Genomic DNA, 112,043 nt, shown 5'->3' with positions numbered 1-112,043 from the left:
TTGGGACAAAATGGGGTCTTCAAAATTTTTCAATTTTTATTAACATACAAGACCATGAGAAGAATTCATTATTTATTTCACCTTTTAAAACTCAGTTAATCCATATTATTTATTATAATTATTTACCTTGTGAAATAAGTTACATTATATGTGGTCTAATCTTTTTCCTGCAAAAAGAAAATATAATTATTGTATAAATTTTGGTGGCATTTTAATTATACCACCAAGCTATTTTTTGTTCATTTTGGGTGTACTAGTTGTGGTAACTAGTTCATTCATTCTGGTATAAATTGTTGTTGTTTAGTTTCTAAGTCGTGTCCAGTTCTTTGTGACCCCCATGGACTGCAGCCTGCCAGTCTCCTCTGTCCATGGGATTTCCCAAGTAATAATATTGGAGTGGGTTGCCATTTCCTTCTGCAGGGTATCTTCCCTACCCGGGAGTCAAACTCACGTCTCCTACATTGGTAGGAGGATTCTCATTACAGATTATTTAATTAAAATTAATAGCTATTCAAGAATTATAATTTTTAAATATTGCGAAAAATAAACCATAACTCTGATTTTCCATCTTTTAAAGTAAACAAGTAAAAGAAAAAAATTCCTATCTCTCCAATTCTTAATTGTACTCCTAGAATTAACTGGCATTGTACATTGTAGAAAAATATTATGTGCTAAAAATAAATCTATACAAGTGAGAGCTTTAAAAACTTGTTGATTGCAACTCATTGTTTATAAGAAAGGAATCATATTATATACTTTAAAAAATCTATAGTGATATTTTCAGTGTATTCACAGTTGTATGACAGGAACATTATTTTGTATTAAAAGAAATTTCAAAACTATTCAGGCTGTCCACTTTGAAGATAGAAAAGACTATAATTTCCCATATTGAAGTTTTCTTTAGATATTATCTTCCTTACTATCTGTTTCACATCAATTTCAACAAGATACTAATGTTTTCTATTCACTATAATTTATTCAAGGAGCTGAGAACAAAAATCCTTGCTGCATTGTAATACTCTACTTTTGTCTTTCCCAGGAGTGTATCCGGACTTTCCAGGTGGCACTAGTGGTAAAGAACCTGCCTGCCAATGCAGGAAACATTAGAGATGCAGGTTCAATATCTGGATTGGGAAGATCCCCTGGTGGAGGAAATGACAACCCACTCCGTTGCTCTTGCCTGGAGAATCCCATGGACAGAGGAACCTGGCAGACGACAGTCCACTGGGTTGCAAAGAGTTGGACATGACTGAAATGACTTAGCACGCATGCAAAGGAGTGTATCCACCACAATTTGAAAACATCAGTCCTTTGACACTCATCCTTCTTCATAGTCCAATTCTCACATCTGTACATGGCTACTGGAAAAACCATAGCTTTGACTATAAAGACACTTATCAGTAAAGTGATGTCACTGCTTTTTAATATGTTGTCTAGGTTTTTCAGAACTTTCTTTTCAAGGAGTAAGCGTCATTTAATTTCATGGCTATAATCACTGTCTGCAGTGATTTTGAGTCCAAGAAAATAAAATCTGACACTACTTCCACCTTCTCCCCCTCCCCCACTATTTTCCATGAAGTGATGGGGCAGTATGCTATGAACTTAGTTTTTTGAACATTGAGTTTTAAGCTGTAGATGAGAGACTACACAACTGTGGCTATCTGGGTCATTAAGATCTTTTAAATACAGTTCTTCTGTAATACTATTCTTGCCACCTCTTCTTAATTTCTTCTGCTTCTGTTAAGTCCTTTTTATTTCTCTCCTTTTTCATGCCCATCTGGGTTGGGAAGATCCCTGGTGGAAGGTCTTGGGAAGTGGGAAATATTCCCTTGTGAAATATTCCCACGACAGCTGTAGTTTTCTTGAAGAGATCTCTAGTCTTTCTCATTCTATTGTTTTCCTCTACTTCTTTGCATTGTTCATTTAAGAAGGCCTTCTCATTCTCTCTTGCTATTTTCTGGAACTCTGCATTCAGTTGGGTATAGCTTCCCCTTTCTCCTTTGTCTTTGTCTTTTGCTTCTCTTTCTTTTCTTTTCTTTTTCTATTTTCTTTCTTCTTTTCTCAACTATTTGTAAAGCCTTCTCAGATAACCACTTTAACTTCTGGATTTCCGCCCACCCCCACTTTGGAATAGTGTTGGTCACTGCCTCCTGTACAATGTAATAGCCAGATCTAATCCTTTGAATCTATTCATCACCTCTACTGTATAATCATAAGGGATTTGATTTAGGTCATAGTTGAATTGTCCATTCAATTTTCAATGTCCATTCAATGGTTTTCTTCATTTTCTTTTTAAGCCTGAATTTTGCAATAAGGAGCTCAAGATCTTAGCCACAGTCAGCTCCAGGTCTTATTTTTTACTGACTATATACAGTCTCTCCATCTTTGGCTGCAAAGAATATAATCTATCCAATTTCAGTGTTGATCATCTGCTGATGTCCATGTACAGAGTCATCTCGTGTTGGTGGAAGAGGGTATTCACTATGACCAATGTGTTCTCTTGACACAACTGTTAGCCTTTGACTTGCTTCATTTTTAACTCCAAAGCAAAATTTCCTGTTACTCCAAGTATTTCTTGACTTTCTACTTTTGCATTCCAATCCCCTATGATGAAAAGGATATTGATTTATTTATTCGGTGTCAGTTCTAGAAGGTCTTGTAGGTCTTTGTAGACCAGGTCATCTTCAGCATCATCAGCGTTAGTGGTTGGGGCACAGACTTGGATTACTGTGATGTTGAATGGTTTGCCTTGGAAACAAATGGAGATCATTCTATTGTTTTTGAGATTGCATCCAAGCACTGCATTTCAGATTCTTTTCTTGACTATGAGGACTACTCTATTTCTTCTAAGGGATTCTTGCCCACAGTAATAGATATAATGGTAATCTGAATTAAATTGCCCATTCCTGTCCAATTTTAGTTCACTGATTTCTTTCCTGCTTGACCATATCCAACTTGCCTTAATTCATGAACCTAACATTCTAAGTTCCTAATCAATACTGTTCTTTACAGCATTGGACTTTACTTTTATCACCAGACACAACCAGTCATTTCTGCTTTGGCCCACCTGCTCCATCCTTTCTGGAGCTATTAGTAACTGCCCTCTGCTCTTCCCTAGTAGCATATTGGACATCTTCTGACTTGGGGAGCTCATCTTCTGGTGTCGTATCTTTTTGCCTTTTCATACTATTCATGGGATTCTCATGGTAAGAATATTGCAGTGGTTTGCCATTCCCTCCTCCAGTGGACCACATTTTGTCAGAACTCTTCAGTATGACTTGACCATTTTGGGGAGCTTTGTATGACATGACTCATAGCTTCATTGAGTTACTCAAGGCCCTTCACCACAACAAGTTTGTGATCCGTGAAAAGGATTGTAGATTTATATAATGCCAAATCATGCAAAATGTTAGCCTACATTTATTTGATTTATATTGATATTTTCAATTTGCTTTATCACTTAAAATTCTTCACTTCCAACTACTAAACAAGGCTTAAATTTGAGACACATATTTAGACTATTTGTAGTCAAATGGGCCTTTGCCTTGTAAATAAATAAAAATATTAATTTTCTGATGTAACAGTCATACATGGGGTGACCATAAAGTTGGTCATCTAACATTGATCATTTATCATAGTAAAAGGGTCTACTCTTAATAATTATAACAAAACAATAGATATAGATTGGACTAATTTAAGAGCTCAAGGGCATAGATACTCTAGTGATATCACAACCTGTTTTGAAAATCCAACAAAATCCCTAAAGAAATGAAACCAGAAATAGACTGGGTAAGGGAGAACTAAGCTTTCTTGACTTTCAAATTTCAATAATGAAAAAAAAATTAAACTTATTAGAAAAATTAGCACACACACAAAAAACATTATTAGTAATAAACATAGATTTTTGAAAAAAAAAACTATGAGTTAAGAGACACACTATCCCCTGCAAGATTATGTACATTGTTGCTAAATATTCTAGTCCAGATTCAAACCTCTTTGGAGGACTGACTTTGTTTGAGACAGTGAAAAATTCAGAATTTGAAGTTTCAAACTGGTTTGTCAAAGTTCTCCCAGGAACATTTGACTGATTAGTCTTCTAGGAAAGTGTTGCTTAATTATATAACAAACAGTCAACCTTCCAGAAGGAAAGTTACTGAGAAATGTGAAAGATATTTCTGTTTTTCTCTAGAAATCCATATGCCATTTGGAATCTAAGAAAAGATACACAATAAGATCATTAATGATTACTCTTAGATATTGTATAAATAGAATTTTAGTATCCAGAACTAAAACAGAGCTCTTTTCAGGAAGTTTTATATTCTGAATATATGATAGTACTGGAAATGTGGAACCTATGATAGATTTTATATTTGGATTTAAAACAGTGTCCTTTTTAACTTGATACTCTGTCAATTGGTCTTTGGAAATCTTAAGTGAGCATTGTTTAAGTAAAGAGATAGAATGTAGTGGTTGCAAGACAATGCTTCAAGGTCAAATTGTAAGTTTAATTTCTGGCTTTCAATGACCAGCAGTGTAATTTTGCAACCTCATTTTGTCTCAATGTTCCCATCTGTTTAGTAATATCCACTTCCTATGTGGTTGAGAGGGAAAAGGTCACACACTTAGAAGAGTGCCTGAAATTAAAAAAAAAAAAAAGGCTTCAGCAATACGTGAACCGTGAACCTCCAGATGTTCCAGCTGGTTTTAGAAAAGGCAGAGGAACCAGAGATCAAATTGCCAATACCCACTGGATCATCGAAAAAGCAAAAGAGTTCCAGAAAAACATCTATTTCTGCTTTATTGACTATGCCAAAACCTTTCACTGTGTGGATCACAATAAACTATGGAAAATTCTGAAAGAGATGGGAATACCAGGCCACCTGCCCTGCCTCTTGAAAAAACTGTATGCAGGTCAGGAAGCAACAGTTAGAACTGGACATGGAACAACAGACTGGTTCCAAATAGGAAAAGGAGTACGTCAAGGCTGTATATTGTCACCCTGCTTATTTAACTTCTATGTAGAGTACATCATGAGAAACGCTGGGCTGGAAGAAGCACAAGCTGGAATCAAGATTGCTGGCAGAAATATCAATAACCTCAGATATGCAGATGGTACCACCCTTATGGCAGAAAGTGAAGAAGAACTAAAGAGCCTCTTGAGGAAAGTGAAAGAAGAGAGTGAAAAAGTTGGCTTAAAGCTCAACATTCAGAAAACTAAGATCATGGCATCTGGTCCCATCACTTCATGGGAAATAGATGGGGAAACAGTGGACACAGTGGCTGACTTAATTTTTCTGGGCTCCAAATTCACTGCAGATGGTGATTGCAGCCATAAAATTAAGATGCTTACTCCTTGTAAGGAAAGTTATGACCAACCTAGACAGCATATTAAAAAGCAGAGACATTACTTTGTCAAGAAAGGTCCGTCTAGTCAAGGCTATGGTTTTTCCAGTAGTCACGTATGGATGTGAGAGTTGGACTATAAAGAAGGCTGAGCACGAAGAATTGATGCTTTTGAACTGTGGTGTTGGAGAAGACTCTTGAGAGTCCCTTGGACTGCAAGGAGATCCAACCAGTCTATCCTAAAGCAGATCAGTCCTGGGTGTTCATTGGAAGGACTGATGTTGAAGCTGAAACTACAATACTTTGGCTACCTGATGCGAAGAGTTGACTCATTGGAAAAGACCCTGATGCTGGGAAAGACTGAGGGCAGGAGAAGAAGGGGACGACAGAGGATGAGATGGTTGGATGGCATCATCGACTCGATGAACATGGGTTTAGGTGGACTCCGGGAGTTGGTGATGGACAGGGAGGCCTGGCTTGCTGTGGTTCATGGTGTCGCAAAGAGTCAGACAGGACTGAGTGACTGAACTGAACTGAAATAAAATAAGTACTCATTTAAAATTATCCATTATTAGAACACGATCTTTGAAGAATTCCATCTAACTATTTTGTGCCCAAATTATTTTCCTACTTCATGGACTTGCTAACTTTTAAGAATTTATGAATTATATTTTTACATTTATATATGCTTGAAAATGTACAGAAGGGTAAAGACAAAATTTCTAATAGTGATCACAATTGAAGAAAACCTGGAATGGAATATGAAAGGGGAATTGAAAGGAGAACTTTTTAGTTTTATTAATGAGATTTTTTGTTAATGACATCTTACACAATTTGATATTTACACAGAATAGTGAACTAAAACAGTGCTTATTAAACTTTAATGTGTTTATGAATCGCTAAGATATCATGTTAAAAATCAGATTCAGATCTAGTAGATCTGAGGTATATCCTCTGTTTCTGCATTTTTAACAAATTCTCAAGTGATATCACTGCTGGGAATCTATGTGACACACTTTGAGTAGCTAGGAACTGAGAGATTTGAATATGTAAGGTGTAGTCCTCTCTTTTAAACTTACTCAATAATGAAAGTTTGTACACAAAATACCACTGAGAAATACCTAAAAGCTTGAAAATTGTAAAAATGTATAGAAATAATATTTACATTAAAAATATTGAGTTGTGTTTCCATGAAAGTATTCACCTTTATATCAATGTCTAAAATAAAGCATTTCCTTATCCAACCCTAGATTCTTTCTGTAAGTAGGATATCACTCTAGTAACAGTTTATCTGTCTATGTTGTACTAACATCACCACTCTCCTTTTACCTCCAGCCAAAAGTTCATTCACTTTGCACTAACAAGGCATCTACCTACCTAAGAGACTTGGGAAAAAATGGACTAAAATTTAACTGTGTTAACTAAATGCTACCTAATGAGTTCTTTCTGAAAGACTGTATTTTGGTGGGTAAAGAGATTTTACCTATCATGAATATCTCTTCTGACTTGACAAAATGTGGTTTTCATGATTGATAAATCTTCCTAGCTCTAGTCATTGGTTGTCCATGTTTAACAGTGTTAATATGAAGATATAATGTATTTAACATGCCTTACTAACTCCAGGAGATCAGCCCTGGGATTTCTTTGGAAGGAATGATGCTAAAGCTGAAACTCCAGTACTTTGGCCACCTCATGCGAAGAGTTGACTCATTGGAAAAGAGTCTGATGCTGGGAGGGATTGGGGGCAGGAGGAGAAGGGGACGGCAGAGGATGAGATGGCTGGATAGCATCACTGACTCGATGGATGTGAGTCTGAGTGAACTCCAGGAGTTGGTGATGGACAGGGAGGCCTGGTGTGCTGCGATTCATGGGGTCACAAAGAGTTGGACACGACTGAGCGACTGAACTGAACTGAACTGAACTAACTCCAGGAGATAGTAAAGGACAGGGAAGCCTGAAGTGCTTCAGTTCACGAGGTCACAAAGTGTGAGACATGAATTAACAACTGAACAACAGTAACAACTAGCTATCAAAACTAGCTATCTTATCCTATCAGATGGGATAATAAACCATCCTTCTGTAGAATGGAATATATGCATTTATTAATCAATTTTTATAGTTCTTTGCATTGTCTAAAATCTTCTTTTAATTATGAATCCATTTACTCTTCATAAGAATTGTGTAGTGAGGGGAAAGCAGAAGTTATACTTTCTTTTGTAGATAAGGAAACCAAACCATCTGTAAGTTAAGTGAATTAACTTCTGTACAAGGTCTTGCATCTGCTAACAAGGAAAGGATGACTCAGATCTTCCAAAACCAAAACCTATGCTCTTTCTAATATACCCTGATGCTCATTCTTTTACTCAACAAAAATGCTTAATATATGCAAGATGTTTTATCTTTAGATAAATAATGAAGAATGCAACATTCTAGCAAGTGGAGAATGCCTAAAACGAGTAAAAGGTGAACATCAGGGGTACTGTTAGAGTAAGAGGAACTAGTGGTATAAAAAGGACTCACATTGTTAAAGACAAACTTTACAATAATTCTGCAGAAGTCTGCAGACTTTCAGACATGTCTTTCCCTAAATCCAATATGATCCAACAACAATCTTCTAATGCTTTTGTCTTTCACTAACTACAGCAATATCAATAACAATGTTTCTTCATTCACTAACTAATCTTTAATAGTGGGTAAGTGTTTGCGCTCTTATGGAAGTGCTGAAGTGTCTAAAAGTCAGTGTTAGAGCAGAGAGAGAAAGACACTGGGAATTTGGGCCATTTGAGTGGGCACCGATATTTTCTAGGGTCATTGCAGTTTCAAGATGGAACAAAGAACAAACTGCAGGATCAGGATTGTCTTAGGGATTCCTGAAGGACAGTAAATGGTAGCTGTGAGAGGAGAAAAAGGCCAGACTCTAGAATAACAGAGATTTTAAAGTAGGGAGGCCATTTGAATAAAACTAGTAGAAAAAGTGAACAGGAAGTGGAAAGAGAAGCAGAATGACCATTCCTTCCCCTCCTGGAGGTCCTTCTGACCTCCAGATACAGGTGACAGCACAGAGGGGACAACTTCTTCTCCCTATCCCCTGTGAGAAGGTTATAAAATGAGATATTTTTACCTGGGAGATTCAAATTCAAATGTCTGTCTTTCTTGGAAGTAAAGGAGATGAAAGGAGTTACTGGCAATGTGAATAAATTTTTGCAGACACAGTGAAAAGGATTATTGAGGGACTGTGGAGCTGGTATGGAGAAGGCAATGGCAACCCACTCCAGTACTCTTGCCTGGAAAATCCCATGGACGGAGCAGCCTGGTAGGCTGCATTCCATGGGGTTGCTAAGAATAGGACACGAATGAGCAACTTCACTTTGACTTTTCACTTTCATGCATTGGAGAAGGAAATGGCAACCCACTCCAGTGTTCTTGCCTGGAGAATCCCAGGGATGGGGGAGCCTGGTGGGCTGCTGTCTATGGGGTCCCACAGAGTCGGACACGACTGAAGCGACTTAGCAGCAGCAGCAGCTGTGTAGCTGTTATGCTTTAGGCTGGAGATTCTTTGAACATGGTTGTTGATTAAAATTACAGTGATGAAGATGTAGTATAGTAGGGAAGATTTCACAGAGATACATGAAAAGTCCTGTAAAATCTAACAGGTAGAAGTAATTTCAAGATTTATTTCTAAATGGCTGATATAAAAAGCAAAGGACAATGAAAGTCCAAAAGACAGACAGCATATAATGGAATGATGTGGCTTGAAATTTGAAATGACTATTAATATTTGGGTAAGCCTTGGAAAGTTGAGAAGTGAAAGGGAGATTTACAGATTAGGGAAGTGTTAATGGCAAGTATGTAGAAGCATCAAAATAAAACTAAAATAATTCTGTTGGGGGAACAAACCTATATATTAATAAATTTTATATATTGACAGGTACTATAATTGTTGAGGAACACAAGAACGCTGAAGGTGCAAAAAGGGAAGTATTAATCTCAGCATGAAAAGATTAGGAAAGGAGTCCTGAAAGATGAGTACAAGTGTATGAACTAAAGTGAGAAAAAAGGGAAGGGGGTTAAACGTGGAGGTGGAAGGGAGGTCTTGGTTTGAAGTGTACCATAATCACCAGGGAAGTGATGACTGGCACAGGTGAAAAGGAAGGCAGCAAGCAGAACATGGAAGACCAGGCAGTACAAGGAAGAATTTGAACTTGATTCTGAGAATTAGAAATTTTCCTTCGAGGAAGGCAGATGCCTGAAAGGCTGGCACTCTCTCCTTAGGTGGTGAGGTGAAGTTCTACAGTGCTCTTCAACTCTGCCTCACCTCTCCCCACCCCAGCTCTTCCTGGGTGTCATAGCTTCCTCTTGCTGTTTCAAGTCAGGATGGTCATGGATTGTTTCAGTCCAGGTATCTCCAAGACCTTCCTCTTCCTGTCTGGAAGCCCTCTGAGAAGGTTAAAGAAGTATTAATAGAGCCCTCCCTGTTCCAACAATTCACAGCTGTGTTCCTGGCCTCCAGGGTCCTTTGTTTCTGAGCGGTCACCTAAGGAGACAAGGAAGGTCATCCCTTCAATGTACTGATTATTGTAGTGCCAACGCTCAAATGGAGCCATAGTCTTTTAAAAGCAGTGCAAGCTGTCATTTATCTAGCACATTTAAAAAAATTTTCTTTATTTATTTGGCTGTGCCAGGTCTTACTTGTGACACTTAAGGTCTTTAGTTTGTGACATGTGGGATCCAGTTCCCTGACCAGGGATTGAACCCAAGCCCCCTGCAGTGGGAGCACAAAGTCTTAGCCACTGGACCCACAGGAAAGTCCCTGATCAAGCACTTTTTTTTTTTTTTTTTCCCCTTTGTTATAAAGGACTTTATTGGGACAACTGGAGAAACCTGAATGCAGCCTGAGGATTTGGCAGGGAAGTATCACAGCTGACATGGCTGATAGTGATGTGGATGGCTGGTTATGTAGGGGACTATCCTGCTGTGCAGGAAATATAAAGTATTTACGGGTAATCAGGCATCAGGTTGGGAAGCACCCCCAGATGGTTTTGGGGGGGAAGTTCTTTTTACTGTAATTACAACTTTTCTGTAGTACAGTCGAGGTTGTTTCCAAATAAACGTTTTTATTTTAAAAAGGTTATCTGTTACTTTACTTTGACAATTAATTTTTTTTTTCCCTTAAATAGGAGGTAGGGTGTTTCCATATGAGGTTGTCCAGATGGGAAGAATCTTCAGCTTTGACTTGGCCTCATTAATTTGAGGATAAAACGCTTATGTGAGACCACATGTGTCAAGTTGAAAGTGGGCAGCTCAGAGCACGTGGGCGGGCATCTCTGGCATCTCGAGGCACTGGACTCTCGGAAGGCTCGCTGCTGGAGAAGTCACTGGCTGAGGGACCACTGGAGAGCCTCATACATTGCTCGCCTCTTTTGATATAGATGATTTTACTTTCTTGAAAGCTTCTTCAAAGTGCTTCTGACCAATCTTCAGTTCACCTTTTTCACTTCCACTCTTCTGTCTTGCCATTTCCTGCTTCAAGGCACAGATAGAAGCCTCCCGTACCAAAGCAGAGAGATCTGCACCCGTGTAACAATCACAGCGAAGGTCACCAGCAATTGCTTCCAAGTTTACATCTGCGTCCAGGGTGGGTTTTGTACCATTTTTTGTGATAGTTTTTAAGATGGCGAGACGATCTGCTGGGGGTGGTAAACCCACAAAGAGTGTTTTGTCCAGGCGGCCTGGGCGCAGGATTGCAGGGTCAATGATATCTGGTCTGTTAGTGGCTGCCATAATAAAAACTTGCTGACGTGTTTCCAGACCATCCATCTCTGTAAGCAGCTGATTCACCACTCGGACACTTGCCCCTGTCTCCCGGGCTGATCTTCGAGGGCATAAGGCATCCACTTCATCAAAGAATATCACACAGGGTGCTGAGTTCTTGGCTCGTTGAAAAACCTGTCGCACAGCACGCTCACTCTCACCAACATACATGTTTAGTAATTCAGGGCCCTTGACAGATATAAAATTTAACCCCGACTCATTTGCAACAGCCTTTGCGAGCAGAGTTTTCCCACAGCCAGGAGGACCAGCCAGGAGGACTCCAGCTGGAGTCACCAAGCCAAGAGCTCTGAACTGATCTGGGTTACGTACCAGTACGTAACCCTGATCAAGTACTTTTAACAAGCCAGACATTCAGGTACTGTGTTAGTACCTTTAAAAGATTTTCTCATCAATATGATTTTTCTAATGGTAACCCAAAAAAGTAAATACTATTGTTATTTAGATTTTAGAGATGAAGAAACTAAGGCTTCCAATAGTTAAACAATTTTTCCAGGCTAATACATAAATGATTAACTGGACTTTGAACTGGGCCATTTTATTCCAGAGGCCCTACTCTTATGCACTGTGGCTCTTTTTTTGGCCCCACTGAGCAGCACATGGGATTTTAGTTACCTGATTAGGGATCAAACCCATGTTCCCTGCCTTGGGAGCTTGGAGTCTTAACCACTGGACTGCCAGGGAGGTCCCTGTGCTTTATTTTTAAAATGTACCCCCAAAGACTTTCTGTGTCCTTGATAAGAGTACAAACACATGGTTTTATCATATTTATTTGTTTTATTATTTAAATGTATAATCAAGTAGATTACTGAAACATTAAATTCAATTTTAGAGTTTCTGACATTTAACTTATAAAATGAGGCAAAAGGTTTGAGTCACAAGCTTTACTTATTGTAGAAGAGTTGTAGTTTTGGGTTTAGTGACTAAATATGTACACAATTTTTAAAAATCAATAAGAGAAAAAAAAGATAATTCATTAACCTTCAGCTCAAAGATAAGAAGCCATTGGTAAAAATGTGTTGTATATTTTTTTATCTATACACATACATACATACACATACATATATATGTGTGTGTGTGTAAGTAAAGTATATTATATTGATTTCATAAACTACTTGTTCCTCTACTTTTTGCTATGTCATTGTCACATTTTCCCAGTGGCATTTTTTTTTTTTTTTAAAGTGGAGTGCAGTTTATTGCACTGGTGGCCCCAAGGCAGAGTCTCCTCTTAGCCAAGGACCCTGACCAGTTTTTGTGAAAACCTTATATACCCTAAGTGTACGTGCCCAAACCCACCCCCCCAAATTCCCTGAAACTAGTCTGAACAAAGAAAAAGAAAGATACAATCAAAGTTAACCCATGATTCATATGCCTTAAGCCTAGGTTGTTAACAGTGGACAATTATCAATAGGCCTATGGACATACCCCAATAAGCATAATAGAATTTATGATTCTATTCGGTTACACAGATAATTAGGGTATTCTTTTAGGCAACAGAGAGTCTAAGTATGAGCCCTGGGGCTCTTCCATCCAGGGGGCCTGGTTTTCCAGTTGGTATATCGTTTCCATAGATATTGGGCATATAGCTCAAAGTCCACAGTCCGGCCCAAGATGGAGTCCTGCTTTCAAGATTGAGCCTGTTCTGTCTGTTTCCTCCTTCATTCCCCCATTTTGATGCTCTTAACTCAGAGTATGAGCATCATTCATAGGGATATATTGCACCCTGACTCTCTGACCTCCAATTTGGGAGAACAACATCAACCTTTGGGTTACAAAGTTCACAATACATTGTAAAATAAAGGGTCCACAAAGCAGAGCTATCAAGGCAACTATAGCAATGGGAGGAGGAAATGGCAACACACTCCAGTGTTCTTGCCTAGAGAATCCCAGGGACGGTGGGGCCTGGTGGGCTGCCATCTATGGGGTCGCACAGAGTCAGACACGACTGAAGCGACTTAGCAGCAGCAGCAGCATAGCAATGGTAAATATAGTTTTCCACCAATCACCCTTCACCCAGATAGGACCAAAGTCCAAAAAGGAAGTTTATCATCAGACATAACTTTTACCTGACCTTTCATGTCATCTAGGGTGGCTGATATATAGCCAGATAAATCAGGAATATATACACAACATTCAACTTTAATTATAGCACAGGTCCCTCTTTGTACTGAAACTATGGTTAGTCTCAAGATGATACCAGCAAGTCCTTGTAGCTGCAGTTGATTGTAGAGCTTCACCTATTTCATCTTTAAGATTTTGGTTTCACGGGGATCAGAGGGGTCCTTTTGTGTAGTCTGCTTGGCATCCTCCAGATCTCGTGGTATGCTCTCTTCACTCTCATGTGGAGGATCCAGGGAGTGACACCTGCATCTTTAACTGCAGTAGGGCTGGTTAGAACAACAGTATATGGACCCTTCCAATGTCCTTGACCACACCTGATCCCTGGGCACAAATTCGTGAATCTGTTCCCCAAGGGGGAATGGCACCCTTTCTTGTACAAACTTAGTTACCTGATTTATTACCTTACCCAGTTGTTCCATCTGCTGTGAAATCTCATCTCCCCTTCGTGAAGTCGTCGTGAAGTCGCTCAATCGTGTCCGACTCTTTGTGACCCCATGGACTGTAGCCCTCCAGGCTCCTCCATCATGGAATTTTCTAGGCAAGAGTACTGAAGTATGTTGCCATTTCCTTCTCCAGGGGATCTTCCCAACCCAGGGATTGAACCCGAGTCTCTGGCATTGCCGGCAGATGCTTTACTGTCTGAGCCACCAGGGAATCTGATCTTCATCTCCCCTTACCTGAGGCAAATTTGTTGACACCTGTTTTATTATGGGAGGGGGCCTCCCATACACAATTTTGTACGGAGAAGAACCTTGGGACTGTGGGGTCATCCTGAGTCTGAACAGAGCTCTCGGAAACAAGTCTACCTATGAACAGTCAGTCTCTAAGATCCACTTGGAGAGTGTCTATTTAAGTGTCCGGTTGGTTCCTTCCACCATCCCAGAACTCTGGGGCCTATATGCTGTATGTAATTTCCACTTGATGTTTAAAGTTTTGCTTACTTGTACTAAATCAGCTACAAAAGCCGGGCCATTGTCTGATCCAATGCTGGTAGGAAATCCAAATCTGGGAACTATCTCCCTAAGCAGGCACCAGGCTACTTCTGATGTTCTTTCATTACCGGTAGGAAAAGCTTCTACCCATCCCGAGAACGTACATACCATGACCAGCAGGTAATGGTAGTGTTGGTGAGGTTTCATTTCAGTGAAGTCCACTTCCAAGTGTTCAAAGGGCAGTGTGCCTTTTACCTGAATCCCTGGAGGCTTCTGTCTGTGCCGAGAGGCAGCATTGACCTGTGAGCAGGCAGTGCAGTTCTGAGATTTTGTCTTGCATAGGGAAGAGAGGTGGGGAACAAAGAAATATTTTCAAATTAACTTTTCCAGTTTATCATGGCCTAGATGGGTCGCTTGGTGTGTTTGGCTTGCCAGAGTGGATGCCAGCTCCTTTGGTACCAATAATTTGCCAGTTTGCCATTCCCACCATCCCTTTTCAGTCTTGATGGCCCCTTCTGCTTTGGCTAGTTGGTTTTGGGCTTCGGTGTATTTTGGAGAGTCTACATTAGCTCAGGTAGCTCCACCAATATGAGAGCTTTAAAAGGGGCTTCACTTGTCACCCCAAGTCCTCAGCTGCTTGTTTAGTGGTCTTATCTTGCCAGTCTGTTCCCTGAGCCTGGAGGGTATCCTCTTTTTGATGTCCTCAGCAGTGTATGACTGCAACCCTTTCTGGTTCCCAGGCAGCATCTAATAGGGTCTTAATTTCTTCCTTATTTTTAATACCTTTTTCACTAGCTGTCAAAGGCCTCTCTCCTTATACAGAGCCCTGTAGTGTGGCAAAAGCATACCTGGAGTCTGGGTAAATGTTCATCTTCTTACCTTTTGACAGCTGGAGGGCCTGGGTTAGAGCATATAGTTTGGCCATTGAGCGGAGCTAGCCTCAACGATGGTTTCTTCCGTGACTACTGCATATCCCGACAGTCATTGTCCTTATTTCACCAGGCTGGTGCCATTGGTGTACAGGACCAATTCTGGGTCTGGGATTGGCAGGTCTCTCAAGTCAGGTCTGCTGGCATATTTCCTTGCAACCATGTGAGGGCCCACCTTCTCCCACAAGAAAGAGAGTGGCCAGATTCAGGGCTTGACAAGGCTCAGTAGTATAATGGGGGTTCTCACATAACAGTCCCTGGTATTGAGTAATCCGGGATGTTGACCCCCATTTATGGGGGTCCCCTCTCAGGAAAGTGTTGACCTCATGCGAGACTTTTACAGACAACTCTTGGCCCAAAGTCAGCTTGGTTGCCTCCCGGACCAGTAAGGCAACCACAGCAACTGCCCGTAAGCATCCCAGCCACCCAGTGGCAACATTGTCCAGCTGATTAGAGATAAGTCACTGGTCTGCCCCGTGTCCCCATAGTCTGGGACAACACTCCCATAGCCACCTTGTCCTTTCAGTCACATGAAGAGTCAACGGCTTAGCAAGGTCTGGCAGGCCCAAGGCGCGTGCTGATGTCATTGTGCCGGGTTTGAGTTCTGTTACCAGTGGGACTTGTTTTGCAGCCTGGGGGAGGGTTGTCTTCCGCCCAGACCTCAGGAAATTGTTGAGTTAACTCTCTCTCTTGACTGTTTAGCCCATCCGGTTTCCTTTCCGGGAGGTTGTGCAACCTCCACTCATCTTGAGGGGTTACTGAGAGGAAGAGTAAATAGGTGGTTGAGCCCAATCGAACAATGAGTCTTTCATGAGGGGAAAGGTCACTTGTGCCCCCAATTTAGGCAGGAAGTCTCTTCCTAACAAAGGTACTGGGCATTCAGGGATGTATACAAATTCATGAGTCACTTGGTGTCCCCCCATCTGACATTTTCAGGGTAGGCTAGAGACACAAAGGCTGCATTTATCACCATCTGAGACCCAGCAGCCTCTTTCTGCACAGTCTTTCATAGAACTCAGAGGGTGATTCGCTTTCCCTTTGAATCACTTCAACGGGTCTTGTGATACTCATAGCTTTTTGGGCCCCCATCTTGAGACCTTGTAAAATAGCCGCTCGATATCTCTCCAGGTGGCCCCTCCCTTCCTCTGTGTTACAGTCCCAGTTGGGCGTCTCATCGGGGATGGCTATTTCTGCCCAACACTGTGGGTTTGCAGTACCCTCAGGTGCCATTTCTCTTAGCCATTTTCTGGCCTCAGTTAGGATCCTGTGTCTTTCCTCAGTGCTGAAAAGGGAGACTAGTAGTTGGATTATGTCATCCTATGTAGGGCGGTGGGTTCGAAAATAGTCTTCATTAGCCTAATCGTGGCTTGTGGCTCCCCTGAGTACGGTGGAGCGTGTCTCTGCCAGTTTAATATATCCATAGAGGAAAATGGCTGGTAATAATAGGCTACAGGGGGCTGATGGTAGTGCCCCAGGTGTCCTGAACTGGAGGCTGTTGTAGCTCTCTGAGGGGCATCTGTAGTGGGGTTCTTCCCCTTGTTCCTTGGCAGAGCGCAGCCTCTGGCTAATTGCTGTGTTTTCTTCCCCCTTCCCATCGGTACTCACTGGGAGAGGTGGATACAATCTAGGAGGTCCAGCTGAGGTGGAATCCTGGGGGCGCTGACCAGAGGTCTCCATTGTTGGGATTGGAGCCTACCAAAATGGCAGCTCTACGAACTCCAGGAGAGCTGGTGGAAGAGCAGTGGCTGCTGCAGGAACTTGGCCCTGGATTAGGCATTAAGGCGACTTCCGGTCCTGGTGGAGCACTGGGAGGCAGGCGAGTCATTATCCAGTATGGGGGAGGTGTCAGGTCATCCCCCTCCAAATCCTGTAGAATTTCCTTTTTTATCATCAGTCAATTTTTGTGCCATTAATATTTTTCCCTTTCCCTTCTGGATACAGAACCTTGTCCAAGTAGGCAGGTCTTGAGCTAACCCTAGCCATGAGTCAATATATGGATATTGATCCAGGTGTCCTGGCTCTCCTGTGACTACTGTATAGACTGCTTCCACTATTTGTAAGTTCATGGTGTTCTCTGATGGCCATCCTACTCCCATAGGGGGCCATTCGACCTCACAGAGTATGTGGAGGTGGTTAGGCTTCATCTTCACCCCAAAGTCTCCTCCAAACCCCTTCTTTAAATTTTTAATCATGCACTCCAATACATGCCTTAGATTCACTTCCCCCATCTTGCTTACCTTCTTGTACCTTCTTCTGCTTTTCCTTTTCATTCTGCCTATGAAGTTTTCAGTACCTTATATACTTCTGATATTTCCACTCAATGACACTTAAATTGCCATTCTGCCTCCTTCCTAATTGGGGTGAGAAGAGCCTTACCTGCCAGATCCCGGAGGGAGGAATGGGGCTTGGCGTGTCTTCACCTGCCGGTGAGCACAGCCAAACCAGAACACCACATGATCCAAGACTGTTTCTCCCTTAACTTTTAAAGTCCATTTTGCCTTGGTGGGCTTGATCAGGTGCGGATGAAAATACAGATGGGTTAAATATCCCACGTCCCAGGCCATCTCCGGAAAAGCCAATTCGTACTCACTTATGTATCCCTGTCCTTCTAGCCTGACAATTCCGAGGGGGTCAAGAATTTCATAGCAGATGGGACACCTCCATGGGGAGGGAAGAATATAAGCACACAAAAACCGTTTCTTCTCCTAAAAATGCACTGGCAATTTCTTGGTAATTATTTTCCCCAAGATGGTGTGGAAACCATCTCCTAAATGACCTTCACAAATTTCTTTCCTAAGCCCTAACACGCTCGTCAACCTGTGTACCAAGTAATCATTGCCACCTGCCTATTCCAGGCTCCTGTGGGTCCCCATCCTTCTAGTCTCTCCCAGCGGGGTGATCAGGCCCCCTCTTCCACCCTGCTGGGTGGGTTCCTCCTCACCTGAGCGCTCAGTTCCCCTGATGCGTCCACTACCTGCTAACATGAAAGGTCTGGGCATTGAGAAGCAGAATCCTTCCAGAAGGGCGAGGTGCCTTCCCCCCTCTAGAAGATTCGAGCCACAAGGCCTCGGAGTAGTCCCAAATGGGACTTGTCTCCTCAAAGTGAGGAGTTTCCCGGCCCATGCACCAAATGTTGTAGCCACGAGTTCCGGGAAACAAACTCACTCAGAAGGACAATGCAGATAGTGGAGTGCAGTTTATTGCACCGGTGGGCCCAAGGCAGAGTCTCCTCTTAGCCAAGGACCTCCCAGTGGCATTTTTATAGATTAGTAATATTTAAGAAAATTTAAGCAATGGATCCTGTTCTTTAAAATTTTAAATGTAAAAGAGGTAAATGTATATTCCTTCAGTTGAAATATATACTGATAGAATATGGTCTTTTTTATTCCCAGGGGCTCTTTTCAGTTTCTATGAGCCACAATTTTCCATATTTTAGATACATAACAATGTATTTAGTCACCATTTAAAAGTAATTTTTTATTTTCAGAGTTTGGTTTTGTTTTATGCCTTTTACATATGGCTATAACATGTACATGGATTATTTTGCATACCATCTAGCAATGTCTTTTGCATGCAATTGTGAAGAGCAATTTCAAATTCATGAAAGAATGTATAAACATTTCTGATCTTTGGTTCAGATTTCCAAATACCTTTCACAACTGGTATTTTCAATTTATAAAGGCATAATTAATGTTTGAAAGTACTTGTTTGACCATTAGCTTTATGTCAAATACTCTTTATCTGACTTGGGAGTTTTATATCTTTGTTAATTTCATTAAATAATGAACAAAGATTTTTATTATTTAATATTAAGTTGCATCTTGATTCTGTATCTTTTGCCTTTTTCTTGAGAAATGCTTTTCAGTTCTGTTCAGTTCAGTCTCTCAGTCGTGTCCAACTCTTTGTGACCCCATGAATCGCAGCATGCCAGGTCTCCCTGTCTATCACCAACTCCTGGAGTTCACCCAGACTCATGTCCATCGAGTCAGTGATGCCATCCAGCCATCTCATCCTCTGTCATCCCCTTCTCCTCCCACCCCCAATTTCCCGCAGCATCTGAGTCTTTTCCAATGAGTCAACTCTTCGCATGAGGTGGCCAAAGTACTGGAGTTTCAGCTTTAGCATCATTCCTTCCAAAGAAATCCCAGGGCTGATCTCCTTCAGAATGGACTGATTGGATGTCACTGAAGTCCAAGGGACTCTCAAGAGTCTTCTCCAACACCACAGTTCAAAAGCATCAATTCTTCGACACTCAGCTTTCTTCACAGTCCAACTCTCACATCCATACATGACCACAGGAAAAACCATAGCCTTGACTAGACGAACCTTTGTTGGCAAAGTAATGTCTCTGCTTTTGAATATGCTATCTAGGTTGGTCATAACTTTCCTTCCAAAGAGTAAGTGTCTTTTAATTTCATGGCTGCAATCACCATCTGCAGTGATTTTGGAGCCCCCGAAAACAAAGTCTGACACTGTTTCCACTGTTTCCCCATCTATTTCCCATGAAGTGATGGGACTGGATGCCATGATCTTCGTTTTCTGAATGTTGAGCTTTAAGCCAACTTTTTCACTCTCCACTTTCACTTTCATCAAGAGGCTTTTTAGTTCCTCTTCACTTTCTGCCATAAGGGTGGTGTCATCTGCATATCTGAGGTTACTGACATTTCTCCCGGCAATCTTGATTCCAGCTTGTGCTTCTTCCAGCCCAGCGTTTCTCATGATGTATTCTGCATATAAGTTAAATAAGCAGGGTGACAATATACAGCCTTGACGTACTCCTTTTCCTATTTGGAACCAGTCTGTTGTTCCATGTCCAGTTCTAACTGTTGCTTCCTGACCTGCATACAAATTTCTCAAGAGGCAGGTCAGGTGGTCTGGTATTCCCATCTCTTTCAGAATTTTCCACAGTTTATTGTGATCCACACAGTGAAAGGCTTTGGCATAGTCAATAAAGCAGAAATAGATGTTTTTCTGGAACTCTCCTGCTTTTTCCATGAAATGCTTTTATCTTTTTGCAAATTTTATTCAATCATAAATATATTTATCTGCCAGTCATTACTTTTGTGGACATATTTTCACAAATGTTATTTTCCTTTTAATGTTATGATGGGTTTGATATTGAGAAGTATTCAACCTCTAGATAATCAAATAAATCAAATTTTTACTGTATGGATTTTCTTTTTTCTATATTTATTATCACTGAGAGTAAAATAGTTATCATAGTTTTATATCCTTTTATTCACTGTGTTGATATAATAAATGGAATTTGTTGTAATGCATTGAAAAACTCGTATTTCTGCAGTGTTATTGTTTTCCAAAATCCAAGGAGAAAATCCTCACCATCAAAACCTTCAAAAGGAATATCACTAGCCTCACACCCAGTTTTGATCCTGGCTTTCCTATTTTTAAGTTTCAAATTATTATATAAATTATTTTCTCTGGTTTCAGTCTTTTTACTTCTGAATTATTAACTTTTAAGACAAAATAGGGAGTCAAAATAGTCAGCTCGATCTTTGTTTAAGGAGACATTAGAGACAGAGGGCAAGGACATTTAATTGACCTTAAAGCTATTGCATCATCTTGGACAATACTGACAGGTCACTCAAGGTAAGGAAGCATCCATCGTCTAGAAAACAATGGCTCTTCTGTGGTATGTCAAATGCAGGTTCTTAAAAATGTCCTTGTCTCAGTCAGGTAGGTTGTACAATTTACTAGAGTTCTTCAAAACAATGAAATAATCAGTCTAAACATTATCTATTTTATTTAATTTAATTAGAATATTGGTGTTTTTTTTAACTTATAAAGTTATAAACTTTGTTGACAAGCAACAAATGTCTGTAGTACAGTATTTAAATTCAATAAAGTGTCACATAATTTTTGGCAAGGTGTAATTTAAATTGTTAATTTGTAATTTATGTTATACATACATCTTTATCTTAAATTGTACTATATATATGATTTAAACTTTGATTTTATCGGTTTCTTTTAAGCATAATATTTGCTTTATAAAGGCTTATTTTAATATCATGCTCCCATTTTGGAAAGAGAGTAATGCAGGATATAATCTTTACCTTATATCTTCTACAGATATAAGGGCAATGGTTTTTCCATGCTTCCATTTCTCTTCTTTTCAAACAAACAAGAAGCATTACTGTTGCTTTACAACAACTTTTATTTCTTTTACCAGTTTATATTGGAAAAGAAATGTTGGGAACCTGTGTTATATGCCTAACAAGCAACTTTTTATATAAATTTCTTACAAATCAATATTAAAATCCAGAATTAATTTTGAAAGAGAATATATGAAGTTAAAAATAAAAACTAGTTTAAAAATGAGGGACCATTAGAAATGCCCTGATGCTGGGAAAGATTGAAGGTAGGAGGAGAAGGGGATGACAGGGGATGAGATGGTTGGGTGGCATCACTGCCTCAGTGCACATGAGTTTGGGCAAACTCCAAGAGATGGTGAAGGATGGGGAAGCCTGGTGTCCTGGAGTCCATGGAGTCACAAAGAGTCAGACACAACTGAGAAGCTGAACAACAATAGAATCTGTCTTCACAGAGGCATTTGGATACCCATGCTGGGCCTTCACTGAATATTGAGAAACAGTCCTCCAATCTTGCTTTTCCTCATGTCCTGCAGGTAGAATCATTGACTGTCTTTGTTTTGGACCATTTTTCCAAAGTTTTTTTTTTTTTTTTTCGTAAGCATACTAGATAGAGATAGTGTCGCTATTAAGAGCAAAGGATATGTTTTCTGTCCATTTATAATAAAGATCATGGTTCTTTGCAGGGTAAAACTCAGGTAAGCTGGCTGTTCATTATAAAAAACTGAATTCCTTACATTTAGAATCCTTCCGCATAGTACAACCCACTGTGTATACAGATTATCACCTGGCCATCTTCAGATAGCACTGTAAGAATTGGGGAAACTAGTGCAAATGCTGATACTCTCCTGTGGTTGTCTGTGTCCAATAAATCTTTTGTCCTATGTTCAGTATTTGCAGTCTTCTGCTGTTATCTTTGAAACTGTGGCAGGCTATTTCTTTACCTTAAATCACAGTCCCTTAAAAATTTCTGAAACTTAGGTCCAGACATTTTACAATATTTCAGTGTTCATTTACAGAAATATTTTAATCAAGCTTGTTTGGCAGATTTTGTTTGGAGATGTTGATTTTGGGAAAGAAGGAAATGAAGAAGGAGATGAATATCAAGGAAACCATCAAAAAAGAAGTCAAGCTTTTCTCTGGTGAATGATTCTGGAAAAAAAAAGAGAAAAACAATGAACAAGAAAGCCAAACACAAGAATGAAGGCATTGACTGATGGAAAGTCAATGCTCTTTTTCACTGATTAAAGTATATTTACATTGCAGAATGAAAATGATCATAAACATAATTTCCTTAAGTGTTTTAGAGTATTATTGACATTACAGCCTTAAATCAGTAACTTTTGTAAAGGGGTTTTAAAATAATAAGAAATTGTCACTCTCTTGGCATCTTGCAACCAATATGGTAAGTATGACAATTTAATAAGATTTTTAAATATGAAAGTACTTTATATCAAACAAGTTATCAAAACTTTCCAAAAAGTAGTAAATCAAGGCTTTCAGTTTCACTGATAATTATGTCATATTTCAGTCAGTTAAAGGTTTTGAGACCATGTACCCATTAGGTTTGATCATTTTGAAGACCAAAATTAACAGTAATAAGAAAAGAAAATTTCTAAAGTGAAGGGTAGAAAGAAGCAATGAAAGAAAAGAAGGGGAGAAATACACAAAAGGGAATAAAAAGAAATGAAATGAATTATGAATGTACATTTGTGAAAAGAAATTCTATTTTTTTTTCTTCCTTAGTTGTGGATTTTACTCTTACTCTACCGTAAGTTTCAGAACTCAAAGTCCTTAGTTTTTTCATCACTTTCAGTTACTTTACTTAATTTTGTGATATTATTCTCTTTCTTCCAATATTCTAAATGAAAAGGCCTACAAATATATATACTTTTACTATTACTGAAGGTATCTAAGACTCCAAAACTTATGAAACAAACAAAATACATATAACAGAGAATTCCTATGTAGATATTATTAGGGGATATAATAATGGGTGTTTTACCAAAAATCATAACTTCATCATTTTTAAATCCTCAATTTTGGTAAAGACAGTTTGTTTCACCTAATTACCACTATGTTAGTCCCTAAGTCATGTCTGACTCTTCGTGACCCCATGGACTGTAGCCCTCCAGGCTCCTCTATCCATGGGATTCTTCAGACAAGAATACTGTAGTGGGTAGCCATTCCTTTCTCCAAGAGATCTTCCCAACCCAGAGATCGAACCAGGGTCTCTCAAATTGCACACAGATTCTTCACCATCTGGATGAAGAGCCACCAGGGAAGCCTCTAATTACCCCTATCAAGATATAAATTGATTTTCCATACTCAATAAACTTTGCTTTTGTTTCAGACTCAGTAGCTTAGAAGATTTTAGAATTATGCAAGGAAGAGACAAGACAGATAGAATTTGGTGGACAGGAGGAAAGGGATTGGATTGTGTGCATTTGTAGGGGGTGTAGTGCCATGGGAGGGCCTGAGCAACATAACGTTATTCAGTTCTTGGTGGCATTGGTAAATATCAACTATGTGGTCAGAGAAAATATAGATAAGTGCCTAATCTGAAATTTCACGATTTCCAGGCTCATGGTCATCCTTTCTTTCTTTCCACCTAAATTCTCTATTTTTGTACTAGAACTAAGGAGTCAGGGACTTTTCAAACACCGCATGTTTTTGGTTCTTGATTACAAACCCTTGAAACAAGCTCTATCTTAAGCAAAAGGTTATTGGAAAGGAGGATTCAGAAGGAGAATTTGAAAGATAGCTCTGAATGGTATAGAACAAAATAGCAAGGGAAACTAGCTAGAATAGTCTGAACCTACACAATAGCTGGGCTATAATATCTATCTTGTCTTCACTTGGAATTACTCAATAAAGATTTATGATTCCATTGTCAAGTTTGGGTCATGTTGCCCATAACAAAGCACAGAGAACTAAGATCTGGTTCTTTGCATTTCCATTGTGAGAAATCAGGTGTGTGCACACACCCTCACATGAAGACTACATACAGTAGAGAAAAATCACTATCTCAAAAGGAATTCAGAGAGCTACTTAAAAGTAGAAATTTGAAGATGTTCATAATATAAACCCTACTCAAACATGGATAGAAATTATCTCAATTAACTTTCCTAATAAACCAAATAATCAGTAGCTTTATGATCTGTCAATCATTAATATTTGATGCATAGTAGCAAATCAGGATGCATAGGCTATGGATAGATTTCCATTTATTGGTAAAGGGGATGCCTAGCATCTGAGACAGTTCTAATGTAGATAATACACATCTACATGTTACTTATAGTCTGGTGTTCCCAGGTGGCACTAGTGGTAAAGAACCCACCTGTCAATGCAGGAGATGTGAGACATGGGTTTGATCCCTGGGTTGGGAAGATCCCTGGAGGAGGACATGGCATCCCACTCTAGTATTCTTGCCTGGAGAATCTCATGGACATGGAAACCTGGTGGGCTACAGTCCATAGGGTTGAAAAAGTTGGACATGACTGAAGTGACTTCCTGGAGAAGGCAATGGCATCCCATTCCAGTACTGTTGCCCGGAAAATCCCATGGATGGAGGAGCCTGGTAGGCTGAAGTCCATGGGGTCACTAAGAGTCAGACACGACTGAGCGATTTCACTTTCACTTTCCACTTTCATGCATTGCAGAAGGAAATGGCAACCCACTCCAGTGTTCTTGTCTGGAGAATCCCTTGGACAGAGAAGCCTGGTAGGCTGCAGTCCATGGGGTCACACAGAGTTGGACACGACTGAAGCGACTTAGCAGCAGCAGCAGAAGTGACTTCCACACATGCAGTCAGAGCACATTTTTATTTACTTGTTTATTTTCTGACTTTTCCATTATAACGTGAGCAAGAATCTTTTTTGGTCTTAATCTTAATTCCTAGCACCATGCTTGGAGGTCTGTTTATCAGATACAGAAGTTAATGTATCCCCCATAGGAAATGAATAATATGTCCTGTGAATTTTATTTTTTGAGTTTGCTTCATATTATACAATAATAATGCTCATATAATTAATTATTTTGAGACTTGAAGTGCTCTGGAATCATACCTGTTTTTAAGATTCTCTGGCTTTTGATCACATAAGAAACATTACTCAGGAAGTGTTTAATCTGAAAAAAAAAAAAGGAAAAAGACTTCTCAAATCTATGAAAAGAACTCACTAAAAGAAGTATTTATATATTGCATTCACCATGGAAGGTGTTCTTATCCTTATAACTATGAAAGTTAATAGCGTTAGATGGGGTTTTCTTCATATTCCAAGAAGACTGAATTAGAAATTGTAACTTCTGGAGACTTACACATTTTAACACAAGAAGGACCTCCTTTCTTGGCACTGAAGGTTATTCCACTTTAAGAATCCTAAATAAAACAAATTTGAAAAATTGTGTGACAATCAGTGGTTTTCCAACAGTCCTGAGATTATTACCTACATTTTCCCTTGCAGTACTCAACTGATAAATCTGAATCTGCATTTTTGCAAACTAAATACCACTGTGCAAAATGTTACCAGGTAAAGAGAGAAAAAAGAACTATGATCAAATACATATGGAAAGTGTTGGTTAAAGACCATTAAAGCCTTCTTTTAAACAGTAGGAGTTTTCAGAGCCTTTAAGTCACGAAGGTGTTTATAAATTACTAGAGAAAGATTATAGAATGTAGTATTTCAAAAGCATATTTGATAAAGGAACCCTTTCTTTTTTGACCTAATTATGGCTCCTTGAAAATTTTGGAAAATATTAGAGCAAATAATTAGAAAGAGGCCTTGTTGGTGCAACTCATATTTTTAAAAAATTTATTATTATCATATACTCTCACCTTCTGCTGCTATAAGTTCCACACAATCTTCATTTTTTATAGTGACTTTTGGCTCTCTAGTGGTATATATTGTCCATATCTAGGTCCATGAACGATTTTCCACTGGCTATTCTGAAGTAAAATGTCTCCCCAGTGAAGAGAGGGGTAATTTTTATTAGTAAGCTGAGAATTACCAAAAGAGAATATTCTTTGGTCATATTATAATGCAAATGTGTATAAACCACACAGCAAGAGTTTTTATAATTTGTAAGGCATGATATAGAGCTCTACCTTTTCAGGATCTAGTGCAGTTTATTGGCTATATTATCTCATAGCTGAAAAAAGTATAATTTGGATGATAATAAAAAATAAATTAGCAATTGATCAATAGATATCTATTACTACACAGAGAGATTGAACTAAGATGATATTTTTAATGAATGAACAAACACATTCATAGTTCCTAAGAACAGAAGTCAAAAATGCTTTGATAAAATTTATAGCTTGTAGAGATTTAATGTTCCCATACTTATATTGTGTCCCTTAAGTTGAATATTCAGAAGAATATTCTGGCTGTAATAGCATAATAGCCCAAAGTTTTGTATAATATCATTAGAGTAATAGAATTATTTATGTAATATAGCAATAAAATAATGTTGTTCAGGCAGAGTAGATTAGAGGTTGTTAATCCATATAGAATCTTCTTTAACACTTAAAACACATCTGACTAGTATCTGGCAAATATTGCAGAGATGATGTTGATTCAGTACACAGAAATAATATCCATAAACTCACACAATACAAAGCATTGTACATTGATCATACTTTTCTTAGAAAAAACTCTGTGACCTACCAGATGCACCTGGATTGCCAATAGAAGTTTAGGAAATTCAGACTCTCCACAAATTATGAGTTAGCTAATTTAAAAAATGTGGAATTTAGTTTATAATTTAAATTGGGAAATCTTACAAAAACCAAGAGACCAAAAACATATGTGTCTTGGTTGACTAGTAGGCCCATATTACTGCCCTCTTCATGTAGGAAATAAAGAAAAAATATATATCCTCTCTTAGAAAAATAATTTAGCAATACCTGAATAGATGTGTCTAATCTAATCCTGATATTTTCATTCTATTGGAAGTTTTTTTTTATCAAAGTAGCTATGGCAGAGGCTTCCTGAACATTTTGGATGGTGAGAAGATAAAAGCCATATTGTTGACATAAACCCTGGGAAGGAAAAAGTAGAAAATGTAATCCCAATTATTTGTATGATTGTGCACATTTTGCTGAAATAAAATAAAACAATTCCATCTCCAATTTTTGGTGTTATAAATGTACTGAAAGAACCAGAGCATGAAGAGGAGGACTTAAAAGTATAAGCAAAATCATATATACATACCTCTGCCTGAACCCAGTTCAATCTATGGTTAAAATAGGTAAAGCAACTGGACAAGTAATATGATGAACCTGTAGGGCACACAGAGCCATTCTTAGGAAAACTAGAAGTCCTCCTGAGAAGACATAAGAGAAAAGCCAAAGACACTGTCATCTTGGATGCCTTCCTGAAAACCTGTGGGAAAAAGGAGAGCACATGGTCAGAAATTTAACAAATAAATTGACTAAACACTTAAACACAATAATTTAATGAAACTTTTCTAAAGATAAGGCACACTGTTTTGTTTGTTATTTGATTTTCTATCCAAGGCATTTGGGGCAGCTGGTCAGGGTAAATATTGGGAAGTTAAGGGCAATCTGAATCCTCTGGTCCACTAGGACAAACAGTGAAAAAGTGTTAGCCGCACAGTTGTATCCGACTCTGAGACTCGTGGACTGTAGCCCACCAGGCTCCTCTGTCCATGTTCTCTAGGCAAGAATATTGGATTGGATAGCCATTCCCTTCTCCAGGGGATGTTCCTGATCCAGGGATCGAACGCAGGTCTCCTGCATTGTAGGCAGATTCTTTATCATCTGAGCCACCAGGAAAGCCCCAAAACAAAGCTAGAATGGATATTAAACTCAAATGTGAATACTGAAGTCGTGTCTAGACAACATATAGAATAGAAAATGCAAAAGTTGGAACTAACACTCAGGGGGAAATGATGAAGGGAAGGGATTGTTAGGGAATTTGGAATCAACATGTACACACTGCTATATTTAAAATGAACAAACAAAGACCTAATGTGTAGCACAGGGAACTCTGCTTAATATTATGTGCCAGCCTGGATGGGAGGAGAGTTTGAGGGAGAATGGATACATGCTTAAGTATGGCTGAGTCTCTTTTTTGTCTGTGAAAGTGAAAAGTGAATGTTGCTCAGTTGCCTCTGACTCTTTGCAACCCCATGGTTGCAAAGCCTACCTCTAGCCTACCTGATTCTTCTGTCCATGGAATTCTCCAAGCCAGAAAACTGGAGTGGGTAGCCATTCCCTTCTCCAGGGGATCTGCCCAACCTAGGGATTGAACCCAGGCCTCCTGCATTGCAGGCAGATTCTTTTCCAGCTGAGCCACCCAGGAAGCCCTTTTCTGTCTACCTGCAACTGTAACAGCATTGTTAATCTTCTATACTCCAATATAAAGTAAAAAGTTAAAAGCAAAAAGAGTTAGAACTAAGACAATGGGATGGATAGGCAGTTATATAGGAGACTGCAGATGAATAAGTAATTGTTTCAGGTTAGTTATATGGACATGACTGATACAATTCCATCTTCTATATGAGGCTGTGGAACTTGTACGTACTTCTTTTATCTTCTTAAGTCTTCACTTTGTCAGTCATATGGTACCTGATGAATTGTGTCTAAACATCTTACTATTAATTATTCATATTTGGAGTGAAACTGAATTAGCTGTCTAATCAATCTTATAACACTCTCCTTAACATAATCTGCACTTCATTCAATAGCTGATTGCTTCTTCTCAAACTTACCTTCAGTTTACTCACCTCTCTGATTTTGCGACCCTCTTTTCAAAACTACTGAGATATACTAATCTTTATGTGAAAGAAATATAATGAAAAAATGAGGTATGGAATAAAACAGATCTCAGTTTAGCCTCAAGCTCCTTATACTGACATTCCCAGGCAAGATGGAAAATTTGTCTCTGATATAAAATAAAATGTAGACATTTCTTAATTCTTTTGTCACTCCTAAAAACGTGTTTAGCCTTGTTTATTTTTATAAAATCTTAGCAAAATCTTGACTAGCAAAGTTTAGGTTGAAGAGGTGTTGAACTGTAAAAGAATATCCTTTACATGTGGAAATAGTTTACCTAATAGTTGATTTTTGGCTTCCAAAAGTTGGGAACCTCAAAAGAAGGATATGGGGAACTTGAATATAGCTAGATATGACAGAGTACGGGTAGCTCTGATTTTAAAGGTGGCAAATTACAGAATACAACAGCAGGTTGAGGTCAAGAAAAATAATGTCTTGTAAGATTCTGTTGGAGTTTGACTGATAGAATTTAGGGGTAGTTATAATAATTTTCACATTTAATGCTTTTATTTTTTCTTTCCCCCTACACTGAAGTCCTCTTCTTAAATCAATAAGTGGTGATGAAATTCTCACAAATTCAACAACCTTGTGTAAATGATCTCAGGGAGGACAGAAGAAGACAATATATTAATAAGAATTTAAGATGAAGAAGTTTAGCTACAATTGCCAGAGTTGATGCCAGGAGCAATTGTTTAGAATGAGGACTAAAAATGTTTAGAAAAGCCATCACCAGTAATCTAGAGAGGTCTCAATTTTCTATTGTCACACAGGCTGTGATTTTATGATGTCTCATTAAGATATTCTCATAGAATAGTAGTCCCTGAAGAAGAGAATACACACTGCGTGATTCAGGAGAGTTATATTTTGTGAATTTTATTTACTAAAAGGTGGAGATGAAGGTAATGATGACTCCTAGGGTTGTTATAAAGGGGAGTAAAATTTGAAAAAAAATGACCCAGAAATATATCTGAAATGTGGAAGTGCTGAAAAACTTCAAATTCACTGTTCCATGGTATGTCCTCATCCACAAAACTCTTCCTGCTTGGTTCACTTTAAAGTGATTTATACTCTTTCTAAATACTCATAGTCTATGGGGTCTCACAGAGTTGGATACGACTGAAGCGACTTAGCAGCAGCAGCAGCAGCAGCAAACACTCACAGTACATTGGACTTCTGTTAAGGTGTTGAAGGTATTATAAGGTTGTAATGTCTATAACAACGAATTTTGTGCGGCCTGTCTCCCTTGATATGTATCTCTTCTTCCCTTCCTTCCTTCCTTCTCCTTCCTTCTTTCCCTCCTTCCTCCCTTTGACAAGTTAAGCATTAATATTCATTCTTATAAAACTCAGGGTGTGCTATGCCTAATAGGGATGCAATATTTTTAATAGATATGGAAATAAATATATATATTTAAAACATGAAAATATTCTCTTGGATTGACATATATATATACATATATATATATATATATATATATATATACCATTATTATTTTTTACATCAGAGATAGCAACTTTCAATTTATATTATGGATGAGCTTATAGGTCTAAAATTAAAGTGCTAATACTGTACAAATAATAGTTATTTGTATATATTTGTCCTTCCAGTGCATATTATTCCTATCAACCAGAATCCTTTAATGATTCTATCATTCAGTGATGAACAACCTGAAGCTTGGTATGTATGTTAACCAATAAAGAGCGTATAGGAAAATAAAATAAGAAGATATGCAAAGAAAAATAGGAAAAGAGGAGAAACAATTTATATTATACTATAGTCTATAATAATCTTTTGAAGTTCTAGGCAGCTTTCTGTGGAAAACATTTAACTGTTTTGTTGTAGCTGAACTGCATAGATAAACCCAGCTGATATCATAATTAAAATGTGACTTGGAAGGAAAGTTATGACCAACCTAGATAGCATATTCAAAAGCAGAGACATTACTTTGCCAACAAAGGTCCATCTAGTCAAGGCTATGGTTTTTCCAGTGGTCATGTATGGATGTAAGAGTTGGACTGTAAAGAAAGCTGAGTGCCGAAGAATTGATGCTTTTGAACTGTGGTGTTGGAGAAGACTCTTGAGAGTTCCTTGGACTGCAAGGAGATCCAACCAGTCCATTCTAAAGGAGATCAGTCCTGGATGTTCTTTGGAAGGACTGATCTTGAAGCTGAAACTCTAATACTTTGGCCACCTCATGAGAAGAGTTGACTCATTGGAAAAGACTCTGATGGTGGGAGGGATTGGGGGCAAGAGGAGAAGGGGACGACAGAGGATGAGATGGCTGGATGGCATCACTGACTCGATGGACAGGAGTTTGGGTGAACTCCGGGAGTTTGTGATGGGCAGGGAGGCCTGGCGTGCTGCGATTCATGGGATCGCAAAGAGTTGGACATGACTGAGTGACTGAACTGAACTGAACTGAGGTCTTGGCCCAAAATATGCCATTCAATATTACATTCAAACTGTGTTAGGATGGTATGTAAACAGGAATAACTTTTTAGTATTTTTCTAAAACCAAACAAACTCTATTCCGTATGCATGTGTTACAATATTTCTTGGAACTTGGAAATAACAAAATAAAAATGATAAACTTTGAAATGTGTCCAAATGATCAAATCTATTGTTTTAGTAAATATTATTTACACTGGTGTTAGACATAATTTTACAAAAATACTTTGTTTCTTGAAATCACAAATAAATTGATAGCAAAGATGTACCATTTAGCAAATGCCTTCTGTGTGTCCTATACCTTCTCACAATGAGGCCTCCTCAGCTTTATTTTTTCCTGAACATCTCAATATACTGATCACATTAAGCCTTCTTTTTTTCCCTTTCTTTTCTTTTTTTGTGTTTTGATGGCTTGTACCACTTCTAACCTAATGTGTAATTTAAATATGTCTATCAAAAGTTTACAGTCTGCCCACATTTGCCTGGAATGAAAGTACCAGAAAACAAGCATCTTTGTCAGTGTTCATCATTGAATGCATCCTAGGAAAAGGCAATGGCAACCCACTCCAGTGTTCTTGCCTGGAGAATCCCAGGGACGGTGGGGCCTGGTGGGCTGCCGTGGCCTGGTGGGCTGCCGTCTATGGAGTTGCACAGAGTCGGACACGACTGAAGCGACTTAGCAGCAGCAGCATGTATCTAGAAGCCTGAAGTTTTGGTCTGATAGTTAAAAGAAATAAAATATGATTACCCAGAGTAATTTAGAGATTCCTAAATAATAAAAAGGCATGCATTACACCAAGATGCTGAACTTCTTAGGGCTATTTTTAAGAAGTCCAACCTATTTTTCTCATTTTGATTTCTACTACCTCTACTAATATAAAGTTAGTATTTGGATGCATGAAGTTCAAAGTATACTAATGGCTTTATGATCTCTAAACATGTAAAGCTAATGGCTATTTCTTTATAAAATGATGTTAATTTTATTAAAAAGGGTTAAAATATAGATAAATGGTGGCAAAAACAGTTTATGCTTTTGGCATAAAATCATAAATTTGAGGGTTAAAATGACACATTAGGAAATCAAGATGTCACAGATAAAATGTTTGGAAAATGGACACAATGCACTTCCTAGAAATGTTCTGAATGCACTGGCAATTATTTAAAGATAGATTTAGAACAAGGAAATTATTTGTTAGGTGTATTTCAGTGACATGAAGTCTCCAATATCAGTATCTTTATTCAGCCAAAATTAAATGGATAAATGTGAAAAAAATGCAAACTGTTGACTGATTCTATAACATAGATCAAATACATTTTAATCTAAAGGGGAAATGTAATTATTTCACTTGTGTTGATTACGCTTGAAATCTTACAACATTGAAGAGAAAAGAGATAGAAAATTACCTAATTAAATTACATAGCCTAAAAATCTTACATAGTCTAATAGAATACAATTCTACTGCTGAGCTCCTAATATTGATACAGCTAGTTCAATACAGTTAAAAACATATTAATACTTAGTCTTCTCAGAATTTGAGGACAAAATAAGCTCATAAAAATTGTATTTAATTCTTTAAAATTTTGGAAAAAAACAAAGACAGTAAAATTATTATCGTAACAGATAGTAATACTATCATGTCCCTTTTTATGAATAAGGACATGGATTGATTGTTGTAGATAATGAGAAAAAAAAATTACACTTTCATTCCAAACATTTAATTCTAAATGTGATAGTTGCAATTATATTTACATAACAATTACAGTTGTTAAATATGGTTGACATTTCTATTAGCAACCATAGATCATACCACACACATAAATGACTGACAAGGAACCCAGCAGCTGTTGAGGACCATAGGAATCTTAACTGGAAATCAGTTTCACCAAGATTTTCTCTTGAGGTTAGTTTTTCCATCTCAAAATGTATTTTTGTCTTGATTTCATGATGTGGCCCATGGGGTTCAAATCCATTCTTTCCTTTCACTAACCAGATGACATTGGTACTATGCTTTGTCCCCCAAATTCCAAAATCTTCATTGATCCCTTAGGCTTCATCCTCAAATTCCCCTTCTATAACTACCTGTTTACAGATCAGTTATTTAGTTTGGTGAGTAGCTAAATTGTGATGACATCCTGAAATAAGCTTACCTTTCCTTTTGGGCCCAAACCTGAAAATATGGGAAATGGTAATAGAAGGAAAGGAAATTCAATATGTAAGAGGATGTAGGAGTTTTGGGGAAGAAAGCAAAGGTTGAGGAACAGGAAGGTACAGTTTGGAGTATCTGCCTTACTCAGCACATGTTGCAACATCTGAGATGCCTAATACTGACAGTTTTCAAGAATTCTAATAAGATGTACAAGAATCCTGTGCATACAACTAGTTGGTTTAGAAGCCCTTTGTAATTCCTCCTGAGCCTGACATTTTTTAATTCAGCCTTTCTAAATAATCTTTTGGGAAGGCTGAATAGTAATTTCTCTCCAAATCATCTGTATGGTAGCAAATTCCTATATCTTGTTCTGTTGATCAAAGTAATTCTTTTTCAAATGAAAATTCTAATCTAGATGCATAACATTTCCTCCTTACACAATTTCCTTTTGCTTAGTTTTTGTTATATTTACAAAGAAAACTTTAATCAATTTAGAGATGTTTCTATAGTAGTATCATCCCCATAAGTCTTCCTATTTTACAATTAATAATTACAATCAAGGTTGCTCACCTTTGTGTAGGATGTGGTCTTATGGCTCAGAATCTTAATCTGTCTTATATCAGACTATAGTGTGATGAAGTGGAATAAAAAACATAGGTTTAAGTGATATATAAAGTGTTATAATCAAATGGTTTCCTATTTTGTATACTTCTTCCAAATAGGAAAAGGAGTACGTCAAGGCTGTATATTGTCACCCTGCTTATTTAACTTATATGCAGAGTACATCATGAGAAATGCTGGACTGGAAGAAACACAAGCTGGAATCAAGATTGCTGGGAGAAATATCAAGAACCTCAGATATGCAGATGACATCACCCTTATGGCAGAAAGTGAAGAGGAACTAAAAAGCCTCTTGATAAAAGTGAAAGTGGAGAGTGAAAAAGTTGGCTTAAAGCTCAACATTCAGAAAACGAAGATCATGGCATCCGGCCCCATCACTTCATGGGAAATAGATGGGGAAACAGTGGAAACAGTGTCAGACTTTATTTTTTTGAGCTCCAAAATCACTGCAGATGGTGATTGCAGCCATGAAATTAAAAGATGCTTACTCCTTGGAAGGAAAGTTATGACCCACCTAGATAGCATATTCAAAAGCAGAGACATTACTTTGCCAACAAAGGTCTGTCTAGTCAAGGCTATGGTTTTTCCTGTGGTCATGTATGGATGTGAGAGTTGGACTGTGAAGAAGGCTGAGCACCGAAGATTTGATGTTTTTGAACTGTGGTGTTGGAGAAGACTCTTGAGAGTCCCTTGGACTGCAAGGAGATCCAACCAGTCCATTCTGAAGGAGATCAGCCCTGGGATTTCTTTGGAAGGAATGATGCTAAAGCTGAAACTCCAGTACTTTGGCCACCTCATGCGAAGAGTTGACTCATTGCAAAAGACTCTGATGGTGGGAGGGATTGGGGGCAAGAGGAGAAGGGGACGACAGAGGATGAGATGGTTGAATGGCATCAGTGACTCAATGGACGTGAGTCTGAGTGAACTCCGGGAGTTGGTGATGGACAGGGAGGCCTGGTATGCTGCGATTCATGGGGTCACAAAGAGTCAGACACAACTGAGCGACTGATCTGATCTGATCTCTAAAGGAAGATTCCCTTATTTAAAACATGCACTGTTTAATATGTGGCATGTCCTGTAAAATATGAGAGAACAAATAATTGCTCTAAGAAAATTGTCTGTGGACAAGGATGTCTATGCACGTGAGGAGAATGAACCTTGGGAAACCACAGATCTGGTGCATGGGACCTGCCATTCGGAGCAGGACTCATTCTGATACAAATCTCAGAGAATGTACCCCTGAAATGAATATACTATTGTAAATCAGCTATATTTCATTAAAAATTCTCAGAGTGATCAAATTCTAAGACAACTCTAAATAAGCAATTTATTGGTCTGAGTATATGTCTATGATAGATTGATTGAAACAGAAGACCAATTTAGTTGTGAAAATGATCAAGACAGAAAAAAAAATTACATTTAAGCATCAACTAGGAAGGATTGGATTATTTATAAGGAAATATGTCTTCCAAATAAAGAATATTAAAATTCTAAATATAGACATTAAAATTGTAAAATTAGATTTCATTTATCCATGTAATTTCATTTTGAGAATGTTTCTATAATAGTTAATTCATTTAATTGTAAAGATATAAACTTTATCTGAATGGAAGATGTTATCTTTTGCTACTAATTTTGTTTCCTTTTCTCTCTCTAGTTTCTATGAAATTCTCCAAGGAAAACACTATAAATTCAGAAAAATTTTCCCGTGGTTTCATTGGATTTTCATTTCTTCTCTCACATGGATATAAACTTGTCTATATAGGATAAGAGCAATTTGCCTTATAACTTTCTTAGAGTATGAGAGGAATATATTAATATTTTGAAATTGTTTTTTATTTTTTATTTATTTTTTGAAATTGTTTTTTAAATTTTTCAATGATCATAAATGCCTTTCTAAGTATTAAAATACAGTTATTTTTGCATACTTGATCAAAAGTATATTTTTACTTATTATGTCAGTAGTTATAAGAAAAAGATGAAATTGTATTGAAAATGCTTCTTTTAATGATAAGCATTGTGTGGTCTATGATCCCTTGATTAAAAGAGGCTTTGCTGACACCTACAGCCTGAATTGATTCTTTATGTGCCTCAAAGTTGTTTTTTTTTTTTTTTTTCCTCCATTTTGGAGAAATGTTCCATGGTTAGATTTGGATTTGATGTAAGGATGCTTTATTTTCCTTTAACTAGAAAAAATGCTACTGTAAAAGAGTAGATAAGAAAGGAAGACTAGCATGATAGGTACCTCCACTGTGTGTTCTGAATGCAACAGTTTAAGGAAGTGTACATTTGAAAACTGAATATCTAAAATACATTGATTTCTTAAATGTGCCTATGTCTCATGGCCCTCAGAACATGTTCATGAACCCCTAGAGATGCACCTATCAATTTGAAGACTGCTGCTTCATACAGTTTCATGCTAAATATAAATAACTTTCCTTTGCTGTCCACCTTTTAAATGAATGCCCCCAAATAGTTAAAAAGAAATCTGATTTTCACTAGAAGGATACATGTTTCTCTTATATTCCACCTAAGGCAGTATAACTATTCTTTTCATGCATACTCCAGAAGTGGGTTAGCATTTTCCTCACTTTTTAGTATGCTTACAAACTTCTAATTTTTCATTTGATGTCAAACATCTGATTCTTTGGAACTTACACCATATGATAAGTGACTGTTTCACTTTTGTTATCTACTAAACTCATAACTCTCCTAATATCTTAAACTAAACTAAATGAGACTGATGACCTCTTTATAAAAATCCTCCTCTTGCCTCCAAGTTCTATCAAGAGTTAATTCAATATTCCTACACGACTCATCCAAAATCCAAGGCACTGATTCTCTATGAGAGTCCTATTGGCATTACGAAACCAAACTTTTTATACTTGAGTCTGTTTTGGTTATCTCAAGGTACTGGGAATTTTTGACTTGCCCTTAAAATGCAAGTAGCAACCCCTCCCTAGTCCTGTAAATAATCAAAACCAATTCAACATGCTCCTAGCTCTCAACAGGGAGAGTTGCCCAGTCCAGACAAGAGCCACAACTTCAATTCTTCCACCTCTTCATTACCATTTCCACTTCACTTTTTTTCTAAATTTTATGTTATTGAAGTATAGTTGGCTTACAATGTTGTGCTAGTTTCAAGAGTACAACAAAATGATTCAGTTACATAGATAGATAGATATTCTTCGTCAGATTCTTTACCCATATAAGTGTTTTTACAAAATATTGAGTGGAGTTCCCTGTACTACACAGTAGTCCTTGTTGGTTATCTATTTTATACATGGTAGTATGTGTATGTAAATCTAAGCTTCCAGTTTATCCCCACACTACATTTCCCTTTTCACTTCACTTCTATAACATATTTGTAAGGTTTACCTCTGCTTTAAGACAATAAACATTAATTACCTAGAATTCCTCCACTTTTAAAAGGCTAACTTTCAATAGGTTAGCTTTTTATCTTAACCTCCTCAGCTTCTACATAGCCCTTTTACTCAGTTCTCTCTACAGCTGCAGTTGTATGCCAAGGGGTCTCTTCTGTAACACCAATGTTTCTCCTTCTTCCCACTAACTGCTTTCTATGTCACCTAGAATCCATTATCCATTCAGCCATTCTATCACCAACATTCTGAACTTCCTAGCTCCACTGTCCTTTCAAGCCATACTGCAAAAATTCCAGCTCTCAATCTACACAGCGTAATAAACTAGCCCCTAGCTGTGTGTGGTTATTTAAATCTTAAATTTTAAGCAGTTAAAATGAAGATATGAAAAATGTACCTCCTCTGTCAGTCTAGCTACATTTCAAGTACCAAATGCCACGTGTGGCTGGTGGCTGCTGTATAAGGCACAGAAAAGAACACTTTCATCTCTACAGGAAGTCCTGTTAGACTCCCCTAGGCTGAATGTTTTATACCAACAACTAGACTACTGAACCCTACAGAAGAGAACCATAAAACCATGCAGCTGATGACCCTGTACATTTCTGTGCTCCAAACTTACCTGCATTGTGGGTGTTGCCCATTGAAATAAATATGCTTGCTACTCTCCAATCCTCTATTTCCAACACTCTCCACCTTCTGCTTAACAAAAGCCTACTGTACCAAACCTGCTCTCACTGTTCCTGCCAGCAAACCTGCAAATCCATTCACCCATAGTTTTCTTTGTTCCTTCCCTGCCTTTTTGGTAGAACGTGTATCCCTCCTCCTCCTTGAAGTCGGGTCTTCAACCTCTGCTGAGCATCACAACAGAGACTTTCCCCCACTAATATCTTTCTCTCTGGACATTTTCAACCTTTCTGCTTTAATGGGTCCATTTAACATGTTGAGATCTCTCCCCTTGGGAGAGGTGATCATAGCAAAGCCTTTTTAATTCCATAATATATTGCTAGTTCTTCAACAATCTTTTAAAATAACATCCTACATTTTCTTTGTATTCTTACTTCCCACTCATTCACTAATATACTACAATTTGCCTTCTACATCATTATTCCCAGAAACTGGCCCCTCCACGGTGACTAATGACCTCCTGGCTGGTCCTCAATGGATACTTCTCAGTCTGTTCCCTATTAAATATCTCTGTAGCATTTGATATACTGATACTCCTATTTAAGAACACTCTTCTCTGGGACTTCCCTGGTGGTCCAGTGGCTGAGAATCTGCCTGTAATGCAAGGGATGCAGGTCCAGTCCCTTGTTGTGGAACTGAGATCCCACATGTTACAGAGCAACTAAAGCTGCAGGCCACAACTACAGAGTCCATGCCTGCAGCAAATGGATCCTGCACGCCCCGACTAAGACCTGGCACAGCTAAATAAGCAAATATTTCAAAAAAGAACACTCTTTCCAGGTTTTGTCTCTAGTGACACATCTTCCTGGTTATCCCCTTGGTCCCTCTGGTTATTTAGATAGTTCTGCTTCCTTAACCATATATATTGATATTCTCAGCAATTCCTTCTGAGCCATCATAGCTTGTATTTATTTGTGGGAGGGGGGTACTTATTTTTCTTTGGATTGATATCTCTATATTTTTATAATGTCTTATATTGCAACTCGGAGAAGGCAATGGCACCCCACTCCAGTACTCTTGCCTGGAAAATCCCATGGATGGAGGAGCCTGGAAGGCTGCAGTCCATGGGGTCGCTGAGGGTCAGACACGACTGAGCGACTTCACTTTCACTTTTCACTTTCATGCATTGGAGAAGGAAATGGCAGCCCACTCCAGTGTTCTTGCCTAGAGAATCCCAGGGACGGGGGAGCCTGGTGGGCTGCCGTTTATGGGGTTGCACAGAGTCGGACATGACTCAAGTGACTTAGCAGTAGCAGCAGCATATTGCAACTTATCAAGATAGAGGCCTGAACATTTATTTTCTGTTTTCCTTGCTACTGCAGTGAGGCATGTCAGTTAGGTGAGGTTATGCCTATCAGAAACACTTTCGAGGTGCTAGAATCGTAAATTCAGTGAAGATGAGGAAGCAGGTGTGTAGGGCATTAACCTCCTGATGAGCTCTGTGCCAATTGGAGTGGCAAAATTCTGGTGTTTATTTTGGTGTTTATTGTCTATATGAACCATGAGTCATAGTGGAGTGGCAGAATCTGTGTGAACCTCATTATTTCCCTAGAAATCCCTCACTGTAGTCTTTAGTGCTGTTCCCATCTATTTCCAGGCCTGGATCTCTGAATTAGATTCTCTAAAACACATTAGAAATTTCTAAAATAAATTTCTTTCCTGCTTAAACACAGATTATGTTTCTATAACAACCAGAATAGTGATCAACACAGCCTTGATTTTCTTTCTTCCTTCCTTCTCTCCCTTTCTTTGTTTTTCATTCTGTGTGCATTTCGTAAGTGATCTGATTCACTCCCATAACAGCAATTATTATTTTTATTCTAAAGATACCTGAATCATATGACCCACTCAGGCTTGTTTCTTAAGCTTTATATCCACACATAAAGTGTACTATTCTGCTTATATTTATTCTTTCAGGAAGTTAGAAGCATCTGTGCTCCCAATTTGCCACAATCAGACAAACTTCTGGAAACCCAAAGATGAGTTAAATCAGAACTAGTCTTTAGTCTTGAAACCTGAAGCTTGGTAGATCAGGAGATGTGATTGTAATTGCATAAACGTGGAAAAGGGCAACTTTGACAACTGCAGGAAAAGAGGGGTGTAGTGCCATGGGGACCTGTGAAAGTGTTTGATCTAAATAAGTTAGGAAGAGCTTTTTTCATAAGGAACTGGCTTGTAAAGCTGTGGTCAACAGAATGAGAAAGAGCTGAAACAGCTACTGAATAGAATTTTTGGCGAAACAAAGCACGATGTTCAGAGCCTATTGAAGGAGAATGAGGATGCCATTGCTGGGCTAAAAGAAGCCAGTGTTTGTTGGAGTGGAGGAGAAAGGGGAAGGAGTAGAGAAAGATGATACCTGACACTAGAAAGGCAGAAATGAGGTCATTCAGGGATTTGCAGACTAATTCAGGGATTTGGTCTTAATCTTGATAACAGTGAGAAGCTATTGAAAGGTTTTAAGTAGTAGGACTATGATGGGAGGTGACAAGATCAGATTTATATACTAAAAACTCACTCTTGCTTCAGAGTAGAGAAGAGATTGCAGTGAAGGGAGAATGAAATCGGGTACACTAGTTCAGAGCCTTTTGGAGTTATCCAAATAAAAGAAGAAGGCTTCCCAGTGGCTCAGCAGTAAATGAAAAATCTCCCTGCAATTCAGGAAAAGCAGGTTTGATCCCTGAGTCAGGAAGATACCCTGGAGAAGCAAATGGCAGCTTGCTCCAGTATTCTTGCCTGGAAAATCCCATAGACAGAGGAGGCTGGAAGGCTACACTCCATGGGATTGCAAAGAATTGGATACGACTGAGTGAGTGACTGAAAGTCAAAGTTGCTCAGTAGTGTTTGACTCTTTACGACCCCATCCACTATACAGTCCATAGAATTCTCCAGGCCAGAATACTGGAGTGGGTAGCCTTTCCCTTCTCCAGGGGATCTTCCCAACCCAGGGATAGAACCTAGGTCTCCCGCATTTCAGGATTCTTTACCAGCTGAGTCACAAGGGAAGACCAAGAATACTGGTGTCTGTAGCCTATCCCTTCACCAGCAGATCTTCCAGACCCAGGAATCAAACTGGGGTCCCCTGAATTGCAGATGGATTCTTTACCAACTGAGCTATCAGGGAAGCACTGAGTGTCTAAAGAACAACAAATAAGAGATGATAATGTTTAAGGAGGGTTGGTGGGGATGAAAAGAGCTGAGTAGTTTCAAGAGGATTTAAAAAGGAATTTACATGTTGAGCTTTGTAATCATTTGGATATGGAGAGTAAGGCAAATAACACATGCATGACTGTTAGTGCCTTTCACTGAGATGGAGAAATCTGAGGTGAGGATCAGGAAAGCCATAGAGGCATCTCACATTTACTAGGTCTAAAAGGAACATCTTGCCTTCTGCTTGAGCCTAGCCTTGTTTACCTAGATCATTCTCTCCATTGCTTAGTCCATCTGCATATCATATCATCTCCTTCCTCAACAGCCAATCTAGCATTAACTATTTTTGAGTCTACCTATCAAATATCCCTGGTGGCTCAGACGGTAAACGCGTCTGCCTCCAATGCAGGAGACACAGGTTCAATCCCTGGGTCAGGAAGATCCCCTGGAGAAGGAAAAAGCAACCCACTCCAGTAATCTTGCCTGGAAAATCCCGTGGATGGAGGAGCCTGGTAGGCTACAGTGCATGGGGTCGCAAAGAGTCGAACACAACTGAGTAACTTCACTTCACCAAATGTGCCATTCCTAGGTGAGACACCATCAATTTACTGGAATAGTCCAGTCTCTTCACTCTTCTCACAGTTTCTGATATTGTTCCTATCCAATCTGTGTTCCACACTTTAGCCCAAGAAATCACATCAAAACTAATTATAATATCTATCTTAGTGAAACGAGGAGCCAATGGTGTGAGGGAAAAATAGCCTGCTATGTTGCAGTCCGTGGAGTCACAAAGAATTGGATATGACTTAGCAACTGAACAACTTATTGAAATCCTTTTTTTCATTGGCTCCTCATTGCTTATATGATACTAGTCAATCATCTAAACTCACCTACGAATCCCCGCACGATTTGAGCCTCATCTCTCACCACTTTCCACACCCATCCTTTTCTCAAGGATACAGACACAGCACATGTCTTTTGATTTCAAGAATGTACGAGACTCTTATTCCTGCATCCCGATGTGTGTTATTTCCTTCAACTAGAATATTCTCATTTTATATTACTCCACTCCATCCCAGCTCTGCTGGCCTATCCCTGCTTTGGCATCACTTCTCCTCTGCTATTTGTCAGGTTATCCTTTTCTGAGGTCTTCTGGAAAGTGTTAAATTTTCATGAGATCAGGGTTGTATTTTTTCAGCAGCATATTTTAATTGCCTATTTACACTTTTGTCTTCCCTCTCAATTTTGAATTCTTTGACAGCAAGGATAGCTATCACTGCATAGTCAGTGTCTTGCAGTGCTTGAAATATACTCGCCCGTAAATTGATAACATTTAATTGATTGAAATTAAATTAGCTACTCATCCTTAACCGCATGGCCTCGACCTAAATTTACAAAACAGAGACATGCATGTAGATAGCAAATTTATTTATGCATTCTTGTGTCTAGTATCTAATGATTTTAAATATCCAGGACCTTATCCATTGATGATACAAATGTCTGAACAAATGAAATTAACAATGCTATTTTTCAACAAAGATAAACTAGTTCACATGATAAAGTCATATATTTAATTATAGAATTTATAATTGAAGCATTTTGCTATGCTCTTTAACGATTAACAAGTTATTCTTAAAGAAGGTTAAAAGATCTATGTAATATTATTTCAATTCAGATGCAGAATCCTCATCTCCTTAACTAAGGAAAGATAATGTGTTGCACGACCTTTTTGAGTTTTTCTCTGACTTTGCAGTCATCTAAGCGTATTTCATCAGAGAAGGCAATGGCACCCCACTCCAGTACTCTTGCCTGGAAAACCCCATGGACGGAGGAGCCTGGAAAGCTGCAGTCTATGGGGTTGCACAGAGTCAGACACGACTGAAGCGACTTAGCAGCAGCAGCAGCAGCAGCAGCAGCAAGCATATTTCATAGCTATTTGATGCCACCTACTGGTAAGAGGTGATATTTTTCCTGAAAAGAAAAAGATTGAAATTAAAATACGTCTATCAGTTCATGGGAAATAGATGCGGAAACAGTGGAAACAGTGTCAGACTTTATTTTTTTGAGCTCCAAAATCACTGCAGATGGTGACTGCAGCCATGAAATTAAAAGACGCTTACTTTTTGGAAGGAAAGTTATGACCAACCTAGATAGCGTATTCAAAAGCAGAGACATTACTTTGCCAACAAAGGTCTGTCTAATCAAGGCTATGGTTTTTCCAGTAGTCATGTATGGATGTGAGAGTTGGACTGTAAAGAAAGCTGATGCTTTTGAACTGTGGTGTTGGAGAAGACTCTTGAGAGTCCCTTGGACTGCAAGGAGATCCAACCAGTCCATTCTGAAGGAGATCAGCCCTGGGTGTTCTTTTGAAGGAATGATGCTAAAGCTGAAACTCCAATACTTTGGCCACCTCATGTGAAGAGTTGACTCATTGGAAAAGTTGACTCTGATGGTGGGAGGGATTGGGGGCAGGAGGAGAAGGGGACGACAGAGGATGAGATGGTTGGATGGCATCACCGACTCGATGAACATGAGTTCGAGTGAACTCCGGGAGTTGGTGATGGACAGGGAGGCCTGCTGCTGCTGCTAAGTCGCTTCAGTCGTGTCCGACTCTGTGCGACCCCATAGACGGCAGCCCGCCAGGCTCCCCCGCCCCAGGATTCTCCAGGCAAGAACACTGGAGTGGGTTGCCATTTCCTTCTCCAATGCATGAAAGTGAAGAGTGAAAGTGAAGTCGCTCAGTTGTGTCTGGCTCTTAGTGACCCCATGGACTGCAGTTTACCAGGCTCCTCCGTCCATAGGATTTTCCAGCCAAAATACTGGAGTGGGGTGCCATTGCCTTCTCCGGACAGGGAGGCCTCGCGTGCTGCAATTCATGGGGTTGCAAGGAGTTGGACACGACTGAGCGACTGAACTAAATTGAACTGATTCAAACTGATTGTCCCTTTTTAAATCTATAAGGTAGAGAGGGGATTGAATCTCTCTTGGTTATGTGTGTGCGAGTGAGTATATGTATATGTGTGTGAGTAAGTGAGTGTGTGTGAGAGAAAGAGAAGAGAAGAAGGACGAGGAGGATGTGGGGAGGAGGGGTGGAGGAGAAAGACAAGAGGAGAGGAGGAGGTAGAATGATCCTCTGAGGTTGCCCCCAGTCCATATGAGGACTTTTTCCTACACACAAAATTCAAATACTTAACCTAGAAAGAAAACTTTGAATTTCCTTAACACTTTGAATATGTTTCACAAAGGTGTTCAGAGTTATAATAAATCTTGAAGTCTAGTTTTCCTTTTAGTTTTCAATGTTACTTCTCTGCTGCTCTGCTGCTTGCTTTAAAAATCCTTATAGGTTTTAGCTCTGCTAACTGGAATCAAAGAGAACATAACTTTTAACATCATTATAAATTTTAAACAATATCAACAAATATTTTTTCTTTGAATGTTTAATAGATATTCCCTGTAAAATAATTAAATCTGATATTTGTTTTTTGTAAAGTCTTAAATTGTTTATTAAACTTATTTAATGGCTATAGCATTATGTAAATGCTTATTAAATTTCTTTACATTGTAATAGCATAGTATTTAATAATCATTAAAGAAATTTAATTAAAACCTAATGCTTCAGTATTTTTCTTTGTACTTATTGATTAAAATTATATTTGAAAATTATATTTTCAAAACTGTCTCAATTTAATCTATTTTAAAATCTATTGGCAAAGAAGATATTCATAGATGTCTCATCTCTTCATAAATCACTTGTTCTCATTTTCAGTACTGTTTGTATGTGTGATATTTTTCTTAATTTATTTTGCTTGTCTTCCTCAATTTTAATCTGTATCTCAAAGACAAAATTAAAGGCCTTTTCTTTTCTCTAAGAATTCTTCCATTTTCTTTTGTTTGTAATATTGAATTTTATACACTTTGAGCTTATTCTGACATATTATTCTTTTTTTCCCCTAACTTTTAAGTTAAATTCTTATTTTATTGCTTACTTCACTAGTCTTTTAATTTTAGAACATTTTAAAATGTATTTATTTATTTGTTTGTTTTTGGCTGTGCTGGGTCCTTGTTGCTGCACAGGCTTTTCTCTAGTTGAGGAGAAGGGGGGCTACTCTCCAGTCGAGGTGTGCAGGCTTCTCATTGCGTTGGCTTTTGCTGTGGAGCACAGGTTCCAGGGCACATGGGTTTCTGTAGTTGCAGCACATGGGCTCAATAGTTGTGGCTCCTGGGCTCCAGATCACAGGCTCAATAGTTGTGGCATACAGGCTTAGCTGGTCTGAGGCATGTGGGATCTTCCTGGACCGGGAATTGAACCTGCATTGACAGGTGGTTTCTTTACCTTTGGGCCACCAAGGAAGCCCTAGAACAGTTTTATATTTACAGAAAGATTGTGAAGACAGTTCCCATATACCCCACACCTAATTTTTTCTGATATCTTTGTTAGGGAAACGAAAATGGAGGCAGTCTTGTTCAGTCTTCAGAGGCAAGAAAGCAAAATAGGCCTCTGATCTGATTCTGATCTGTCTGAACATGTCCCTGATGACTTGCTAGCTTCTTGCCGGCTTGTGAGTGCATAGATTTTTACCAGGGAGCTGAGTGTCATTTTAGATAAGATAGAGAATGACTCTTGGAATTTTCTTCAGCCCCTGAGGGTTGGGTCTGGAAGTTCTCTTAACTCACAAGATGAAACATAAAAATGTTAAAGTAAAGCCAGAGCTGTATTTTTGCACTCAAACTGATGATGATATCAGTTTGTGGTCTGGACTTAAAAGCACAAGCTCCTGACACTGCAGTTTGAAGCCTCACCTGTGGAGGGGAAGCACTGTTTGGGACTCTTTCCTGATTGGAACTCCAGACTGCTATTAACAAAGGACTTCTCAGCACCGTTTGAGTCTCGATATTGGTCAGCCCAATTTGGTGATGTATGTACTTTCACTTTTCTCTATTTCTATTTTTCCTTTCTTCTAATGATTGTATATTGAAATTAAGTTAAATAATCCTCTATGACATATTGAAATTTTTTATAGTGTTTAACAGGCAGTTTAGCTGGTTAGTGAATCCTTTGAACTTAAAACAAAAGTGAAACTTTTGGCAAAACAATCTTATATTACCAGAGTGCATTTGCTACAGTGAATGAACCAGTATTAACACATTGTTGTCATTAGGTCACTAAGTCGTATCCGACTCTTTGTGACCTCATAAACTGCAGCAACACAGGCTTCCCTGTCCTTCACTGTCTCCCAGAGTTTGCTCAAACTCATGTCCATTCAGCTGCTGATATATTCAGTCGTTCAGTCGTGTCTGACTGTTTGCAATCCCGTGAATCGCAGCACGCCAGGCCTCCCTGCCCATCACCAACTCCCGGAGTTCACTCAGACTCACGTCCATCGAGTCAGTGATGCCATCCAACCATCTCATCCTCTGTCGTCCCCTTCTCCTCCTGCCCCCAATCCCTCCCACCATCACTCTTTTCCAATGAGTCAGCTCTTCGAATGAGGTGGCCAAAGTACTGGAGTTTCAGCTGCACCATCATTCCCTCCAAAGAAATCCCATGGCTGATCTCCTTCAGAATGACTGGTTGGATCTCCTTGCAGTCCAAGGGGCTCTCAAGAGTCTTCTCCAACACTACAGTTCAAAAGCATCAATTCTTTGGCGCTCAGCCTTCTTCACAGTCCAACTCTCACATCCATACATGACCACAGGAAAAACCATAGCCTTGACTAGATGGACCTTTGTTGGCAAAGTAATGTCTCTGCTTTTGAATATGCTATCTAGGTTGGGTCATAACTTTCCTTCCAAGAAGTAAGCATCTTTTAATTTCATGGCTGCAGTCACCATCTGCAGTGATTTTGGAGCTCAAAAAAATAAAGTCTGACACTGTTTCCACTGTTTCCCCATCTATTTCCCATGAAGTGATGGGACCAGATGCCATGATCTTCATTTTCTGAATGTTGAGTTTTAAGCCAACTTTTTCACTCTCCTCTTTCACTTTCATCAAGAGGCTTTTGAGTTCCTCTTCACTTTCTTCCATAAGGGTGGTGTCATCTGCATATCTGAGGTTATTGATATTTCTCCCAGCAATCTTGATTCCAGCTTGTGTTTCTTCCAGTCCAGCATTTCTTATGATGTACTCTGCATAGAAGTTAAATAAGCAGGGTGACAATATACAGCCTTGACGTACTCCTTTTCCTATTTGGAACCAGTCTGTTGTTCCATGTCCAGTGCCATGTTCCATGTACAGATTTCTCAAGAGACAAGTCAGATGGTCTGGTATTCCCATCTCTTTCAGAATTTTCCACACAGTCAAAGGCTTTGGCATAGTCAATAAAGCAGAAATAGATGTCTTTGGGGGAACTCTCTTGCTTTTTTGATGATCCAGCAGATGTTGGCAATTTGATCTCTGGTTCCTCTGCCTTTTCTAAAACCAGCTTGAACATCAGGAAGTTCACAGTTCACATATTACTGAAGCCTGGCTTGGAGAATTTTGAGCATTACTTTACTAGCATGTGAGATGAGTGCAATTGTGTGGTAGTTTGAGCATTCTTTGGCATTGCCTTTCTTTGGGATTGGAATGAAAACTGACCTTCTCCAGTCCTGTGGCCACTGCTGAATTTTCCAAATTTGCTGGCATATTGAGTGTAGCACTTTCACAGCATCATCTTTCAGGATTTGAAATAGCTCAACTGGAATTCCATCACCTCCATTAGCTTTGTTCGTATTGATGATTTCTAAGGCCCACTTGACTTCATATTCCAGGATGTCTGGCTCTAGGTCAGTGATCACACCATCGTGATTATCTGGGTCATGAAGATCTTTTTTGTACAGTTCTTCTGTGTATTCTTGCCATCTCTTCTTAATATCTTCTGCTTCTGTTAGGTCCATACCATTTCTGTCCTTTATCGAGCCCATCTTTGCATGAAATGTTCCCTTGGTATCTCTAATTTTCTTGAAGAGATCTCTAGTCTTTCCCATTCTGTTGTTTTCCTCTATTTCTTTGCACTGATCGCTGAGGAAGGCTTTCTTATCTCTTCTTTTAGTTAACATTAATATATTGATTTTTACTCCCTTGATGGTAGTGGTTTAGTTGCTAAGTCATGTCTGACTCTTTTGCGACTCAATGGACTCTAGCCCTCTGTCCATCGATTTTTCCAGGCAAGAATACTGGAGTGAGTTGTCATTTCCTTTTCCAGGGGATCTTTCTGATTCAGGGATCAAATTAATGTCTCCTGCATTGCGGGTAGATTCCTTACCACTGAGCCACCAGGGAAGCCCTATTCCCTTAGTTTTTTACTTAATATCTTTTTCTGTTCCAGTTAGTTCTTATGTCTCCTAGGCTTCTCTCAACTGTGATAGTTTTTCTTATTTTTGATGATCTTGATAATTTCGAGAAAGAATTGTCAGCTATTCTGTAGAATGTCTCTGAATTGGCATCTGCCTGATAGCTTTTCTCAGTATTATACTGGAGTCATGAGTGTGGGGGAGGAAGAATACAAAGGTGAGGTGCCAGTTTCACTTCAACATATTAAGACGATGTTGATGTTAATTCTGATAAATATGACATGTGCTGTGGTTCTCACCCCCACTGAGTTTCTGATAGTAAGACTGGGGTGGACTAACAAACTTCCAGGTGATGCTGATGCTACTGATCTGGGAACCACAGTTTGACAAACACTGTTGTTAAAGAAGAAAATGTAACCTGTGAATAGTGACTGGCCTATGGAAGATGGTGACTTTTACTGTATGTACAGTATGCCTTAATAGGTCTGACTTAAAACAAAGAGGATTTTAACATATTACAAAGAAAAAGAATTAGCATGGGTTCTGGAACACTCATTCTGGTTCTCTCACCTCTTAGGTGAAGAATGTTGGGTGCTTTCCTTACCACTGCTGTGTCTCTGTGTCCTTATATGCAAAATGTAGGTGATAATGCTGTTGATTTCATAGAGTTTTCTGAAAATTACAATTTGACAAATGGTAACATTTGATTCATGCTAAACATGCATGTAACACAGTGGTATTCTTTTATTAAAAGGAAAAAATATTAGGTGAGTATGATTTCTTAGTAGGCATCCCAAAAAGAGTAAATTGGATTTCTTTTTTTTCCCAAGGACAACTGGGGTTAGTGAAATGACATGCCAGATTATTAACAGTGATTCTATTGTTAACAGAATGTGATGTGGAAAAATATAAATGAGTTTCTATTTATAACTGAGTTGTATTTATGGGATTATACATGATTATGCCTGAACTTGCAAATGGTTTTACTTAAGCTTGTTCTTTATAGAACTATGTGTTGTTGTTTAGTCGCTAAGTTATGTCTGACTCTTTGTGACCCCATGGACTGTATCCTGCCAGGCTCATGTGTCCATGGGATTTCTCAGGCAAATATACTAGAGTGGACTGCCATTTCCTTTTCCAGCAAATCTTCCTGACCCAGGGATCGAACTCACATCTGCTGCATTGCAAGTGGATTCTTTACTGCTGAACCACAAGGGAAGCCCTATAAAGTTGTGTAATGTTATAAAATTAAACTTTATATATGATATAGACATTCATTAATACCTCCAATTGTGACATTTCTGAAATACATATTATTATAATGTTTTGACTGGATAGATATTAGATCTCAATTAGTTCTACTTAATTTATCTTTTGTTATGATCTTTTGAATGAGTTATATCAATGAATCTCAAACTTAATGTACTTTGGAATTGTATACAGCACTAATCAAAACACAGAATATGGACCTCCTTTCAGAGATTATGATTCAGGAGATTTGAGGTGAGGTCTGAGAATATGAATTTTTGAAATTTGTAGAATATATAGATGTTAACAGTTCAGGCATATCACATTTTGAGAAGGACAAAATGGTTAAAACTATATGGGAATATTCTATTAGAGTCTTCCCAGGCCAGATTCTATTAGAATCTTCTCCAGGCCAGAAAACTGGAATGTTCATCCTGTTGTCTTTGGATATAATTCTTTCTCCCTTCTTCATGTCCTGCCAAAGTTCTACTCAACGTTCAAGACCATTTCAAGTTTATTTTTTCAAAATTACTTTTACATGTCTTATACCTGTAATTCCCAGAGGTCTGTTCTATATTTCTCTTCTTGTTTTGTATTCTTTCATACAGCAAGCTCTTTATATAATTCATGGATCTATTCATTCATTTTTCAATTATAGAATAAATTATACTGCTGGGGAAGTTAAGTTGAATGTATTATGGATACTTCGTTGAATACTGAATGATTTATAAACTGTTTTTTTTTTTTTTTTTTTCCCAAAACTCCGACACAGACATAGGCAGTCAGGCTAGGAACCATTATCACAGTTGTTTTGTTTTTCTTTTAGTGTTTTAGGGTACCTGACATGACCATGAAAAAGGTTGCAGGGAAAATGATCATGGCATATTTTTCCTGCTCTGTGAAGATATCAAAGAGATGATGATAACCCTTAATATGAGATTAAAATGATAGGAAATGGGAGGATGATTTTCCAAAAGTAATGATAGGAACTGAATTTAATTTATACTACTTTGTGGTAGTGGGGTCAAAAGCTGGAGTTAATAGGGAATTATCAAGGAAGCAGCAGCTCTTCAACTTATAAAGTCAATGTTGTTCAGTTGCTAAATCATATCCGACTCTTTGAGACCCCATGATCTGCAGCATGGCAGACTTCCCTGTCCTTCACTATCTCTTGAAGTTTGCTCAGACTCATGTCCATTGAGTTGGTGATGCCATCCAACCATCTCATCCTTTGTCACCTCCTTCTCCTCTTGCCCTCAATCTTTCCCAGCATCAGAGTCTTTTCCAATGATTCGACTCTTTGCATCAAGTGGCCAAAGTCAGTAGTTAAAAGTAATCAAATGCACAGCAAGAAGAAAAATATTTTAAGAATGAAACATAGGTTGTGCATTAAGGTTTAATGAGATACTTAAGGGACTCAAAATTCTACAGACCAAGTCTCCCAATGGAAACTGGAACCAGCTTCATTATGCTTCTTCATCATGTATTCAAAAGATTCTGTAACCAATAAGCCTCTTCCCAAGAAACTGACTCCAAGATTGTCTTCTTTTAAGATTCCTTAGGCAGAGCAAAGATTTCCATAATTTTTGTGGCTGGATGGAGTCCGGTACAGGCAGAATTTATACTGGAAATGCTTCTTTGGTAGATGATGAAGAGTGAGGCAGTAAATGTGAAAAATAGCTATTGATCCACTGTCTTACCTACTGAGTAATTTAGTAATTATTCTTGTAAAAGTGATTTACTGAAAGGCACAATTAATTTTTAGTTTATTGACTCCCTGAAAATTCAGGCTTGTGTCTCTTTTTCTGTAAGATCCAAAGTTACAAGAACTTTCATTCATTGCTAGTGAGAATGCAAAATGATATGGGCATTTTGGTAAACAGTCTGGCAACTTCTTTCAAAACTAAACATAGATGTATTGTGTGATCCAGCAGTCATGGTCCTAGAGATTTACCTAAATAACTTAAAGATGTGTAGTCTGCCATCTCAACTGATGAATTCATACACATTTCCCCCTCATCTCTAGTCACTTGCAAAAACGTTTTAGTGTACAAAATCAAAATGAGACCTCTAGGTAATACTGAAAGAATGTTCCTTTTTAGATAGAAGGCTACGAGAGCCTTCTATCACCACAGATATTTTACTCCACTCAGTTTCCATTGTTCTGGCTGCTCTAGTTTTCTTTCAATGTGTAGGTTAGGTTGCAGTATTGGGTCAGAGACCATACTCTGGGCTCCCTTTCCAGGAACACATGTTTTGTCTGAATGGGCAATCATCAAGAGGACTGTCCTCTATCCTTTTTCTGACAAGGACACGGACAAAGTGGTTAACATGTTGTAGCCATGTGTTCCGGGAGAAAAACTCACTCAAAAGGACGATGCAGATAGTGGAGTGCAGTTTATTATACTGGCGGGCCCAAGGCAGAGTCTCCTCTTAGCCAAGGACCCTGACCAGTTTTTGTGAAAACCTTATATACCCTAAGTGTACGTGCTCAAACCTACCTCCCCAGATTCTCTGAAACTAGTCTGAACAAAGGAAAAGAAAGATGCAATAAAATTTAACCTGTGCCACAGAGTCCAAAAGACTGTTCTATATATCTGTGTCTCTTTTTCTGTCTCGCATACAGGGTTGTCGTTATCACCTTTCTAAATTCCATATATATGCGTTAATAGGATGGGGAACACATGTACACCCGGGGAGGATGCATGTTGATGTATGGCAAAACCAATACAATATTGTAAAGTAAAAAAAAATAATAATAATAATAATTTTTTTTAATTTAAAAAAAAGAAAAAAAAAATCAACCTGTGATTCGTATGTCTTAAACCCGTGATTAGTATGCCTTAAGCCTAGGTAGTTAACAATGGACAATTATCAATAGGCCTGTGGTCATACCCCAATAAGCATAATAGAATTTATGATTCTATTTGGTTACACAGATAATTAAGGTATTCTTTTAGGTGATGGAGAGTCTAGGTACAAGCCCTGGGGCTCTTCCATCCAGGGGAGGGGGGGTCTGGTTTTCCAGTTGGTATGTCATTTCCATAGATACTGGGCATATAGCTCAAAGTCCACAGTCTGGCCCAAGATGGAGTCCTGCTCTCAAGATGGAGCCTGTTCTGTTTCCTCCTTCAAAGAAATACAGTCTTCTAAATGTCCAGGAAGGAAAGAAGCACCAGATATAAGGAAGTACCTGTGTAGACTATATAAGCTCTCATTTGGAATACTCAGAAGGCTCCCTCTATTTAACAGCCCCCCAGGGCTTTTATTATCCTTACCTACAAATGTGAAAAATAAATTACTAAAATAAATTTGCATTAAGTAAAAGTCAATGACAAACCATTCAGTTCTTTATTTGCGTATTAAATGTGTTTAATAAAAATAACAATGCTAGATGCTTGGGTAGGTGTTTTGGGAAAAAATATATGAATAATTACAATTATTTTACTCAAAAAATAATATGTGAAGCATATAAGTATTTCAATAAACATTATTTATGCTTTGATTCAAAAGTACTTACAGATTAACTATTTTATGTGCTAGGCAATTACCAGGGACAATGCTATGACTAATAAATCTTTTTTCTTTTATGAAGCTTATATTTTATTCTGATGGAAGGAGAGAGAAAACAAACAAACAAAAACATATGTGTAATATGCCATGTGGAGATAATTCCTGTGAATTATCATAATGAAGAGTAGAGGACTAAAATTTGGGGGAACATTGATATTTGGTATAAATCAATCTAGAAATGCCTATGAAAGTGATGCTTAAGCAAAAAACTGAATGAAAGTTATACTTCATGGAGAACAGAATAAACCATTTATAGGGTACAGAGTGTTATCTCTACATTGAAATGCTCCCCTAAAACTCAACATTTGCTACTTATCTCCATGTAGATGTCTATACAACTTCTCAAAATTGAACTCTTATCCTCCCTTTCTTGTAATTTGCATTCCAAGTGAGTAAATTCCAAAGAAAACATTCATTGACTTGCTCAGCCCCAAAACTGTGGAATCATCCTTTACTCCACTCTCTCACTTACCATTCCCAAATCCTGTCAGTTCTATGGCTATTTCTTACAAATCCATCACTTTCATTTTTCTTCAAGTCAGCATGGTCCATTGCTTGAATAGCTGAAAAAATTCTTGCCAACTAAAAAAACACTCTTGCCAACCACCATACAGCACTGTAAGTATTAGGTCATTAGCCACTGTGATTGCTGACCTTTAACAAACCCTGAAAGGAGTAAAGGATGGAGATTAGGAAAGAGGCACACTGTGCTTTGGGAAAACTGACAGAATAGAATTTCAGATAGTTAGATATTTTCATGAGAAACTTTTGAACTCAAATTCTTGCATCTTCTCATACCTAAAGGGGTCCTAAAATCATTAACAGAGACATCTATTCCTTGAGACTAGCAGAAACCTTCTACAGATTTGTGTGCCTGGTTGCATGTACCCACTTCACCAAAATCATATTATAGAGAGATATAGACTTCCCCATACCTTTGCAGAGCAATTCTTTAGAACTAGCTGAGAGGGTGTCTCCCAGGCTATAGTCCTCAGTAATCCCCCCAAAAGCTGAATTTATAGTTCTTACATTGTTGTGTATTCATGTTTTTTTTTAGTTAATATCCTGACTATTATTTCAGATTCTACTCTTGCCCACACCTCCAATCTCACATTTATTTTCAGCACAGTCACTAACGTAAATCTTTTAAAATAGAGATCAGATATCTCAGTTCTCTGCTTACATCTCCGTGTTGAATTTTTCAAAAACAACCAAAGGTGTTAGAGTGCACACCAAACCCCTTTGCAATTTGGCTCCCAAACCTTTTTCCTGTCCTCTTCCTCCTTGTTCCTTTTTCTCCTCTATCCATACTAACCCCCTTTCAGTTCAGTTTAGTTCAGTTGCTCAGTTGTGTCCGACTCTTTTCGACCCCATGAACCAAAGCATGCCAGGCCTCCCTGTCCATCACCAACTCCCAGAGTCCATCCAAACCCATGTCCATTGAGTTGGTTATGCCATCCAACCATCATATCCTCTGTTGTCCCCTTCTCCTCCTGCCCTCAATCATTCCCAGCATCAGGGTCTTTTCCAATGAGTCAGCTCTTTGCATGAGGTGGCCAAAGCATTGGAGTTTCAGCTTCAACATCAGTCCTTCCAATGAACACCCAGGACTGATCTCCTTAAGGATGGACTGGTTGGATCTCTTTGCAGTCCAAGGGACTCTCAAGAGTCTTCTCCAACACCACAGTTCAAAAGCATCAATTGTTCGGCACTCAGCTTTCTTCACAGTCCAACTCTCACATCCATACATGACCACTGGAAAAACCATAACCTTGACTAGATGAACCTTTGTTGGCAAAGTAATGTCTCTGCTTTTGAATATGCTATCTAGGTTGGTCATAACTTTCCTTCCAAGGAGTAAGTGTCTTTTAATTTCATGGCTGCAATCACCATCTGCAGTGATTTTGGAGCCCAGAAAAATAAAGTCTGACACTGTTTCCACTGTTTCCCATCTATTTGCCATGAAGTGATGGAACCGGATGCCATGATCTTAGTTTTCTGAATGTTGAGCTTTAAGCCACCTTTTTCACTCTCCTCTTTCACTTTCATCAAGAGGCTCTTTAGTTCTTCTTCACTTTTTGGCATAAGGGTGGTGCCATCTGCATATCTGAGGTTATTGATATTTCTCCCAGCAATCTTGATTCCAGCTTGTGCTTCTTCCAGCCCAGCATTTCTCACGATGTACTCTGCATAGAAGTTAAATAAGCAGGGTGACAATATACAGCCTTGACGTACTCCTTTTCCTATTTGGAACCAGTCTGTTGTTCCATGTCCAATTCTAACTGTTGCCTACTGACCTGGATATAGGTTTCTCAAGAGGTAGGTCAGGTGGTCTGGTATTCCCATCTCTTTCAGAATTTTCCACAGTTTATTGTGATCCACACAGTCAAAGGCTTTGGCATAGTCAGTAAAGCAGAAACCTCCCTTTATAGTGAGCATGCCCTTGATTTGGCACATTTGCACCTGCTGTGCCATTTTTCTGGAATGCTGTTCCCCAAAACAGCTTTACAGATCACTCATTTTTCTTATATTCCTATTCAAATACCACCTGAGAGTGAAAGTGAGTCGCTCAGTCGTGTCCAACTCTTTGTGACCTACTGGAGTGGGTAGCCTTTCCCTTCTCCAGAGGTTCTTCCCAAACCAGGGATCAAACCCAGGTCCTCTGCATTACAGGCATAGTTTTTTTACCAGCTGAGCCATAAGGGAATTTCAAGAATACTGGAGTGAGTAGTCAACTCCTTCTCCAGGAGATCTTCCTGATACAGGGATTGAACCAGGGTTTCCTGCATTACAGGCAGATTATTTGTCAACTGAGCTATCAAGGAATCAAATACCTACTCAGAATGAAATTTCTTGGTCACTATATTTAAGATAAACTACTCCTTACCCTATCATCCTGCTTTACTTTTAGGAAATTAATATCAGCCAATACTTGGCATTCTAAATGTCTCACTTGTTTTGTCTATTGCCTGCTTCATCTCAGCAGATTGTGGGAATTTAGGTATGCTTTTATCCAGTATTGTACTTTGGAACCTTGTAGTTCAGTAGGTAAGTTGTGTTTGACTCTTTGCAACCCCATGAACTGCAGCATGCCAGGCTTCCCTATCCTTCACTATCTTCCAGATTTTGTTCAAACCCATGTCCATTGAGTCAATGATGCCATCCAACCATCTCATTCTCTGTTGCCCCCTGTTGACTTAAAATATACACACACACACACACAATGTCAGGGTTACAAATCAAGTTTTATTTAAGGGCAAAATGAGGACTATATACGAGAAGATAGCACCCCAGATAGTGCTGAGGAACTGCTCCAAAAAGCTGAACAGGGTGGTCAGTATATGTGTGATTTTGTTGAAGGGGGAATACATGCAGCAAAGCACATATTTTTTGCTAAAGTTGCTGCTAGTCTCATGAAGGATACTGCTAGTCATGAGGAACAGATGTCACCATGAAGGATTTTAGTGCTTTTCTAGATATGAGGAGATACAAGAATTGAGCTCATAAAATACTTCCTAAAAATATCTATCTATCTAAAGACCTATCCTGCAGTTTTCCCCAGAGTACAGAGGGCCTTACTTCTACTCTCCACTCTGAATTCCTTTCAGGGGCTGTTGAAAATCAGCAGCTGCAGTAACACATGATTTAATCCTTGTAGAGGTGGATGGCAAATGTAACTTGTACTTGACACCTACTAGGCTGTTAATAGAAGCCTGTGAAACAAAAAAGACAAAATAATATCTTTCAATTTATATTCTGAAAATGATGGGATCAAAAAAAAAAAAAAAAGCAAAACACTAGGAATATAGCCACCTTCAACTCTGCCACAAAAGTATGATTCTCAGTGAAATTGAATATCAGTGCTATGATAAGTTTTTAATATTTATATTTTCTCATACTATCTGAAAGTGAACATAGAATTTCTGGAGAAGTGATCAGAGGTATTATTCCTCACAATAATTACTTTGCTAATTCCCTTTTGCCCTAGTTCTTTCTCCTTGTGAAGTAGAGTGATAGCCATATGGACACACCTACAAGTACAAAGGCTGCTTTTACATTACAGGAATGGAACCCCCAAAATAGAAATAGGAGTTCTATAAACATGTTGACTTCCTCTGGTCCAGAAAGAGAAAGGGAAACTTAATTTCCCTAATTTAAACAAATTATAATTGGCAAATGAATGAAAAGGTTTCAAGGTTCTTATCGCTTGTAAGATAAGTATGTAAATAAGTATCTCCAGAGATGGAAATATGTCGAGTGCTTCTAATTTTGAAAGTCCAGGTGATGTTTCCTGGATTCCAAATGATATAAAGACATACCTGTCAGAGAGTAGATCTCAGGATCTTTTAACTACCAAGTCTTGTTTGTTAACTTGCTAAGTCGCTTCAGTCGTGTCCTACTCTGTGCGACCCCATAGACAGCAGCCCACCAGGCTCCCCCGTCCCTGGGATTCTCAAGGCAAGAACACTGGAGTCGGTTGCCATTTCCTTCTCCAATGCATGAAAGTGAAAAGTGAAAGTGAAGTCGCTCAGTCGTGTCCGACTCTTAGTGACCCTATGGACTGCAGCCCACCAGGCTCCTCCATCCATGGGATTTTCCAGGCCAGAGTACTGGAGTGGGGTGCCATTGCCTTCTCCGTTTGTTAACTTAGACCCCACATTTCATAAAGTCTTGCCTGTATAAAAATGTAAAGGTATTTTCTCTATAGTCCTCTCATCCAGTCATGTTTTAATTTTTTTTTTCCTACTGAGCATTTTTATTCTTTCCTCTCAACAAGCTGTTCCTAATTTCCCAACTAACATACTAATATATATATACACACACAATCCTACATCATCACATTTTATAAATCCAGCCAATTGTTGTTGTTCAGTCTCTACATTGCGTCTGATTCTTTGCAACCCCATGGACTGCCTTGGGAACAGGCTCCTCTGACCTTCACTATCCCCTGGAGTTTGACCAAATTCATGATTATGAGTCAGAGATGATATCTAACCCATTTCATTGTCTGCTGCACCTTCTCCTTTTGCCTTCAGTCTTTCCCAGCATCAGGGTCTTTTTCTAGTGAGTTGGCTCTTTGCAGCAGGAGACCTAAGTATTGGAGGTTCAGCTTCAGCAACAGTCCCTCCAAAGGATATTCAAGGTTGGTTTCCCTTAGGATTTACTGATTTGATCTCCTTGAGGGCCAAGGGACTCCAGAGAGTCTTCTCTAGCACTACAATTCAAAACCATCAGTTCTTCAGTGCTCAGCCTTCTTTATGGTCCAACTCTTCCGTACATGACTACTGGAAAAACCATAGCTTTGACTAGATGACCTTTATCGGGAAAGTGATGTCTCTGCTTCTTAATACACTGTCTAGTTTTGTCATAGCTTTCCTTTCAAGGAGCAAGGATCTTTTGATTTCATGGCTGCAGTCACCATCTGCAGTGATTTTGAAGCCTCCTCAAAATAAACTCTCTCACTGTTTCCATTGTTTCCCCATCTATTTGCCATGAGGTGATGGGACTGGATGCCATGATCTTAGTTTTTGGAAGGTTGAATTTTAAGCCAACTTTTTTACTCTCTTCTTTTACTTTCATCAAGATGCTTTCTGCCATAAGGGTGATGTCGTCTGCATATCTGAGGTTATTGATATTTCTCCTGGCAATCTTGATTCCAGCTTGCACTTCATCCAGCCCAGTGTTTCTCATGATATACTCTGCATATAAGTTAAATAAGCAGAGTGACAATATAGAGCCTTGACATACTCCTTTCCTAATTTGGAACCAGTCTCTTGTTCCATGTCCAGTTCTAACTGTTGCTTCCTGACCTGCATACAGATTTCTCAAGAGGCAGGTCAGGTGGTCTGGCATTCCCATCTCTTTCAGAATTTTTCACAGTTTGTTGTGATCCATTCAATCAAAGGCTTTGGCATAATCAATAAAGCAGAAGTAGATATTTTTCTGGAACTCTTTTGCTTTTTCAAGGATTGAATGGATGTTGGCAATTTGATGTCTGGTTCCTCTGCCTTTTGTAAATCCAGTTTGAACAGCTGGAATTTCATGGTTCATGTACTGCTGAAGCCTGGCTTGGAGAATTTTGAACATTGCTTTTCTAGCATGTGAGATGAGTGCGACTGTGTGGTAGTTTGAACATTCTTTGGCATTGCCTTTCTTTGGGATTGGAATGAAAACCGATCTTTTCCAGATCGGTTTGGAGTTTTCCAGATTTGCTGGCATATTGAGAGTAAAGTTTTCCAGATTTGCTGGCATATTGAGTATAGCATTTTCACAGCATCATCTTTTAGGATTTGAAATAACTCAACTGGAATTCCATCACTCACACTAGCTTTGTTCATAGTGATGCTTCCCAAGGCCCATTTGACTTTGCATTCCAGAATGTCTGGCTCTAGGCTGGTGATCACACCATTGTGGTTATCTGGGTCATGAAGATCTTTTTTGTATAGTTCTTCTGTGTATTCTTGCCACCTCTTCTTAATGTCTTCTGCTTCTCTTAGGTCCATATCATTTCTGTCCTTTATTGTGCTCATCTTTGCATAAAATGTTCCCTTGGTATCTCTAATTTTCTTGAAGAGATCTCTAGACTTTACCATTCTATTGTTTTCTATTTCTTTACATTGATCACTGAGGAAGGCTTTCTTATCTCTTCTTGCTATTCTTTGGAACCCTGCATTTAAATGGGTTTATCTTTCCTTTTCTCCTTTGCCTTTTGCTTCTCTTCTATTCACAGTTATTTGTAAGGCCTCCTCAGACAACTGTTTTGTTTTTTTGCATTTCTTGGGGATGGTCTTGATACCTGCCTCCTGTACAATGTCATGAACCTCTGTCCATAGTTTTTCTGGCACTCTGTCTATCATATCTAATCCCTTGAATCTATTTGTCACTTCCTCTGTATAATCATAAGGGACTTGATTTAGGTCATATCTGAATGGTTTATAGGTTTTCCCTACTTTCTTCAATTTAAGTCTGAATTTATCAATAAGGAGTGGTGGCTGCATGGCAGGAGTGACTGTGAGGAGATACCCCATGTCCAAGAACAAAGGATAAGCCCCAGCAAGATGGTCAGTCAGTCAGTTCAGTCGCTCAGTCATGTCTGACTCTTTGCAACCCCATGGACTGCAGCATGCCAGGCTTCCCTGTCCATCACCAACCTCTGGAGCAAGATGGTAAGAGGGGCAAAATCACATTTAGAATCAAACCCCCTATCTGCCAGAACAATTCAGAGGGCTCAAACAAACCTGTGCTCACCAGGATCCAGAGATCCCACAAGACTGAGATAGAATTGTTTTTGAGTGTCTCCTGAGGAGGTACACGTCAGCAGTGGACTGCCACAGGGGCAGGGGCTCGGGCTCTGGCTGCAGTAGATGTGGGTATGGCATAAGCCCTTTTGGAGGAAATTGTCATTAACCCATAGAGCTGCCAGAACTTACACAAGACTGGGAAAGAAACTCTTGGCAGGCACAAACAGAACCTTGTGTGCACCAGGACCCAGAAGAAAGGAGCAGTGACCCCACGAGAGACTGACCCAGACTTGCCCAGGAGTGTCCAGGAGTCTCTGGTGGAGGCGTGGGTTGGTGGTGGCCTGCTGCAGGGTTGGGGGCAGTGAATGTAGCAGTGCTTGCATGTGACCTTTTAAAGGAGGTTGCCATTATCTTCATTACCTGCACCATAGTTTGGCTCCAGGTAAATAACAGGGAAGGAACACAGCCCCAAACAACAACAGAAAATTGGATTAAAGATTTGCTGAACATGACCCGCTCATCAGAACAAGACCCAATTCCCCTCTCAGTAGTCCTTCCCATCAGGAAGCTTCCATAAGGCTCTTGTCAGAGAGCAGACAGAATGAAAACCACAATCACAGGAAACTAACCAATCTGATCACACAGACCACAGCCTTGTCTAACTCAATGAAACTATGAGCCATGCCATGTAGGGCCACCCAAGATGGACGGGTCATGGTGGAGAGATCTGACAAAGCGTGGTCCACTGGAGAAGGGAATGGCAAACCACTTCAGTTTTCTTGCCTTGAGAACCCCATGAACAGTATGAAAAGGCAAAAAGATAGGACACTGAAAGATGAACTCTCCAGGTCAGTAGATGCCCAATAAGCTACTGGAGATCAGTGGAGAAATAACTCCAGAAAGAATGAAGAGACAGAGCCAAAGCAAAAACAACACCCAGTTGTGGATGTGACTGGTGATGGAAGTCCAATGCTGTAAAGAGAAATATTGCATAAGAACCTGGAATGCTAGGTCCATGAATCAAGGCAAATTGCAAATGGTCAAACAGGAGATGGCAAGAGTGAACATTGACATTTTAGGAATCAGTGAACTTAAATGGACTGGACTGGGTGAATTTAACTCAGATGACCATTATACCTACTACTGTGGGCAAGAATCTCTTAGAAGAAATGGAGTAGCCATCATAGTCAACAAGAGTCTTAAATGCAGTACTTGGATGCAATCTTAAAAATGACAGAATGATCTCTGCTCATTTCCAAGGCAAACCATTCTATAGCATGGTAATCCAAGTCTATGTCCTGACCAGTAATGCTGAAGAAGCTGAAGTTGAACGGTTCCATGAAGACCTACAAGACCTTCTAGAACTAACACCAAAATAGATGTCCTTTTCATTATAGGGGACTGGAATGCAAAAGTAGGGAGTCAAGAAATACCTGGAGTAATAGGAAAATTTGGCCTTGGAGTACAGAATGAAGCAGGGCAAAGGCTAATAGAATTTTGCCAAGAGAATGTACTAGTCATAGGAAACACCCTCTTCCAACAAAAGAAGAGAAGACTCTACACATGGCCATCACCAGATGGTCAATAATGAAATCAGATTGATTATATTCTTTGACGCCAAAGATGGAGAAGATCTAGACAGTTAGCAAAAACAAGCCCAGGAGCTGACTGTGGCTCAGATCATGAACTCCTTTCTCAGAGGTTCTTCCAAATCAATTTGCAAAAGCATTTTGCTTACATGTATACATTTATTAAAATATATATATTTTTGCTCGTTCATTTTAAATTAAGGAGACAACACCTTATGAATTACTTTTCTCCCAGTTTTTCCCATTCATGAATGTCTTAGAGATAATATTTTATCAGTATATAGAAATCATTATTTTTAAATACTAAGTGTTTAGATGTCTTACATCTATTCTTCTAATTAGAATGTTATTTCTTCTCTTTCATTTCATTCCTTATAGAAATCTGAGTTGTCCTTTTAAACCTGGCTCAAATATTATCTCTTGCATGAAACCTTTCCTCATCTTTCAGGCTATGTTAAAATGGGCTGAAAGACCGGGTGGAGAAGAGGAAGAAACGGGACCTGATCCATGTGTAAGGTTAATCCCTCTGAGGGGTGTTCATAAATCGAAGCACAAGGCCCACTGGAGTGGGATGAACTGGAGTATAATTTTGAGCAGTGAGCAGTATTCGTGTCTGTGGGGGAAAGGGGTTTTAGTGGTAATATTTATAAACAGTGGGTATTAGGGGGAAGCTTTTGTGCTTGGATCCTAGATCTTTTTCCTTTTTTGAAATAGGATTTTCTCTATTAACTAGAGTGAACAAGGAAAGCATCTGATTCTAAAGAAGATAGAATTGAGGCACATATCATATCTCTTTCCATTTGTCTGAAGTTCAGTATAGAATTCATATCCAACTATGGGACTATGGAGGGCTTCTCTTGTGACTCAGCTGGTAAAGAATCCGCCTGCAATGCAGGAGACCTGGGTTTGATTCCTGGCTTGGGAAGATTCCCTGGAGAAGGGAAAGGCTACCCACTCCAGTATTCTGGCCTGGAGAATTCCAACGACTGTATAGTCCATGGGGTCACAAGAGTTGGACTTGACTGAGTGACTTTCACTTTCACTTTCATGGAACTATGGAAAGTGGTGTCAGCTTGTTTGCTTGAATTGAGTTTGGTTAAATCTGATAGTGAAGAAGTAAAAAGAAGAAGGGCAGGAAGAGTACTTACTGGTGATCACTTAGTAACCTCCATCCAAGTTCTACTGTCTGAAGTTGAAAGTTTCACTCTGAAATGCAACTCCAAGAGCTTGCAATTAGTCACAGAATCACTTGGTAGAAGAGATAAGAAAGCAAACCAGCTATTCACAAAAACGACAATAACAGCAACAAAGATAAAACACCCCTTCCTATAAAGTTGCATTTATGTAAGTTTTATATGAAAAAAAAATCATGAAAATGACCGAAGGATGCAAACTAAGACTTAGGTAATTGAAAGATTAGATGATTTTTACATAGACACAAATTCACACATTTAACAATTCTTCCTAAGTTAGCCAATGAAACAAAAGTTGTAAAGATACAGGGTTTGCTTTACATTTTAATTGGACATTCTGATTCTAAAGCAAGTCATATAGAAAAGTCAACTCCTGTGAGGTGGCCTCTTCTCCAGTTCTCACTGTGCTGTGCTTAGTCGTTCAGTCATGTCCAGCTCTTTGCGACTCTATGGACTGCAGCCTGCCAGGCTCCTCTGTCCATAGGGATTCTCTAGGCAAGAATATTGGAGTGGGTTGCCATGCCTTTAACCAGGGCATCTTCCCAACCAAGGGATGGAACCCTACCAAGGGATGGAACCCACATTACAGGCGGATTCTTTACCAACTGAGCCACCAGGGAAGTCCCCAGTTCTCATTGGAATCTAGTAATATCCTTTCCCTCACTCCTTCAGGCTAAGAATGGTGATCACTTTCTACTGAAGTCAGTCTCTGGGTACCTCATCATGCCTTAGGTTCCTTAATCTTGGCTGCATCTTTGGAAACAATCTCATGAAAATCACTTTAGGCAAATCCTCTTGAGTGAATTATATTTTTGCTTGACTACCATCCAGCTTTTTTGATAAAGCAAAGTTAGGTGATAAAACAAAATTTACCACCCCAAAATGTATCTCTTCAGCTTGACAGTTAGTTTTGGCTGATTGTTTTTAAGAACCAAAAGGCTCAGGAAGTCTTTCTTATTACCTCCCTGTTAGCTGCCTAAAAGATTTTAGCTAAACGGCCTGGTCCAGGATGAGCCCTCTCACCAGAGAGATCTACAGAGAAGAGGGGCTACTGTGGTAGGAAGCTTATCAGGGCCTGGAGACCAAAGTCTACTCTGTGTCCCACTATGTCTATGGCAAAACAAACATTCCTTTATCAAATATTTGTTTTTCCATCTCCAGATGAATTGCCTTTCTCCCCTTTAAAGCCCCAGATCCCTACCCTCTTCTCTCAGAAGAAGGTTCTCAAGTTAATTTAAACTTGTCCTTGGACTTCAGTCCTATGGAACCTCCAGACATATGTAATTAAATTTAGTTTTTCTTCTGCTAATGTCAATTTAAGTCTTAGCTGAGTCAGAAGAACCTAGAAGTACAGAGGGAATTTTTTTCTTTCCCCAATACCTATATACTGAGTTTTGCAATTAGAGATTTTATCAAATGAGAGTTGAATTGTGTTGATGAGTTTATGCCCGATAAGAACAATCAAACTATTGATAGAAAAGTTAAATTTAGTAATAATTGAGTATGTCTTGATTTCCATCTAAGTTAAATACTAAAGCCGTATATAGGTTGTAACATGCTGTTTTCATCAATAAAATATCCTTCCTATATGGCTGCATGGATCATACATATAACCTCTCTTTTTCATTTAATCTTTATTGTTTAGTCACAAAGTCAAGTCCACCTTTTACGTGACCCCATAGACTGTAGCCTGCCAGGCTCTTCTGTCCATGGGATTTCCCAGGCAAGAATACTGGAGTGGGCTGCCATTTCATTCTCCATTATTGAATCTTATTTTTTTCTAATTTTTAATTTTCCCTTTTGAAAGTAAGAGGAGACTAAATAATTAAAGAAATTTATGTTCCAGAAACATACAGCTTCTAAAACTAGACATACGGTTTTTCCATGAGGGTAATCTTAATTCTAAGAACAGGCATGTAGCCTTTAGAAAGACATTTGAGACCAAAGAGAAAAGATGCCAAGGATTTATCTTTTTCTCACATCTGCTCTTTTCTTCACTCACTGTGTGGCCTCATCTACTCTTCAATTAGCACTGCAAATAAAATTTTACTGCCTTGGTGCCATCACTGAATTGTTTGAGAGATTAACTCCAAGTAATGCAGGGACTCTAGGTTTAGATACCCAGTCATAATCTGACTAGCCCACTCGGAATATCTAATTCCTTCTTGATCATCTGTAACCAAATGGATCACCTTTAACAAAATTGACTTTCAAGGTTCTAAGCTTGTAGAGTTCAGAACATCCTTTTTAGCTACAAACATAACCTAAAAAGGTTTATGATTTCCAGAAATTGTGATAATCTTTTCAAATATATAATTTCATGTGATGGTCCAGAAATTCTATAAGGAAGTTACTATATGAACATCATGTATAGATAAACCACAAGAAACTTCAATCAGTTGCTCAAGGTCCCAATAATTAAGTGACAGAACTGGTACTTAAATTCAGGTCTGCCCCAGGTTTAGAGTTGGAGCTGTCAGCCACTTCATCAAACTCCTTATGGAGTCTTGGCTCAATGAATCTGTTCTATGAGAAGTCAAAATAAGTTAGTGTAAGTGCTAGCTCTTTGATGGCCTGTTTTAATTGCTTCCTTGATAGCTCAGTTGGTAAAGAATCTGCCTGCAATTCAGAAGACCCTGGTGTGATTCCTGGGTCAGGAAGATCCCCTGGAGAAGGGAAAGGCAGTCCAGTACTCTGGCCTGTATAGTCAGTCCATGGGGTCATAAAGACTGAGCAACTGTTCCTTTCAGTTCACTTTAATAGAAAAGTAGCATTTTAAAATACCCAGAGAAATCGATAGAATTCACATCCTTAGACAACTCTCTATAAATATTGCTTTTCATAACCTGGCTTTTGATAAGTACCAGGCAGCACAGAATTCAAAGTTTCTATCTCTGGCAAGCTAAACCTAATTTATTCTTTCCTTCTTAAGCAAGATGTGAAGGCAAGCATGCGGCAGAGGAAGCGGTATATTCTAACAAAGTAGCAGAGGGAACATGGGGCTCTTCCTGTACCCTGACACCTCTGTACTTGCTCACTTGGTCAGCCAGTGTTCACTTCATAGATATTAAACTCATGTCCGATGTTTTGCAGTTTACAAAGGGTGTTTCCAAAGATGTTCATATTTGCCCCATTTCTTATAGTAAGCAGAGATGTGTTATTCTCTTTTATATGAAGAAATAGTAGTTAAAATAATTCCCCTGCATTGTACAATTTATCACAAGCAGACCAGGTAGCCTCACTATCAAATCTATTTTCATTCACTACTTTGTGTTGTTTGATAGTCTATGGAGGGTGCCCTGGACTTCAAGGGAAACAACTATATTTGATTTCTCATCTCAATGTATTTACAGTTATATGCTGACAATGTTAAACTTTCTCTGTTGTTCTCCAAAGAAATACTCTTTCTCATATGGCTTTGCTAAGAATCACAGATGCCTGTTTATTGGTGACACTGACACCCTCCACATATCAATGTTTTGCCTTGTCAATGATTAACCGAATAAGATTCTTCTTGACTAAACTTTTGATTCTTTTCTTCCCCCAGGGTCCTGAACTTTACCTTGCTATCTGCCTGAATTGATAAACAATTCAATTTTAAATTCATTTTTTCATTGAGATAATGTTGGTTTATAACTTTATATGTTTCATGTGTACAGAATTGTATTTCTAGTTGTGTAGAGACTATATGGTGCTCAGTACCAAAAATTTAGTTTCCATCCATCTCCATACAGTGACTCTGTTTACCAGTTTTCCATTTCCCTTCAGTAACCATTACTCTGTTTTCTATCTGTATTCACTTTCATTTGATTTGTTCTTTACTTTGTCCTTTTGTTTGTTTGCTTTTTAGTTTCCACATATGAATGAAATCATGCAGTACTTGTTTTTCTCTGTCTGACTGAGGTCCATCTATTAATATATTGTTGCAAGTGACAATACTTCATCTTTTTTTTTTAACGACTGATTAGTAACAATCATTTTTTAATAGTCCATCCTGAAAACAGGCTGGCCTCAGGGTGAGACATTTTCTGACCTTCTTTTCCATCACACGGCTCTTCATCCCATTTCTCCATTCAGGGTTCCTTCTTGTCTGCTGACTTCTCTGTATGAAAGAAAAACCCTTTTGCCTAGCGTTCCCATCCCCAGCTTTCCGTGTGTGTGTGTGTGTGTGTGTGTGTGTATGTGTGTGTGCGTGCGCGTGCAAGAATACTAGGGTGGATTCCCATGCCCTCCTTTAGGGGATCTTTCCAACCCAGGGATCAAACCCGTGTCACCTGCATCTCCTGCATTGCAGGTGGATTCTTTACCACTGGGAAAGCCCATCGTGGCATAAAATTGACAAATAAAAATTGTATAAATTGTACAGTGTGATGATTTTATATAAGTATATATTGTGAAGTGATTATCCTGATCAAACTAAATAACATGTCAATCATCTTTTATAGTTAGCTTTGTCTCTGTGAGGAGGACACCAAAAGTCTACTCTCAGCAAATTTTGAGTATACAGTACAGTATTACTAACTATAGTTACCATGCTGTACATTAGATTCCCAGAACTTATTTATCATAAGATAAATGGAAGCTGGAAGTTTGTACCTTTTAACCAACATCTCCCCATGCTCCCACCCACTCATTTCCTTGTAACCATGCTTCTATGAGTTTGAATTTTGGGAGTTCACGTGTAAGTAAGATCATATAATATATACCTTGCCTAACTCTTAAGATGCTTGCTGATCTATCAGAATGTTCTATATATCACAACGGTTCTTCTTCTACCTCGTCCCAGCCCCCTGCCATTTTGCAATAAGCCTTTTAAACAAAATTTCTTTCTACTAAGTCAATCTTTATTTGTTCTTTTATAATATAATCTCACAGTCTAGAACGGATATTCTCCACATCACTGTCAGAGTAAATGTTCTTTTGAAACAGTAATCTAACCTTATTCAAGATCAGATATTCCCATGATCTTGGCTCTAGATTTTGTCCAATCCCCTTCACAATACCAACCCTAATTTTAAAGTCTTTTATAATTCTTCACTTCTAATTACATATGCCTTATGTCCTAGTTGAGGGCTTCCCTGATAGCTCAGTTAGTAAAGAATCCACCTGCAATGCAGGAGACCCTGGTTTGATCCCTGGGTTGGGAAGATCTGCTGGAGAAGGGATTGGCTACCCACTCCAGTATTCTTGGGCTTCCCTTGTGGCTCAACTGGTAAAGAATCCACTAGCAGTGGAGGAGATCTGGGTTCAATCCCTGGATTGGGAAGATCCCCTGGAGAAGGGAAAGGCTACCCACTCCAGTATTCTGGCCTGGAGAATTCCATGGACTGTATAGTCCATGGAGTCTCAAAGAGTCAGACACCACCGAGTGACTTTTACCTTCACTTTGTCCTAGTTAAAACAAGACACTTTTGTTGTATTATAAAACTGTATCTTTTTTATTAAATCTGTGCAGAGGCCCATAACTCCTAGATTACTTTAGAGTCCTCTGTAATATTTTTCTAAAGTACAGTGTGTGTGCTAAGTTGCTTCAGTCATGTCTGACTCTGTGCGACCCTATGGACTGTAGCCTGCCAGGCTCCTTTGTCTGTGGGATTCTTCAAGCAAGAATACTGGTTGCCATGCCCTCTTCCAGAGGATCTTCCTGACCCAGGGATGCAATCTGCATCTCTTATGTCTCCTGCATTGGCAGGTGAGTTCTTTACCACTAGAGCCACCTGGGTGTACCTCCCTTATATTAACTGTATCATATATATCACAGCATAGGTCATTTGGAAAGATACAGTTTTATTTTCCAGGATTTATTCATTAGTTAGCATTTAGAACAGACAACTGCAAAACATCAGTGACCTAAAATGAGAAAAATTAATTTCTTGCTCATTCCACTTGAAGGCTACAACTCAGTTATGATGTAACTGGGCTCTGTGACTCTCATTTGTCTCCTTGTTCAAACACTGAAGATGAAGGAGGAAGTATTATTCGGTGCATTATGTTCTCTTGGTGGAGGATAACAACATGAGTGACAGCCAAAACACACAAAGGCTTTCCAAACTTTTGCTCAGATATGGCCTCTGTCATGTCTTCTCATATTCTATTGCAAAAAAGCAAATTACATAGTTAATTGTAAGATTATTGCAGTAGAGAACTACACTTCACTTTCAGGTAGGAAGGGTAGTGCACTGTTTCCTAGAGCTGCCATAATACCACAAACTAGGAGGCTTAAAGCAACAGAAATTTATTCTCTCAGAGTTCTGGAGGTTTGAAGTCCAAAATCAAGATGTAAGCAAAGCCATGTTTCCCTTGAGATTGTGGATAGAATCATTCCTTGCTTTTTTCTTTTTTTTTCTTTTTGGCTTTGATGGCTTCTGTCAGTTTTTGGTGTTCCTTGAATTATAGACACATAATTCCAGTCTGTACCTCCATCTTCATATGGAGTTTTTTCCTTATATCTTTACATTGTTAGCTTATAAAGACATCATTAGGCTTCCCTGGTAGTTCAGATGGTAAAGAATCTGCCTGTAATGCGGAGACCTGGGTTCGATCCCTGGATCTGAAAGATACCCTGGAGAAGAGAATGACAACCCTCTACAGTATTCTTGCCTGGAGAATTCCATGGACAGAGGAACCTGGCAGGCTACAGTCCATGGGGTCACAAAGAGTCAGACATGACTTAGTGATGTCTAAGTGGTTAACAAATTCGCAAGGACATCATTATATTGAATTAAGGGTCCTCTATGGAGAAGGCAACAGCACCCCACTCCAGTACTCTTGCCTGGAAAATCCCATGGATGAAGGAGCCTGGTAGGCTGCAGTCCATGGGGTCGCTAAGAGTCAGACACGACTGAGCGACTTCGCTTCACTTTCACTTCTACCACAGTAAGATCTTAACTAGTTATATCCATAGTGGCTCTATTTCCAAACCAGGTCATGTTCTGAGGTACCAGGGTCAAGACTTTAACATATATTTTGAGGGGACACATAACAAACAGATAGGGAACACATTCTTATCAACAAATTATAAATCTGCCACCATTTTCTTCCTTTCTCCCTGTCTGTAACCTTTCAAGAATATAGACTGTAAAAGTTACCTCAGAAATTGAGAGAGTAGAGGAATGGATCAAGATTCAGGGTAGAATTCTTTCTTAGAAGATGGCCAAAAAAAACAGAAAGTGAACTGATTCTAGAGATCAGAGAAGAAACCCACAGTTGCAGTGGACCATCATAGATGAAAACTATTTCCATGGCTTCAGATATTCAGGTATTGCTCCAGTTCACCAGTCCCCTGGTGTAGTTGACTATGATATTCCTACGAGCAATGGGAACATGCAAATTATACTTTAGTCTCTATGCCCAGGGCGTCCCCAATATTTCAGTGATAAAGAATCAGACTGCATTGCAGGAAGACACAGGAGATGCAGGAGACACGAGTTTGATCCCTGTATTTGGAAGATCACCTGGAGAAGGAAATGGCAATGCACTCCAGTATTCTTGCTTGGGAAATCCCATGGACAGAGGAGTCTGCTGGGCTACAGTCCAAGGATCGCAAAGAGTCAGACATGACTGAGTGACTGAGCAAACACACACACTCTATGCACAGAGGCAGAAGGCCTTAGGTAGGTTAGAATGATTGTGATGATGTCCTGTCCCTTTCAGATTCAGTGTAACTAGGTGATCTTATTAAAGAACAGAAATATTGGGAGCTAGCAAGAATTCAGTAAACTGATTAGAGATTAGAGAATTACTGGGCTTGATTAAGCAATTGGGCAATATCTAAAAGAGTCTCTTCTCACTTCCCAAAAATATTCCTGGTTTCCACAGCTGTGGCATCTCCTCATGCCCTGAGGCCAATCTTGGTAGGAAAGAGGAGGAATTGAGAAGAAGCTGGAGAAATGGTGCAGGGAAGTGAAGAGACTTAGCTGCTATTGGGCTAAGTCTTTGAATGGGCTCTTGGATCAGTTGGCTAGGGTTCACATCCCAAGTCAGCCACTCAGTGGTTATAAATTTTTGCCACTTACCTAACCTAACTGAGGGCTTCCCCACTGGCTCAGTGGTAAAAGAATCCTCCTGCAATTAGGAGATGCATGTTTGATCCCTGGGTCAGGAAGACCCCTTGGAGAAGGAAATGGCAACCCACTACAGTATTCTTGCCTGGGAAATCCCATGGATGAGGAGCCTGGTGGGCCACAGTCCATGCACTCACAGAGAGTTGGATATGATGGAGTGACTAACAACAGCACCTTAACTAAGCTTCAATTCTTTTGTCTTAAAATGATTATAAAATACTAATTCAAAGGGTTGAAGTGAGGATGAAAAGAAATAATCTATGAAAAGTACTCAGTGTAGTTCCTGAGACATAATAAACCCTCATGAAACATTAGATAATTTTAGTAGTTTTACAAATCAGATCAGGGACTGTCCTACGACAAAACCTGCATTATATCCCAGGTTTCTCACTTTTTTCCCCCACACCTGAATCATTATCTGGATATGTTAAATTCCTCTCTTATACAAATCAGACTTTTTTATGTCTCTCTGAGAATTAGTCCTGCTTCTTAGCTCTAGGTTTGTAGCAGCATCTCTATCATCTGTTCTGTCTTTCTGCTCTTGCGTGACTGCCAGATATCTAACTCATAAATTACCACGTGCTCCAATTTCTGACTCCTAACACCCACCTTTCTATCACCTTCTACCCCATGTTCCCTGAATTTCATTGTCCTAGCACTTTCTGCCTGCTCTGTGATTATGTATATTTTTTCATTCTTATCATGAAATGTAATTCAAATTTGCATAATTTTAAAGATGAAGACTGACTTCACTCTCTCTTTATCATGAAGCTTCTTGACATAGTTGGTTTCCAAATCACAGCTGTACTTACACCTGCATATTTCAGGACAGGGTTGTAGGATGCACTTGTATAGGATATATGTGAAGATCACATAACTGAACACAAACGGGGTGGCATATAGAAGGCATTCTGTATATTTCACTAAGTTCTTATTTTTCATTGCATTGCTGCTGCTGTAGACCCATGAGTAAAGAAAGAGCCTGATTACTAGATACAGACTAACACTGGACCAGTAACAAGACTCACTATAAAAGTACATTATTAATACTTTTACAAAATAATTTTTCATTTGCCAAAAATTGGGAATAGAATGTTCAGGAAGTGGTAAACTGGAGAAACTTAAACTTGTGAATTGGTATCATCTCTGAGAATTAGACCATCAAGGAGGAAAGGAATCAAAACAACAAGAGGGACATAGGATTTCACAATCTTTCTGGAAACTGATGCTTCCTTGAACTCAAGGGTAACCACCTCCCAAAATAAAGAAAGCCGTGGAAAACCAGACCATAATGTGAAAGAATTTTAAAGTATTCACAAAATTATCAGTGCCATTTTTAAAGTATAACAATATTACACTATGTCATGACCCATGTGGCAAAATGCTATGAATTAGAGTCTATTTTATATTATTGTATTACTTTCAAATGTGCAACATTGTTAAAATTATTCGATAAGGCTAAGTTGAAATTAACAGTACAATTTATAGGCCAACAACCACTTTAAAGCTAATTCTATCAATTGGGTAGTAAGTATGTATCTGATAGAAATAAAAAGTAAACTACTAAATTTGACATTGAGAAAACCTGAATTCCAAAAAACTTTCTTTCATTAAGATAAACAAAGATGTTGAGTTTTGTAAGTCTCTGGCATTTAAATTATTGGGCATTTCAAAGAACTTATGTGCTCAAATGAGCACTACTAAAAAGTTAATGATTATGTCTTTCTTTCCTGATAAGACTCTCTGGGACTTCCCAGGAGTGGGAGAAGACTGCAGTCACTTTACTTTTTCAGGCTCATGGAATATCAAAAAGTGAAGCCACATGGATGTGTTAAAGAGCTGTCAGACCCCTGGATTCAGGTGTAATATATAAAGAGCATGTAAATAGTCAAACAGGCTCCCTCCCCCACCCCGCCCCCACCGTGATTCAGCGGTAAAGAATCCGCCTGCCATGCAAGGGCGGCAGATGAAGTTCAATCCATGGGTTGAGAAGATGCCCTGAAAGAGGTCATGGCAACTCACTCCAGTATTCTTGCCTGGAGAATCCTATGGACAGAGAGGAGTCTGGCGGGCTATGTAGTCCATAAGGTCGCAATGAGTCGCACATAACTGAAGTGACTTCCCATGCGCACAAATAACGAATCACATCCTCACAAGAAGAAAAAAAAACTGAACTGGAAATCAATAAGACTTCTTAGATCTATCAAAGAAATGAGGTCACAGGGAAAACTGCAGTTCCCAAACCTAGAAAGACAGAATCCATAGAATGAGATCTGATGAAAGAGGAAGACTTTGGAGCCAGTAACTGGTAGGAACTGATGAAATGCTGGATGGAGGAGGCTGGACATTTAAGAGCTGACTTATTGGAAAAGACCCTAATGCTGGGAATGATTGAGGGCAAGAGGAGAAGAGGGTGGCAGAGGCTGATAAGGTGGTTAGATAGTATCACCAATTTCAATGGACATGAATTTGAGCAAACTTCAGGAGACAGTAAAGAGTAGGGAAGCCTGGTGTGCGGCAGTTCATTGGGTCATAAAGAGTTGGATGTAACTTAGCGACTGAACAGCAAGAACAGTTTGCTTTAAGAGTTAAAAACCCTGGAGGGCTCAGTTAGAGAAAATCTCCAGGCTTCTGTGAATTTTTCTTCCAAGTTTCAATCAGATTATCATGGTGAAGAACCAATGGAGGAAAACCGCCTGGGTTCAGGCAGAGGGAGGGGAAAAATAACCATTTTAAAATAAACCTAGAGTGTTCTCCATAATAAGGGACTTCTGGTTAAGGAAAAAGATCTTACCAGCAATTTATCTGATATAGGGGAAGGGAAATACTCAACTACAGCCCTTTTGGCATTCCTGTCTCATAGAGGGGAGGTAAAAGATAATGGAGATCAAAGCAAGGACACTAGAGGAAACTAAAGTCCATAACACAACAGCAAACATTAAACACAGCCTATCTTTTAATCAGATAATATCCAACATTCTTACAATTCTAAATACTGGTGAAGATGTGGAGCAAAAGGAAGTCTAATTCATTGCTGATGGGAGTGCAAAAAGGTGCAGCAACAGTGACAGTTTCTTACAAAGCTAAATATAGTCTTAACCATTTGGTCTAGCACTCACACTCCTACATATTTGCACAAATGAGGAGCAAACTTATTTCCACACAAAAGCCTGCTGCTACTGCTGCTGCCAAGTCGCTTCAGTTGTGTCCAACTCTGTGCGACCCCATAGACGGCAGCCCACCAGGCTCTCCCGTCCCTAGGATTCTCCAGACAATAACACTGGAGTGGGTTGCCATTTCCTTCTCCAATGCATGAAAGTGAAAAGTGAAAGTGAAGTCGCTCAGTCGTGTCTGACCCTCAGTGACCCCATGGACTGCAGCCTTCCAGGCTCCTCCATCCATGGGATTTTCTAGGCAAGAGTACTGGAGTGGGGTGCCATTGCCTTCTCTGACAAAAGTCTGCACATGAATGTTAATAGAAGCATTACTGATAATTTTGAAAACTGAAAGCAGCCAAGATGTCCCTTAATAGGTGAGTAAATAAACAAATTCTGGTACCTTCAGATAATAGGATATCATTCAGAATTTACGATAAATAAGGTATTAAATGATCAAAAGACATGGAGGAACTTTGAATGTACATCGCTTTAAGTCAAGAAGCCAATCTAAAAAGGCTATGCATGCTCTTTGACTTCAACTATATGGCATTCTGAAGTCAGAACTACAGATAGGATAAATTATCAGTGAATGTCAGAAGTTCACAGGAGGGGAGGCAGAAGGAAGAGGTGGAGCATAAGATATTGTTGTGAGGGGTGGGGGCAAAACTATTTTGTATAATAGCATAATGTCAGATGCTTGGCATTAAGCATTTATCAACATTCATAGAAATGTGCAACTCAAAAAAAAAATGAACCTTAATTAAACTCTGTGTGTGTGTGTGTGTGTGTGTGTGTGTGTTGTCATTCAGTCGTGTCTGACTCTTTGTGATCCCATGGGCTGTAGCCCACCAAGGTCCTCTGTCCATGGAATTCTCCAGGCAAGAATACTGGAGTGGGTAACCATTCTTCTGCTCCAGGGGATCTTCCTGACTCAGGGATCAAATCAGTATCTTCTGCATTACAGGCCCATTCTTATTTTAACCTATGTGATTCATACTTTAGAAGATTATACAGAAAGTTCTTTAGGGCAAAACTTTTCTTTTGCACCCTTCAGGAGGCTTCATTTTACTATATGCTATTTATAGTAGCTATCTAACACACTTTGCTGCTGCTGCTGCTAAGTCGCTTCAGTCGTGTCCAACTCTGTGTGACCCCATAGACGGCAGCCCACCAGGCTCCCCCGTCCCTGGGATTCTCCAGGCAAGAACACTGGAGTGGGTTGCCATTTCCTCCTCCAATGCATGAAAGTGAAAAGTGAAAGTGAAGTCGCTCAGTCGTGTCTGACTCCTAGTGACCCCATGGACTGCAGCCCACCAGGCTCCTCCATCCATGGGATTTTCTAGGCAAGAGTACTGGAGTGGGGTGCCATTGCCTTCTCCGCTAACACACTTTAGGTGAACTCAATGCCCCATATTGAGCTAGTGGTAAGGAATCCGCCTGCCAATGCAGGATACGGGTTTGATTCTTAGGTTGGGAAGATACCCTGGGGAAGGAAATGGCAACCCACTCCAGTATTCTTGCCTGGAGAATTCCGTGGACAGAGGAGCCTAGCAGGCTACAGTCTGTGAGGTTGCAAAGAGTTGGACACAACTTGGCGACTAAACAACAATGTACTTTCACACTTATTTTTTTTTTAGTAAATGAATCCTCATCATTTGAAAGATTTTTTTAAGGATAAATGTGTTTTGGACTTCAGTGGCTGCCAGCATCACATGGTTTAGACACATTTGTAATATCTTTGCAGCCAATTGCTTACAACTGAAAGATAAGAGAGATGGCCTGAAAGCTAAATCTGTTCCAGTTAGCCTATGCTTATATCCTGACTTTTTGGATCAAAGAATATCTTGGTGAACAATGATAGAAATCTTACAGATCCTTATTATTAAATGATGATAATTTTAAAATTAAGCTTTGCAATAGTATTAAATATTACAATTTATATTAAACTTGTATATTTAACAGTTAAATGTTTTAACACTTATTTAACACAAATAAAAATTAAAAAAGTAAAATGACAAAGTACATAAAGTCAAATGATATGCAATTTAAAAATAAGCCTCTGGTTAACCCTGCTCTATTTTGATTTTCTATCATAAAAAATTGCCATTTCTCAAAAACCACTCATTTATTTTATTTTGGGTAGGGCTGGATATTAATGTCTTTTGTAATTAACAACGGCAGTTCTCTTAACTTTGTTTGTTTTTTTTTTTTTTTAACACATCAGCCACTTTCACTCTGTTTATGTATTCAATGCCCAGCCTATGAGCTAGTTACCAAATATCACCCTGTTTTAAATGTATAGACAGACTAATAAGGAAATTAGACAAGTAAATTTTAATTCTGGCATAATGAAATAAATGCTAAATAGGATGCAGTGCAGAGTTTCAAAGGCCATTTGAAGGGATATTCAGTCTTGCAAAAGTTAGGAAAGGTCTTTCAAAGTAAGTGCAATCAGACTAAAGACAAGAGACAAATGAGAACTAGTCAGGTTGTGAACTAACTGAGTTGGAGGTATTGATGAGGGTATGAGGTGGAGCAAAGGAGAATATCCTCCACTGAAAAGAGTAAGTGCAGAGACATGAAAAAAAAAAAAAACACACAAAGAAACCTTGGCCTTTTCTTGATTTGAAGTATAGCTGTACAATATTCTATGTTACAAGTGTACAATATAGTGAGTCACCATCTTTAGGGGTTATGCTCCATTTGCAATTATTATAGTTCAGTCAGTACAGTCTCTCAGTTATGCCGTACTTTGTGACCCCATGGATGGACATGGCCTCCCTGTCCATCACCAACTCCTGGAGCTTGACCAAACTCATGTCCATTGAGTTGGTGATGCCATCCAACCATCTCATCCTCTGTTGTCGCCTTCTCCTCCTACCTTCAATCTTTCCCAGTATCAGGGTCTTTTCCAGTGAGTCAGTTCTTCTCATCAGGTGACCAAAGTATTGGAGTTTTAGCTTCGGCATCAGTCCTTCCAGTGAATATTCAGGACTGATTTCCTTTAGGATGGACTGGTTTGATTTCCTTGTAGTCCAAGGGATTTGTAAGAGTCTTTTCCAACTTACTGCAGTTCAAAAGCATCAGTTCTTTGGTGCTCAGATTTCTTTATAGACCAACTCTCACATCCAAACATGACTACTGGAAAAACCATAGCTTTGACTAAATGGACTTATGTCAGCAAAGTAATGTCTCTGCTTTTTAATATGCTGTCTAGGTTGGTCATAGCTTTTCTTCCAAGGAGCAAGCATCTTTTAATTTCATGGCTGCAGTCACCATCTGCAGTGATTTTGGAGCCCAGAAAAATAAACTCTCTCACTCTTTCCATTGTTTGCCCATTCATTTGCCATGAAGTGATGGCTCCAGATGCCATGATCTTAGTTTTCTGAATGTTGAGTTTTAAGCCAGCATTTTCACTCTCATCTTTCATCTTCATCAAGAGGCTCTTCAGTTCTTCTTCACTTTCTGCCAAAAGAGTGGTGTCATCTGCATATCTGAGGTTATTATTTCTCCCCATAATCTTGATTTGGGCTTCATCCAGCCCAGAATTTCACACAATGTACTCTGCATATACATTAAATAGGCAGGGTGATAATATACAGCCTCGACTTACTCCTTTCCCAATTCGGAACTAGTCCATTGTTCCATGTCCAGTCTAACAGTTGCTTCTTGACCTGCATACAGATTCTCAGGAAGCAGGTAAGGTGGTCTGGTATTACCATCTCTTGAAGAACTTGCCACAGTTTGTTGTGATGCACAAAGGCTTTGGAGTAGTCAAAATATTGTATATATATATACTCTATATATTATAAAATATTAGCAATATTCCTGGTGTTGTACAGTGTATCCTTGAAGCTTATTTTATAGCTGATAGTTTGTACCACTTAATCCTCTATGCCTATCTTTCCTCTCCCTCTTTCCCTCTCCCCACAGGTAACAGCCAGTTTGTTCTCTATATCTGTGTGACTGCTTTTTTTGTTGTTATAGTCACTGGTTTGTTGTATTTTATAGATTTCACATACAAGTGATGTCATAAAGGATTTGTCTTTCTGTCTGACTTATTTTATTTAGCATAGTGCCCTCCAAGTCCATTTTTCTCATTCTCTTATCTAAATTTCAATGCTGTCAATGACTAACTTTACCTGGAAATTCCACACTATATCATTGAGCATGTGATTGGGAGCAGAGATAAGTGAAATTTTAAAAATAGTAATCCAAAGGTGATTTCTGTTACATTATTCCTTTAGCTGTCATCTGTTTTTGATTTTCAGGGTTACTCAAGAGTTAAAGGCAAAGATTTTTAAACAAAAGGTGTTTTCCAAGTGACCTGTTAATACACAAGCAAGTACTATAAATCCCTCTTTGAAAAGTCTCCCTAAGCTAATCTAGGTCTCCTGATGCAGGGTCATTTTCTTCTCTCTTCTTATTCCTCTAGGGAATTTAATCTTTCAAAAGTCAACCTCATCCTTTGATTCAGTAAGTGACACTCTCTTACAAATTCTCTTATATTTTGCTCCATCTTGTTTACATTTTTCTCCCTCATCTTTACCTTTATTTCCTTTTCCTCCTCCTTAACCCAGTGATGGCTACTGGCAAATTTAGAAATTTGCCTAAGAGCCAAGGATGAAAAATAACTGGAGAACCTCTAATATCTGTGTGAATAAACATGACTGTGTGGCTCACTGCACCTGCAGGTATGATTCCATATTTGTTTTACCCCATTGCATCAGGAAATCCAGAAAGCCTAGACTCACAAGTTAATCTCCGCCTCCTTCTCTGGTATTCAGAATAAAAATCCACCAGAAACATTCCAAACACACAGTAGTGCTCATCTTTTTTTGCAGCTTGAAACCTGAGTGGGGATTGAAGAAAACTGAATTGGATTACCCAGTTGCTTTCACAGGATCATCTGGACAGGTTTTATCTCTATTATTATTGCTGATATTAATATTTAGATTTTAGATATAGAAAATACAGAATTATTTATTACAAAACTATATTAAAAAGGAAATACAGAGAATAAAGTTTTTATCAATATTTTACTTACTTAGCGTAAAGCAAATAATCACTTTGTGATAAAAGATCACTTATTAAAAATAATATATTTATATAATGTTTTGCTGTTTAAATTAAAGCGTTTTAACATAAAACTTAGTATCATAGTTGCCTTGTAAACCCTGCATGTTAAACATGTTCTCTATTTTACTGAAGTAAGAACAAAGCAAGCAGAGTAGAAAAGTTAAAGTGGAGACTGAATTCTACGTTTACTTCTGTGAAATATGTCAGAAGCAATCTATTACTAACAGGGAACTTGCAAATATCACTTTACTTTTAACTGAGAGACATTTGACCTTCAAGAGCAGAAATCCAAGTCCTTGGTAAGTAGTTGACAAGGTACACCATTGGCAGGACAGTGGCTGTTTCATCTAGGAATTGCTAGTGGATACTAGAAAGCCCAAGCAGATTTGATCTAACAATAAAACAATTGAATTTAATGAGGATTTTTTAGCATCTATTTTGTGACATAGTGCTATGGTTCTGGATAGAAATATGTCCAAAAGGATATTCTCTGCTTTCAGCCACTTTGCTCAAATCCAAATTAAGTTGTAGAAGGTGAGGCTGAAGCAAGCCCTTTGCATCTATACTCATCCTGATAGTCAGCACTTATCTCTGTGTCTGGTAAGAGCAGAGGAGTTCACATATACCGCTGAATGAAAGGCAGACTGGGGAGTAGAGGAGGGGAAGATGGAGAAAGAGAGAAAGAAAGAAGAAGGGAAGAGGAAATACAAAGAAAAGAAGAAACATATTTCTTCCCTCAACTGAATTCATGAATCACAGTTCTAATAATTTTTGGTCAGTGTTTCTAGACAATAGCACCCTCCACACTCAGTTAGGGAATGCAGTTGACAATTTCGAACTGAACTATGTCTTTTGAGAAAGAAAAAATCAGCTGGAGGTGAATCTGTACATTACAAGATGAGAGAACTTACCAAAAGAAGCTAAACAAAGCAAGGGATTTTATTATATGCCACCTAGTTTAACCCTGAGATTAAAATTGACCATGAAGGGTCAGTCAGAAGTCAGCCAACTGCTTTTGATAATAAATCAGCTACTCCCACTTGACTATAAGCCAATTCTTACAAACTTGGCAGAACACCAAGCAAGTTGTTCATATGAATAAACAAATCAATAGGCAGGACAAGGAATGCCTTTTGTACACATTTTTTTCCCCCTAGTGATTATATGAGCAATAAATTTCTATATAAACCATTAAAAAATTAAAAACAACTGGCAATATAAGATGGGAACACTTCAGATATCTTCAATTTATAAATCAATGATAAATTACCTGCTATATATCATTTAGGAAAAAAAAAAACCACTTCTGATGGACAAACGACCAAAATGATTAAAATAACCAATAAACTTATGAAACATAAAAACATGAAAAGCTATAAAATATCTTCGATATACAGATTTTTAGGAGTTTCCCTGATGGCTCAGCAGGTAAAGAATCATCCCGCAATGCAGGAGACACAGGAGACCTGGGTTCAATCACATGTATGAGCGTCTAACAACTTATCCTACAGGGTTGTTGGTTTTTTTTTTGACAGGGGTGGATAAAAGGGAGATCCTACCATGTGTAAAATAGTTCGCTAGTGGGAAGCTGCTGTATAGCAGAGGGAGCTTAGCTCAGTGCTCTGGGATGACCTAGAGGGGTGAGATGGGGGACAGGAAGGAGGTTCAAGAGGAAAGGAATGTATGTGTACATATAGCTGATTCACTTTGTTGTACTGCAGAAACTATGGGCTTTCCTGGTGGCTCAGTGGGAAGGAATCTGCCTGCCAGTGCAAGAGATGTGGGTTTGATCCCTGGGTCAGGAAGATTGGGAAGATCCCAAAGATCCCCTGGAGAAGGAAATGGCAACCTACTCCAGTATTCTTTCCTGGGAAATCTCATGGACAGAGGGCCTGGAGGGCTACAGCCCATGGAGTTGCAAAGAGTTGGACATGGTTTAGCTACTAAACAATAACAACAATCCTGAGGCAGTCTTGTAACTGAATATTGCCCAGTTCTCTGGCATGATGAGCCTCATTTTACTCAGTAATCAGATCAGATCAGTCGCTCAGTCATGTCGGACTCTTTGCGACCCCATGAATCGCAGCACGCCAGGCCTCCCTGTCCATCACCAACTCCCGGAGTTCACTCAGACTCACGTCCATCGAGTCAGTGATGCCTTCCAGCCATCTCATCCTCTGTTGTCCCCTTCTCCTCCTGCCCCCAATCCCTCCCAGCATCAGAGTCTTTTCCAATGAGTCAACTCTTCACATGAGGTGGCCAAAGTACTGGAGTTTCAGCTTTAGCATCATTCCTTCCAAAGAAATGCCAGGGCTGATCTCCTTCAGAATGGACTGGTTGGATCTCCTTGCAGTCCAAGGGACTCTCAAGAGTCTTCTCCAACACCACAGTTCAAAAACATCAATTCTTCGGCGCTCAGCCTTCTTCACAGTCCAACTCTCACATCCATACATGACCACAGGAAAAACCATAGCCTTGACTAGACGAACTTTTGTTGGCAAAGTAATGTCTCTGCTTTTGAATATGCTATCTAGGTTGGACATAACTTTCCTTCCAAGAAGTAAGCGTCTTTTAATTTCATGGCTGCAGTCACCTAATACCTCATCTTAAAAGAAAAATAAAGGAGATCCTGTGAGGGCAATATCAAAGAAGGATAACATTTGTTGAAATGCTATATCACAAACACAGAATGGAGTAAGTTTGCAGAGGAAAAAGGTAATGAGAGGAGTTGAAAGCCAATAAAGGAAAGTTTGCCTAATTAAAAAGTCTAAGGCTTACTCTGAACATGAAATGAGATATCATGGGATCAGGCACTGTCAATGATAACTGTGTTGTTTAACCTTATAAATTTCACACAAGTCACTCAATGAGAGTGTCAACTTTACTGATGAAGTGAGAGAGAAAAGTATAAGTAATGCTAGGGGGTCATACTCTTCTATACCTTCAAGAATCTGTGTCTTAGACATATACATTACAGTGTCATTATTTTCATCTTTTTAATACTCTCACCAAGCATTTGATTTTTTTTTTCATTGAATGAAACATATTCAGTATCAAAGAAAGCTTTGACTTTGACATCTGGCAATAGCTATCAAATGTGGCCATCAAAATTTATTGTTATTTAATGTATACAAAATTAATTAAAGGGATTCTTTGCCAAAATATTGTTGCATTTTCACAATCTCTTAGTCTTTTTATATGTTTAATCAGTTTTGACAGAGAAATCAAGGCTCTATTGAATGTATCACACATTTTGTACATAGTCTTAAAACATGTAACTTATTTGTGCTTTGTACTACTTATTCTTTTATATGTTAGACTTAGTAATAGAAATAGAAACTCTTAAAGCACCAAGGCTATGTTATACATTTCTTTAATATTCCTTACCCTATATGCTCAACATATAAGAAATGTTAGACACCCAAGAGAAATTTGATGTACAGGACTACTATTAATATTAAAACAACTTAAAGTGCATGTGAAGTGGAAAACGTATCTTTTTTTCTTTCAGTGTACCACTCCACGATGAGTTCTTCCAAACCATCCTTTTCAGATTACTTTGGCAAACTTGGTGGAATACCAATGTATAAAAAATTTATCGAGCAGTTTCATAACGTGGAGGAATTTGAGGCAAGACCAGATGACCTTGTCATTGTCACCTATCCCAAATCTGGTAAGTCTCTTTGTTATGTCAAAGTTGTTCCCTTTTCACCTAGAAAGGACAAATGCACCTTTTCTGTTAAATATTAAGCCATTCATTTCTCCCACATTCATTCTCTGTATTAAATAAGGACATATTATACAAGTTCTGCTATATACACAGAAAATAGTGGCATATTATAACTCTATTCTCTTGGTATAAGTTAAATAAGCAGGGTGACAATATACAGCCTTGACGTACTCCTTTTCCTATTTGGAACCAGTCTGTTGCTCCATGTCCAGTTCTAACTGTTGCTTCCTGACCTGCATACAGGTTTCTCAAGAGGCAGGTCAGGTGGTCTGGTATTCCCATCTCTTTCAGAATTTTCCCAAGTTTATTGTGATCCACATAGTCAAAGGCTTTGGCATAGTCAATAAAGCAGAAACAGATGTTTTTCTGGAACTCTCTTGCTTTATCGATGATCCAGCGGATGTTGGCAATTTGATCTCTGGTTCCTCTGCCTTTTCTAAAACCATCTTGAACATCTGGAAGTTCACGGTTCACGTATTGCTGTAGCCTGGCTTGGAAAATTTTGAGCATTACTTTACTAGCGTGTGAGATGAGTGCAATTGTGCAGTAGTTTGAGCATTCTTTGGCATTGCCTTTCTTTGGGATTGGAATGAAAACTGACCTTCTCCAGTCCTGTGGCCACTGCTGAGTTTTCCAAATGTGCTGGCATATTGAGTGCAGCACTTTCACAGCATCATCTTTCAGGATTTGAAATAGCTCAACTGCAATTCCATCACCTACACTAGCTTTGTTCATAGTGATGCTAAGGCCCACTTGACTTCACATTCCAGGATGTCTGGCTCTAGGTGAGTGATCACACCATCATAATTATCTGGGTCATGAAGCTGTGTTTTATACAGTTCTTCTGTGTATTCTTGCTACCTCTTTTTGATAGCATCTGCTTCTGTTAGTTCCATACCATTTTTGTTCTTTATCGAGCCTATCTTTGCATGAAATGTTCCCTTGGTATCTCTCATTTTCTTGAAGAGATCTCTAGTCTTTCCCATTCTGTTGTTTTCCTCTATTTCTTTGCATTGATCACTGAGGAAGGCTTTCTTATCTCTCCTTGCTCCTCTTTGGAACTCTGCATTCAGATGCTTAGATCTTTCCTTTTCTCCTTTGTTTTTCGCTTCTCTTCTTTTCACAGCTATTTGTAAGGCCTCCTCAGACAGCCATTTTGCTTTTTTGCATTTCTTTTCCATGGAGATGATCTTGATTCCTGTCTCCTGTACAATGTCACGAACCTCATGAGAAATGCTGGGCTGGAATAAGCACAAGCTGGAATCAAGATTGCCGGGAGAAATATCAATAACCTCAGATATGCAGGTGACACCACCCTTATGGCAGAATGAAGAGGAACTAAAAAGCCTCTTGATGAAAGTGAAAGTGGAGAGTGAAAAAGTTGGCTTAAAGCTCAACATTCAGAAAACTGAGATCATGGCATCTGGTCCCATCACTTCATGGGAAATAGATGAGGAAACAGTGGAAACAGTGTCAGACATTATCTTTTTGGGCTCCAAAATCACTGCAGATGGTGATTGCAGCCACGAAATTAAAAGACACTTACTCCTTGGAAGGAAAGTTATGACCAACCTAGATAGCATATTAAAAAACAGAGACATTACTTTGCCAACATAGGTCCATCTAGTCAAGGCTATGGTTTTTCCAGTAGTCATGTATGGATGTGAGAATTGGACTGTGAAGAAAGCTGAGCACCAAAGAATTGATGCTTTTGAACTGTGGTGTTGGAGAAGACTCTTGAGAGTCCCTTGGACAGCAAGGAGGACCAACCAGTCCATCCTAAAGGAGATCAGTCCTGGGTGTTCATTGGAAGGACTGATGTAAAGCTGAAACTCCAATAGTTTGGCCACCTCATGTGAAGAGTTGACTCATCCGGAAAAGATCCTGATGCTTGGAGGGATTGGGGGCAGGAAGAGAAGGGGACGATGGAGGATGAGATGGCTGTATGGCATCACCGACTCTGGGAGTTTGTGATGGACAGGGAGGCCTGGTGTGTTGCGATTCACGGGGTTGCAAAGAATTGGACACGACTGAGCAACTGAACTGAACTGAACTGATAGCTCTATTCTAAAACTACAATCTGTACATATAATTTAAGCAGCACACTGATAAATGGGTATTTTGCCATATAAGAAATTCACATAATATAGATGGATGACTATAGAACCATTAGTAAAATTTAAAATTACCTGTCTTTATGTCATTGTTGTCATTGCTGTATAGACAAAGTATAAGTAATTTTCATGGATTTTTTAAAAAATTAGCACTTTTTAGTTAATCAGTTCCTCTTTCTAAAGTCCATCTCTGAATATCTATTATATATTTTCCTGAACTTACCTTGTTTGTCATAGTCTTACAATCTTAGAACTTTAGAAATTAGAAAGTCCAATCCAGACTTCTTCTCTATCTGGTTGCTCCAATTAGTACTTAAATATGTCAAACGTTAAATATACCTTAGGCTATTCTGACTCTAAAGTGGTCTTCCATTCTCTTTCCTGTCTGGATCAATGTCAGCACAAAACCAGTCACCTGTTGAGGACATATGAGAGCTATTTCAGAATCAGTTTCTCTTAACTTCTTCATCTTCCGTATTCAATCAATCAATCTGTTTTGCCTGTTTAGTCTCATAGATATGCCTCAGAGTCAGCTTCTAGTTTTGTTGTCACCTTCTTACGACGCTTTACTCCATTATTGTATTTACTCTGCCACTAGAGGAAGTCTTCCAAAACATGACCCTTATAACCTTGCTTTCTTTCTTGATGTATGGCAGTGACCTTTAAAATCCTTTAGAAATGACCTGAACTCTAGTATGAATTACAAGGCTTTGTAGGCTTGGTGTCTGCTTGACACTGCATCCTCATCTCCATTCATCCCTTCAAGTAGCCTCTGATTTAGGTTTTATAATCTACATCCATGGATGTAGATCCATGGAGATGGAAATGGCAACACACTCCAGTATTCTTGCCTGGAGAATCCCTTGGACAGAGGAGCCTAGCAGACTACAGTCCATGGGGTCGCAGAAGAGTCACAACAGAAGCAATCTACATCCAATTCATTTCCTCACCACTTTACTATTTGTAAATATCTGGCTTTTGATTTTAAAAAAAGGAGAGAGAGTTCTTCTGTCTGATAGAGCTCTCTCCTATCTTACACAATTAGTGAATTTATGCCAATAATTTGTTAAGGCTAAGCTCAATTACCATGTTCTCTTAAAGTCATTTCTTTCTTGTGGAAACATCATGGCAACAGCAGAAGCACATCAAGTCCTCCTTTACAGTTCTTTAAATCCCTGTGCCCATCTATATTACAGCCACTTAAGAAAAATGAAGTGTAATTATTGAGCACTGTTTCTGACTCTTCTGAGGGCCCTTGAATATCACAGGACAAGGACCAGACTTTTTCTTTTCTATATTCTCTGTACTAGGACTCAACCTGAGGCATAAAAGCTATTGAGAAACACTGTGGTTGAAAGCGTGCTTACTTTTTAGATGTGAAAATTTAGATTCAAATAAGTTATCAGCTTGTACAATATCACAATTCATTTTTGACAAAGTCAAATTTCTATCATAGGTGTATTTTATTACAACTATGTTCATCCTTATTTTTGATGCTATGTATAAGAGTAAATATTAGGGGAAATAGTTTTTGTGTCCTGTGGCGATTCTGACAACTTTCAAATGCTATTTCATTGGTAGCATCTTACTTTATCCAACTATAAATACATTGATCCCTGCATTATCATTATGCATTGTCAATGGGAGACTCAGGTGTGTTTAATTTTTTCAGGTACAACATGGCTTAGTGAAATTATATGCATGATTTATAATAACGGTGATGTGGAAAAGTGCAAAGAAGACGTCATTTTTAATAGAGTTCCTTACCTGGAATGTAGCACTGAACACGTGATGAATGGTAATACATAAGTTAATTTTAAAAGCTATACACATATATTTTAATGTGTGGGTGTAAATGGTACAAGAAAGACTGTATGCAAAATAGCATTTTTTGGCAATAGTATTAAATGGCAATTAGTATTATGTTGTCTACATAGGGAGGTATGTAAATTTAAATCTTGACAGTTTATAGTATAGCCTATTCCTGGAATTGAGTGAGTGAGGAAAGCTCTGACATGCTTTCATCAGAGCTTAGTAATATATGAGAATTATATCTCTACTTGGGATATATGCAGTGATACTTTAAACACTAGGGACATATCCATAAATTTTCAAGGATGTGCAAAAAGATGTTCATCACAGATTCTTTTATTATTGTAAAAAATTAGAGACAATATAAATGTTAATCAACAGAAGGTAAAAGTGACATGAAGTCATTAAACATATTATGATATCATATGTTTGTTGTCACTGAAGTGTTGGTACAAAATATTAAGAAAAATGCAATTATAAAATATTAAAAAATTTCATCTGTGTGTCTGGTATTTATATGGCTATAAGTCTGGGCATATTGATATAGTTGTATGGAAGGATGCTTACCAAAATGTTAATAATGATTTTTTTCAAAGTGGTGAAAATTTATTTAATCTATTTTTTTTCTGTATGATTTTATCTATCTAAACTTCTGTCATAGTGAATACATATCATTATTAGGAACATAATATAGAATGTATAGATATTTCTATTTTTAAAATCTGTAAAAATCCATACAAATATTTGTAATTTTTGAAGTTGTCCAACTTTTTTTTTTTTTTTTAATTAGGAGTGAAACAATTAAATGAGATGGCATCTCCTAGAATAGTGAAGTCTCACCTGCCTGTGAAGCTTCTTCCAGTCTCATTTTGGGAAAAGAACTGTAAGGTAACAGAGTCAAGTGTTCTTAGAACTTCACCCAACTCAAAGAATGTTACAATGAATAAAGTTAGGTAATATCCTGCGTCTTATATACACTTGTTTATTTATTTCTTCACTGAATCTATAGACATTTTAAAAATGTGGATCATAATATAGTTAGAAGGTCTAGACTTCAATTCTAACTCCAGAGCTGATTCTCAGAAAAACAGATAAACTCTCTGAGCTTTCTGGAAGCTGAAGTTTCCTCATCTTAAAAGAGGGATAATAATTGCATTTCACATAGAGTTGTTATAAGGATTAGCTAAATTAATGCTTGTGAAGTGCTTAACATAGTACCTAGCATGTTATAAACAATTTACAATGGCTACTTTTATTTGTTATTATTAGTAATTGTAGTCAATGTACTCTTTTTGCAAACTATTGTGCTTGGCCTTGTGAGGCATGCAAATGAGCTAGGCAAGGATAAACCAGACAAAAATGATAGAATAATTATTTAGTGAGTGCCTATCATGAGCCAGCAATATAACAAATACACATGTAATCTTTGTCTTTATGGACACATGGTTCACAGGGGAAAGGGATAAATAACAGACACTACAGAAGGTGATATAGATCAAGCAAAGGAAGAGTTCTGGCCTAGATATTGAGGGCAGAGAAGGAACCTTAAAGCAAGTAACATCTCATCTGATATGTGAAGGATGCATAAGAATTAGTCTATATAATCTCTGAGGCAACCCAAGGTGGGATGTGAAACCAGTTCAATTTAACTGGAAGACTGAGTGCCTGTACTGGTTGGATGAGGGATGGGAGATGAGCTGGGTTTGTTTGCAACAGATATGGAGGCCAACTTATGAAGTTTGGGCTCTACTTTGATGATAATGAGGAGTTACAGCCATATTAAGCTGCTGATTGAGATGATCAGTTTTGCTGTTTAGAAAGAATAATAACAAGGAATCCTAAAGTACAGGCCAAACATTGTCTTAGACCACTGATGTTGTTCCTCAAGACTTTACTAGCTTTATTAGGACACACTATGATCCATACTAAACATATGAGATATTAAAGTACTATATGTAGTCATTATTGACCAAAAAGGGATCTATCAGAGTCATGAAGTATTTCTATTTTGTACTGTGATATAACATGGTATAGATGACATTTTTTGGAGCTACGTAGTGCAAACTTTGGAAGATTTCAGTGTTTTTTTGTTTGTTTGCTTTTATCATAAGCAATCCTAGAAAGATCACATACATCCTTCTGAAGTCATACATAAGAGTTCTCTCTTTAATAAATACTATTTATATGTATCTTCTGGGAAATGTGTGACTACTATTTTTTCAAGATATTTGGCCAAGTTACTTTTTTTCTTTGAAGAATGGAATGAAGTCTTGGTGTTATCCCTTTACTTGGACATGAAAAGATACTGTACCTTTACAATAGCTACAGTCTTCAAAAGCCTGCTTATTATCTCAGGGATTATCAAAGAGTAGGAGACCATTGGATGAATCACAACTTGAGTACTTCTGGGGTGATTCACTGGTGGACACGAAGACAGATGGATTGAAACTATTGGTAAAAGTGTGTTTGGAGTTTTGAACTAAAAACTTTAAGTGGTTAAAAAAAAAGAGAGTGAAAAAAAGGAACAAGCTAAAAGCTAAAAGAAGCAATTGAAGTCAGTAAACTTGAGGCTTTGGAGTTGTTGCAGAAGAGATATATCCTTGATAAGAGAGAAAGGATAAAGAAACAGAACTGTCTTGGAAGAAATGGTGCTCAAGGACAAGTCTTCAGAACCTTTAAGGTACTGGACTAGTTTCAAGAATTGGCTGCAAATGTTGCTAACTGAAGTAAAATAGAGGTAATGATCAAAGACCCCAAGAACCTAAAGAATCTGATGGATCATGTATACAAACACTAAAATTACACAGCATGATGAAAAGCTTTGGAATAGAGAGTAATATTATGAGTCTGATGTTCAAATCTTCAGTTAAGCAAGGGAGTGACCATAAGTTTAAAAATGGCTTCAGTTAGGAGAAGAATGAATTATTACAGGGTTTTTTCAAGTGTAGGATTTTTAAGACAGATTATATCCCAAGTGAATTGTGGGCAAACTAGAAACTTTGACTTGAGAGAGCTGAGGGGAAAGACTTAGATTTTCCTCAAAGGCAGGAAGAGCATGCACAGTGAAAAGTTAGTGTATAGAATCAAATCTTCCAAAATGCAGAGAAGATAAACTAGTGGAAGTTTAAGGAAAGAGGGGTTGCTTTTACATTCCGCCTTCCCCCACCTTGAAGAATAGGGAACTAAGAGGTAAAAACTACTATGTATAAAATAAATAAGCTACAAGGATATATTGTACAACACAAGGAATATAGTCAATATTTTATAAAAACTATAAGTGGAGGTAACCTTTAAAAATTATTAATCACAATGTTGTACACTTAAAACTTATATAATATTGTACATCAACTATAACTCAATAAAAAAAGAGTACATTAGGAAAAAAAAAAAAGCTTCGTGGATGACCTGGAGCAAAACTTTAATATAGATTGTATTTTGAGATGCAGAGAATATTCAAGACAGAGGAAACAATATGAACAAAAAAAGGAATAAAAATGATAAAGCAAATTTGTGGAGATATATATATATATATATATATAGTGGCAAAGAATTCCATTCAGCTCATAAGAAAAAAGGCTAGGGAAAATTTTAAATAAATGTGGAAAAGTTTCATACGGCCAATGATAGCTTTGTTGAGAAAGAAAGTTGACTTTCTGTAGTATTTGGAGCTTTTTATAGTGGGGCCTTAAAAATGAAAACCATACTTCTTAGAATATTCAAATAGATTTCTTTAAAATTGTTTGAAAGTGTAGAAACTTGAGTAAGACAGATTAGTGAGCCTTATCAAATCCACTAAAGAGTGGAGAATCAAGAGCTGCCATAGACCATGGTGTGGCTCAGGTGCCTGAAGGAGGAAGTGGAAGACCATAGAGAGAATTTACTGGTGCAGCTCTTTTCCTGCAATGCAGAGTTGTTGTTTAGTCGCTGGTTCATGTCTGATTCTTCTGCGACCCCACGGACTGTAGCCTGCCAGGCTCCTCTGTCCAGGAGGTTTCTCAGGCAAGCATCCTGGAGTGGGTTGCCATTTCCTTACTCCAGGGGATCTTCCTGACCCAAGGATCCAACCCCTGACTCCTGCATTGGCAGGCAGGTTCTTTACCACTGAGCCACCAGGGAAGCATGGAGTATTAGGGGTCTAAGCATCCCATAAAAATTAGCTTTTCTTCAAGACTATAAGAAAATAGCAGGACCTTTTTAAAATTGTTATGCAGCATAGTTGTGTAGTATAAAGGCCAGAAGACTTTTTGACTGAATGATTTATCAAATCGCTTAGTCTCATTGATTAATTCTCAACCATGTATTCTGACTCATATTTAGTTTAGTTTCTTCACTTATAATTTGGAGATAATAATCTGCCTCACCCAATTTATATCAGTGGAATTTGAGGCTCTCAAATTAAACATGTGAAAATGGCATAAAAATGAAAAGTGAAAACTAACATTGAACAGCAATACAAAAGACGTTGTCATTTCAGTTTATTGAAGGAATTTCCTTTTTTATAATTTTAATATTTCATAAATTTTCTAAAGCAAATATATGTTATGTTTACAGTTAAAAACATAAACTTTTTCTTTTTAAATCTTGATGTGACTATATTTGAAAAATAGCAGGTGATTTAATAACTAATTTCATCTTCCTTAGATCATCTATCTTTCCCGGAATGCCAAGGATGTGGTTGTTTCTTATTATTTTTTCATTTTAATGGTGACTGCTATTCCAGATCCTGACTCTTTTCAAGATTTTGTGGAGAAATTCATGGATGGAGAAGGTATGAAGAGTTTCTTTCCTTTTCTGAATTCTTTCAAGGTAAATGATACAAGACAAATGACATCTTTAGGGATAATTTTTGCTTTCTGTTCTGGTCTGTTATCCTTCCTGGTCCTTGATTAAAACACAGAAGTTCTAGAAGCCCTTGAACTTAGAACAAGCATAATTTTTCCAGATGAGAATGGCAAAATTCAGAATCTGGACATTCAAGTACAGTGCCTACAAGTAGGTATATAGATGATATGTGTGTGTCCAATTCTCTCTCATGTCTTTTTATTACAGAAGTACTTCACAGTGCGTTATTATAACTTCATTGAACAAGAAGGAAAAAGATAGAGGACAGAACTTGTTCATTTATATTTAAGAAAAATTTCAGATACTAAATGAGGCCAGAATTCACAAAGAAGTCTGAATATCTACAAAATTCTTACTCATTCTACCCTCTGTACAGTCTGAATAATTCAACTAGATTTCTTAGAATAGTACAAGAGTTAACTTGAGCAAAAATTCTGGGAAATTTTGTCTTTTTATTTAACTCCAGACTAAAGCAACAGAGTATTCAGGTTCAAGAAAGAAAGTGTTTAGTATCTAGTATTAACTAAAGAAGGCCATTCTGACTCCTTAATAATAAGTGTAAGGAAAGGATAATAATGTCATTTATATCCTCCAAAATTAATATTGACTCAATAAAAGTGTGATATATGTGCTTTATGTTTGTTGCTACCTTTGGAAAACTTTATGCTAAAGCACAAATAAATTACATGCCTCAAGATCATCAAAACATGCATTGTAAAACAGATAAAGATAATGCTGTACCTCTGCAAAATAGATGAATAAGATCACTATAAAAGTCATTTATGACTTTTCTGCAAAGAAACAAATGGGACAAAACAGAAGACCTACCCACAGATACAGAGAAAAGATTAGCAGTTACCATAATGGAGAAGGATAGGGGAGGGGCAGAATGATGAAGGGGATTAAGAGTCCAAACTGCTAGCTATAAAATAAATACATCACAGGGAAGTAATGAACCATACAGGGAATATAGTCATTATTTTATACTAACTTTTGGTGTGTAATGTATTCAAATATTGAATCACTATGTTCACATCTTTGATATTATTTTAGGTTAACTATAAATAAATAAATAATTGTCAGTAGGGTCAAAGAACAAAAGAAATATCCAATAACTTAATGCAAAGCAGAATACCTTGACTCACACATCATTATATTAACTTGTCAGCTTTTTACTGGGTGAAACACTTGGATACATGTGAGAAAAGATGAGGGAGAGAAAAGAGGAATCCATATTTGGTCATATCATATCACGTCCAAAATCTTCTAACTTTTTAAAGTGAGAATGAAACTAAGGATCCCTAAGAAAGCATCCCTTACCGTTTAAACTGAAACAGTGTAATGAAATTATATAATTATTATAATTATAAATTATTCAGTTACCAAAGCTACTTTTTAAATGGTAAATTTGAGATCTGGACTGCATTCTAATCATAAAAATATTGATAGCTCTACTACTCACCTCCTTTCATTAACAACACACACACACAGACACACACACCATTTTCAAAAATACTCTTATAAGTTCTAAATCAAATGGAAAGACTTCCATCACTTTTCCTCTGAGTCATAAACTATGTCATAATAATGAAAGTTGAGATTATAGTTCTGTATGTAGATTTTTCAACATACTTCCTGCAGAGAAATTTGCCTCAGATGGGCAGCTGATCTCTGGTTTTCATTCCATGATCATTTATTTATATTTTTTTTCTCTGAAGCCTCATTTTCAAGCTGAGTCTGAGTGTAGAGTTGATGCTATGTCCTCACATTGTTTTTTTTTTTAATATAAACTTATTTATTTTAATTGAGGGTTAATTACTTTACAATATTGTATTAGTTTTGCCATACATCAACATGAATCCACCGGAGGTATACATGTGTTCCCCATCCTGAAGCCCCCTCCCTCCTCCCTCCCTGTACCATCCCTCTGGGTCGTCCCAATGCACCAGCCCCGAGCTCACATTGTTTTTATCTCTGATCTTAGTTCCTTATGGTTCCTGGTTTGAACATACAAAATCTTGGTGGGAAAAGAGCAAGAATCCGCAAGTGCTATTTCTTTTCTATGAAGACATGAAGGAGGTGAGAAACTCAAAAGATATGGCAACTTTATAATTATCAAAATGTTAGCATTTGATAATAATGTAGATACAAAATTTTGCCTTCAAATAAATAATGCAGCCAACTCCAAAAGTTACAATAATCCAGATACTCCACTATAGATTGAAGCTAGTGAATAAAAACCTTCTGTAAATGAACACATTTAAACTCAAGTTTCAAAAAAATTACCAAACATAAAAGTGGAAAGAGTTTGAGTTCTTAAATCAAAGCAACAGCCACACACAACACACACACACACACACACACACACACAGATGCAGATGCACAAAAGGAATCACAATGGGCAAGAAGAGTTAACTGGTTTCTAAATCCATAGATAATGGAATTATTAAAAAAAAAGACCATAAAATAGCTATACTTCACGTATTTAAAAAAATAAAAGAAGAAATTTAAAATCTTACAAAGAAACAAGAGGTTACTAAAATTGACAAAGCAGATTTGTGGGAAAAAAGAGCAGCAAACCAGAATTTCTAAAATAACTTCTAAAAATTAAAATTTGAAAAGCAAAAAGATGGCTTAAATAACAGATAAGGCATGGCTACACAGTGAATTAGTAATGTGGTAGATGATGCTGAGGAAGGTCCACAGGATGTACCTCAGTGAGATAAATAGAATACTTTAGAAAGAGTAATGGATATGTAGGATAGAGTAATAACATCTTACATGTATCAAGTCAAACTTCCAGAAGAGAGTAAACAGAACGCCAGAATAGCAAAATACAAAAGTATGATGACATCACAATGTCTTAAAAATCTAGTTTTTTTTTTTCTAGCTTCATTAATAATCAGGGTAATTCAAAATAAAAATGTCTATGAGGTGTTATTTCACACCCAGCAGAGTCACAACAATGAGCTGTAGTCTGACTGGGCTGTGCTTAGTTGCTTAGTCATATCTGACTCATTGCAACCCCATGGACTGTAGACCGCCAGGCTCCTCTCTCCATGGGGATTCTCCAGGCAAGAATATTGGAGTGGGTTGCCATACTCACTTTCGAGGGATCTTCCCAACACAACCCAGGGATTGAACCCAGGTGATCCAACCAGTCCATTCTGAAGGAGATCAGCCCTGGGATTTCTTTGGAAGGAATGATGCTAAAGCTGAAACTCCAGTACTTTGGCCACCTCATGCGAAGAGTTGACTCATTGGAAAAGACTCTGATGCTGGGAGGGATTGGGGGCAGGAGGAGAAGGGGACGACAGAGGATGAGATGGCTGGATGGCATCACTGACTCGATGGACGTGAGTCTGGGTGAACTCCGGGAGTTGGTGATGGACAGGGAGGTGCCGGGGTGCAGCCCCAGCTGATCCAGGGTATTCGAAGGAGAGATGGCATAGGCGACCTATTTATTTAAATATTTATCAAAGATATAAAGAGTAATAGAATGAGGATAGCTCAGTGAGGAAATTCAGTGAAAAAAGAGGCTGAATAATTCAGCCAGAAGGTAAGAGAAAGAACAACATGGGGAGACCAAGTTTTGGTGAACAAGGCCCACACTTTATTTTCCAAAGTAGTTTTTATACCTTAAGTTATGCATAGAGGATAATGGGGGAAGGGGTGGAGTCATGCAAGGACAGCAGTTCCTGGTCCTAATCGAAGCCAGGCTTTCAAACTTATCATATGCAAAAGTTCAGGTGATTTACATCATCTTCTGGCCAGGAGGCCTGTTAACATTTTAAGAAACTTATTTTTCTCTAAAGGTGATTATTCTAAAATCAGGCTCCAGCCTCCAAAAAGCATTGGACAAAGCTGCATTCCTATAGGGCAAAGGTGAGGTGGGCTCAATCAAGAAAAGAATTAACTCAAGGGTCCAAGTTTACAAACATTGAGGCTACTACTTACATTTCTATACACCCATTATATCAATCAATACACTGCCAAGGACACAATAGGTAAGGGGTATGGAGACTTAGCAGCAAACATTGGCCCAATAAGTGAAAAACCCTTCACCAATACAATTTCTAATCAATCTTTTAACTACTCAAAGGAATCTGTGTTTAGACAGTTTAGAACATCTCCCGCCTCTCACAGTTGGGAGGCTCTGAACAATCACATGTGGCCGGAAAAACCTATTCAGGCAGGCTAGAGGATTTCCAAAGGAGTTTGTAGGTTGAAACACTGTCACACCCAGGAATTATTAACTGGAGCTGTAAGCTAACTCTTTTTTCAGAGAGAGGTAGTGGGGGACAGCCCCCGGTAAAGTCAGAGGTGTAGGTGAAAGCACAAAGCAGAAAGTAGGCAGACTCTGGTTTTGGGGGTAGATGCTCGAGAATTTCCAGGGGGACTCCTGAGGCTCTATCCTGCCTTTGCGTATGCCGAGCCTCCTTCCTCATGACCTTTGCCATGGGCGAAGTTCCTCACGCTGGCTCCCAGCAGTGATAGAATTCTAGTTGAGCTATTCCAGATCCTGAAAGATGATGCTGTGGAAAGTGCTGCACTCAATATGCAATATGCAATATGCACTCAATATGCAATATGCCGGCTCCCGGCAGGGAGGCTTGGCGTGCTGCGATTCATGGGGTCGCAAAGACACTGACTCTTTGCGACTCCTTTGCAACCCCATGAACCAACTCTTTGCGACCCCTTTGTGACCCCATGAACCGACTCTTTGCGACCCCATGAATCGCAGCACGCCAGGCCTCCCTGTCCATCACCAACTCCCGGAGTTCACCCAGACTCACGTCCATCAAGTCAGTGATGCCATCCAGCCATCTCATCCTCTGTCGTCCCCTTCTCCTCTTGCCCCCAATCCCTCCCAGCATCAGAGTCTTTTCCAATGAGTCAACTCTTCACATGAGGTGACCGAAATACTGGAGTTTCAGCTTTAGCATCATTCCTTCCAAAGAAATCCCAGGGCTGATGTGTATATTAGTTTATATGCACAGCAACCTCCATAACAGCATTCCACACGACCATAAAAACAACCCCAATACACATATACTCAGGAATAAATGCATTGTATGTACTATTATTCTACAATTAAATATTATATTGTAGTGAAAAGGAGTATATTTCAAATGTGCTTATCAGTTGAGTAAAATCAAGCTATGTTTTGTCTAGGGATACATACATGAGTTTCAAATCTGCAGAGTAAAGGCACAGGATTGAGTAGGTCAATTTCAGGACAGCAAGTTTGTTTGTTGTTGTTGTTTGTGAAAATTGGAATGGAGAGTGAAAAAAATGAAGTTGGGAACTTGCAAATGGAAGACCTTAGCCAATTGTGAATGTTTTCTTACATGCATTGGGTAGTAGGTAAGGGTGCTGCATTCATATTTATTCTTTAAAGTATATATGTACACATATCAAATAATTTATAAATGAAAGACAAAATACTAGATCTTTTTATTAAGGGATAACAAATATCTTCTCTAAATTATTTTATATATATATATATATATATATATATACTTATTTATTTATTTTTTGGCTGTGCTGGGTCTTCACTGCTGCTCAGGCTTTTCTCTAGTTGTGGCGACCAGGGGCTACACTACATTGAGGTGGCCAGGCTTCTCATAGCAGTGGCTTCTCTTGTTGAGGCTCTAGGGCATGTAGGCTCAGTAGGTGCAGTTCCCGGGCTCTAGGGCACATACTTGATAGCTGTGCCACATGGGTTTAGTTGCTCCACGGCAAGTGGGATCTTCTGGATCAGAGACTGAACCCCTGTCTCCTGCTTTCGCAGATGGATTCTTTACCACTGAACCACCAGGGAAGCCCTCTTCTCTCATTCTTTATTAGCACCAAGAAAGCAATTGATATCCATGTCTTGTTCACATCTTTGAGCAATTATTGAAATTCATTTCACAGTAATTCTAGAGTTGTTTTGATGAGGACATATTTAAAATAAAATTATGGATATTATTTTAGAAGCAGAATTATTTCTTTATAGAATTTAATGCAGAACAGATTTGAATGAGAAGCAACCATGATTTGTAGTTTGCTATTATGTTACTTAAATTTGTGTTCTATAGCTAGAATATTGAAGACAGTAAATTTAAAAGGCATTCGAACAAAATTTATTAGTTAATCCATCCCTTTCACCCTCCCAAATCGGCTCTATCCATTTACTCCCTATTTTGATCAATAATGGCCAGGTTTATGTTTCTTCTGTATTTGCATAAATGAGGAGCAAAAGAGTAAATGTTTTCTCTTGTTTCTGCAATACATCAAGTAAGAGTAAAAGACATTTACCATATATGTAGAGATACTATCTTTTTTATGGAAACAAGTAAATAAAAAATGTGTGAGAATACATATATGATACAATAGATTTATATGGAATTTATGGAGCAAAAATAGAGTTATCTAACTTAAATTGGAATAGTCAAGGAAATAATCCCAAAGAAGGTGATACTTAAGCTGAAGTTTGACAGGTAAACTGCTCATTAGAAACCTACTTTCCAATATCAGTGTGGGGAGGAGAGGGGAAGAATGGTTTTCTTATTGTGTCCTTTTTTTCCAAAAACAAAATATGTTTTTCTTCTTAGAATATCAGGAAAGAGGTGATGAAATTGTTAGAATTTCTGGGAAGGAAGGCATCAGATGAGCTTGTGGACAAGATTATAAAACACACTTCATTCCAGGAGATGAAGAACAATCCATCTACCAATTATACAACATTGCCGGATGAAGTCATGAACCAAAAAGTATCTCCCTTCATGAGAAAAGGTGAGATGCTCATGTTATTTGCCTCCATTGCTACAGGAAGGCCTAAGTTTAAACAGGTACATGCAAACATCTATTAAAGTCTATTCATGCCTGTGGACCCCACTTGTTTTCTTCAGAGCTGTTTCCATATTTGAGTGATCAGTTCTGCAGAAGTATAAAATATTAATACAACTACTAAGAAATTACTATTAGAAATTTACTATTTGTAATTGACTGGTTTTGCAGAAACATAAAATACTAGTACTACTACTAATAAATTACTATTACATGTTGATTATTTGGTACATACAACAAATTAAGAACCACAAGTAGTCACCCCAGCCTCAGTACTAGCACTAATACCACACCCTACTACTACTACTACTACTAAGTCACTTCGGTCGTGTCCGACTCTGTGTGACCCAATAGACAGCAGCCCACCAGGCTCCCCCGTCCCTGGGATTTTCCAGGCAAGAACACTAGAGTGGGTTGCTATTCCCTTCTCCGAAGCATGAAAGTGAAAAGTGAAAGGGAAGTCCCTCAGTCATGTCCGACTCTTCCCGACCCCATGGACTGCAGCCTTCCAGGCTCCTCTGTCCATGGGATTTTCCAGGCAAGAGTACTGGAGTGGGGTGCCATCACCTTCTCCGATACCACACCCTACTAACTATTATTTGTTAAGTCTTTATGCCTTGGTGCTACACGCTTATGTTATACAAATTGTAAATTCTATTTTTTTAAAAATTCTAATACAAGAGTTAGGAAAAAACTTCTATTATCTCATTTTGAGATGAGGAAACAACCTTAGAACAGTTAGTCAGCTCTTCCCTAGCTAAGTGGCAGACATTTTTCAAGACTAAATGTCAAATGTCCAAACATCAAATGGTACACATTGAATATGTACAGTTTTCTGTGTATTAATTATACTTCTACAAAGATGCTAAAAGAGCACTAAAGTTTCAAAGCACTAAGCAGAAAATACTGCTCAACTTGGTAAAAATATCAAAATACAATGAGGTGACATCTACTGAGAGGAGGCATGTTCTTGATGAGACACAGTCAGTTCATAAATACATAGGCATATAGGATATGGACCTAACAGAAGCAGAAGATATTAAGAAGAGGTGGCAAGAATACACAGAAGAACTGTACAAAAAAGAGCTTCATGACCAAGATAATCACAATGGTGTGATCACTGACCTAGAGCCAGACATCCTGGAATGTGAAGTCAAGTGGGCCTTAGAAAGCATCACTATGAACAAAGCTAGTGGAGGTGATGGAATTCCAGTGGAGCTCTTTCAAATCCTGAAATATGATGCTGTGAAAGTGCTGCATTCAATATGCCAGCGAATTTGGAAAACAGCAGTGGCCACAGGACTGGACAAGGTCAGTTTTCATTCCAATCCCAAAGAAGGGCAATGCCAAAGAATTCTCAAACTACCACAAGCTGGAATGAAGATTGCCGGGAGAAATATCAATAACCTCAGATATGCAGATGACACCACCCTTATGGAAGAAAGTGAAGAGGAACTAAAAAGCCTCTTGATGAAAGTGAAAGAGGAGAGTGAAAAAGTTGGCTTTAAAGCTCAATATTCAGAAAACGAATATCATGGCATCCAGTCCCATCACTTCATGGCAAATAGATGGGGAAACAGTGTCAGACTTTATTTCTTTGGGCTCCAAAATCACTGCAGATGGTGATTCCAGCCATGAAATTAAAAGGCGCTTACTCCTTGGAAGGAGTTATGACCAACCTAGACAGCATATTAAAAAGCAGAGACATTACTTTGCCAACAAAGGTCCATCTAGTCAAGGCTATGGTTTTTCCTGTGGTCATGTATGGATGTGAGAGTTGGACTGTGAAGAAGGCTGAGCGCCGAAGAATTGATGCTTTTGAACTGTGGTGTTGGAGAAAACTCTTGAGAGTCCCTTGGACTGCAAGGAAATCCAACCAGTCCATTCTAAAGGAGATCAGTCCTGAGTGTTCTTTGGATGGAACGATGCTAAAAGCTGAAACTCCAGTACTTTGGCTGAAACTCCAGTACTTTGGCCACCTCATGCGAAGAGTTGACTCATTGGAAAAGACTCTGATTCTGAGAGGGATTGGGGGCAGGAGGAGAAGGGGATGACAGAGGATGAGATGGCTGGATTGCATCACCGACTCGATGGACATGAGTTTGAGTGAACTCCGGGAGATGGAGGTGGACAGGGAGGCCTGGAGTGCTGCAATTCATGGGATCTCAAAGAGTCAGACATGACTGAGTGACTGAACTGAACTGAACTGATAGGATATGCAAAGTATTGGGACATCCAGTGTGACTTGGAATATCTTCCTCCTGGAAGAAAAAAATAATAAAATAAAATAAAAGAATGATCTTCCTCTTGGAACCAAATTGTCAATGATAGGGTTAAGGATTTTTTAAACAATTGTATTAACAAACTTGCAACTGGGTTAAAACAGGGCACCCCTGAAAAAAGAATAACATGCAGACTAAATTTAGGTTACTTATATTATCTCAGTTTCTTTCCCCAGAATGTCTTCATATATTTTAAACATAAAACAATAAACTAAAAATAATTTTCATGCTTGTAAAATGTTTCATACTATTGAGTCCTCCGACAGAATCTGATTTTCAAGACACATTTTCTATCTTATGCTTTTTGGGTTATTTCACTGGGAACGTTTAGAGCTTCTTGGATTAAGAAGACAAGTGAACTACTGATTAAAGTACTAGAGACTTCTTCCTTTCAGAGGAGAGTTGGATGTGATGAAAAGCAAAGAAGAACCTTCTAGACTTTTGTAACAGCACAGGTGGTAAATATTGAGGAGTTTCTCTAACTGTTGGTGGCAGTAAAAATGGGGAGGAGGCAATGGCTATGAAGAAAGTCTGGATATAAATAAAGAATTAGATATTCTGGCCTAAAGACAACAGCCAAGCTTATGCAATGGATATCTGCATTCAATTAACCAGGTTATGGAAAATGACTCAAAGAAAATACAGTCTGGTGGGGAAGAAAATGAATTTATTTTTTAGCTGGGTGAATTTGAGATGTTTCTATGAAATACAGGTGACCACATCAGGTAGGCACTTGGGTATGAAGACATTATTCTGGATTTTAATGTTCTCAACATGAAGATGATATTTAATACCACAGGAGAGGTAAAACATGGATCACAAATATTTCAAAGGAAATTGGAGAAGAAAATTAAGTAGCATAAGAAAGGAAGGTCAGAGAAATAAATGTGCTGGGTTTTTTTTTGTATGTTTATTTGTTTTATTATTTTTAAACAGGACAAATCCTTGTTTGCATTCTTAAATATATAGTATTTATGGTATATACTTATAATTAAGGGTTGCAAAGTAAAATTTGATTAGGTGTTAATGAAAGTGAGAGATATTAGAAAATTTCTCTATTCTGACTGGAAGACATAGTGTTCACTGCTTTCTTTTCTTTTCTGTTATAGGAGATGTAGGAGACTGGAAGAATCACTTTACAGTAGCCCTGAATGAGAAATTTGACATGCACTATGAGCAGCAAATGAAGGGGTCTACCCTGAAGTTCCGAACTAAGATCTAGGAAGGGTTTTCTTAACATCGGAGATTAAATTGTTCTTTCACCCTTCCTCACCTTCTTCATTTTAAGCTAGTAGATAATGAATTATACAAAAGATCATGATCAGGTTCACATGATTATTGAGATCTTAGTATGAAAGAGTAAGAGAGATTTTTTTCCTGTGATTATCTCTTTAATATTTTCTTTCCTTTCTTCTTTAATTATAAATATTACACAGAGCTATAACCTATGAGAATGATGTAGGTACACACAAGTTGTTCAAGTTGTTAGAGCCTCAGTAAAAATAACCAGACATTCCAAATTATTTAATTTTGTGTCTACTTTTTTCCCATTTATTAGTATATTTGGTATATACATATACCTTTAAATACATATTAATAACTGTACGTGGAATTTGAAAACCTTGACAAATAGAACTGAAAAGAATAAACATGAGTGTATAACTAGATGTATTATTTCTTGGCTGATATTATCTTTCATTAATGCAAAATGACTTAACTTGGAATTTACCTTAGTTTAGTGTAAATTTTCAGCATTTTCAGAACTGATTTCCAGATGTCTATAAATAATTCCAATGAGTACAATTTACATTTGAATATCTTTAGCTAATTTAAAATCGTTATGCTTTAGGGTTCCTTCTATCCTATACACAATGTAATGAAAGTAAGATCTGTAAAGTTTTAATGAATGTGACATATACCAGTAAAATAAAACAAAAGCAAAAGCAAAAAAAATTGTTTTTTATTTAAACAATGTTGTTTTAACTTACGTCTCCTATTTTTCTATATTGTATTGATCATCTTTTTCCTATAGTGTTTTTATTTTAACAGTCAATGCGTCCTTTCTCTGAATCAGAAGACACACAAAATTATGAAAAAATCACTATGGGTCTCCAGTAGAATACAACATCATAGTCAATTGATATATGTTTTCTTATTTGCAGAAAAGACTAGGAGTTTCCTACCCCTTGTTTAATAATTTTGATTTTTCAGAATCAAAGCCATATTTAGTGTAACATTTATATAAATTATACAAAAATTGAAGAATCTTGAAACTTTTTAAGAATTTGTTGGGTTGGGGTGGCAATTAGAATCTCAGTTTCTGGAGGGAACAATCGTTAATGCATACTTACACACAGGTATGTGTGTATCATGGCAAATAAAAGGGGAAAAAGTGGAAACAGTGACATTTTCTTTTCTTGGGCTCCAAAATCACTGCAGATGGTGACTTCAGCCATGAAATTAAAAGAAACTTACTCCTAGGAAGGAAAGCTATGATAAACCTAGACAGCATATTAAAAAGGAGAGACATCACTTTGCCAACAAAAATCCAGATAGTCAAAGCTATGCTTTTTCCAGTAGTCATGTACAGATGTTAGAGTTAAACCATAAAGAAGGCTGAGCGCCAAAGAATTGATGGTTTTGAACTGTGGTGTTAGAGAAGACTCTTGAGAGTCCCTTGGACTGTAAGGAGATCAAATACTATAGGAATAAGCCCTGAATATTCATTGGAAGGACTGATGCTGAAGCTGAAGCTCCAATACTTTGGATACCTGATGTGAAGAGCTGACTCACTGGAAATGCCCCTGATGCTGGGAAAGCTTGAGGGCAGGAGGAGAAGGGGAGGACAGAGTTGAAATGGTTGGATTGGCATCACTAACTCAATGGACATGAGTTTGAGCCAACTCCAGGAGGTAGTCAAAGGACAGGGAAGCCTGGAATACTGCAGTCCATGGGTTGCAAAGAGTTGGACATGACTTAGCAACTGAACAAAAACACACATTAATACATACACACACATGCATACTCATTCAGATCAGATCAGATCAGTCGCTCAGTCGTGTCTGACTCTTTGCGACCCCATGAATCGCAGCACGCCAGGCCTCCCTGTCCAGCACCAACTCCCGGAGTTCACTCAGACTCATGTCCATCGAGTAAGTGATGCCATCCAGCCATCTCATCCTCTGTAGTCCCCTTCTCCTCTTGCCCCCAATCCCTCCCAGCATCAGAGTCTTTTCTAATGAGTCAACTCTTTGCATGAGGTGGCCAAAGTACTGCATACTCATTAATTATCATTATTTTTTTTCTGAACCATCTGAGATCAAGTTGTAGACATAATCATCCTTCAATATGCCTGTGTCTATTTCTTAAAAATAAGGGCACTTTCTTGTATAACCACAACTATCCAAATAGGAAATCAATATGACACAGTGCTCTTATTCAATTTATATGGTACATTCACATACATCCAAAATTTTTCATCACAGGGTTTTTAGTTCTTACCTTCTTGTCCTAGATCCAATCTGGGTTAAAATGCTCCATTTTATTGTCAGACTTGGAGATTTCCTTCAGTCTCAACAGTTGCTATGCATATTTCTGTGTTTCATGACCTTTGCCGTTTTAGAGTATAGACTTTTAATATCTCCCAATCTTGTCCATCTCAACACTCAGGACGTACAGAAAAATTGTGGATCTCTCAGCATATCACGCCAGAGGGCATGTAATGCCCAGCCTCTTCCACACTGTTGCTATCAAACTTGATCATTTTTTAAAATTGGTGTCTGCCCTGTTTCTCTAACATAACATCACCTTTTCTGCCTTTGCAACTGATTAGCACTTTGTGGTATTAATAATTCATTCTTTTGCATTTAGCATCCACTGATCATTTAGCCTTAATCCTTCACCACTAAATTAATTGCAAATTCTGTCAATAGTTTCTATTTCTATCATTCTTAGCTTGTTGAATGGCACTACATTATAAGAAAGTAATTTCCCCCTCATTTATTTATTCATGTCAATATGAACTCATGACTGCTTATTTAATTCAACACTGGACTTCCCCAAAGGATCAGCAAATAAAGAATCTGCCTTCCATGAGGAAACCACAGGAGATGGGGTTTGATCTCTGGGTCAGGAAAAGATCCTCTGGAGAAGGGAATGAGAATCTTCTCCAGAATTCTTTCCTGAAAAATCCTATGGAAAGAGGAGCCTGGTGGGCTTTGTCCAAAGGGGCGCAAGGAGTTGGACAATACAAATATAATTGCAATCCAAATGCAATCAAACTCCATGAAGGCAGGGACTTGGTTTTATTCATAGAATAATACAAAGTCCATAGAACTGACACTTGTGTACGTATATAATCATGAATATTAGATAAATGAATGAATAAATATCTACCTAAGTACATATGTATATCTCTATTATTAGCAAGAGTTTAAAAAATAAATCCCTTATTCTTACCAATTAAAATGTTATTTTTTTCATTTCTTTCAACTCGTGAAACCATTGAATGTTAATTTCAACTGAATTATCAAGTGGTGGTTTACTCGCTCAGTCATGTCCAATTCTTGTGACCCCATGGACTGTAGCCTACCAGGCTCCTCTGTCCATGGGATTTCCCAGGCAAGAATACTGGAGTGGGTTACCATTTCCTTCTCTAGGGGATCTTCCCGATCCAGGGACTGAAGCCAGATATCCTGCATTGCAGGCAGATTCTTTACTGACTGAACCACCAGGGAATTATCAAGTACTTTTGTCCAAATCTCTAAATATTAAGACCAAAGTTATTCATAAAGGGAAATATTTATTGTACATATTTTAGAACAACTATGCATAGGAAAAATTTCAAGCTGGTCTTTAACTTAGCAACGATTTTAGGAAAAGGTCTATAAGAAGCAATTACCTTAGCAAGCTTTACTAAACAAACCAAGCAATTTGAAATCTTTCATTACTTAACAATAATGGAGGGCTATGGCACCCCACTCCAGTACTCTTGCCTGGAAAATCCCATGGACGGAGGGGCCTGGTGGGCTGCAGTCCATGGGGTTGCTAGGAGTCGGATACGACTGAGCTTTTGACTTCACTTTCACTTTTCACTTTCATGCATTGGAGAAGGAAATGGCAATCCACTCCAGTGTTCTTGCCTGGAGAATCTCAGGGATGGGGGAGCCTGGTGGGCTGCCCTCTATGGGGTCGCACAGAGTCGGACACGACTGAAGCGACTTAGCAGCAGCAGCAGTCCTTGTTCATGTTACTTTTGGACTGCCACACTTCTCCAGGTTTTAAACAGGCTGAGACTCTGACATTTGTTTTTTTTATTCTGAGACCCAAGCTGACAAATCTGTCCCTTTGGGGTACATGTTCATTCTCAAGTTAGACACAATAAAGAATAAGAGCACCACTGTAAAATACAGTGGCTCTTACAGTGTCATTGGTGTGTTACAACTTCTCAGTTCAGTTCAGTTCAGTTGCTCAGTCGTGTCCGACTCTTTGTGACCCCCATGAATCGCAGCACGCCAGGCCTCCCTGTCCATCACCAACTCCCAGTGTTCACTCTAATTCACGTTCATCGAGTCAGTGATGCCATCCAGCCATCTCATCCTCTGTCGTCCCCTTCTCCTTCTGCCCCCAATCCCTCCCAGAAGCAGGGTCTTTTCCAGTGAGTCAACTCTTCGCATGAGGTGGCCAAAGTACTGGAGTTTCAGCTTTAGCATCAGTCCTTCCAAAGAATACCCAAGAGCGATCTCCTTTAGAATGGACTGGTTGGATCTCCTTGCAGTCCAAGGGACTATCAAGAGTCTTCTTCAACACCACAGTTCAAAAGCATCAATTCTTTGGCGCTCAGCTTTCTTCACAGTCCAACTCTCGCATTCATACATGACCACTGGAAAAACCATAGCCTTGACTAGACGGACCTTTGTTGACAAAGTAATGTCTCTGCTTTTTAATATGCTGTCTAGTTTGATCATAACTTTCCTTCCAAGGAGTAAGCGTCTTTTAATGTCATGGCTGCAATCACCATCTGCCGTGATTTTGGAGCCCCAAAATATAAAGTTATCACTTCTACTCACAGTTAATTGGCCAAAGATATCATATATAAATCCAAACTTACTGGGCAGGAAAGCATATATTCCTTTCATAGACAAGTTCAGTTTAGTCATTACATTGTGTCTGATTCTTTGTGACCCCATGGACTGCAGCACGCCAGGCCTCCCTGTCCATCACCAACTCCCAGAGTTACTCAAACTCGTGTCCATTGAGTCAGTGATGCCATCCAACCATCTCATTATCTGTCGTCCCCTTCTCCTCCTGCCTTCAATCTTTCCCACCATCAGGGTTTTTTCAAATGAGTCAGCTCTTCGAATTAGGTGGCCAAAATATTGGAGTTTCAACTTCAGCATCAGTTCTTCCAATGAATATTCAGGACTGATATTCCTGTAGGATGGACCGGTTGGATCTCCTGCAGTCCAAGGGACTCTCAAGAGTCTTCTCCAACACCACAGTTCAAAAGCATCAATTCCTAGGCACTCAGCTTTCTTTATAGTCCAACTCTCACATCCATATATGACTACTGGAAAAACCATAGCTTTGACTAGATGGGCCTTTGTTGACAAAGTGAAGGTCAATTAATATTTACCAAGATTAATATCAGCTACCTTTTTGTAGCTGAGCTTCCCTGGTGGGAACTTCCCTTCTGGCTCAGATGGTAAAGCATCTGCCTGCAATTTGAGAGACCCAGGTTCAATCCCTGGGTTGGGAAGATCCCCTGGAGAAGGAAATGGAAACCCACTCCAGTATTCTTGCCTGAGAATCTCATGGATGGAGGAGCCTGGTAAGCTTTAATCCATGGGGTTGCAAAGAGTCAGACATGACTGAGTGACTTCACTTTCACCTCTTTATAGTCATTTGTAATCAGAACTATTGGCATCTATTTGATATTTGACAGGAATAACTGAATTATCAAGAGTTCAAGAACTATCTAGTTTTATTCATAACCCCTTGCCATCCCTGAAACGTGCTCATTCATTTTCTTAATAAGAAAATGCTGCATTTATCACACAGCACTTGCATTAAGGCCTCTGAGTCTATCACTGTTTAGCCCAAAATGTCAGAATCATTTGTGACTCTTGGGCCATGGTGAAAATATATTTATCTGAAAAAAAAACAAAAAGTGAAAGTGAAAGTGATTCAGTCGTGTCCGACTCTTTGTGACAACATGGACTATACAGTCCATGGAATTCTCCAGGCCAGAATACTGGAGTGGGTAGCCTTTCCCTTTTCCAGGGGATCTTCCCAATCCAGGGATCGAATCCAGGTCTCCTGCACTGCAGGCTGATTCTTTACCAGCTGAGTCACAAGGGAAGCATGTTATAAATCATTCTTCTTGCTTGTCTATTTCATACTAGAAGTTTGTATCTCAAACCCACAATTCTCTCTTGCCCTTCCCCTTCTCCCTATCCTGACTTAACCACTAGTTTGTTCTCATTACACATTGCACAGTTCTGGAAAACATAGCCATTGTTTTGTAATAACTTTAAATGGAGTGTAATCTATACCAAAGGAGACAGGGAAAGGGAGGAAGGATAAATTAAGAGTATTAATAGAAATCCTTTACCATCTGACACACAAGAGAAGCCTATTAATAGGAATGCTGCTAAGTCACTTCAGTCATGTCCGACTCTGTGCGACCCCATAGAAGGCAGCCTACCAGGCTCCCCTGTCCCTGGGATTCTCCAGGCAAGAATACTGGAGTGGGTTGCCATTTCCTTCTCCAATGCATGAAAGTGAAAAGTGAAAGTGAAGTCGCTCAGTCGTATCCGACTCTTAGCGACCCCATGGACTGCAGCCTACCAGGCTCCTCCATCCATGGGATATTCCAGGCAAGAGTACTGGAGTGGGGTGCCATTGCCTTCTCCAATTAATAGGAATAGAGTAGGATAATTAGTCAGTTTAGAAATCCCACCGGTGGATTAAAGACAAAGGGCATTTTAAGGGCATTGGCAAGACTGTTGTGTAGCTAATGATCACTCAAGAAAAGAATCCATAACCTGGCAACAGCCTTCCTAATGGCTCAGATGGTAAAAAAATTTGCCTGCCAAAGCAGGAGAGGTGGGTTCGATCTTCCTGGGTCAAGAAGATCCTCTGGAGAAGGAAATGGCAACCCACTCCAGTATTCTAGTGTGGAGAATCCCATGGACAGAGGAGACTGGAAGGCTATCATCCATGGAATCTCAGAGTCAGACATGACTGAGTGACTAACACTTTCACTTTCAACCTAGCAGCAATATAGTCTACCTTGAAGGAAGACCAGGTGCAATCAAGCACCAGAAACACTCAAACCACAAATCCTGTTAGTTAAAACACAAAAAAATAGACAAGAGTCTGAATCTTGTTACATGAAGTCAGGGAATTAATAGTCCTTGAAGAATAGCATTTCTGATTGTAGACAAGATAGGAATATAGGTGAAAGGGGACATTACACTGAAACCTGAGATGAATTGTCATATTTCAGTATATATTACCACCCTTCTGCTAATATACATTATAAATAGTGCCATGACAGTCTCATTTAATATAGGGTCAAATGAGAAGTTAATGATGTAAGCCTGGGTGTCTGTATAAAAGTAAGAAAGGAGATGGTCTCCTCTCCTCATTTGTTTATAAAAATAGCATACTCTCAGACCTAGGGGCAGAGCTTTCTCATCTGCTGGCTAGTTTGTCTCACAAGTGTCCTGGATGCTAATAAATTCACTCTTTGCCTGCCACTTTGCTTCTTGCTGTTTGCCCCCCCCCCCCCCCCACCACTGTGGTGAAACAAAAGAACCTGAGTTTCAGCAAGTTCTGACACTATGTGAGTAGTTTCAATTAAAAGACAATGAGTATGAGTCCTCTTCTAATTCAGGGATCATGAGTTCAAGTGCCAATATAAATTTTGGCTGGTTTCAAGTCCCACCTGAGAAAGAGTGCAATTTCAAGATAAGGCTAATAGATAAAAGCTACAAAACATAAATTAGATAAGTGACAAGGATTTACTCTACAGCACAGGGAACTATATTCAATATCTTGTAATAATCTAAAATGGAAAAATCTGAAAAAATATGTGTATTTAATTAAATTACTTTCCTGTACACCTGTAACTAACACAATATTGTGAATCAAATACACTTCAATTAAAAAAACAATTCTTGGATTGGTTAAGCAGATGTCTCATGTGACAATAAGAAAAGAAATTATGCTGTGAAAATAAGGCATCAATTTTTCAGTGCTCAGTTTTCTTTATAGTTTGACTCTCACATCCATACACGACTATAGGAAAAACCATTGCTTTGACTAAATGGACCTAAGATGGGCACAGTAAAGGATACGAATGGTAGAGACCTAGTAGACACTGAAGAGACCAAGAAGAGATGGGAAAAATACATAGAAGAACTGTGTAAAAAAGATCTTAAAGAACCAGATTACTATAATGGTGTGGTAGTCACCCAGAGCCAGCCATTCTGGAGTGCTAAGTCAAGTGGGCCTTAAGAAACACTGCTGTTAATAGCCAATGGATGCAATGAAATTCCAGCAGCACTATTCACATTTCTAAAGGAGGATGCCATCAACGTTTTACATTCATTATGTCAGTAAGTCTGAAAGACCCAGCAGTGGCCACAGGACTGGAAATTGTCCTCCCAATCCCCAATAAGGGTAGTACTAAAGAATATTTTAACCACTGACAGTTGCACTCATCTCCCATGCTAGTAAGGTCATGCTTAAAATCTTTTATGCTAAGCTTCAACATTATGCAAACCAAGAACTTCCAGATGTCCAAGCTGGGTTTAGAAAAGAAAGAGGAACTAGAGATCAAATTGCCAACATTCACTGGATTATAGAGAAAGCAAAGGAATTTCAGAAAAAAACATCTATCTATGTTTCATTGATTATACTAAAGCCTTTAAATGTGTGGATCATGACAAACTGTGGAAAGCTCTTAGACAGATGGGAATACCAGAGTATCTTGCCTGTCTCCTGAGAAACCTGTATGCAGGTCAAGAAGCAACAGTAAGAGCCATGTAGGGAACAGCTGATTGGTTCAAGCTCAAGAAAGGAATATGACAGAGCTGTCTGCTGTCACCCTGTTTGTTTAACCTATATGCTGAGCACATCATGAGAAATGCCAGGCTGGAAATTACAAGCTGGAATCAAGATAGGCAGGAGAAACATCAACAACCGCACATATGCAGATGATACCATTCTAAAGGCAGAAAGCAAAGAGGAACTAAAGAGCATCTTGATGAAGGTGAAGGAGGAGAATGAAAGAGCTGACTAAGACTATTTTAAAAACTAGGATTTAGGCATCTGGTCCTATTACTGCATGGCAAATAGAAGGGGAAAGGTGAAAGCAGTAAGATTTCCTCTTCTTGATTTCCAAAGTCACTGCATATGGTGACTGCAGCCATGAAATCAGAAGACGATTGCTTCTTGGCAAGAAAATGATGACAAACCTAGACAGCATGTTGAAAAGCAGAGACATTACTCTGCTGACAA

General features: G+C 38.6%; 1 protein-coding gene across 3 annotated transcripts; it reads left to right on the top strand.

Moving 5' to 3' along the window:
- Positions 1 to 46,264: 46,264 nt before the first annotated feature.
- On the top strand, positions 46,265 to 103,469 carry SULT1E1 (sulfotransferase family 1E member 1). 3 transcript variants are annotated; one of them, XM_027544667.1, is made up of 9 exons: positions 46,266 to 46,402; positions 79,668 to 79,740; positions 83,414 to 83,575; positions 87,419 to 87,544; positions 88,349 to 88,446; positions 92,200 to 92,326; positions 94,385 to 94,479; positions 99,000 to 99,180; positions 102,626 to 103,469. In XM_027544667.1, exons 3-9 carry the CDS (start codon positions 83,428 to 83,430, stop codon positions 102,736 to 102,738), a joined length of 888 nt encoding a protein of 295 aa, XP_027400468.1. In that variant the 5' UTR covers positions 46,266 to 46,402; positions 79,668 to 79,740; positions 83,414 to 83,427; the 3' UTR covers positions 102,739 to 103,469. The 3 variants fall into 3 exon arrangements, with proteins under 3 accessions (XP_027400469.1, XP_027400468.1, XP_027400467.1); XM_027544668.1 differs by lacking the exon at positions 79,668 to 79,740 and having other exon boundaries at positions 46,265 to 46,402; XM_027544666.1 differs by lacking the exon at positions 46,266 to 46,402 and having other exon boundaries at positions 79,632 to 79,740.
- Positions 103,470 to 112,043: the final 8,574 nt, after the last annotated feature.

The sequence above is a fragment of the Bos indicus x Bos taurus genome, chromosome 6 (assembly GCF_003369695.1).
Source record: "Bos indicus x Bos taurus breed Angus x Brahman F1 hybrid chromosome 6, Bos_hybrid_MaternalHap_v2.0, whole genome shotgun sequence".
In the NCBI taxonomy this organism is placed as follows: domain Eukaryota; kingdom Metazoa; phylum Chordata; class Mammalia; order Artiodactyla; family Bovidae; genus Bos; species Bos indicus x Bos taurus.
The sequence above is the reverse complement of the archived record's forward strand: the minus strand, read 5'-3'. Positions and strand labels throughout refer to the sequence as shown.

Bases quoted from the DNA above. Each gene is read 5' to 3' on its own strand.
- SULT1E1 (XM_027544668.1), top strand. From the start codon at position 83,428: ATGAGTTCTTCCAAACCATCCTTTTCAGATTACTTTGGCAAACTTGGT. The intron at 83,576-87,418 runs GTAAGTCTCTTT...TAATTTTTTCAG, and splicing joins TGTCACCTATCCCAAATCTG to GTACAACATGGCTTAGTGAA. The intron at 92,327-94,384 runs GTATGAAGAGTT...CTCTGATCTTAG, and splicing joins GAAATTCATGGATGGAGAAG to TTCCTTATGGTTCCTGGTTT.